The sequence below is a fragment of the Tiliqua scincoides genome, chromosome 2 (genome assembly GCF_035046505.1).
Source record: "Tiliqua scincoides isolate rTilSci1 chromosome 2, rTilSci1.hap2, whole genome shotgun sequence".
NCBI classification, from domain to species: Eukaryota; Metazoa; Chordata; class Lepidosauria; order Squamata; family Scincidae; genus Tiliqua; species Tiliqua scincoides.
Window position 1 is genome coordinate 84297734 of NC_089822.1, and position 128206 is coordinate 84425939.

A 128206-nucleotide genomic window follows, 5' to 3' on the forward strand; every position below is an offset into this window, starting at 1 on the left:
TTTGCAAAATAGCATGGGAAAGTTCACAGGCCTTTGTTCTGTGCTTCACAGAACTTCTTCCATAATAACTTCTGCTTATAATTATATGCTTTTATTTTCTTTCTCATGAAGATGTTCTCCCTTCTTCTCTCTTGTACCCACAGGTACCCGAATACTCATTTTACATTACCTATCAAAATCCAAATTTGTATAAGAAATTAAAGAAACACACTGTAATGAGGTCCCTATAACAATTCGCCATTACTGTTTGACCAATGTAAAATGTTCAGAATGAAACTGAATATAGTTTTCTTTAACCTAATATTTTCCCTGATAACTGGTAGAGAAGGGAGCTCTCTTAGGATACTGTAGCAGGCAGAACATTGATTATATGAATAAGGCATCTTTTTCATTCCATTCCAACTGTTTTGAAAAGATAGTTTGCTTAAAGTATCAGTAATTTACAGTGGCACCCAAGGGTAAGGTTGGTAGTGCAAGGCCCATCCTCAGATACTGGTCTATGAATTCAGTCCACAAATTATTATTAGCAAAATAACTGGCTCCTTGAGGCTCAAAATAATAGTATTTAGTACCAGATTAAACTTGGGACTAGAGAGGCCCTGTTTCGGTCAATATGTATGCTGAATGCTCCTCATTTGGGAACCTTGGTCAATGGGAGTTCAGTTTATGTAATCTGTGTAATCAGCCTTTGTCACCCTGATGGGAGGAGGAATCAGATGCTCAGGAGCATCTTGAAATGTGCCAAAGCTTATAAATCCTGCAGAGATTGCAGCAAGATAATAAAAACTCAAGCTTCTTGCCTGAGTATATTGCAAAGAAACCTTATATGTGCAGCACTCAGCTGCTGTCAGAGACATGCAGCCCCCAGAGAGGGAGTCTGCAGATAAACCTCTTAGCCTTTTCACACATTCACTGCATGTGGAGAGCGGTTTGTTAGAAAACAGGGCTAATACCTTTGGCGCTTATATGTCAGGAGGAAAGGAGAGCATACACAATGATCCACAGCTGAATTTACAGGCCTTTGGTCAGTCTTGTTGATTACAGTATGCACTCGCCCACAGTCAGTCAGTAATCTGCTTCAAGGAATCTTGAAAATGGTACTTCTAGTCTCAAAATTTCCCAGATGCAGGTTTCAATATTCATCAGTGGGTTACTGGTGCACTACCTCCATGCAATTTTTACGCGTAGGTTGGGCAGACGTACATCGGAAATCATAAAATCAGTCTGAACTTGGGAACATCAAAAAACTGCAAGTGCCAGAAAATTTCTGTGTACAGGGGAGGGGGGTTTCTCAACCAAGAACAATGTTGAGACATTCATCAAGGAAGTGCCAGAAGAGCAGAAATGAACTGGTTCCAAACTAAACAGTCCTTTATTTCTGTTTTTAAAAGAGCAAGAGAGAGGAGAATGAAATAGAAAGATTCTAAGTTTATGAAACTGAATTTGAATTCAAACTTTGAAGCTTTATGGAACAATTTCTCCCAAATAAGTAGGAGCTTACCATTCATGAACAACTGCCTGGAACAGCTGAACCACAATAACTTGTGGATAAGTTGGAGACAAGCAAGAGAAGGAGTAGAAAACAGATGGGAACGGCATAGCACCATGAAAAATGTGTTTGATTTTGAGATAGCCACTGACTCTCTGAGTTTGCTGAAAACACCCAGAAACCATTTCTATAAAACCTGCAGGTCAGTTCATACCTTCACCCAATCTTTGCCTTGCATAGGATTGCCCTCTTCCTTCTGCTGGACAGATGAAAGAAACTCTCTGCTCCTGATCAAACTCTGGTCATGCTGACCCCCTTTGTTTGAACCCATTTCCTGGCTCATCTTTTCTTTGTGGGCGAGACATTGCACAAATGTGGCTCCTTGTGAGACTTGTTCATGCATTACATCCTCTATAAGGCAGAAGGAATGCATTGTGCTCAGTCCACCACCACACAGAGGGCTGTTACCTCAGGTAACTAGTATATCAGCCAAGCTCTGAGCTTGCTCTGGCTGAGTTGGGCACCAAACTGGAAGCTCTTCAGTCTCACCCAAAAAAAAAAAGCATTCTGTTTTCAAATTCAGCCTTGGCGGTGCTGACAGTGTGGAATGAATGATGGAGATTTTCAATTGAATGATATTTTGGGGTCTCACATCTCTGTGACCAACATCCTTACTTTCCCTCAACTTGCATTCAATCATAGGACCACTTCTTACATTTTGCTTTCCCTGAACAACCTTAATTTTTATATTACAGAGATGCCACCTCTGTGTTTGCTCTTGCTCAGGGTTGGGAACTCAAGTCAGTGACTCAGACTCCAGTCACGAAAAGGCATGATTTTAGGTGACTTGGCGACTTGTGAATTACATGCATTGAAAAAGATTCAAGTCAGGGCCTCCCTGACTTGGCACTCATCCAACTCACTCAAGTCTGCCTGTGTCTGGGTGTGCTTGCTTACTGTTTTCATAGCGTGAAAAACCTTGTGGGGGCCAGCATTCTGACAGGGTGAGTAGTAGGGAGGTTCCAGCTGGGAGGCAGGAAAGGGTTAATGCGTCCGAGTAAGGGGGGAGTGGGGGAAAGCTCTTTTGCTCATCTGTAATAGGAAGGAATGATTGTACACAGAATGGGCAGTCTGGTATTTTTATTGGCTGAGGGAGAGCAGGAGAAGCGCGCGTGGCCTCTGCAGAAGCACGCGTGGCCTCTGGGGAACCAAGTACCTGCAGAACAAAGTGCCAGGTAAGGCACCACGAGTTTATCATCTGTGCGAGGAGAAGGCAAGTGGATGTCTGAGTTTTGGAGAAGGAGAGGGAGGACTCTCTGAGTTGTGAAGAGGAGAGGAAGAGGACAAGAAGGAGAAGGTAAGTGTACTCTAACCCTTTGTCTTTCTAACTTTAAATCAACCTTAAATCAACATTGAAATTTAGCTTTACCTTTAGCTTAGCTTTACCTAAGTTAGCACCTAATCTAACCAGAGGGAGGGAGTCTAAGGTCCAGCAAGTTGGGGCACAGGAGCTAGGTGAGGGCAATAAAAATAAATATGTAAGTGTGTACTTAGGTCTACTCTGGGCAGGAGCAGAGTCCTACTTGTGAGTAAGAGCCCAAGGGTCAGGCACTTGGAAAAATAAATAAAAGAGAGGAGGATAAAGTGGAAAGCAAGTTTTTCTACTTTGTTTAAATTAACCCTATACTTAACCCAAGTTAAACTTAAGCTAAGTTAGAACATAATCTAAAAGGTTCTGTAAATTGGGACACAAGATCTAGGTGAGAGCAATAAACAAACAAACAAACAAACAAACTCAAAAACTAGCTTGAGGTTAAAAAATCGTCCAGCCTAAGAGAACTGAATTAGGAGGGTAAGAACCTAGGAAGGGCCAGTTCCCAACCAGACAGGGCAATTTAGCATAGTCAATGTCCTTTAGGTCAAAGTCATTGACCTTTAGGAGCTGATGTGCCCCATTAGTCTAATCCAAGCAACCCCTTCAGAATGCGGAAAATCAGTGGGCTACCACAATCCTGGGCTATAAACTCTACAGGAGGGACAGGGAGGGGCGGGTTGGAGGTGGGGTGGCCGTTTATGTTAAGGAAGGGATAGAATCCAGCAAAGTAGAGATTGAAGGCGGGACTGACTCCACCATTGAATCTTCTTCAATGAAATAAGAATAAAAGCTTCTTCAAATATGTTGGAAGCAGGAAACCCACCAGAGAAGCAGTTGGCCCTCTGGTTAGTGAGGGAGGGAAAGGGGAGATAAAAGGAGACTTAGAGATGACAGAGAAATTAAATGAGTTCTTTGCATCTGTCTTCACGGCAGAAGACCTCGGGCAGATACCGCTGCCTGAACAGCCCCTCCTGACCAAGGAATTAAGTCAGATAGAGGTTAAAAGAGAAGATGTTTCAGACCTAATTGATAAGTTAAAGATCAGCAAGTCACTGGGCCCTGGTGGTATCCACCCAAGTGTTATTAAGGAATTGAAGAATGAAGTTGCTGATCTCTTGACTAAAATATGCAACTTGTCCCTCAAAACGGCCACAGTGCCAGAGGATTGGAGGATAGCAAATGTTACACCAATTTTTAAAAAGGGAAGGAGGGGGGACCCGGGAAACTATAGGCCAGTCAGCCTAACATCTATACCAGGTAAGATGGTGGAATGCCTCATCAAAGATAGAATCTCAAAACACATAGATGAACAGGCCTTGCTGAGGTAGAATCAGCATGGCTTCTGTAAGGGTAAGTCTTGCCTCACGAACCTTATAGAATTCTTTGAAAAGGTCAATAGGCATGTGGATGCGGGAGAACCGGTGGACATTATATATCTGGACTTTCAGAAGGCGTTCGACACGGTCCCTCACCAAAGGCTGCTAAAAAACTCCATAGTCAGGGAATTAGAGGGCAGGTCTTCTCCTGGATTGAGAACTGGTTGAAGACCAGGAAACAGAGAGCGGGTGTCAATGGGCAATTTTCACAATGGAAAGAGGTGAAAAGCAGTGTGCCCCAAGGATCTGTCCTGGGACTGGTGCTTTTCAACCTCTTCATAAATGACCTGGAGACAGGGGTGACGACACCAAACTTTTCCGAGTGGTGAAGACCAGAAGTGATAGTGAGGAGCTCCAGAAGGATCTCTCCAAACTGACAGAATGGGCAGCAAAATGGCAGATGCGTTTCAATATAAATAAGTGTAAAGTCATACACATTGGGGCAAAAAATCAAAACTTCACGTATAGGCTGATGGGTTCTGAGCTGTCTGTGACAGATCAAGAGAGAGATCTTGGGGTGGTGGTGGACAGGTCGATGAAAGTGTCGACCCAATGTGCAGTGGCAGTGAAGAAGGCAAATTCTATTCTTGGGATCATCAAAAAAGGTATTGAGAACAAAACAGGTAATATTATAATGCCATTGTACAAATTGATGGTAAGGCCACACCTGGAGTATTGCATCCAATTCTAGTCACCACATCTCAAAAAGGACATAGTGGAAATGGAAAAGGTGCAAAAGAGAGCGACTAAGATGATTGCTGGGCTGGGGCACCTTCCTTATGAGGAAAGGCTACAGCGTTTGGGCCTCTTCAGCCTAGAAAAGAGACACCTGAGGGGGGACATGATTGAGACATACAAAATTAGGCATGGGAAGGATAAAGTGGCTAGAGAGATGCTCTTTACACTCTCACACAACACCAGAACCAGGGGACATCCACTAAAATTGAGTGTTGAGAGAGTTAGGACAGACAAAAGAAAATATTTCTTTACTCAGCATGTGGTTGGTCTCTGGAACTCCTTGCCACAGGATGTGGTGATAGTATCTGGCCTGGACACCTTTAAAAGGGGATTGGACAAGTTTCTGGAGGAAAAATCCATTACGATTGGACAAGTTTCTGGAGGAAAAATCTCCAAGCTTTGTGGAGCTCAACTTTGAACTGCGCCACCATGCAGTTTAGCAGGAACCCTATTGTGAATTCATTTGTGCATGTGTGGTCTGCCTTTTCTTTTTTCTGTCTTTGCAGCTTGTCCATCTTTATTTCCTCTTGAGTCACTCCCAGGAAGGCTTGCCTTGCGGACACTCGGGCTGCAATACTGTCTGCACTGTCCTGTGAATAAGCCCCACTAAATGCTAAGGAGCTTACTTCTGAGTCAACATACACAGAATTGCACTGTCAGAGCAGCTCACTGAGCAGCAAACCTAGGACACTCTCAAAGATCTGCCTTTTGTTCTCGTGTGATTTTTGGCATTCGTTGCTGTTTCCAAAGCAGGATATGCATAACGCTGAACCAAACTTAGCTCCTTTTAACATTTCATAGGAGATAGGCTTCAGGAGGAAATGAGTTGAAGTTAACCTCTCCAGCCTCTGGAGTGTATGGAAAAGCAAATGGAGTATGCTAACTCTGAAGGATCGTCAGCCCTCCAAAATGCCCTATCAAATGTAGCAGATGACCTTCAAACAGTTGTGCTCAGCCCCTGTGGATTTGCAAACTTCTGTTTCCATACAACAACGAATGAATTTGCAAGTTACTTCCTGATGTTAGCTACAAGACTGAGAATGAAGGTCATTCTCCTAAGGGTGAATAAGAAGAACAGCTTACTTCTCCAGAAGCTGATTAATAATTTCCAAAATTGGGTTTGTCCCAAAACATGGATTAGTATCTATTCACAAGACCCAGGTAAATTCTGGTGGTTGAAAATTCACTTCATGGAGAAAAACCATATACTATTCTACAAAACCATCCTGTGCACAGTTAACTCTTCTCCAACGTACTGTACAGAAAATAACAGCCTCTCCAAACAAGATATGGAGATTTTCTCCCAAAACAGACTTTGGTTAATAAATATGTATGTGAATTCAGTATGAGAGAATACAATATATAAAACTCCCATTACCAGGACATTAGAATGGCTTGCAGACTAATGTGTGTTATCCCTTCCAGAATTGCTAAAGCATCACAAGATCGTCTAATAATTCCACATTATACCATCTTGTAATGTAATATTGTGTAATATTTGTGTAATATTTCCATAAGAGGAAAATGGGATGGAGCTGATGAATCATTTCCATGTCCAGAAACCTCAGTTACCCAGAGAAGAGCAATTTGTGAATATGGAGTTATCCCATGTTAGTTTTAAATAACCCTAAAGTAAGAAAAACCCTGATGGATCAGATCAGGACTGGTATCCTGTTTCACACAGTGGCTATCTAGAGCAATGATTTTCAACCCTTTTCATCTCATGGCACACTGACAAGGCATTAAAATTGTCAGGGCACACCATCAAATTTTTGAAAATTGACAAGGCACACCATGCTGCCAGTGGGGGCTCACATCCCCCATTGGCCCTACTAATAAATGATCTTTCCCAAATTCCTGTGGCACACCTGTGGACCACTCATGGCACACCAATGTGCCATGGTACAGTGAATGAAAATGGCTGACTAGAGATTTGCAAGAAAGTCACAGGAGTGCTATGAAAGCCCCTCCCCTCCCTGTGCCCTATTGTCTGTCTATCCTGTTGTAACTAGAAGATTCCACTGAGCTTTAATGCAAGGATGGGCAAACATTTTGGCAGGAGGGCCACGTTATCTCTCTGAAGTGGTGTTGGAAGGCCAGGGAAAAAATTTACATTTCAAATGTGAATAAATTTACATAAATTTTCATAAATGAATACATTAGAGACAGAACTTATATGAATGAATTAATTTTACAGAGCTTATTTGTAATGTTTTACAATTTGTAATTTTACTGGGAACTATAATACAGGCATGTAAAACTACATGAGAACTATGAACTGTTTCCACATACCTCTTACACAGTGAAAGCATACAGACCGAGCCAGAAATACATAAAGTAGTGTTTCAATTTCAGGTGGGTTCCCATTCATTTCAATATTTTATTTTATTTTATATTACCTGATGCTACCACGGTATGTGACTGCATTTGGGAAATGTTACACATCTGTACTTTTAACAGGCTACTATGTATATACTTTTAATCATGATAGTCAATAGAACTTACTCCTGGCTAAGTGTGGGTAGGATTGCAGCCTAGGATTGTTAAAAATTTTGCTGCTTGATGATGTCACATCCAGTCCCTTCTGGTGGGCCCTGACAGATTCTCATTCTAAAAAGTGGATCCCTGTGCTAAAAGTTTGAGAACCATTGACATAGAGACATAAGAGAAAATGGGGGGGGGGGGTTAAAATAATGTCCAGGGAAAAGCAGAAAACACATGGAGACTATAAAAGGCCTTGCTCTAACTCAGCCTGCAACTTGCATCTGGCTTTCATGACCAGCAGTTGCAGGCCAGCATGGGTTCTAACAGTCTCCAATGCACCAGAGGCTCATTGGAGACTGGGGGCTCCCTGCGGGCTGGATTGGGGCTCCCCAAGGGCCACAAATGGCCCCCGGCCAGGGTTTGCCCACCCTGCTATAATGAATGACAGCTTTTGATGAATCTATTCTCCATGAATTGTCTCATGCCCCTTTTTCAAAATTGTCTGACAGTCCAACCCTATGTATATCTACTCAGAAGTAAGTCATGTTAGTGTCATTGGGGCTTGCTCTGAAGAAAGTGTGGACAGGATTGCATCCTAAGCCACTAATCATTATTGCACCTTGTGGCAGTGAATTCCAGACATTAATTTAGTTTATTTACTTTTTCAGATACTTAATACTCTGCTTTTTTTTTGTCTAGTCTTAGATTAATTAATCTAGACTTAGACTAGAGTGGCTCATGTCGTCGTCGTCGTCCCCAAATTTATAACATAGCAATAAAACAAGACAAAACAAAAAACCATAGCCAACAGTTATTGGTTGTTTTATTATATGAGACATTATCTGGAAGAAGAGCCTCTAACCGTGTTATTGTACCTTGACATTGAAAGCCAGTGCCACCCTCACATTTGGGGCAGTGAATTACATAAGGTAATTATATATTGTGTGAAAAAATTTTCTTTGCCTTTACTGAATCTCCTGCCAATCTATTTTATTGGATCACCCTGAGTTCTAGTATTACAAGAGGAAGAAAATGTCCTCTCTCATAAACATCCTCTCTATCCACTTTCTCACTATCATTCATCGTGATCTTACAATTTAAACCTTTTATGTTCCCAGATGTCATAGCTTAGAGCAGGGGTCACCAAAACCCAGCCCAGGGGCCAGATGCGGCCCACGACCAGCCTCTATCCGGCCCGTGGCCTATCTCTGATCCCCTGAGAGACTCTGGCCCAGCTGACCAAACACAACCGGAGTTGTGCTTGTGGGGTGGGGGAATTTAAGTGTGTGTTTTATTTCTTAGGCTGTGTTGGTGCTTGGAGAAATCCTGGGCATTTGAACCCATTCATTCATTCATTCATTCATTCATTCATCTAAGTTCCATCTCTAATGCATTTATTTAAATTTTATTGTTTAATTTTTGTTCCGGCCCTCAACACTGTACCAGATATTTGATGCAGCCCTTTGACCGAAAAGTTTAGAGACCCCTGGCTTAGAGGGAAGGCTCTTCAACCCCTGGACCATTTGGTTTGCCATTTTTCTGTACTCTCTGCAATAGCCTAGGCTGAGAGCAACCTATCCAAGGCCTCTCAAAGCACTTCACACCTGAACAGAAATTAAAACTCAGGTCTCCCAAGTCCAACATCAGTGTACTGCTCTGGGTTCAGACTTGGACTTTGTTGTGCCTGCTCTGAAGCATATGAAATTCCATATTTCATATGGACACCTATGGAATAAGAGAGATGCCTTTCAGATAAATCTTTAAAACTGTGCCTCTCACCAACAGCAACTGGGTTGAAAAACCTGTTTCTGGATCATACCATTTCATATTGCAGGCAGAGACTCACATGATAGAATGCTGCATGTATTCCTGCATGAAGAAAACTAGCAAGGCAAGGAGAATGATTCTAGCCTCGCCTATTTCCTGACATGCTAATTTCTAGGTAGAAGGGAATCCTTTTGTATGGAACATGTTGTCATTCCTTGCCTTTTCTGCACCCTGTGAGGTCAAGAGTGACCAGCCCAGGACCACTTAGAGAACTTCATAGCTATACTGAGATTTTGAAAGTGTCTAGTCTACCTTCTCATGTGCTATTTGTGAAAACAAGGCCTCTGGTGTGGACATGTTTTATGTAGCCTCACTGAAACCAATAGGACGACATCCAAGGAAAGTGATTTATTAAATAACTTCGGTTTCACAAGAGAGCTCTAAATTGTATTAGCCAAGTTGCTCTGAAACAAATAAAAAAGCAGGTTAAACTCTCATGTTGTGCACAGGACATACACATATGCAAAGGAATTTTGCAAATCCCTTCTCAGTCCCAGTCTGTGCTGGATTTCATATCAACTTGAAGTAAAAGGGATGAGAGACTCATAATGTGCTTTCTGCAAACATCTGGCAACCTCTTTTTCTTGGCTCCTTCAAGAGTTCTTTTATTTGTTAATCTCTTGGTGAAGCTCTGGAATTTTCATACCCTCTTCTTTTGAATATTGCTGTCAGGAAATGTCATTTACAAACAGAGTTTGCACTCTTCTATCCTAATCCCACTGCAACACTGCTGTTGTCAGACTTTCCCATCAGCGCTAATAGGGGTCCTAGAATCCAAGCCTATACATGCCTATTCAGAAGAAAGTTCCATTTTAGTCAATGGAGCTTACTCTTAGGTAAGGGTAGATAGGATTGCAGCCCTAGTCTACAACTTTGTATGATATCTCTAGCTCATGTGCCCTATTTAGGGCTGGGCAATGGCCAAAGGCCCACTTCATCACAGTGCCCACTTGGCCAAGCTGATCCCTGATGCTCAAAGAGGATCTAGTGGAACTGGAAAGGGTGCAGAAGAGAGCAACCAAAATGGTCAATAGACTGGGACACCTCCCTTACAAGGAAAAGCTACAATGTTCAAGGTTCTTCTGTCTAGAAAGAAGGCACCCTGTGACTGAGACATATAACATTATCCTTGAGATGGATACAGAGGATAGAGGGAAGTTCTTTATACATAACACCAGGACTAGGGGACATCTATTAAAGTTGTCTGGCGGAAGAGTTAGAACAGACAAAAGGAAATATTTATTTATCCAGGGTGTATTTAATCTGTGAAACTACTTGCCACGTTATGGCACCTGGCATCAATGCCTTTAAAGGGGAGTGGACAGATTTATGGAGGAAAAGTCCATCACAGATTACAAACCATGATGACCATATTCAACCTTTGAGTTTTAGAGGTAGCCTGTTTCTGAATACCAGATGCAAGGGAGTGGCTATGGGATACAGGTAATCTTGTTGTCTTGAATGCTCCCTGAGGCATCTGGTGGGCCATTGTGAGATATAGAAAGCTGCACTGGCATACCTTGGGGAGTCAAGGAGGGCAAGAGCCCTGAGGCAGCACACCTGCAAAGAGTGGCGCTGCCTTCCTCTCCCCCACTGCTGCCTTCCTTGCTCCTCCTGGAGGCCTTCGGAGGGCCAGAGGAAGGCATATGCAGCCTTGGCAGCCCTCCAATGGCCTTCTGAGAAATTAGCGTTCCTAGGGGTCAGGGGGCACAAATGCTCTGGGGCACCACACCTGTGAGGCTTATGGAGGCAGTACCACCACCCTGCTGCTAGCCCTCTAGAACCCTTCTGAGGGCCAGGAAGGCCTCTCACAGCATCTTCTGGTCCTCCAAAGCCTTCTGAGCCCTCCAGAGGACCATTAAACATTACTTCCAGTTTTCAACCAGAAGTGGTGTTTAATGGTCCTCTGGAGGGCTCAGAAGGCTTTTGGAGGGCCAAAGGACGCCGCTCAAGCCTCTGTAATGTAAGTAGGGGAATGGTAGTCTCCTTGGGGGAGTTCACTTCTGGTTTTCAGTAAGTGACGTTTAAGGCCTTTGGAGGGCTGGAAGAGGCTGTGTGTAGCCTCCTCCAGCTGTCAAAAGGTTCCCAGTGGGAGGCATTCCATTTGGAGGGGCAGCTTTCTGTGCTCCTGGCCCCAGGCAGCACAAGGGCCAGGATTGCCACTGGGAAGCTGGACTAGATGGGCTCTTGGCCTGATTCTTCAAGGATCTTCTTTGGTTCTTCACACTCAGCAACAGTGGTAGTAATAGTGCTTGATGTAACACCTGGGAATGGCAGGATACTGCAGAAGGCAGGATACCACAGTACAGAGTTTTGCCCCAGGGCCCCCAGGAAACCAGTGCTGGCATTGCTCTTTCCTCTTCCAGAAACATGTGGACTCGGGGACAATTAGTTCTTTGGGAAAACAGCAGATTATGTTGCATAAAATATATTTTGGTAGCATATGTACAAGAAGATTTTAAAAAGAGCAGATAAGAGCCAGTGTGTGTGACTGTGGCCGGATCCATCCCACCCTCCCCCACTCCCCAGTTCCTCCCAAAGCACACCCCATAACTCCTCTTCCCTGCCCAGGAACCACCCCTGAAACTGGTTTCCTGCTGCTGTGCAGGCCACCAGCTACGGCAGTGGACCTCCAATGCTGCTGCTTTGTGGCAATGGCTCAGAAATGGCTACAGGCATACACTCTGCACATTATCAGCAGCTGATTTACGACAGCCAGACAGTGTCCTGCTGCTGTAAATCCTAGGATAGGATTGGGGAGTGCGTACATTCAGACAATAGAGGTAGAACACAAACATTGTGACTATCCTGTTTGATTTTAGAGGTGACCAGGTGTCCAATTAGACATAATGATGGATGCTCTCATAGGATAACTCCCACTTTGGCAATGACAGGACTTTATAATTTACTGACATTAATCAGCTCACGATGCTACTGTAACATGTAGCTCATTAGAAGAAGAGTATTTGATTATTCTGTCTGTTTACCCAACAAGGACTAGTAGCTTATTTTTGTTATAGATCCCTTCAGCCTGTGCACTGCAGAGTTTCAGCTAACTTCAGAAGTTTCATAGGCAAAGAGTACAGATTGAATGGATAGGAAGAAAGAAGAAAACAGGACCAGATTCTTCCAGCCCCTGGACCAGGTCTGAAGAATAGAGTGGTCTCTGAGAATACATGAAGTTGGCCGTTATGCTTACAAACAGTGAAACAAGAAAACAAAAGGATTTTTTTTTTCATCTTGAAAGCTTTTTATGGAGGCCCTTATAGCTCCAACTATCTCTGGGAGTAATTAGCGTGATAGGGAGTCCAGAAAGGAGATGGAATGGCAAAATTTTCACATACCACACATAGGTGGGGGAGACTTGTTATTCTCATAATTCTTCCTACTGGAGGATGTCCCTATTGTTTCTGACAGTGCTGGCCATGACCTGTTGGGGGTTCTCAAAGAGCCATCCTCTTCCCCCTCCCCACAACAGCAGTTAAGTGTTTAGATATATTAGATGGATGAAGCTCATAGAGCCTCACAAATCCTGCTGATGCATAATGCCTTTAAGATCCTGCCTTTCCCATCCTAATCTACAGAGGAAACAGGAAAAAGGAACTTAAAACTCCCTTTGCTCAGACAGCCACAGAGCCTTTGCTAGCCCACTCCGGCATTACAATTAATTTGTCGCTCCCATAGCATTGCCATACGATGCAAGGAAAGAACGACGACTAAGTTTATCCTGCTGAAAAAGGACATCGGTGATTCTGTGAGCAGCCGTGCAAACTGAATGGGTATACTTGGCAAGGCATGGACTTTTTTAATACTTCTGATTCTCTGTGGATTCAGCTTCATGCTTTCAGGTAGGATTCTTTTAGTTGCTCCGGGGCAGTCACGGTATATGAATTAACTGCTGTAATGCTTTGATGGAGAATCAGATTTCAGAATCCACACCCTGTCTTGGTTCTGTGATTCTCTAATCACTTTAAACGTCTGACGTTATGGCAAAGGGGCTTTAAATGTCCGATATTACATCTTACTCAATAGACTTTCTCACTGCTTTTGAGATTTTGTTTGGGTGTATAGAGCTAACAGTGGAGGTGCTGCTATGATCAAATATACATTTGGGCCAGTATAGTTTTTCTTTCTTCTTTCTACAATGTTGAAAAATACCAAGTGGACTGACTGAAAAATCAGTGGCAAGGACTGGCACTTTTTACCCTGGGCACTTTATAACGTGACTTTGTAAACATATGACATCAGGGCATGTTTTTCATATAGCGCTAGATCTCTTTCAATTTGTGAATCTCAACACTTATCGGTAAAAACTGATGGTTGTGTAATATTTCATGTGAATGCTTAATGGTTTTCAAGAACCAGTACAGCTTAATGGTAGTGTTGGCATCCTTCGTTCACATAAGTAGCTGAATGGCAAAGTATGGCATTGATTATAATTCATACTAGCAAATTAAATACAAGCTTTTAATGTCTGGATATGTTTGCATGTAAAGGTGATAGAAGGTCTCTTTAAAATGAAAAAAGGTAGCTTGTCATTCTTCCTTCTTCAATTCAAGTCTGTATTCTTCACTGCAACAAGTATTGCTCATTCTCTCCAACTTCCATTCCCTTATCTGCAGGCACTTTCCTACACTGAAATGTTACAGACCTTTGAAGGGAAAATAAAATGAGCCACAGGAAAATTGAGATAGCTAGTACGTTATATTTGGACTTGGCTGACTTGGATTCAAATTCCTTTCTAACCGTGGACTCAATAGCAGGTGGACAGCCCAATCCTATCCACACTTTCCTGGGAGTAAGCCCCATCGACTCAAATGGGACTGACTTCTGAGTAGACATGCATAGGATTGGGCTGTTAGCTAGTCTGTTATCATTTACTCAGTCTCAGTTATCTGTCACCAAAATGGGCATAAGAAGGACTTATTTCACAAGGTGCTTGTGAGAGATGAAAATAAAAAAAAAAACTATTTGTGTCTACCATCACCAAATCCTGTCTACTCTTATGTACTGTTTATGGTAATAGATATTGGTGCCCCCTGGTCAAAGACTCTGTGTTTTGGCTTAGAAGTGGGTTGTAAAAAGTGCCTTGGGCACATCTCAGAAACTTTGTCTCCTGCACTAGAATGTCATCCCTAGATTAACTGCAGTGAGCTGACAAAGCTAATGAGGCAAAGTGAAAAAGGTTAGTATTGTGTACAGGTGAGAAAGGGAAAACAGGTACCACAGCTTCTTTAGTGCTATATTAGTTTGTATATTATAGGATAATTAGTGACTGTTACAGATGTGTTGTCGTGGGTATCTTGTCACTCAGCTAATACTATACAGAATGTTCTGCTATATGTAGAAATAAAAGCTTGGATAAGCAAATACAATCACTGAGAGCCAGTATGGCATAACTGAGTGTTGGGGTTAGACCAGAGAGAGCTGGACTAAACTCTACTCAGCCATGAAGCTCCTTGCATAGCCTTAGGCAAATTTCTCCCTCTGTATAATCTACCTCATAGAGCTTTTCAGGGAAAATCCATGAACATCATTTTTGGCACTTTGGCAGCAGGATGGGCTACATTATTCTTCTGAAGTGAACTTATCACCTCTGCATTTCGTTAGAAAAAGCACACGTGTCCTAGCTTTCCATCTCCCACTGACAACGCATCTTTCATCCCCTACGATAGCCGCTATCCCAAAGAAAGGTATTTGCTGTTGTCCTATCGACTTTCTCCTTGGCACCTCATCATATGGGGTGGGGGAAAAAGTTGAGTGAGGAATGAGGCCAGGCCCCGAGTGCATATTTGAGCCCAAGTGCTGACAAGCTGCCAACTCACAAGGTTTGTCTGCTTTAGGTGTGTTGGAGTCACACCCATCTCGATAGATCTGTCAGCTTTCCCGCTTTTGTTCAAGTGTGATATCATGTTTCCTGGGGCCAGCGGTGGAAGACAATGCGAACCCGCCTTCCTCCAGATACAACAGGCGGAGTCCAGGAAAGCAGTATTGACATTCCCTGAGCAGGGCAGGCATTAGAGCCAATGCCGTTGGCAGACTTTTTAAAGTCACTTAACCTTGCCCCAAGTGGTGGGGAAGGAAGGGGGAGAGGTCTGTTGTGGGTGTTGCCACTGAGAAGGCAAAAATCTACTCCACCCTTGTTCCAAGGTGGGGACCAGGCCTCTGGGCTTTGCTCCCAGGGACACGAAAAACTGTTTTCCCTCCTTTTCCTTGCGTGACCCATGGCATCCTCCTCCCCACCAGCCAAAAACCGGCCCATCCACACCTCTGAAAGCTTCTGCAGAAGGGACTGTGAGACATGCTAGATAATATGACAGACAGAGAAGCAGATAGATTATTTCTCCTTTCCTACAGAGGTATAATTTGATAGTAGAAAATCCCCATAGTCAAGGCATAAGGATGGAGCAATGTAAGGACCAAAGAATAATGAAATGCAAAACTGATCATTAATATGACCAGCACAGTAGCTTTAGATGCAGGCTAGAACATGATGAATTGTTGTTATTAAGCATCCTCATAAGAACACAAGGGATTGTCGTTATTAAGAATCAACTTACAGAGAGAGAGGAGGAGAGGAAGGTTCGGAAAGGCAAGGATAACAATGAATAAATGTGAGCAAATGCAGTTCAAAGGCTGGATGGCTTGACAGTATGTATGCCCAATGCCAGCACCAGGTAGTCAGGGGCCCTGGGCCTGTACTGCCCTCCTGTGGACAGGTGATGGCATGTGGCATTAGAGGACACCTTGGTACCAGTGCTTTCCTTCTTTCCCCAAATCTGTCCCAAAGCCAGGGCCAAAGTGGTATGCTGCCACTGCAAGGAAAAGCCAGACAAGCAGAGAGAGAGAGAGAGAGAGAGAGAGAGAGAGAGAGAGAGAGAGATTTGCCCTCAAAAGCCTCCCTCCCAGTTACATGTCTTATTCTTCACAAATCTGGCATGGAGCCCAGCATCTAGGACAGTGTTTCCCAACTGGGGGGTCCCAACCCTCCAGGGCAGCAGGAGGGTGTTCCCACTTAAGGGGAGTGGCGAGCCTTTGGTGAAGGCAGGATGGCGGTGACAGCACTTCTGGGTTCACACCAATGATGACTAAGGAAAAAGGTTTTTTGACTGACCCGTCTGCAGTGGCAGCTGGGAGACACCACAAAACCCAGGTTCTCACCACTGCCACCATAGACGAGTAAATTTTTTAAAATCCCTTTTTTCCCTTAGTCAGCAGTGGCGCAAACCCAGAAATGCCATTGCCACCATCACTGCTAAATTGCCACCCCTCCCCCGTAACAGCCCCACAACTACTTTGTTGTTTCCTTACCTTTAAGTAAAAGTTGGGAAGCTCTGGTCTAGGAGGACAAGGCAAGGCTTTGAGTTCTGCCAACTACAAGCAGGTAAAGAGTTGAAACACAAGAAGAGAGTTTATTAAAAATGCAAAGGAGAGGAGAGGTGGTTGGGTATACCAAGAGAAAGCATCAAGCAAACAAGCTTGGAAAATAGCTTTGGTGCTGGCAGTGTCCAAGTGTGAAGTTTAGGAAAAGCACAAGCAGGTGATGACAGGCACTTAAAGGCAAAATAATTCCCTACCATGTCTGTATCTCACTCTTTCCTATCTGATAGTTACTCCAAGATTAGCATGAAAAATCCATCACACTTCACACACCAGGAAGTAAGTGAGGCCTTGGCCTCTGAAAGAGCCAAACTCGTAGTTGGCCCAGCCATGAGACAAGCTGATGCGGCTTGCATCAGCGGCCGATGACAGGGGTGCAAGGTGCAGCATTCACCTTTGGTGTGCCTTTCACCCTGCATTTGCCACCGCCTCCCTCCAGCCTGCCATGGAGTTGCAATTGATCCACTTCTTGCTCACTTGAGCAGGAAGCAGACAATCCACTTCCTTGCTGTGTTCCGCTGTGCTGTTTTCATAAATGTAAAGTGTGGGATTTCAAAGGACCTCCATTTTTGCCCAACCCACAGGTGTACACATTTGGTCCCTGTTGTGTATATGCAATGTTGGGCAGAAATGGCTTAAATAAAACCGAACAATACTGCATGTCCAGGTTTGTAAAAACCATGCAACAGACCATGGTAAGGAGCTTTTTCCCCAACATTCCATGGCTGAGACAGCAGTGGTGGACCTGGGGTGGCAGCATTGGGCAACGTCCCCAGTAGTTCCACCCCGGCCAAACCAGAGCACACTCCAGCATCCTTGGGCTTCACCTTAAGAAATCTAGGGTTGGTGATGCCACTGATCCTTAAGGAGCACTGATAAAACAACCATTCCACCCCCCCCCCCCACTAGAGCTGTGGTGTTCAACTGGCTGTTTGTGACCAGCCATGACAAAGTTTCTTCTGGTCTCCAAGAATCTCTGAAATCGGACAGCATTGCGGTTCCTGAACCCCACAGGACTGAATAGGAAATTCCCATGCTTTGTGACTTCCCCTCCTTGATCACAGGTGGGCAATGATGTAACAAGGAAAGCTGAGGATGCAGTGAATTCCTCCATTACAGGTCCAGTACATGGAATCTGTACCTCCAATTCAGTCTCCATCTCCTCAAATCCTAATTTTCTTTCCTTTCGCCTTGCTTTGTCTAGTTTCTCTGTTCCCTTCGTAGGGTCAGCCCCATACTGAGAAAGCCTCAAGCCTAGTTTAAACTAGCTGCCACTCCAACCACCCTTAATGGGGATCATTACCATTAGTTTCTGTTTCACATTGATATACCACCTTTACTCAAGGAGCTCAGGATAGCATACATGGCTCCACCTTCCTTTTAATCCTCCCAACAACCCTGTGAGTAGGCTAGGCTGGGAGGAATTGAATGACCCAAGGTCACCCAGTAAACTGCATAACGAAATGAGGACACATAACCCACACATGCTCTGGCTGCACAAGGCCCTTTGAGATGGTGTGAAAGCCAGGACACTGTGGTGTGCTTCCAGGTCACTGGCACAAATGGTCAGAGTTGCAGCCCATGTGTCAGTGGCTCCCAAACATTGATCTGGTGGTCAGTATGCTGGTAGCAGGAGTGAGGATGGGGTGGTTCAGGGGCAATCCAGAGTGGGAAGGGGGCAGGGGCGGGCTGGAGGATTTTGCAGCAAAGGCACATGCTGGATCCCATCTCCCATTTTTCGGCTCACCCACTCCCTTCCTTTCCTCAGTCATATGCCAGCAAAATAGCTGGTGTGGGTCTGAGGAGACCCTCAGGCAGCCAGAAGCACTATTCAGACGTATTTTACTTACCTCTGGTTGGTCTCCTAATCCTCCCTCACCATAGTTCGCAGCGCATGATTCATTGCTGCAGCTGCATGCTATAGCATGGTGGGGGATAGGATTGGGCTGTAAGACTAAGGGCGCAATCCTACCTTGTGCTGGAACAAGCAAACCAAGAGGCTTGTGCTGTATCCAGTGCAGGATAGGTGCCCAAAGTGGCTCAGCCAGAGGTAAGAGGAAACTAAGCCACCCTGTCCCCAATGGGTCTCCTCAGACTTGCGCCACCTCCTGAGAGAATGGGGGTTGGGATCTGGCATAACTGCCAGGTCCCAGCCCCACCTCCTGCTCTCTACCCACTTGCCCCCGGGGCCGCCCAACCTCCCTCTCCCCACCCCAGAATGCCTCCCTCCCTCCTACTTCCTGCCTCATCCCCACCCACCCCAGAGCCTTGCATTGGCCCAGCTCGGCTGACAAAAGGCTCAGTGCCTCTGTTGGCACAGAGGCTTATGTCAGCTTCTGCAGGCCGGTGAGCCAACTCATGAGGAGGTGTCAGCCTCCTGGGCTGGCACAAGGGACTTGTGCTGGCCCAAGGCACAGTTTGGATTATACTATATAACACTCTAATCCAGGGGTGTCCAAAATTTTTGGCAGGAGGGCCACATCGTCTCTCTGACACTGTGTTGGGGGCCAGGGAAAAAAAAGAATTAATTTGCATTTCAAATTTGAATAAATTTACATACATTTACATAAGTGAATATATTAAAGATGAACTTATATGAATGAATGAAGGTCTTGCAATAGCTCAAGGCCTATAAAAGGCCTTGTACAAAGCAAGGCCAGCCTTTCCTTTTCTGCCACTACTGCATTACAGATCTCTTTGCAGCATTTTAGGACTTCAGCAGGGATGCTGTCTTTTCCAGGTGCCTTGCCAAAGGCAAGGGAGTCCAGGGCCACGTGAAGTTCTTCTAGGGTTGGTTCACTGTCAAGCTCTTCCAGAGCTTCTTCTCTTCAAGCAAAGAGATCATCGTCACTGAGCTGCATGAAATCCTCTGTCTCTGCTGGAGAGAAGGTGGAGTACCTCAAGACATGAGGGATGCAAACATCATCACGCTGTACAAGAACAAAGGTGACAGGGGTGACTGCAACAACTACCGCGGCATCTCTCTCCTTAGCGTTGTAGGAAAGCTGTTTGCCCGAGTTGTACTAAAGAGGCTCCAGGTACTTGCAGAGAGCGTCTATCCAGAATCGCAGTGTGGATTCCGAGCCAACAGGTCCACCACTGATATGGTATTCTCCCTTAGACAACTGCAGGAGAAATGCAGGGAACAACGACAGCCACTCTTTATAGCCTTCATAGATCTCACAAAGGCTTTCGACCTGGTCAGCAGAGACGGCCTCTTCAACATTCTCCCCAAGATTGGATGTCCACCCAGGCTCCTCAGCATCATCAGATCTTTCCACAAGGACATGAAGGGCACTATTGTCTTCGATGGCTCCACATCAGACCCTTTTGACATCCGAAGCGGAGTGAAGCAGGGCTGTGTTCTTGCACCAACCTTGTTTGGGATTTTCTTCGCTGTCCTGCTGAAGCAGGCCTTTGGAACTGCAACAGAAGACATCTATCTCCGGACCAGATCAGACGGAAAGCTCTTCAACCTCTCCAGACTGAGAGCAAAATCCAAAGTCCAGCTGAAATGTCTGCGTGACTTCCTCTTTGCCGACGATGCAGCTGTCACTACCCACTCTGCCAAAGATCTCCAGCAGCTCATGGATCGTTTTAGCAAAGCCTGCCAAGATTTTGGACTGACAATCAGCCTGAAGAAAACACAGGTCATGGTTCAGGATGTGGACTCGCCTCCCTGCATTACAATCTCTGTGCATGAACTGGAGGTTGTCCATGACTTTGTGTACCTTGGCTCAACGATCTCCGACACTCATTCTCTCGATACCGAGCTAAACAAGCGCATCGGTAAAGCAGCTACCACGTTTTCCAGACTCACAAAGAGAGTCTGGTCCAACAAGAAGCTGACGGAACATACCAAGATCCAGGTCTACAGAGCTTGCGTCCTGAGTACACTTCTGTACTGCAGCGAGTCATGGACTCTTCGCTCACAACAAGAGAGGAAACTGAGCGCTTTCCACATGCGCTGCCTCCGACGCATCCTCGGCATCACCTGGCAGGACAAAGTTCCAAACAACACAGTCCTGGAACGTGCTGGAATCCCTAGCATGTATTCACTGCTGAAACAGAGACGCCTGCGTTGGCTTGGTCATGTCGTGAGAATGGATGATGGCCGGATCCCAAAGGATCTCCTCTATGGAGAACTCGTGCAAGGAAAGCGCCCTACAGGTAGACCACAGCTGCGATACAAGGACATCTGCAAGAGGGATCTGAAGGCCTTAGGGATGGACCTCAACAAGTGGGAAAACCTGGCCTCTGAGCGGCCCGCTTGGAGGCAGGCTGTGCAGCATGGCCTTTCCCAGTTTGAAGAGACACTTTGCCAACAGTCTGAGGCTAAGAGGCAAAGAAGGAAGGCCCATAGCCAGGGAGACAGACCAGGGACAGACTGCACTTGCTCCCGGTGTGGAAGGGATTGTCACTCCCGGATTGGCCTTTTCAGCCACACTAGACGCTGTGCCAGAACCACCTTTCAGAGCGCGATACCATAGTCTTTCGAAACTGAAGGTTGCCAATACATACATGCATTACAGATGTGAAACAGCAACCAGTGGAGGGAGCCCTCATCCCACAGCTCACGTGAGAGGTCAAACAGTTGCCCTCACACTGAGAGCAGTTGCATTGGGCCAGTGTGGGCTCCAACAAATCTCCGGAGGGCCAGAGGCTCATTGAAGACTGGGAGCTCCCTGAGGGCCGCATTGAGAGGCCTCAAGGACTGCAAGTGGCCCCAGGGTCGGGGTTTGGGCACCCCTGCTCTAATCCAATGGTTCTCAAACATTTAGCACCGGGACCCACTTTTTAGAATAAAAATCCGTCAGGACCCACCAGAAGTGATGTCATAACCAGAAGTGACATCATCAAGCAGGAAAATTTTTAACAATCCGAGGCTGCAATCCCACCCACACTTACATAGGAGTAAGTCCCATTGACTAACATTGTTAAAAGAATATACATAATAGTTTGTTCAAAGTACAGGTCTGTAACATTTCCCCAAATGCAGTCACATACCATGGTAGTATCAAGTCTAATATACGTATTAAAAACAAAATATTAAATGAATGGGGACCCACATGAAATTGGCTCTTGATCCACCTAGCAGATCCCGACCCACAGTTTGAGAAACACTGCTCTAACCACATGATGTCAGTCCTGTTTTGTGGATTGTAAGAATTAACTGGCCCCTGAGCCAGCATGCAACCTCCCAGGATAAAGAAGTTGGTTGTCACTGGCCTAGACTATGTAAAGCCTAGAAACCCTCCAAATCAGCAGGGGTGAAAGATACTGGCAGAGACATGTTTTGATTTATATGAAACAACAAAACCATAGGTATGATACCTACATCTAGCCAAAGAACACCTTTATCCTTTTAGAATAAGAAGATACTTTCCAAATGCTGTTAATTCACTCACTCTCCTGGTCAAAACTGTAACCTGGAACACATCTTTGTAGGATAGGTATGTTACCATGAGGGATTCAAATGCCACTCAATCATTAAACTTTCCAGAAAGTTAGGGGAATGACAGGCAAAAAATCACCTCTCAGTTTTAGAAGTCTACAGAAGGGGGCTAAAATGGGGTGGGGTAAAATCAGAGAATAAGACCACAATCTTTTCCTAGAAATAAGCCTCATTGAATACAATGGGACTTACTTCTGAGTAGACATGTATAGAATTGTTCTGTTTGGTTTGTGGGTTTCATTGAGGACCCACTCCTTTTCCCATATAATTCAAGCACTGGCAAGGTAATCATGAGGAGAAAATGGGATAACCTTGGACAAAATGTTTCCTATATAATAAGATATATATAAAAACATTTCTCATCAGATACCTTGACTTTACATGGGTTGGGAGGTGACTTTAGGAGGCCCTAAGCATGTGAGAAGGTAACATGACTTTGCATGGTTCGATGAACAGGCAGACAAAGGTTGCTCTTCTGAGGTTGGGGTCACCTTATCCTGAAGGCATGCTGATACTGAGGAGCTCTCAATCTGTGGGGTACAGAGCTTCATTTTCCACCTTCCCACTCCTGTGCCATGTTGTGGCCTTCTAGAACTCTAATTGTGGGGTCATAGCAACCAAGCCTCATCATAGCGCTATGTTTAAGCACCAGCTTACGTGCAGGATGGTAGCGGTTTGGGAGTTCGACCTGGGAAATCTAGGTTCAAATCCTTGCTCAGCGATGACGCTTCCTGGGTGACCTTGGGCCAATCACTATCTCTCAGCCTCACCTGCCTCACAGGGTTGTTGTGAAGACAAAAGAAGGGAAAGAACCTTGTACATCACCCTGGTTTCCTTGGAGGAAGGGCAGTGTGAAATAAATTTACAAATATTCCACGTGTGGGAGTCAACACAGTCCTGTACAAATGTTAAAAGTGGGTATACCTAGCATCTGCGGGAGGGGGGGAGCAGCACTATGGTGACAGGTTTCACCTTCAACCTACACACAGTCATTATAACATTTTTGGAGGCCTTCACTATAGGAAGGGTACATCTGCAAGGAGTACATGAACTGACCATGATAAGAGAAGCTGTGCTAATTTGACTACATAAACATTTCAACTCGTGATCACTATGTCCCACTCAACACATTTTTCTCATATTTTTCATGATGTGCTTTTAGTTGTAATCTGAATATGTGTTAAAATATTCACAAGACATTTGAATCAACATCCCCAAATGCCTGAAAAAACAGCATTTTCCTTTGGCTAAGGCTATTGGGACAGTTTTATAGGAAGTAATGTATTAATAACAATCAATCAGAGTCATTCACAGTGCTTTGATTTTCATTCATGCTTGCGGCTCCATTAACACTAAGCACATATAAACCTAGAAAGACAAGCTGCGCTAAGATTTAGGGCAAAAGGGACATACAGCAAAAGGAAATGTTGTTTACAGCCATTGTTCTCCACAGAGACACAAGACAGAGAGGGCTTCAAAACCAAAAGGATGTTCAAGAGGGAAGCAAGATAATATTTCAAGGAGGTTAAAACTCCAGTCAAATCCTGTCTTGTTAGCTGTTTTGGAAACTACATTGCGATTACTAATCTATTCCAACTTCCATGTGAAGTTTATGAGGAAATGTGCAATTAGTAGAAACTTGAGTATAAGGACAGATGTGGCAAAATGCCTCAACAGTTTCTTACACAGCATGATTCACTTTTATTGTATTCACTTTTATTTTCTCAGAATAACAAAAATATTTTCTAGACTGAAACATGTTGGAAGCCATACGTCGATGGCGGCTGGATAACAGAATATTGTAGCAGTTCCCCTATATCCCAAGCAAACGAGACACTTGCCCAGTCAGTTCCCAAAAAGCATTGGAGGAATAGAGGCATAGACTGATTCTCTTGCCTGTTCTTAAGGCCCAAATACTTCATCATGAACGACACAGGGATTCTGAATGCCAGAGAGGTGGACTGCTGTATAAATTCCTTGAGCTGGTTTTCTTGGATGAAGTTCTTCAGGTCTGCCAATCCCAGTTAAGTGGGAGAAGTGTTTGGAAGTTTGTTAGGAAGCAGCCTCTTTGGGAGGCACCACTGGAAGTTCTGGAGCTGGAAGCCAGTGAGGCTGGAGTGGAAGCCAGTGAGGTTGACAAATTGTATTGGAGCAAAAATCAATATTTTGAAAGTGCCAGAATACTTTTGTGACCTGAAGCATGACTTGAAAAGTTACACTGCATTGTCAAAGGAAATCCGAGGAGCAGACCTAGATGTTGCTGAACTGGATAGCCCATGATGGCCCTGAGTCTAGCCATCCAGTGTATCCTAGGTTACAGAGGGGTAAAGCATGCTGTGTGTGTGTGTGTGTGTGTGTGTGTGTGTGTGTGTGTTCATGAACAATAATATCTCAGGATCTCAAGTATTTGGGGTATTGTTTTTGGTTTTCCAACTGTCACCCAATTCTCCAGAATAAAATATGACCTACAGTTCAGGTGGATCTAAATCCTGCAGGGAAAAGTTTATGATAGGAAATTAAAGGAAGCCCATTTCTCATGAATGGGGACATTTTCAAGTGATTGGGGGGGGGGGACAAAGCTCAGTACTTATGCCAAGGCCAGGTTCCATAGCTTCCCAGTGATTCTCCCAAAAGTCTTCACTGAGCAAGAGGCAATTGAAGGCCTCAGTCTGTTTCAGTTGGTTGAGCAGTACAGTTAGTGAAGCAGAAGGCAATACTATAAATATGTAAGGAATAGTTTAAGAAGTGGCATACAAGAGGTGCACAGAGAGGGGCTACAGGCAGGAAAACGAAGTTGTATAAAGAGAAGGAGAAACAGTGGCTGGTCATCACAGAACTAGATAAGGAACTGTCAACACATCGTGGACCTAGAAATTATACAGGCCAGGAAGGAAAAGTTGCAGCTGAGTCAGCAGGATTCCCCAAAGGCCCAAGGTTTGAGGTTGCTGCAGTATGAGAGACTAACAGATCTGGTGGGGGAGAAAGACATTTTGAGAGCAGACTGGGAGAAGATTGACATGGTAGTGCCTGGTTTCTTCTGTGGGTTACCAACATTGTTATTGAGCTTGTGGAGGGGGGAGGAACTCCTTTCTTAAAACTCACACACAGTAGGTTGCCTCACTGAAGAGGTCAAATGACAAGAAAGGCAGAGATCAAAGACCTGTTTTAAAGAACTGCAAGGGAATTTCATGGTTTTGATGCCTGTTTTCTGGTTCTGTGTACTGATTTCAGATGCTCTTCTTCTTGGTTCCTGATACAATACAGATGTAGACAGAACTCAGAAGTTGGTTTGGCTAGACCAGAGGTCTCTAAAGTTTTCGGCTGAAGGGTCACATCAAATATCTGGCACAGTGTTGAGGGCCAGGGAAAAAATTAAATATAAAATTTAAATTAATACATTAGAGATGGAACTTTGATGAATGAATAAGTGGGCTCAAAAATGTCCAGGATTTCTCCAGGCACCGACACAGCCCAAGATATAAAGCACACACTTAAATGGACCCCTGTTCCCCAACTTCACAACCACAACTCTGGTTGTATTTGGTCAACTGGCCCAGAGACTCTTGGGATCAGAGGCTGACTGTAGGGCTCGCTGTGGGCCTCATCTGGCCCCTGGGCTGGGGTTTGGAGACCCCTGGGTTAGATATGGAAAGTTTCACTAACCCACATAAGAACTGCTCCAAAAATTTGTACAATGCCTTGTGATGTCATAATGTGTTCGCTTGAAGAAGTGAAGGCAACTTGATGTTTTCTTTTGCAACATTTACTAACAGCCCAATCCTATGCTTCCCCCTTCCCCATCAATGCAGTTGTGCCAAAAAGCCTTGTGCTGCATTGTGCAGGTGTGGGAGGCAGTCCAGGAGGTCTTATCTGGGTAGGGGAACATTTGCTCCCTTACCTTGGGGCTAACCTCCAAGGGGTGGAAGGTCTACTTGGACCTGTGCCAGCAAAATCACTGGTGTAGGTCTGCATGGACCTGGACCACAGGTTAAGGCCTGGTAAGGGGTTTGAATTTGGCAACCACCACAGCTGCTGAACCCACCCCTTTCCTGGACCCATTCCACCCTCCCCCACTCTCTTCCACACTCTCCTGCCAACCTACCTTTGTAAATGAGCACTCCATGTCTCTTTGCTGCACATGGGGCTGCTCCAGTCTCGCCACCAGTAGTTTGGTTGAGTGTGGCTCTGCATGCTTTCAGAAGGCCATTAGCTTCAGAAGACCAGAGCACTAGTCCCAGTGGCAGTGCCCAACAATAGGCTTGGGCCGTTAAAGATGCATATCTTTTTGGAAACTTCCTGAAGTAATCTGTGTCCTTCCTTTGAAAATAGCATGTGTTCAGTTGAATGTTTAAAGCTGTCATGCTAAACACTTAAGAAATATATGAAGTCTAGAGCAGAAGAGATACGCACAATGCACTTCTCTTTAACACATTTTAATGAAGTCAGAGTAGGGTGCAACTTCTGTTTTTGGGACAGGACCCCTGTTCCTGAAAACAGTTGCATTATGTGCATTAATATAACCGCTTCAGCTTCTCTCACTATGGCTGGCCAACGGTGGGGAAAGTTTCACCTGTTAAATTTCTGCTTGGAAACTGTTCTTATGGGCACAGTAACTTGCTAGGGGGGGGGGGGGAAAGATGCAGCCTTACCAGACAGAGAGACTGAGGGCTCAGTCCTATCCAACTTTCCAGCACCTGTGCAGCCTCAGTGCAGCCCCAAGGTAAAGGAACAAATGTTCCCATAACTTGAGAAGGCCTCTGTGACTGCCTCCCCACCACAGGAAGCAGTGCATACCCCATTGACACAGCAGCACCGGCACTGGAAAGTTGGATAGGATTGGGCCCCGAGAGAGGCATGGAGAACTGCATGAATGAAATGTGGTAGAATTGAGACATTTACACAGAGTTTGTTCATCTATGGCTGCAGTCCTAACCAATTTTCCAGCACTGACATAAGGGCAATGCAAGGGTATGCGCAACCTCCTGATTTTAGAAATGGGTTATGTCAGAATGCCAGATGCAAGGGAGGGCACCAGGATGAGGTCTCTTGTTATCTGGTGTGCTCCCTGGGGCATTTGGTGGGCCGCTGTGAGATACAGGAAGCTGGACTAGATGGGCCTATGGCCTGATCCAGTGGGGCTGTTCTTATGTTCTTATGCTATGTAACTCCAAGGTAAGGGAACAAATATTGCCTTACCTTGAAGAGGCCTCTGTGGCTGCCCCCCAACTGCAAGATGCAGCACATGCCCCACTGGCACAGCTATACCAGTGCTGGAAAGTTGGTTAGGATTGCGCCCTATGTATCTAGGTACTTCAAAGACAAATGTTTACTGTATTGTATGTTGAAGGGAGGTCTCCAAATGATGAATTACCAGGGCTACCAAGAACCTGATCCCTACATACATCAGATCAGCACACTGCATATAAAAGTCAATGCAGAACCACTTTTAAAACAGACAAATTTCAATAAAAATTCTAGGACATGTGTCTGTGTGTGCATGCACGAGTGTGTGGACATGTGCAGGAAAAACAGACCTAGGGTTAGTAATGGCGAAGGAATCAGAGGGCAATATAATTATTTTTAATATTACCTTTTCTTTTATCACTTTGTATACCAAGAGGTGTTTGAAAACTGTGTTATTTACCCTACTCAGAAGTAAGCCCCTTGTGGAAGCTTGATTAGCTGTAGCTCAGCAGAGGGCCTTCTTTGTGAAAGCACCTGCTCAAAACTTCCTACTATTAGAGATCAAGCTCGTTCCTTCTCCGCCTACTTATTGTCTTTAGCTTCCAGGGTTTAAGCATTCAATCAGTTGTCAATTTGCTTTATTTGTTTTTATGATCTGTTTCTATGTTCCCCTTGTTTTACTGTAGTTGCTTTATTATTATTATTGCCTTAAAAAAATTGTTGCAAGTTGCCTAAGGCATGACAGAAACTTAAATAAATAATTTGTATACCCTCAAAAAAGAAAAAAAGAAGCCCAATTTGTTCAGTAAGAGGCTGAAATCCTATGTTAGAGCCCAATCATGTGGTCCACGGCACGGCTCAGTGCTGCGGACCACACTGCCAGGCTCCCGCCAGAGCTAGCCCAGCACCGGTGGGAGTTGGGCTAGCGCACGGCAGTTGCCTGGGTTCCGTGGCTCGGCAGTCTCCTGGACCGCCGGGCTGCAGAACAGGAGGTGGGGAGTGGCCGGGGGTGTTCTGGGGAGGGGGGAGGTGTGCCAGGGGGCAGGTGGGAGGCGTGTCGGGGGAAGGGACGGAGGCGGATCCGCGGAGCTGTGCTCCGCAGGATCTAGTGCACTTGTGCAGGGCTGCGAGTCCTACGCGAGCACCTTTACTTTAGTGCCGACCTTTTGGTTGGCGCTAAAGAGAGTAGCCCCATTGCAGGGCTGCTTCCCTTACTCGGGGGAAGGGTACAAATGTCCCCTTCTCCCAAGGTACCTCCCATGGTAGCGCGAGAGGCACAGGATCCAGCGGCAGCCCTCCATGGAGCCACCAAGCCTGGGCGCTGCGGGTAGCTCAGGATTGGGCTGCCCCTCACTGGAAACAAACACTTCTTTGTATACCTCATGATATGCTGTGTTTACTTAGAGGTTAGCCCACTGAGTTGAATGGGTTTAGTGTCAAATAAGTGCACATGTGATTGTTGCCTGGTTTAATTTTTTTAAAAAGCATGGTGAAGAAGATAAGAGAGAAGGAAGAGCAGCCCAACCTGACACCTTTTCTGCTTCTCCTGTCATTATTGTTGCTGCAGCTGCTCCACGGGGCTGTATTCTTGCTCTGCTGGATGATTGGAGGGAGCATTATGGAAAACCTCTACCCTGAGTAAGTGAGGGATCTGCCCACACAAAAGGAGAACCTTGTCTCCTGCTGCAGAAAGAGATAGTACAGTAACAATATACACTCCTTCCTCTGTGGCTGGCTTCAGTTTCTCATCTTAAGAACAGGAATAACTAGTGATTTATTCAACTGTGTTCTTGAGAAGGCAGCTACAATAATGATAGCAAGATGCTTCCTGAATGTAAAGCAGCCATGCAGATACTGTAAGTCCTGAAATGCTACTACAGTTTTTTTTAATTGTTATTAGCCAAGCTGCTCACATATGTCTGCCTTTGTATTCCATTTGAGACTTAAAAGGAAATGTTGTATAGATATATAATTGCTTGGCTGCCTGAAGATGATTCACAGACCACCAAGCGATTTCCAAGCCTGACATAAAGTTCCATGTAAAGTGATGATAAATAATACACAAATTATTTTCAGCCTAATTCAGAATTGAGCTTGGCAAAAACAAGCTACTGTCAACAACAACAACAACACCAGCACACTTTCAAGAAGTAGTTGATATTTTTTTCCAAAGTCCATTTTCAAATTCAGAAATTGTACTGTGCTTTCAATGGAAGGATGAGAAGCTCAATGGGAACCCAACCTCTTCCTTTCCTGAGACACTATGAAACCCTTAACACTGTTTGGCTGGCCCTTTCACCACTGGTACTTCACTTGGGGAGTTAATGCACATGTAGTTGAAATGGTGCGCTGTGCAAATTTTTGGGAAATCCAGTTATTTTAAGCAAGATCAGAGAAGATGCAGACCACCCCATCAAAAATTAACAATTGAAGAGATTGCAGGAAAGCAACTTAAAAGATATGCACTTTTTTTTAAAGGGATTCTAGCAGAATCCATAGGTAATTGCAACAATTTTACCATTCAAAGAGAATAAAGAACTTAACAAACAGAGAGGTAAGGGGAGTTGGGGAGAAAACTTGCTCAGTCACTTTGCCAATACAGAGAAAGGAGAAAGTCTTTAGAAAGGGAGAGGGAAGGAGAGAGAGTTTTAAAAATACTCGATAGGCATCTATGTCTTTGAAGTCTTGCTGGTTGGTAACCTTCAGTCTCCAAAGACTACAGTATAAGCCTACAGCACCCGGTATTCCCAAGCGGTCTCCCATCCAAGTACTAACCAGGCCTGACCCTGCTTAGCTTCCAAGATCAGACAAGATCAGGGATGTGAGGTTCAGCTTTTCACACAGCAGTTAGAGACTAGAAAGCATTTATATTAACAGTTCGCATATACTGTACTTTTCAGGAGGCTCTCTTTCTCCATTAGGTAATGCAAAGTTATCTAGGTTGGCATATTCCAGGGTGTGATTGCAGTAGGCCCACTGGGAGTGGTGAGTCTGCTTTTACTTTCAGGGTACTTCATTCCTTCCCATCCAGTGTAAAAAGGCTTGTATGGAAAGGTGTCTCCTCCCTTGGATGGGAGCCCGAAATGCATTTGTGGAAAGCCTACAATAAGCAGAACTCCTTTTTCAGTCCACACCCATTACACGGACAAGTCAATATGCTTTTTGCTTATTTGACAACATTTAATGTGACTGAGGGAGGCTCATGAAGTTTCTAGACTATGTGGCTGAATCTAAATATAAAATGGATGGTAAAAAGAAACCAAGTATTTCTTTTGGTCTGTGTACAATTATTTGAGTAGTGGAGCTCTTTGGGAAGTGCACTCACTGCATTGGGTTTAGACAACCAAGATCTCTTTTCCATTGATCTAGTGAAATTGGCTCTGTGTGTTTGCTGAAGTTGCCTGTATACAGTATTGAAGTATTTGTGATGTCATAAATAATCCTCCATAGAGCGATTTAACAACTTTAATATAAGGCATTGTGCTTTTTATGTTTTAAAAAATAAGATGAAGACTGAAGAGTTAATCAGGTTTGTGTTTTTTTAAATGGTTTAGAAAGGTAGCCTGTCAGTCTGAGGCATTGTGGGAATGAAGTGGGGCCAAAAGAGAATATGGATGTCTGTCATTTACATCATGAAAGTAGGAGGAGGCCAGGCTCAACTTATGGGAGAAAAAAATCTGTATGTTGTTGTGTTTGTGTTCATTGGGGGGGGGGGAACTTGCAGCCATGGTGGACTGTACCTTAAAGCTGGGACCTATGTTCACTCATATAGCAAACGTTTCACTCAGGGACAGTGAAATTGATTTGTTCGTAGCTGACAAAAGTAAATCCTTATCGGCACAGTGGATTCATTCAGCCTACCCACTAAACAATGGGTTCTCTAGTTTGAATCTTGCTTCTACCACTGACTCACTGGGTCACCTTAGGTAAGCCACTCTCTTCTCATCTTCAGCTCCCAGATGCAATAATAATACTTTATAGGGTTGTGATAAGAATTATAACAAGACAATGCATATGAGCAGAAGAGGCACCTTCTAAAGTGGTGCTCCTCTTATATTTAGCAGGGGGACGACGGTTGTCCCTTTTCACCCCAGCACCCCATCTTTTCTAGTGGCTGTTGCCAGTGTCTTTTCTGCTCCTTTTTTTAGACTAGGGTGTCAAACATGGGCTGAATATGGCCCACAGAAGCTCTTTGAGACCCATGTGATAATAATACAGGTATTTATATACCGCCTTTCTTGGTCTTTATTCAAGACTTTATTCAAGGCGGTTTACATAGGCAGGCTTATTAAATCCCTGTAGGGATTTTTACAATTTTGAAAGAATGTTCTATCTTACAAGAATCACAACATTCAGGTGTTACTTTCTTGATCTGGTTTCACATTCTGGCCTCCATCCTCCCACACTCAGAGCAGATGGAATAACTCGGCTCAGCTTGTCAGCTGCTTCAAGGTCACACGGTGCCGGTGGCCTCGAACTGGCGACCTTCGGATGTTATCTTTAGGCAAATGGAGGCTCTACCCTCTAGACCAGACCTCTTCCCAGCTCCATCCTTTCTGCAGCGCTACTTCTGCTGAGGCTCTGGGAGGGAGAGGCATCAGAAGGCAAGGAATACTGTGGGGGAAGAGGCAGACCAAGAGGGGGGAGAGGAGGAGACACTGCTGAGGCACTGGGAGAGCCCAATTATCATGTGGGCCCAATTATCAGATGTCACCCAATTATTGCCCTTTCAGTAACACCACTTTTGCCAAGTATCACTTTGCAGAACACCTCACAGCTGATGACAGAGGTGATGACACCTCAGCAGAAGTGACACTGCTGAAAGGGTAGCCTGTGTAATAACACAGGCCTACAAAATTGAGGGTCAGAAAAGTTTTTCCCAAACTTTATGGTGGTTTGATATGAATTTGGGGTGCCGATTCCAAAAATGGCATGTTTTGCCCTATCACGTCTAGTTTTGGAGATATAGTAGAGCCTCATTAGTGAATGGTTCAAGCAGCTTCCTCATGAGGAAGCCATGGTGTAGGCTTCCTCATGAGGAAGCTGCTTGAACCATTCACTAAACAGAATGTGTCTATGCTGTGTCTCCAAAACTAGACATGATTGGGCAAAACGGATGCCATTTTTGGAATCCGCACCCCAAATATACCCAGGAATTGGTGTAACGTTTAAGAAAGCAAAATGTGTGTTGGCCTGTGTAATTGGGCTATTCAAGGTATCCCATATCTTGAAAATATGAGATACTTTTTTTTCCCCAGCAAAGCCTTGAAACCAGAAATTTTTTTTGGGGGGGGGAGGAACTGCTAGGAGGCATTTGTAGGGGAGAACTGGTAACAGAGGTAAAGCCAAGTCCAGTCCACCAAGTCTTCCTTATAAATGCATCCACTCCACATTAGTATTGTCTTCCATTTGGAAGCACAGATTTGCCAGAATTTCAAGCTGTTAAATGCAAAGTGTGAGGCTAAATTCAGACAAAGAGCAAAAACAGATTTTTAAAACACTCTTTCCTTTGCTCCTAGGTAATGTGGAAGCGACACTTGACTTGATATTGATCAATTCACTCCCTATTGTGGATGATTCAGAGACATCATTACTCTGTATCACCTCAAGATGGCGCTCCCTGGACTCTCTCACCATTGGACGGGACTATGAGGCCTTGATGAGCCAGCATCAGAATCCCCTGGCAGTGACTGAAGAGGAGACCAGAGGAACAGCCAAGAAGGTGGTATGGCAAAGAGAACATTCTGGTGAAAGCATTGGAGCTTACTACTGCGAAGGGAGATTCAAAAATAAGGTGACAAGGATACATACAATGAAGATGCAACAAAGAGGTACAGTTTCAAGTCCATTCAGAGCAAAGGCCAGCCTTGGCCCCCCCATGATGTCCTCCCATCTGTTGCTTGATTATGGTTTGTATGCTTCTGCTGCCATGCATACTTGCAGGTTCACAGAAAAGCCCAGTCAGGATAGGCTTTGGATAGGTATGGCTCTTGGCCAGTGTCTGACCTGGCTGACCTCTGAAGTCATTCTTGCTGTTCATTTTATTTATTCATTTGTTTGCTGATCTATATGCAGCCTTTCCCCAGGTCTCAAAAATTTGGTGCCCAAGAAGGTTTACAGTGGTATCATAAAATGTACATAATAAAACCACATATTAAAATCATAGTAGCATAAATAAAAACCAAAAAGCAGCAGCTAAAAAATAAAAGCATAAAAACAAGATAGTAACAACTCCAGCAGACCTCCTCCCTACATCCCCACCTATCAAATTTCCACCACCACCACCAAAGCCATTTGAAATTTATAAAATCTTCAAGCTCTGCTGGAAAGTGTTCCAGGAGGGGACTGATCATAATTTGCTTGAGAAAGAATTCCAGATTTTTTTGCCGGGGGAACTGAGATGGCCTTTCCTCTTACCATTGCTCCCTTGCTTCAGTCAAAGGGGACACACAAAGAGTGGTCTTCTTGAGGATCTTAAGGGATGAGCAAGTCTATATGGAAGGATGGTCTTCAAATAAGAACATAAGAACAAAAGAACAGCCCCACTGGATCAGGCCATAGGCCCATCTAGTCCAGCTTCCTGTATCTCACAGCGGCCCACCAAATGCCCCAGGGAGCACACCAGATAACAAGAGACCTCATCCTGGTGCCCTCCCTTGCATCTGGCATTCTGACATAACCCATTTCTAAAATCAGGAGGTTGCGCATAAACATCATGGCTTGTACCCCATAATGGATTTTTCCTCCAGAAACTTGTCCAATCCCCTTTTAAAGGCATCTAGGCTAGATGCCATCACCACATCCTGTGGCAAGGAGTTCCACAGACCGACCACACGCTGAGTAAAGAAATATTTTCTTTTGTCTGTCCTAAGCCGCCCAACACTCAATTTTAGTGGATGTCCCCTGGTTCTGGTATTATGTGAGAGTGTAAAGAGCATCTCCCTATCCACTCTGTCCATCCCCTGCATAATTTTGTATGTCTCAATCATGTCCCCCCTCAGGCGTCTCTTTTCTAGGCTGAAGAGGCCCAAACGCCGTAGCCTTTCCTCGTAAGGAAGGTGCCCCAGCCCCGTAATCAACTTAGTCGCTCTCTTTTGCACCTTTTCCATTTCCACTATGTCTTTTTTGAGGTGCGGCAACCAGAACTGGACACAATACTCCAGGTGTGGCCTTACCATAGATTTGTACAACGGCATTATAATACTAGCCGTTTTGTTCTCAATACCCTTCCTAATGATCCCAAGCATAGAAATACTCTGACCCCAAGCTGTTAAGGGCATTAAATTTTAAAACCACCACCTTGAATTTGGCCTGGAAATGCACCAGCAGCCAATGTAGCTACCAGATCAATGGTTCAAAAGAGTGGAATCATTGAGCCACTGCAACCATGTGGGCTGCTGTGTTTTGCACCAACTGTAGTCTCTGAATGTCTTCAAGGGCAGCCCCCGTGCAGTACAGGTTGAGACTAATTATTCACGTGGGTTCCATTCCAAGCACTCACTTTGGATGGCAAAAAATGCACTATAGCAAATCAATTTAAAAAAGAAAGTTTCTTTGCTCCATTGATTGAAAAACAGCCTTGCTGACCTTTTGACTCTAAGATAAGAGTCATTAAGAAGACAATCCATCAGCACTTCACTCAGCCTCTTCCTTCACCAATGCAAAATGATCCCTTTCTTTCAGGATTGATGGATTGACTGCTGCCCTCTCTCTCTCTCTCTCTCTCTCATTAAGGAGGCTGTTGTTAAAGGACTGTTCAGTGTTTAAAACTGATTTTAAAGGGATGCATTTTTCCCCTTCTCCAGGGATCAGCACATTCTTTCTCATTTGCAGGGGGCCATTTGTGCTGAGTCAAATCTGTGTATAAAAAATTCGTGTATAAATAGGCTGGACCTGTAGTCTAATTACAAAGTCACCAAGGCATGGACAACTGTTGCCTAGTCAGAACACTACAGGTTATGCCTGAGAATGCGTAAGCAAACTTATTGTCCTGTATCTACAAGGTATGTTTAGATCTTGTAAGATCTTGTGAAGTTTGCAAGAACCAGTCAGAAGTAGTATGTACAGGAAACGGTAGGACTTCAAGTTTGAGAAAAACAGCAACCTGTACAACCTATCTCAAGAACTTCAACTCCCAGAATTACTTAGTTCCTGTTAGCATTTTCTGTGCACAGGGATGAGTAGCCAACAGACTGTGGCATCTGACTGGTTGTAGGGGGGAAATTCAAGCACAGTAATAATCAGAAACATTGATATTTCAGGGATAATGGAAGCCTATAGTATTGCTAGGATTTACAGGCCTATATGTAAATAAATAAGTTGGGCTTCTGGTTTCTGTAGTGAATCAAAGGGCTTATCTGGACGATTCTTTCAAAGTGGCTCTACATTATTAAGGATGTGCAGGCACATCATTCACAGGTGTTCTGGCTCCTCCCTTTGATTCTGGATGAGTTTTCTCAATTAGTGGGAGTGGGAGGCTGGTTCATCCAAACTACCCTTCTACCTGTGCTGCTAACACACATTTTAAAGTAGTATTAACAGCACAAGTAGAGAATGGGTACAGCCGAAATGCTGTTCCCTGGTGATAAGGCAAAATCACCAGGAAGCGAGGGGAGGGGCCAAGGCATTCATACACTATATATGCATACCTTTAAAAGCATGGGGCAGGTTCAGTGGAAAAACTTATCATCCAAGTTGCCCCAGACACTAGAACCAAGAGACAGCGTCTTACAACCCAGTCCTATTCCCTGCCAGTCCATAGCACTGCTGCTGGAGTGCTTGCTGCATGCTATTGGGGGGGGGTGGACCAGATAGCCCAGGTGAGTTAAGTAAAAATCTTATTTATTTATTTACCTCTCTGTAGGCTTCCTGGCCTCTAGTGGGTCTTCTTGGACCTCTGCCGCTATTTAGTTACTGTAAGTCCAATGAACCTCAGGGGTATGCCAGGCCTGAAAAGGGAGGATAGGATCTTAGAATGCACCACTGCCCCTGGAGTCCAGTAGTTATCCAGAAATCTCCATCTTCTGCATGGATTATTCTGTTTTGTCTACAGTCCTGTTGGCACTGGGATGGGAGCTTTAGAAATGAAGAAACGGATAATAAAACATAGCAAATATAAGAAATAAGAATAATAGAAATCATGCAGTTTTGTTTACTTAATTTATACTGGTCACCAAAAATCAGCTGTTCATGTCTCAGAATTTGGTATAGGATATTTTTCAGTGTGCAGCAGAAAACATAGCACCCTCAGGGGCCATTTCCAGAATGTTGTTGTACATGTACACACACACACTCTCTCTCTCTCTCTCTCTCTCTCTCATATAAACATACAGTATGTTAAATAATACCCAGAGCTGTGTATTTTTTCACATATGCCTATACTAGAAGAAGAGTACATTTCAACAATATTCCAGAAATGCTCTGGAAGCACCACATTTAACAATGCACCTTTGTGAAAGAAATAATCAGAAAGTCCATGTTCAAGACCTTCTAATCTAGAAAATCCAGGGAGTTATACTTGGAACAGATGTACAGGTACTTGGATATCTGCTAACCACTAGAATCTAGGACCACTGCTTTGAGATTTTCATCCAATAAAAATTGGTATCTGTATGCTATCTGTTAAGCATATTGGTCACTGAACTGGACAAGAATATCATAGAATTGGAAGGTTCTTGCAAGGTCATCTAGTCCAACCTCATGTCTGTAGCAGAAAATCCTCCTAGAGCATGCCCAGCAGGTGCTTTTTGAGCCTCTGCTTGAAGATCTCCAGTGAGGGAGAATCCTCCACCTCCCTCGACAATCTGTTCCACTGCCAAACCAATCTGCCCTTATTGCCAGGAATTTTTTCCTGCTGTCCAGTCAGCATCTCTTTTGCAGGTTTTACTAGTTGGATCCAGTTCTACTTTCAGAAGCAGTTGAAAACAAATTTGTCCCTTCTTCCATATGACAGCTCTTCAGATATTTGAAGAGCGCTATCACATCCCCTCTCAGCCTTCTCTTCTCCATGCTGAACATACCAAATTCTCTCAACAATTCTCTCATACCAAATTCTCTCAACCTAAGATCTCTTAGGTCTTGTTTGCCAGCTGAATTCCACAGACTTTTAGGATCTAACTAGGTCTCAGGAACAACTTGCCCTTCTAGTTCTGAAAATGGTATTTAGGCATGCATCCCAGGAGACATTTTTAGAATTTTGTCAGATGCTTGTCTTCTCGGCATTATATTATCATATTTTCAGGGTTGGTTGACACATTTAAAGTGCACTGGTGTATTTAACACAGCTGCTTGGGAAGTAGCATGGATTTAATTTAATCCTATCCAGGTTTAATTTCTATTTTACCCTATAGCAGCCATTTTCAACCACTGTGCCGTGGCACACTGGTGTGCCGCGAGTGGTCCACAGGTGTGCCACAGGAATTTGGGGGAAGGTCATTTATTAATAGGGCAAATGGGAGATGTGAGCCCCCACTAACAACATGGTGTGCCTTGTCAATTGTCAAAAACCTGGTGGTGTGCCTTGACCATTTTAGTGCCTTGTCAGTGTGCCGTGAGACGGAAAAGGTTGAAAATCACTGCCCTATAGTAATTTACAGCTTCCTGCAGTAGACCAGTTTACAAGTTTATGATGTGAAGTTAGTTTGTGACATGAAGATAGCCTAGACTACAGGAAACGGTTCATAAGTGGAAAATTAGCATTTCTGTATCCTATTCTTACTGCACTTTGCGGGAAAGAAAGTGGAATGTGATGTGATTGTTCTAAAGCTCTGTGCATACCAGGGCCTTCTTTGAACTACTCTCAAAATCTGTCCTTCACAACACCTACTTCTTTCTGAGAGCCTTCAAGACAGCAGTAGAAGCAGTGCTTAGTTGCTTGGAATTCAAATTCAGTGCAGCTTTAGTGTGCAGATACTACATATACAACAAACCTTTATTAGGCATATAGTTTTACAACTAATATCTCCAGACAGTCATGTAATAATAATAATAATAATAATAATAATAATAATAATAATAATAATAATAATACAGGTATTTATATACCACCTTTCTTGGTCTTTATTCAAGACTTTATTCAAGGCGGTTTACATAGGCAGGCTTATTTAAATCCCCATAGGGATTTTTACAAATGAAAGAAGGTTCTTTCTTTCAAGAACCACAACATTCAGGTGTTTCTCTCTGATCTGGTTTCACATTCTGGCCTCCATCCTCCCACTCTCAGAGCAGATGGAATAGGTCGGCTTCAGCCTGTCAGCTGCTTCAAGGTCGCACGGTGCCGGTGGCCTCGAACTGGCGACTTTGTGGATGTTATCTTCAGGCAAATGGAGGCTCTACCCTCTAGACCAGACCTCCGGCCCAGACCAGACATGTATGAAGGTATATGTTAAGAGAGATAAAAATAAGGGTTAAAACACAACAATTTACTTACAGAGTTGCTCCAAGTTGCTTAGGACAAGCAGCTTATCCCGCTTCAAGTTGCTCAAATATAAAAATTTAGCAACTGGAAGGGTCACTAATTCAGATTCACCCACCAGCAAAAGTTGTAAAGAGGTGATCTCAGAGAGACCTTTTTTGATTCCTGACAATGAGGGGAGATATTGGTCTTTGAGCACTTGATTGAAAGCACAGTGCAGAACAATGTGTGGAAGAGAGTCTGCCTCTCTGAGGCCACAATTGCAAAATCGTTCTTCCTACGGGGCATTTCTAAACCTACCAAGTAGGTCTTTAGAAGGCAACACATTGCAATGGGCTAATGTAAAAGCCCTCCTTGCAAAGGGGCACTCTAAGAAGGTCAGGTACTTTGGTTGTTGACCAAAGGTATTGTTAAGATGGAAATTTAAGGGCGAACATTTTTTTTGTGCTGCAGCCAAAATCTCTTGCCTTTCTATGTCGGTTAGTCTTGTTGTCAAGAGCCTAATAGAAACCTCAAGTGTAGCAGCTCCTTGTAGATCTTCCTCGAGACCTAATTGTCTAATTTTCTTATTGAATAGAGCTAAGTAAGGAGATAACAGCGAGTCAGTCAATAACCCCTTTAACAATGGGTTTTGGTCAGCCCTGAAGCACACTTTGGCCCAGTATTTTAAGAAACTGGACCAAGCTAGAAACTCCAGCCTAAATTGGCCTGTCTCCAGGCAAAGTGCCACAAAAGGAACGCAATGCGGTACACCTAAGATCTTATATAGAAAATTAGAATGTATCTTTTCAATCGAGTCATTTAATGCTGGCATCCAAACAGAAATGCCATACAAAATTTGAGTTGTAACTTTGGCATTAAAAGCCTGGAGAGCAGCTGGAATGAATGAGTTACCCCAAGAGAAGAAAATACGAGTAATAGCCTGAACTGCTAGTTTGGATGAGTTGATTACAGTAAGACGATGGGAAGACCAGAAATGCCGGTAATGAAACCGGAGACCAAGATACTGAAACTCCTTGACTTGTTGTATTGATTTACCAATGAAAAACCAAGACTGGTTTCCAGGAGTGCCCAAACACCACAATCTTGGACTTTTCATAGTTTAGCTGCAGAGCATTGTTGGTAAAATATTCTATGCAGGCGTTAACCAGCCTCCTTAATCCTATTTTAGTTCGGGATATCAGGGCCATGTCATCAGCATACAAAAGGAGAGGGATATCCACTGAAACTAATTTGGGGGAATGCGTATCGAAGTTTGCTATATAGGGAGCCAGATCGTTAATGAAGAGATTGAACAGGGTGGGAGCAAGAACACACCCCTGCTTGACCCCTTTGTTGATTGGAATTGGGGCCGAGAGGCCGCCCCTCAGAGATAATTTCACTTGGCAAGAAGTGTTTAAATGAAGGGCATGAATTAATATTAATAGCCTTTTGTCCACTCCCATCTTCTCAAGTTTATCCCAGAGTCTATGGAATCAAAGGCCGACTTTAAATCTAAAAAGGTCACATATAGTCGGGATTTATTTTGAGTCCTTTGTTTGGAGATTAGGTGGGATAATACCACACACTGATCAATTGCGGACTTATTTGGCCTAAAACCTGCTTGCTCTGGGCCTATGATGTTATGGTCAGAAATCCAGGCCGAAAGTTTCTTCAGTAGATGGGAGGCATACATTTTCCCTGCTAGGTTTAAAAGGCTGATTGGCCTGTACCTGGGGGGAAGTTTTTTATCCCCTTTTTTGAAGATGGGAACCAAGATAGATCTAGTCCAAGTGTCCGGAAGTACCCCAAATTTATCAATTCTGGTGAATAGTTCTTCGATTATTGGGGCCCACCACTCTGGTGCTTCTTTATAAATATCAGGAGGAATTGAGTCTGGTCCCGCTGCTTTGCCCAGCTTTAACTGATTAATGAGTGAAAGAGCTTCATCCACTGAGACTGCAGGCCAATCAGGGAGATCTAACGGGAGTGGCATATTAACCATGGAGATAGGTTTAGATTCATCAAAGAAGATTGATTTAAAATGTACTTCCCACATTTTAGCTGGAATTGCTGTGAAACCAAATGAGCTTTTATAGAAACAGCCTGATATAATTTGCCAAAAATTCTTGGCATTTTTAGATCTCACAGATTTAATTAAATGTGACCATCTCACTGTTGCATTGCAGTGTAACGAAGTTTTAATAGCTTCCTTGAGTTGGGCAGACAGCTTAAAATAGTGTTGTAAATTTAATCTACTATTAGTTTCTCGAAATTTATTGTAAGCACTGCATATAGCGAACTTCAGTGTCAAGCAAATCTGCTCTAACTTGGTAAAATTCTTTCTCCCGCCCTCTGTTCTTTGAGGCGGAGGTATCCGGCCCAGTTTGTTCTGGAGAGTTGATATTAAAACCTCGAATAAGGTCACAATCCCTTATTGGTTATCTGGATCCAGAGTAGACAACTGGAACATGTCCTCAGTTTGTAGTAATGGTGTGCAGATACTAGTTCTGTATAGAACTAAAGAAAGCGTTGGATTCTGTTCTAAGATGTGTTCTGTTCTAAACATGTGATGCAAACAAGCACTGCTGAAAATGGAGTTATTGTTCCTCTCTGAATAGTGAATCCAGGCCATTTGTAAACAAATGAATTACTCAAATATAGGCCATGAGCTAAAAATATATTGGAATGGAGCCCACTCAAGAACATGGACTCCTTTCCATTCTAACAATACTGTGAACTGAAAAGTCTGTGAGTAAACTAAACAGCGTGTACAAAAGGAACGAGGCCCTGGTGTGGGTGGGGAGGGCCCAAGGAAGCCAAGCAGAAAAGCAGGATTGCCTTATTTTGAATTGCTTAATTAATTGATTTTAAGAAACAGATTAAAACGGGGCTTGAGATAAAAATCTGCAAGACCAGCTTGAGAAATTATTTGATACAAACATTTCTCCTCCTTTGCCAATTATTTCTAAATGCTGCATTATTGTTGTTTTATGTTGGGGGGAACCTAATGTGCTCTTTTTGTACACGTTCAGTTTTGGACTGTTGTGCATATTGTTACATTTTGATAGCTCAAATCTGCATTTTTTTCAGTGCGTTGTCGTCCTTTCCTCTTCACTGAGAGGTCATCTTGACTGCAGCTGATTCCTGTTCTCTTCTTTTTTTATGTAGCTTCCTTCCTTCCAGAAGCCTTAACTATTACAGCAAACAAGGGTGAAAATGTCACCATTCCCTTTATCAGAAAGCTTGTTAAGGAGGAAGATGCTGTGATCTACAAAAATGGTACCTATCTATACCTTTTCCCCCTTCTGGTTGGCTCAAGTGCCTAGTTTCAAACAATTCAAACCATGCTGTACTATGAGAAACTCATGTGTGGTTCCTTGTTAAGGCATTACTTTATCCATGTAGGATAGAACTGTGTGAATTGAGCCGCTGTGTGAACCATGGACCTCCTTTTGCAATGCCCACATTACCTTACTGCAGATACATGAAGCACCTGGCCAAACCTCGACCACACAAATATTTGTTGCATTTTTATTCTTCCTTTGTTTCTACCATACAACTAAAGGCAACTTCCTCTGTGGTCGTCCATCAGACACTGACCAAACCATTTAGACCTGCTAAGATTTGGCTATAGTGATCATGCCCTGGGACACATAGATGCCGGGTAGAACTGGATAAGTCTCTGAAATGGGCATAGATCTCTTGATATTTCATCTCTTGATGATAGTCAGCTGACCTGAAAAATGTCATGCTTGAATATCAGGTGATATGAAAGTTCTGTCTTATCTGTGACTGTTCTCTCCTACATATGCCAGGATGCTGCATTCATTAAGTGGCAAGCATGTATGTGTGAGCTCACCCTAAGGTGCTTTCTGATCTCGCTTCCTCAGAAAGTGCATCTGAATTATCACCTTTACCTTCAGCTATCTTTGTATGGGTTGTCATCTCCACAGGTACTTTCATATATTCTGTTCTCAAGCAAGTTCCCGAATTGTTGGAAGTGCCCCTTCACCAGGTCCAGCTCCATGATACAGGAGTTTATTCTACCAGATACATTGGAGGAAACCACTTCACGTCCGGCTACACTAGGTTGATAGTACGAAGTAAGTTTTGACCGGTTTCTTAAGTTGAAAGCACAGACAGGAATCCTTGGGCCCATGCATGTATTTCCTGAATATTTTCACACACACATATTGTTTTGGCACCATATTGCAGGGGGCCCTGGGACAAAGTCTTGCACTGTGACCCCATGGCACCTCACCTGCCCCCTGACTGTACCCTATGTTGTACCACTACCACCAGTTCTGATGGTTCAGCATTTGGCTTGACCAACTTGGCCCTGGGACAGTGCCCAACCTGGTCAACTCCTGGCACCACCCCTGTTTATACAGAGCTATCAAAGTGCATGGCACTCTACAAAGAGTGAAAAGAGAAGTTCCTGCTCTGAGAGGGTCATCATCTAAACGAGGGGTGCCCAAACCCCAGCCCTGGGGCCACTTGCCCTCGAGGACTCCCAATCCAGCCCTCAGGGAGCCCCCAGTCTCCAATGAGCCTCTGGCCCTCCAGAGACTTGCTGGAGCCCATGCTGGCCTGATGCAACTGCTCTGAGCATGACGACCAACTGTTCAACCTCTTGCATGAGCTGTGGGACGAGGTCTCCCTCCACTGCTTGCTGTTTTACATCTATGATGCAGCAGTGGCAGCAAAGGAAAGGCCGGCCTTGCTTTGTGCAAGGCCTTTTATAGGCCTTGAGCTATTGCAAGACCTTCATTCATTCATATAAGTTCCATCTCTAATATATTCATTTATGTAAATTTATTCAAATTTGAAATGTAAGTTAATTCTTTTTTTCCCCGGCCCCCCGACACAGTGTCAGAGAGATGATGTGGCCCTCCTGCCAAAAAGTTTGGACACCCCTGATCTAAACATAAGGCCTGTGGGCCGGATGCGGCCACCAGAAGCAATTTCAGCCAGGCCTCATTATAACTCAGTTCTCCCAGCATGAGAGATAATGAGATATAATGAGATATAATGAGATAATTGGGCTCTCATATCTTGAAATTATAAACATGATTTGCACATTTTATCTTACACGTTTTATCTTATATTTTATCTATTTGCAGCTAATGAGTTTCTGTGTGAGATCAAAGTGCTTATTTCTGGCCATCATCTACTTAATGATATCAATTCCTGCTTAATGATGTCACTTCTGGCCCTCAGCAGGTGCCATAAATGCTATTCAGCCCACTATGTGAATTGAGTTTGAAATCCCTGATCTAGATACTGTACTGACACAAAGAAGTCCAAGAGGGAAGGATAAGGAATGGAGATGTGGTAAAGAGGAGAAGTGATTGCAGTTGTTTTGTTGCAAGTATATAACTAAGGGCGCAATCCTAACCAACTTTCCAGCCCTGGCATAGCTGTGTCAGTCAGGCATGTGCTGCATTCTGCAGTTCGGGAGCAGTCATGGAGGCCCCCTCAAGGTAAGGCAATGTTTGCTCCTTTCCCTCAGAGTTGTATTGCCCTTATGTCAGTACTGGAAAGTGGGTTAGGATGGCGGCCTTAGCTACACTAGGAAATGAGGATTGAGGTGTGGTACCTGAGTAGATGTCATATGGCACCATGGTTTTGCTAGAGGCAGAATTAAGTACCCCACCACACACACACACACACACTAGATTTTCTCTTGTCTACCTACCATTTTGCAGCTATCTAAAGGTATGCCTCAAGTCTGCACAACTTGTCTCCCACCAAGCCAAGCTCAGTCCATCCAGCCATGTATGGCAATCCAACAGATGCTCAGTAAATCTGTTTTTGCTGCCTGTCTGGAAGTGCAGAAAACAAGGAAGGGTGAGTTTTTAAGACAATACGTGGCTGGTGGACTGTGTTTGGTTTGAAGGGTTGCAAATTTTGCAGGCCTAGTATACACAACATTTACTCTTCGGTACAACGTTTGAGGGATAAAAAGTAACGTACAGAGGCTATACGGAAGTGCCTGAAATGAGCTTGGTTTTCTGATGACAATCTGAATTTGACCCCCTTTTCCTGCTATATTTAAAGTCCTTTCACACTGACTGCTTCTGAATTGGAAGTTAGTCTAAATATTAATGTCTAAATATCTCAGCAGTTCATTCTGAGTAAACAGCAATGGGAGTGAGAAGGAGCTTCTACCTGCTCAGTTGCTTGCCTCTTTCTCTGGGAACTTAGAGGAAGATGGAGAATGAGTTGGAGTTGCCCAAGAGCCTTCCAAATCCATGGTGTTTACCAAGCATTATGGCACAGACAGGGATAATTGTCCATGCAAAATTTGTTTTGGCAACGTTCATGTGCTGACAATCATGTATAATATTTTATTGTGGTTTCACTTGGGTGTTTCTGAAGGTTCTAAACTATAGTACAGCACTCCCAGTGATACCCAGAGAGACAGCTGTGAAGTTTTATAAGCATTCATAACTATAAAAGCAGCCCTGTTTAATTCACAATCTTGTTATTATTTAGCTCATCTACTCTTGTACTTTTACATGAAGGGTGTGAATCTCAGAAATGGGGACCTGACTGTAGCTATCAATGTCCAGGCTGCATGAACAGAGGCATCTGTCATGAAGACACCGGAGAGTGCATTTGCCCGCCAGGCTTTATGGGGAAAACATGTGAGAAGGGTAAGAGGGCAGGCTTTGCATGTGTTTCTGTCTGATTATTTCCATTTGAGCCATCTGATTGCCCATTGCACAACAGGAACCTGGACTCTGATCAAAGTGTTGGAGCATCTTCCCTCTGAGGAAAAGCAAAGCATTTTGAATTTTTTGGTTTAGGAAAAAGATTACTGGAATGATGAATAGTGATGGGGTTTTATAAAGTTATGCTGTGGAGACAACATTTTTCTTCCCCTCTCAACATACAAGAACCACTTTTGTTTAGCTGGATTTTATTGCTGTTTTTATGTTCTCTCAATCTACTTTGGCTATTATTATTGATGGGGAAAAGGGGATCTCGGCATCTATATTAAGCAGTGTTATGGACTTTTTCGTGAAGCAGCCCACCGACCCCTTTTAGATCACTGCTGAGAATAAAATGGGAGCAGAGGTAGAAAAAAGGTTTCAAATAAAACTGAAACAGACTGGCACCCAATCCTATCTAAATCCCCATATGATGATGCAGTGGTGCAGGCGCCACTACCGCTGTAACCTACAGGGGATTTTCGGCTGCTAGAAGTCTTTTTGGGGTAAGGGAACATCCACTCAGAAAGGCAGATCAGACCTGGGAAGGAGGTCAGGATTCAGTGTGCACTGCTGCCACAGATCCCATCCCCTCCCAGTCCTACTTATCTACCTCCCTGCCTCCATCACTGCCCTGTCCTACAGCAGCGGTCCTAGCGCTGGGCAAACAGGACAAATGCCCCAGGCACTAGGTCTTTGCGCCTCTAGGACCACCCAGGAAACCTCTTTGAGGCTCCTGACACAGTTGGAAACTGCACCTCCAGTTTTCCGGATGTACAGCTTAAGACCATGAGGAAGCCTGAGAAGGCTTCCCCAGTCGGTCCTATGGTCGCACGAGGCTGTGTTGGGTCTTGGAGGTAGGGTGGCTACCTGGCTTTGCTTGTGGTGGGGAGGCATCTTGCAGGGGGGGGTGGCTTCATGGACCTTTGCCCCTGGAGCAGGGAGGGCTGGGTCCACCACTGCCGTTCCACTCACCCACCACCCCATTCAACCCCTTCACCACCTTACGCCAACCCCCTTGGCAAGCTTACCTGCTCCAGCATGGATCCACTGGCATGAAATAAACCACTTTGGCCTCCCTGCCAGTGGGCATGAAGCATGTGTCGGTGGAGGCTGCTTTCTGACTGCCATAAAGAGCCTCTGTTGGCACAATGCTAGTTACGCTGTGGGGGAGGGGATAGGATTGAGATTTAGGAATGTTTCACTCACATTGTTTTGAACCTTTTGGAGGTCTGTAATTTTTGAAACATAGTCAGTTGCAGTTATACTTTCTTTCTGGGCCAAGCTTGAGTCTGTAGTTACATCTGCCTGTGTTGTTACACTTTTAAAACATTGCATCCTTTTGGGACATTGTCAACTAGTTGTGCAACTGTAAGAATATCTCACAGAATGTGTTCTGTTCCTTTCAGTGAATGTATCTGATGGCAATTAGTATCTGTGTAAAGATGTAAAGATTTGATGTACCCTTTTCCCCTATTGTGATGTCACATGGATGAAGTTATTTTGGGGCCAATGGCAGGATGCCAATTTCTGTTGGCTTAAGTTCAATTTCCAAAGCAGAGCTCTTATTATAGTTTCCTTTTGATTCAAGGTGATCACATTCGCATGGTTTTTGATTCTTTCACCATTTGAACAAGTTTAGAATTTATGATCTGTAGCAACATATTGATCAACATAATTAATCACAGCAGGAGTGGAGTGCTTTATGATCCTGACACTTTTCTTCTACTCTTTTTAGCTTGTGGAGAAAACACATTTGGCAGGGCTTGCCAAGAGAGCTGTAAGGAGAAATTGGGTTGCAGATCTTTTGTGTTTTGCCTGCCAGACCCATATGGTTGTTCTTGTGCCTCAGGCTGGAAAGGCTCTCAATGTAACGAAGGTAAATCACATAACCAAACCACATGAGGTTTGGGGGCAACGCTGCTACAAATTTTAAAGTGTATTCTCTTTTGCGCAAAAGAAAAGGAATAGCAGAAGATAAGAGCCAGATCTTTAGTCCAAGCCATTATGATGTTTTACTACATTATTTATAATACATTATACTACATTTACGTTATTATTGTTTTACTACAGTATCGTCCAATCAGCCTTGAGTGATTTGAATAAGCATCTCAGATGAGATTGACGTAAATTCTTCTCTACACAGAAGGAAACTGTTTTCAGTCATCATGCAGCTATAGTAGAGTTAGAACCTGTCTGTCTTAACATGAGAATAAGTTGGGGGCTAGGACATTTGACATGGATTCTTGAGGTGGAATTGGGAGAAAATCTCATGTGAGGCTCAAATACTGCATGCTTTATCTGCTCACCAGCAAGTGAGTGTATCACTGGCTTGTGGAAAAGGTTCAGTGGGTGATGAGATTTCAGAGCAAATTTTTCCACTTTTTACTCTGAGAGGTTACCTACACAACAACATTAAGGGCACAATTCTAACCAGAAGTAAGTCCTATTTTGTTCAATGGGGTTTACTCTCAGGAAAGTGTGGTTAGGATTGCAGCCTAAATTGCTTTACTGCCAGTTTAACTGTCAAGGATTATCCTCAAGAATCCTGGGAATTGTGATTTGGTGAAAGAGTGAACAACACAGTCCTGTGCACATCTTCAGGACATCTCAAGAAAGTGTTCACACACATCATAGGGTCAAATTTGTTATACTATAATTCACTCATAGACTGTATATGGTGTACACAGAAACAGCTGATTGACGCAGGGTGCAATCCTAACCCACTTTGCGGCACTGACATAAGGGCAATGCAGCTCTGAGGTAAGGGAACAAACATTCTCTTACTTTGAGCAGGCCTCTGTGAGTGTCCCCCAACTGCAGGATACAGCACATGTCCCATTGGCACAGCTATGCCAGTGCTGGATAGTTTGTTAGGATTTGGGCCCCAGTTCATTAACGTATTAATTAAAATTAGACCAAGTATTTGAAATGTTCCCCATTCCCCATACACCACTGACATTGTTGACTAAGGCAGCAGTTCCCAAACTCTCCAGGAGTTTGGGAACTGTGGTAAGTGAGTGGAGGGGAGGGACAAAGGCAATGATGTGTCCGCCATGATCGTGTCACTGCCAGGGTCTAAATGGGGGTTTTGAAACTTCCCTAAGCCAGCACTGGCCTCCAGGGGCTGTGGGGAATCCCACGGATGCCTCTGCAGGGCTCCCCAAGTCTCCAAATCACTTTTAAAAAGCAATCATGACCCACTTCCAATTTCACAATAACATACTGGAAGTGATTCACAATCACTTTTTTTTAGTGTTTTGGAGTCTTGGGGAGTCCTGCAGATGTATTGGCCAAAAATGGGTGCTGTGCATCCTGTGTTCACCAGGTAGCCACTGCTGCCTCTGTGGGAGAAGGGGACTTTTGTCCCTTTCCCCTGAGTAAACTGAGCCCCTCAATGGGGCTACTTGATTCTACAGCGACCCAAAGATCAATATAGAATCAAGAGCCTCTGTGATGGGTGGCCAGCCCGACATGGAGGATTTGGATCCAGTGGAACAAATCTCCACTGGTCCCACTTCCCTCCCACCCTGCTCCCTTCCGTGGTCCCTCTTCCCACCCTGCCTCTGCTCTACCCCAGAATGCCACCTCCCACATGCCCCCACATACCTCTCTGCTGCCTGGCAGTCCATGCGACCTCTCCGCTGCTCTGGCATTCCACCAGTGCTGGGCTAGCACCAGCAGAGCACCTTATGGCATGTTTGCAAAAGTGCCTGCCAGCAGTGATCCAGCACAAGAAGCGTAGGATTGGGCACTTAGTTTATAATATGTGTAAACAACATTGGTTAGAAAATTGTCCCCCATGATGTCAAAGTGTGTTTCCAAAAAATGACATGGATTTGATCAGCCTCGTGTGGTATGGATACAATATCTTCTCCAAACAGTGACTGTGGGGCTGAAAAACTATCCAACGTATAGTGACAGAGTGCCAAAAGCTTATAAAGGAGATTTCGCTGATTTTCTGGCTGTGGCAAATGAAGTAAAAAAATTATGTTTGTAATTAGATATAAGTTTGTAAGATTCTTCTTAATATTTAATATTTTGTATTTTAATCTATATGCTTTTATTGAAAAATGATGTGAATATTCCATATGATAAATAATAGATAATACTATAGGAACCTCTAGACCAGCCATTTTCAACCACTGTGCCATGGCACACTGGTGTGCCACGAGTGGTCCACAGGGGTGCCACAGGAATTTGGGGGAAGGTCATTTATTAATAGGGCCAATGGGAGATGTGAGCCCCCACTGGCAGCATGGTGTGCCTTGTCGATTGTCAAAAATCTGGTGGTGTGCCTTGACCATTTTAGTGCCTTGTCAGTGTGCCTTGAGATGGAAAAGGTTGAAAATCACTGCTCTAGACTAAGGGATCTGCAGACATCTGCCAATGTGTGTGCTGGGATGGTTCCACACATGTTTTCAATTGCTTCCCTTAGATGTTTCAGTGTTGTAGGTATTCTAAAATAAAGTATATATGAATTAGAGCTCATTAAAATGTGTGTACGTTTTTTTCCTGACACCCTGCATTCAGAAGTAATTCTCAATGTGTTCAATGGACCTTACTCCCAGGCAAGCATATATAAGATTGCAACCTGTTCTCTGTTTGAAAACTGCCCCCTACCCCATTGTCATTACAGCACTTTGGTTCTCAGGATTCTTTGAGGCAGGAATCTTAGAACCCCCTAAGAGGAGTTTAGAATAAGTTGTGCAAATACATAAGGTCACTGTAAGACTTACAATAATTTGGCACACTTCTTTGTGATAAGAGTCAGGACTTTGTATTGTGGACAGCCAAGATTATCTTGGTAGAATTGTTATTTGGAGATGTTCCCATTTGGCTTAAGGAAGACATCTACAATTCTTTGCATGATCCAGTCTGGTTATACCCATGAAAGATATTCTAACGGTCCAGGTTTTAGGTACGACCGAAAAAGTGGGCATTGCATGCAGCGGGGGGGAGGGGGTTGGAGCTGGAGTCTTCAGAAGACTTTCCCCTTGATAAGCCTCCCACCCTGCAATAGGTCTCCTTGGATCTGCACTAGCGATTTTGCTGATGCAAGTCTGATGAGAAAAGGGGCGGGGAGGCTGCAGATATGGAGGATAGCATCTGGCGCTCATCTTGGGCAATGTCTCATGTTTTCAAAGGCTAAACCCAAGTGTTGTGGTATATGCTGAAATATATGTGGTATATATATGTGGTATATGATGAGGGAGGATGGGAGGGAGAAGTACATGTTTATCAGAATAAGAGACCAAGAGGAAGCTCAAATGGGGAGATGCTGATTACTCATTTGATTTGATGCAACATTGCTAAGAATTATCTTGTCTGTGTCTTCTTGCAGCTTGTAGGAGTGGTTCTTATGGGCCAGACTGTAAATTGGAGTGTAATAACTGCAGTAACCGGGGAACCTGCGACAGATTTAAGGGTTGCATCTGCCACCTTGGTTGGCATGGTCTGCAATGTGAAAAAGAAGGTAAAGCAAAGGTAACACTGTAGTGTGATACAAGTCTTCATGTAACATTTGTGCCAAAGGCACAGTTGCAGACAGTTGCTCCATACTTAGCTAGGAGTTGTTCAAAGCTTTTTTCTCTAGATCAGGGGTGTCCAAAGTTTTTGGCAGGAGGGCCACATCATCTCTCTGACACTGCGTCGGGGGCCGGGGAAAGAAAGAATTAATTTGCATTTTAAATTTGAATAAATTCACATAAGTTTACATAAATGAATATATTAAAGATGAACTTATATGAATGAATGAAGGTCTTGCAATAGCTCAAGGCCTATAAAAGGCCTTGCACAAAGCAAGGCTGGCCTTTCCTTTGCTGCCACTACTGCATCACAGACATGAAACAGCAAGCAGTGGAGGAAGCCCTCATCCCACAGCTCATGCAAAAAGGTCAAACAGTTGCGTTCATGCTGAGAGCAGTTGTGTTGGGCCAGTGCGGGCTGCAACAAATCTCTGGAGGGTCAGAGGCTCATTGGAGACTGGAGGCTCCCTGAGGGCCACATTGAGAGGCCTCGAGGGCCGCGTGTGGCCCCAGGGCCGGGGTTTGGGTACCCCTGCTCTAGATCAGCAGACTCCACAGTCCAGACCATGGCCCACTGTATCCCAAGTTTACCTATTCGGGTGCAATGATTGCAGAGGCTTTCCATTCCGTAGCCTCCTATCTTCTCAGCCGATCTGTCATCCCAGCAGGTTTTATGTCCTGATTCCCAGGCAGAAGCTGCTGCCTGGCATGAATTTCTGTGAAGATCGGCTGAGAAGATAGGAGGCTGCAGTGTAGAACGAAAAGCCTCAGCTGCACCAGCCTGGACGAGTAATAATGGGACACTAGGTCTGGCCTTTGGGCTGGGGTTTGGAGGCTGCCGCTCTAGATATTGTTGTTACTTGCCTCAAGGTGCAAATGCGTGAAACAGAAAGAAACATGAAGTGAGTCCAAGTTAAATATATGGGAGGCGCAAGAACCTCCAACACTGAAAAGTCACTATAGGGAGGCTGCCCATTTCAGTGAACGAATAGCAAGCAAAGAGGTGCTTAAGGGCATTTAACCCTTTCTCACCTGCAGTTTTTCTGCTCCAAATTGTCCTCAATTTGCTTTTCTCTTGTAGAGAAAATTTACAGAGATATTTCCTTCTCCCATGAGTAGGATAACAGTTTTGGAGAAAGAGGATTGTAGGTATAAAAATGGCCAACTCCTCCTCAACCCCCAAATCAAAATTTAAAAAGTTAAGAGAATGTGCAACTGTTTGTGTACCTTCTGAATACTGTAGTAGAGCTCTTACCTTCTGTCACTAACCTGAAGCTAATGGATTTTAAAGCTGGCTGCAGAGTTTAAATAAAGATGGAATGTGATAGGTGGAGATAATTCTCTAAAGGAAATCTGCCATTTGAAGGAAATAATGTATTGAAGAAAGGTTTTAAAATAACATTCAAAGTATATCAGGCCATGTATATCCTTCATGCTGGAGTTATGGGGGTTGGAGTTTTCAGTTTGTATAGCCTGCAGTTATCTCTTGATTCTAGCATATCAATACTGAATGTTTTCTCTACTGAGAGGGGAAAAACTCAGTGTGAAAAAGTTGCCTACCTGTGATCAAACAGATTGAATCATGTCTGTAGAACACAGAGGGATGGAGATGATTGTCAGAAAGAGTTATGCATGCACAAAAGGTTTAAAAAGGTATTAAAACTGTATAAAACTGTTTATGAATTATTCTTCAACAGGACCCTGGGGAGTTGTTATTTCAGTCTGTATATCCCCTGCTTCAAGCAGAGTGACATTGCATGGCATCTCTACTGGTAAAAAACATTCTCAGTGTGAGATGATGGCTGTGATAATCTTATGCACAGCAACAGGTTACCCAAATTGCTTTGTTCAGATTGCCACCTTGTGGTTTCTGAGGCAGGTGCAAATATCTGCAGTTATTTCCTCAACATGTCAGTTGTGGCATCCAAAGTGTTTTCATTTTTATAGTACATGCTATGTCCGTGAATTAGTTTGTCCTTGAACATGTTATGTCCAGAAATTAGGTGATTAATTTACTTAATGTAGCAGATTTTGTCAGCCACTGGGCTTTTGGAAACAACAACTCCCTTAAGGGTCAAATGATACGTGATACTAAAATCATTACTGTGCCTCCATTTTTTTCTTTTAAATAGCAGTCAAAAGCAGATCAGGCCATAGGCCCATCTAGTTCAGCTTCCTGTATCTCACAGTGGCCCACCAAATGCCTCAGGGAGCACACAAGACAACAAGAGACCTGCATCCTGGGGCCCTCCCTGGCATCTGGCACGACCTGCTTTCTCAGTAGTACTAAGAAAGCTGATCCCAACCCCTGAACATGACATTTGGAGTAATATTCCTGCTCCTTATGTTTCTTTAAAGTGTGATGGCGACGGTCAAATAACTTTGCAACCACCTTCAACTGACCAAGTTCATTAAGGTTAAGTTTAAAAGTGAGAGGAAGGGGAAATGAGGGGAAGTGCATGTGAGTGCCAACCATACAAGTATCCCATATTGCTTTCTATTAGCCTGGAAACAATAGGGGATGCTTGTGTGGCTGCCAAGCAAGTGTACATCTTATTCACGTCATTTCCTCACTTCTCCTCACTTCATATCGCAATGCTTATTAGCCTGGTAAGCATGGCTGTGGCCTGTCATCATTGTGCCTTAATATAAACAAGCCATTGTAGCAGAGGTAGAAGTATTATCTAAAAGTCACCCACCCTATTCAACTTTCCAGCACTAAGGCAGCTGCAATGCAGCCCTGTGGTAAGGGAATGTTTGTTCCCTTACCTTGAGGAGGCCTCTGTGACTGCATCACCACCACAGAATGCAGCATGGACTCCATTGGCACAGCTGCATCAGCGCTGAAATGATGGGTACGATTGGGCCCAAAGTCTACTACGAGTAGACTAAGTAGTAAGTAAGGCTCGTAGTAGTAAGGCTCTACTCATAGTAAGGCTGTCAGTTATTGAAAATGATTCACTCACTAACCATCCACTTTTCAACTGATTAAGAGCCCAATCTTGAGGTCCACGGCATGGGGCTGTGCTGCGTACCTCAGTCGCAAATGTGCCATAAGGCATGTTTACAGGGCTCCCGCCAGAGCTAGCCCAGCTCCAGCCAGCACTGGGCTAGTGCGTGGCGGTCGCCCAGGTTCTGTGGCTCGCGGTCTCCTGGACCTCCGGGCTGCAGAACGGGAGGCATTCTGGGTAGAGGGGAGGCGTGGCTGGGGGTGGGCAGGAGGCGTGTCAGGGGGGAGGGAGCGAGGCGGATCCGTGGAGCCGAGCTCCGCAGGATCCAAGGCACTCATGCAGGGCTGCACGCCTTACACGAGCGCCTTTACTTTAGCGCCAACCATTTGGTCGCTGCTAAAGTGAGTAGCCCCATTGCGGGGCTGCTTCCCTTACTCAAACGAACATCCCCTTCTCCTGAGGAGCCTCCTGCGGTAGCGCGGGAGGCGCGAGATCTGGCAGCAACCCTCCACGGAGCCACTGGACCTGGGAATTCCACGCAGCTCAGGATTGGGCTGTAAATGATGAATTAATGTGCAATATTATCAAACCCTGTGTAAAATATTGATATTTTATGAAGTATGACATGCCTTACCATTTGATAAACGAAGGGTCCAATCTTATCCAAATTTGCATTACAGCCGTTACCTTGAGGAGGATTCTGTGACTCACCCCCACTACCACAGGATGGAGTGCTCTCCCCATTGGCACAACTGCATCAGTGCTGGAAAGTTGGATAGGCTTGAGCCTAAAGGCTGTGACTTCTTGTTAGAAAGGAACTCGAGTTTCTAGGCTTTATGGCAAGAAATAGCATGGTGGTTTATTCAAAAGAGCCAGGAATGACCAGCTCCCTTTAACATCAGAATAAAAAGGGAAAATGTGCATAGTGTGTACTTTATTTTAGAAATTTATATCTTTCTTTCTATTTTGAAAGACAACATGCAAAGTGACTTACAGCAGTTAGCAGCACAGTCCTATATGTGTCTCCTCAGAAATGAATCCCATTTCCTTACTCCCAGGAAAGTGTGTATAGAATTGCAGCCTATTTATGCTGGCATCCTTCAGTCTTGGAAGACTATGGTATCGCGCTCTGATTAGTGGTTCTGGAACATTGTCCTCTCCAGTACGCATAGCCTGGGTAAAGTAGATATGGAGGATAGTCTGTTACCCATGCAGCAAATCCCCCCTCTCCACATTGCTGGAATGGTCCAATGGAAAGGCAGAAGCCAATATGGTTGGTTCCAGCGGTGTTGCAGGAGTTGCCAGAACGTGACTGTGTTCAGCCATGAACTGCCTCAGGGACTCCGGCTCCAGATTTTGCATACACACAAAACATGATACATTCTTCATTCTTTCATAGGTCCAGCTGATAAATCACCCCAGATAGAGAACTTGCAAGATGCAGTAGAAGTCAATTCTGGTTCAGAGTTTAACTTTAGTTGCATAGCTACTGGCAAGCCACTTCCTACAAAAGAAGAATTTAAATTGATAAAACAAGATGGGACAATCCTTAAGGTAAGCCACAAGTCTGGTCAGTCTGCATTTTGTGGGATTTTATCCTGGCAATAATCACTGAATTTCCCTTTATTGCCTTAAATTTATTCTCTTCTCCCTCCCCTCCCTCAACTGTTATGAAGCTTAAATTCCTTGGGCCAGTCTCTATGTTTTGCTCACGTAACTTTGTAAAGCACCATGTAAAGTGCTTTCACTATATGAATACATGATGATGTATTTTTTTGCATAATGTTTATGTTAAAATTACAAAATTACATAAAATTACATAATGTTTTGTACAGTATATATTGTGCAGCTATCCACATTTATAGCAATAGCTAATATCGGCAAAAAAAGGCAATATTTTAAGAATGTTTTTGGGTGATGTATATAAATAATATTTTTAAACAATGACTCAAGGTGAGAGTGAACTAAAAAATATCCTCAACTAATCTGCTAAAATCAGAATTATTTTCTAAAAAATTTTTAAATTTACTATTATTTTTAATAGTAAGACTGGAGTAAAAACATAGATTTGCAGAGTATTGGCTCCAGGATGCTGCCCTGGAGAGTCAGGGCCCAATCCTGAAGACCAAGCACCCGCCCTCTGCTGGTGCTGAGTGTCACAAACATGCCATAAGGCACGCCCGTGAGACTCGGCACCAAGTCCATGCTGAGCCAGCTCCTATTGGAGGCCTGCTGCAGGCCGCCCAGAGCAAAGGCCAAGCTTCAGGTGGTGGAGAGCTGGGTGGGGGGAGGTGTTCCATGGCAGGGGGAGGGTGGGGGAAGGTGGGGAGGGAGCAAAAAGGGAGGGCGCACTCTGCCAGATCGAGAATCCTACATCAGGCCTCCTGACATGACATAGGCCATTTAATGGGTTACTTAATGGGGTTAAGTAACCCCATTGCGGGGCTTGGGCCTTCCCTCGGGAAGGGGGCGAATGCCTGAAGGCGTTACGATGCAGCGGTCACCATTTTGGCGCTGCTGCTCCTCTGGGCAGCTCAGGACTGGGCTGCCCAACCCTTGCACAATAGTAAGTCAAAGCTTTAATACCAAAGGGTATATTTGGCTCCAGAATGGCTTCCAAAGTACATGGAATCATTTCATTTTGAGGGCTTAAAAGCCGACAAGAACAATACATTCCGTGGGTGTGGATTTTTTGATGGCCACAAATATACTATAGATGCCATGAAGTTTTGAGGCAAAATGTGAATTTTCTGCCAAGAAGCAAAAAGAAGCTTCAATAAGGCTAGTGATATCATTTCACAGCGGAGTTCCCTGCATCTCTGATAAAAATGTTTTCATATTGTCTCAGCCTATCACAGTGATTCACAGAAGCAACCATTCAGAAGTTGCAGAAGCTACATTTCATCTTGCGAAGGTCCAGCCTCCTGATTCAGGAACTTGGGTCTGCAGCATTGAGACTGTAGCAGGCATGGTGGAGAAAGCTTTCCAAGTGATGGTTAAAGGTAAATGAGAACAATCTGTCATTCAACACACTTCAGTTCCACTGAAATCAATGCAACTTAGGCTCCCAAGTGTGCACTTTTATTATTTAAATGGATGTTAGGTAGGTAAACGGGGAGGTAAGCAAGGAAAACCTTTACTTACCTCATCTGGTCACCCTCACCCATCCCCGCATAGCATGCAGTGTGTGATCTGGCAGCTGTACTGCATGCTATAGACTGGTGGAGGATAGGATTGACTCAGGCTACAATCCTGTCTACCCTAACCTGGAGTAAGCCCCATTGACTATAATGGCACTTACTTCTGAGTAGACATGCATAGGATTGGTCTGTCAATCATATTGACATGCAAAAAGGTCAATGAGAGAAGAGATTGTAGGTTGTTTCATAGAAAGAGGTGAGTTTATTCATTATATATCAGTATAACAGGTATCATGATGCTATTCAGCCATTTGCAACATTATCACTTTTTTCTTGGTTTTGATGGAATTGTATTTCTCCTTTGTGCTATGATTGAAATTTAACTATAGAAGTTGAAGAGTACAGAATATTATTATATATTATAAAATATGAATATATTATTAAATACTGGGAATATTTTAGTATAAAAGCTTGCCGATTTTGTAAATGGACATGGATTTTGTTTGTATTGATAATGTATTGGCACTATTTCATTTTGTTGAATTTATGCTGGTATTTTTGTAGCTTTTGAATAAATAGATATGAAGAGAATAATAACAAGACAATGCCATCACAAAGGAAAAAAAAAAATCCAACATCGCCCACAGTACAATGTACGTTCTCATCTCAACCTGTGATAAGAATGCCCAGAAGAATAACTGCACTAGTCATGGAAACCATTGATTTCAGTGTGAGAAATGATCAAAACATGACAGCTATGGCTGATGTCAGAAATCTTAAAAGCCTTTTGACCCAGCTGAAAAAAGGGAGTTACTGGAAATGGAATCAACAGATAAATGAGAAATGGTATCTCTGACTCCATCTTGAGTGCAAAAAGAACACTATGTCTGAAGGAGCAAGCAGGTTTCAGCTGACTATCACAGCGCTAAGTTTTTCAGACGCCTCAATGCACTGTGTAAGTGGCCCCTCCCCCTTAGAGCTACTCCAAGTGGCGAGAGCAAAGAGGAGGCATCTCCTCTGCTTTGCTCCAGTCACCCAAAGTTCTGAGGGCAAGGGGCCCACTTACACAGTGCATCGAGGCGTCTGCAAAATTTAGCGCTGTGTCCCCCTCTGGGAATGCTATTGCACTGAGGAGCAGGCTTTCAGCAAGTCCCATGCACTTTAGTGAGTAGACAGTTTCCCTGGCTTGGCTCAGCCGGAAGGGTGAGGATGAAAGGCCCTGTTTCCTTTGCAAAGCAATGTGAGGAACGTGTGAGGAGAGGCAGGAGAATAGTATGAGATGGCAGGAAACAAGCTCCAATTCCACTTGCCTCCATTCACCCCAAGTCCCTATAACCCTGTTGGAAATTTCAGCTGCCTGTCACAACTTCTCATGAGCAAGAAGAGAGCCTTAGAATAAAAAACGAGAATGGGGCACGAAAAGGAGAACATGCTTGCGTAAACAAATAGGCTGTGTGAAATTCACTTTTAGTGAATGGGTAGTATAAATCCTACAATGTCCAGTACAGTTGATAGTTCCTTGCCTGTACTCACATGGCTGAAATAGGGTACACTCTGAACTGCATCACAGAATCTGGTGCTTAACCCAGAAAGCTCACCCACCTATCGCCCATTTTCAGAGCTGTTTCAATTGCTCTTCTTTTTCCTAAAGACTAATCAGGATGCCGGAATCTGTGTGTATCTTGTAAAAGACATCAATAGCAGAGCAAGTATCTTTTTTGCCCCGGGGACACACTGGGAGGAACTGTGTTGAAAAGAACTAATTTGTAAAGCAGGCCTCTGAAATGGAGTGGTGAGCAATATACAAGTGTGATAACAATCTCTCTGCTCTTGTATTTTTTGTCAACCTGAAAGCAGGAAGCTTCATTACTAGCAGATTTTTAGAAATGTGATTCATGTAACAGTTGTCCTACTCTTCCTCTTCCTGACTAGTGCTTCCTGTGCCTCTACAAGCACCAACATTGGTAGGCAGAGGTCACAATTTTCTCATCATTGGCATAAATGCGGATCCATTTTCAGGGGACAAACCGATTGTGTCAACCAAGCTTCTCTACAAGCGTGCTGAACATAATTGGCAGTCAAAGGAAGGTAACAATCAGTTCAACAGTAGGGTATTTATTATCTCAATAGAGTTCCTGGTTACAGATATAGGACACATTCCTTCCCATGGAATTTGGAAATAATAGTTCCATAAGGAAGATTTCATTGTATCTTAATAATAATAATAATAATAATAATAATAATAATAATAATAATAATAAATTCTGAGTACCTCAGCTAGGGGTTTTTGTGGGAAGCCAAGACAATTAAAATGGTATAGAATATATCTAAGTTTGTAGTGCATATATCCTTATGCAGTTTTCTCAGTCTAGTCTTGTTCAGTTAGTATGTGTCCGGGACACAAGGCACCACTTTCAGGTAAATTTGGAGCTGGTGTGGAAATGGAGGTGAGATGGACCAGGGAAATGAAAGAGGGTTCAGGCACTTGTGCACAATGCCCACGGCTGATTCATGCTGCAGCCCTGGAAAATCTGGTGTACATATCAACAACCCATTGGATCTTTGTATGTTGCCCATCCATGCCAGGTCACTAAACAGAAAAATAGTCATCCAAGATTTGATCATGGATAAAGAAACTGAACCGGCACGCATTACCAGAACCTAGCTGGCGGAGTCAGGGAGGGGGTCCCCCTCTCCTAGTTTTGCCCACTGGGCTTCAGGCTACATGTGTTGTCATTATTCCATCCAGCAATGCTGTGTGATCTGGAAATGCAAGATTAATGGTGACATAGACTGGGATCCTAAGAACCATGAATAGAGCAAAATGTGGCTTTCTCACATTCCTTGAAGTGCCCTTGGAGTTGGAGCACACTCCAAGAGAGCATTTAATGCTGCTACAGACTACATAAGGTTGTAAGGAGAATCAGTAAGAATTAAGGGGGTAATGTGCAAATGGGAGTTATTTTAGCACACACCACAGCTCTTCTGGACACATACCAGAATTTTTTTTCACAGCTGAAGATGGTTTAAAAGAGGCAGTATTGCTTGTGCCCATTCAACCCAGTTTCATTCCAGGTAAAGAGGTGACAGGTTTTCATTTTTTCAAAAATCAGCCAAATCTGTTTGCCCAGAGGTGACAGTGAGACACCATGGAATTGGAAGGCTCTCTCAAACCAGTTTCAGCCTTCTTAAAAAACAGTTTTCTGACTCCTGCTACAGTATGCCTTTTCACTATCGTCTCCTAACTTGTTCAAAATAAGCCTTGCTTTCTTATTGTTTTGTACTGTGTCATTCATTTGCTTTTCCCTTTCTAATTCAGTTTATGGAAAGACCGAGAGACTGGATAATCTGGAACCAAAGACAGAATATCAGTTTTGTGTCCAGCTGACTCGGCGAGGAGAGGGGGGCCAAGGGCATCCTGGGCCACAGGCCAGTTTCACTACTACTGCCATTGGTATGCAGCTCCTTGGACTTTTCCTCTAAAAGGGAGAGGACGTATATCAAAAAGTGAATTGAACAAGTTGTTTTTAGTACTGCTGTATTTCAAAACTTAATGAATGACACTTTCTGAGAGTTATTTTTATTAATTATTAACAGTATTTATATACCGCTTTTCAACTAAAAGTTCACAGAGCGGTTTACAGAGAAAAATCAAATAACTAAATGCCTCCCTGTCCCAAAAGACAGGGTTGCATCTGAGAAACAGAACATTATATATAATTTCAGCTTCATTACCACTCTAACTGTGAAGGGCAAGATAAAGACCTTGGAATGTATATCATGGCATTGTTTATTTTAGGTATTTTACATTAAAACATTTATTTCTTGTCTGTCTTCTTTAAAAATAGGAACCAAGGCAGCTAACAATCAATCAACATTTTTAGTATAATGCAAAAGATCATGCAGGTCTCAGTATTTTATTTATGTCAGCTGTGATGCTCACCCAACCCATACAATTCTCCTCTCAATACCATCTCCAGTTTAACATCAACCTTTCAGGTCTCCTGAGTTTTCCCTCGTAATACTGAAACTCAGACTTACCCAACAATGCTTACTGACAGTAGATTTGGGAAAGACAACAGAAAGTGCACCTTCTTTTTACAGCAAGTGTGATATCTACTACTGTAAGATTAGTGATGGCTGTAGCTTAGGTGGCTTTTTAAAAGGATTGGACAAATTCATGGAAAATAGGTTTATAAAGCCATGATAAATGGAGCATTCAGGTTCAGAGGCAGTATTGCTATAAATACAAATTGTTGGAGACAATCAATTGTAGTGGGGGGAGGTATTTTTTCTTCAAATGTATTATGGGGTATATTGTGTGGGTATGTGTGTATGGGGGGGGGGTGAATTGTGATTTTCCTGGAAGCTCCTAGCTCACCACTGTTGGGAACAGGGCATTGGACTAAGTTGATTCTTGGTCCCACCCAAAAGGGTTATTCTTCCTGTGTTCTTAAGTGTTCTGAGGGCATTAAAGTTCCTTTTCTCAATTCTTGTAGGTCTCCCTCCACCGAGAGGCCTGACCCTTGTTCCTGAAAGCACAACAGCTCTGAAATTGTCATGGTTGCCAGTGTTTCAGCACTTAGAAAATGATGTCCGAATTGAAATAGAAAGGAACGTTGTGAATGACAATAGCATGAGTAAGGAGAATACCATTTCCTTTCGGCTGCCAGTCAATCAGTCTAGTCTCATCCTTGATAATTTAGCACCCAGGCACCAGTATATGTGCCGTGTTCGTGTCAACAGCGAGACTGTTGTTGAAGGAGAATGGAGTCACTACTTGTACGCATGGACCTACAGCGACCGTAAGTCAATGGAATAATTTTGCATAACAATCTAACCTTTTCCTTCTTTTCGTCCACTGAAAATGGAATCATCACAACAACAGAGATGTCATCCTAGCCTTCTGCAGTGTACTTGTAGACTAGCCCTAATTAGCACTGTTTCTTGCCATCTCTTCCCTACAAGTCAGAGAATGTAGTCTCTGCCCACTCCACCTCTTTGTATTCATAATACTTGAGTATCTGGTAGTTCAATAACTTCTAGTGGAATCTGTCTGCACTGCATGCTAATGTTCAAAATATTATGAATAGAATCAAAAGCAAAAAAAAAAAAAATAAGGCATTATAACATTTAACTATTATTATTTATTCATTGATGCCAAATTTAAAATTTCCACCTAGTTTCATTCTCTGTAACTCAAATCATGATTCTCTGTGGGCAATTAAAATAAAATCCTGAGACTTATGTGGGAAAAAAAACATTCCATTTGTTTGTCTTTATTAGAACTTCCACCTTCACCAGATAACATCAAGATTATGAATGTCACGGATTCCTCTGCTATCATCTCTTGGTCAACAGCTGAAGGACACTCCATCTCCTCCATCATCCTGAACTATAAAATTTCTGGCAAGACGGAGTACAGCAATCAAATTGATGTAACAATTAAAAACACTACCATTACCCAATACCATCTCAAGGGCCTTGAGCCAAATACCCAATATCTAGTTCAGATAAGAGCCCAGAACAATGTTGGACAGAGCAACTCAAAGCTGTTTTATGAATTGAAAACCCTTCCAGAAACTCGAGGTTAGTGTGCTGATGGCTGAATTTCTTCGTAACGGAATTTAAATAATATGTGCAGGACAAGTTATATGGTTGTTTATTTCAAGTCAGTAGTAAGGACACTAAAATTGTACACCTTAAGCATATTAAATATATTTGCATTATTTAAATCTAATTCCAGTGATTGAATTTGGGCAGATTTTGTCCAGAGATTTCAGAAAGATTGCTCTGCTCTTTTATAAAATGTCAATGCCCAGTTCCTTGAGGAAAACAGAGTAAAAGTGATGTTAAAAACTAGTTTAGGCTTAAAGTGTAGGTCTCATCTTGGGAAATTATACCAAGTAGTGTAGAATTCTTGGGCAAAAGATTCAAAATAGAACATTTCAGGCCCAGTCCTATCCAATTTTCCCGTGCCAGTGCAGCCGTGCCAATGGGACATGCGCTGCATCCTATGACTGGGGAGGCCAGTCACAGTGGTCTCCTCAAGGTACGGGAACATTTTTCTCTTTTCTCGAGGCTGCATTGCAGCTGCACCGGTGCTGGAAAGTTGGATAGGATTGGGCACTAAGGGCGCAATCCTAACCCACTTTCCAGCACCGACATAAGGGCAATGCAGGTCTGAGGTAAGGAAACAAACATTCCCTTACTTTGAGGAGGCCTCCATGAGTGCCACTCAACTACAGGATGCAGCATACGTCCCATTGGCACAGCTATGACAATGCTAGAAAGTTGGTTAGGATTTGGGCCTAAATGTGGTTTCCAATATTTGCCCAAGAATTGTTGGAAAACTTTGTGAGAAATTCCATGTACATTATGTAATTGAAAAATGAAGACCACTTCATCTTGTTCTACTTCTTACAGCTCCATTTGAATCAAATGGAGGGAAAATGTTGCTGGTTGCAATCCTTGGCTCAGCAGGGATGACCTGCCTAACCATACTGCTGGCCTTCTTCATCATGCTGCAGCTGAAGCGTGCAAATTTCCAGCGTCGAATGGCCCAGGCTTTTCAAAACGTTGTGGTAAGTCAGAGGAGCTAGGTCAGTAAACAACAGTAACAAGCAAGACAAGAACATAAGAAGAGCCCTACAGGATCAGGCCAAAGGCCCATCTAATCCAGCGTCCTGTGACATCTCCCAGTGGCCTACCAGATGCCTCAGAGAGTACACCAGACAACAAAAGACCTTCTGAATATTGTTTGAGAACAGTTTATTTCTGAAACAATGTGATTGGCACTGACTCAATATAAGGCAGCCTCCCTGGCACAAATAAACAGGGACAGGAATGTGGAAGGATATACTTTAAAAAGTAAAATAAAAAGTGTGTGTGTGTGTGTGTGTGTGTGCGTGTGTGTGAAAAATCGAGCAATTTCAATATCAGTTTCAATAAACAAGCAAACAAAGCAGAAAACGCAATACAATACTGCCAGAGTAGGCCCCTTAAATGGCTTCTCTTCTTGAGTAATTGCATTTCTGAGTTGGATCACTGACAAAATGTGTTGCATATGTCACATTCTGTTTTAAGTGCAACAGATGATGACAGATTTGCTTCTCAATAGTGACCCTAACGCAGTGGTTCTCAAAATCTGAGGGGGTTTTACTCCCTCAGTAAGTCTTTGTGGAGAAGGGGCTAGGGCAGCGACATGATCCCCAGGATCACATGGCTGGGGGGGGCGAAGGGGGTGCTTTAGACTTACTTTATGAAGGCAAGGCTGCAGCAGGCTGCAGGAGGTGTAGGGAGCCCTGCGCAGCATTCCCTGAGGCTTGGAACATTTGGAGAAAGTGGGCGCAAAGCACCTCCTGTGAAACGGAAGTGCTTTGTGCCCACTTTTTCTGAATGTTCCAAGCCTCAGGGAGCACTGTGGAAGGATGCCCAGGGCTCCCTGCGCTTCCTGCAGACTCCAGAAGCCCTGCGTTCATAAAGTAAGTCTAAAGCATTGCCCCTTGCTCCCCCATGTGGACGCAATCCTGGGGATCACTTCCCTGCCTCTCCCTTTCCCCCACCCCTTAAAGGGACAAGGGACCTTTATACGAACTGGTGGGTCGCAACCCATCAGTTTGAGATCCACTGCCCTAACCTATCTCATGTTGGCATGCCAGCATCCACTGCATTTTGCATGCCAGTAGGGGACAAGCCTGGCTGGGAGAGAACAATTTTAGTGTCCTCTATGGCAGCTCTGTGGTTTCCTATGGGCCTACTCAGAAGTATGCCAGCTCTTTAGCTGGTGTAGGTCTGTTACTTGGAATGGGGCATGACAGGCCTTGGGTAGGGTTACAGGATTCAACAGCTGCAGCCATCATTTTGCTGCACCTGTTTGGGTCGGGGGAGGGAAGGCTTAGGAGAGGGAAGGCTTAGGATTGGCTATAAATCATCTGTATTTAAACATACAGCTATTTTTTAAGCCAAAGAAATTCAATTTTAACAAATCATTGAAAAATACGGATTTCATTCCTTTCCTGGAAACCATTTCATCACAAACAACGTGTGTTCCAAAAAGTCTAGATAGATATGATTTTGACGTGTCCTTATAACCTCAGTGCAATCTTCTAGAGAGCAAATTAGTTTATTTTTTTTTTCCCCAGCGAGATGAGCCCGCTGTGCAGTTTAATTCAGGAACTCTTACTCTGAGCCGGAAAGCAAAGAACAGCCCAGAACCCACCATCTACCCCGTCTTGGAATGGAATGACATCAAATTTCAAGATGTGATTGGAGAGGGCAACTTTGGACAGGTTCTGAAAGCACGAATCAAGAAGGATGGATTGCGGATGGATGCAGCTATAAAAAGGATGAAGGGTGAGTGCATGATCAGAGGGGCAGGGAGCCTTCAGCTGGCAGAAAAATAGAAGACTTTTGCCAAATTATTAACACCTGATCTAGCAGAATGGTCTGATATTCTTAAATGTGGCTTTAGAGGCCAAGTGGCTAACTACAAATATATCCAACAGAGCCTGAACACCATTCTTTTAAAAAGAAAAAGAAGGGGGGGGGGGAGAAAAGTAGTTGAATGAGATTTTAAGTGGGGAAGTGATTGTGGAAGGAGATATTTGACCCCTTCCCAACCTACTATTTCTTTTCTCCTGATCACTTCCCCAGTAGCATCTCCTCCCACAGTTCAAAATATGAACAAACACACATTATGGGCCTTGCAGGTAGAAAAGCCATACGTGAGGAAGAATTTGAATCAGGCTATAGCCTTTATAGCTCCCTATATCCTGCAAACATGGAGAAGTTGCCAGGGAGCTATTAAAGCAAGGACCGTTGTTTACTTGTTTCTTCATCCCATGAGAATAATACTGCTGTTACTCTGGCATTTTTCCTCTGTGTGCTTCTTAAACAGTAATTAATTAACAGTATTTATATACCGCTTTTCAACTGAACGTTCACAAAGCGGTTTACAGAGAAAAATCAAATAACTAAATGGCTCCCTGTCCCAAAAGGGCTCACAATCTAAAAAGATGCCAAGGAATACAGCCACTAGAACAGACAGTGCTGGGGTGAGGTGGGCCAGTTACTCTCCCCCTGCTAAAAAAAGGAGCACCCACTTGAAAAAGTGCCTCTTACCCAATTAGCAGGGGTTATTGCTAATTGCTATAATCAGAACAGCACTGCAGTTGGCAAGGCTGGTTTTATGATGCAGGAAAATGACAGGGGAATGAGACCCATTTGCTAAACAACACTGGGAAAATGTGCATGAGGGATACATAAGAGCAGTACCAAATCAGGGTTCTTTCCTGCAAGGATGTCATGTGGCTTGAGCCCTCACATGGTAAACTGCTAAAAAAAATTAACCTGTGTGGTCATCTCATGCAAAGATTTCTGGAACAGCAGGAGACTGATGCTTACGCACATTAGTGTGGATTGGGTATTGGTGTTCAGTGAATGCAACAACCTTTCTAGCACCAGCTCAGTATGGAAGTACTGCACACTAGCATGAAGCAAATAATTAGACCTTAAAAGTGCATAAGGCACAATCTTAAATTACTTGATAAAATATTCTAGGGTTAACTAACAGCAGTTGAGATCAATATATAAAACAAAATGCCTTTATTTCTAGAATATGCCTCCAAAGATGATCACAGAGATTTTGCTGGAGAGCTGGAAGTGCTCTGTAAACTTGGACATCATCCTAATATCATCAACCTGCTGGGGGCATGTGAACATCGAGGTAGGATTTTCTTTGGTGCACACACACAATGGGGGAGAGAGAGAGAGACTGGAAAATAAGAGTGGTTGAGAATTGGACACAGATAGCATACTGCATACGAAGCATTTAGATGAGAAAAAAGAAGACCGTTTTCAGTTTGATGAGAGGTACTTACTACACATCTTCAGGCATCAATCCCAAAGTTTGAAATTCAGAAGCCTGGGTTGGTGAGAAGACTACAGCACTTTCTAGCTGATGATGAGCTAGCACTTGTCACTCATGACTTCATCAGCTCAAGACTAGACTATGTGCAGTGCATTCTATGTGGGGCTGTGCTTGAAAACTCCTCAGAAGCATCAGCTAGTGCAGAATCTGGTAGTTCACTTCCTAAGAGAAATGGACTACTCACTAGTAGGAGGGACAGGGAGTACAGGGCCGCAGATATCACACCTGGGGTGGGTGTCATGTTGCACCCCAGCCTTTTTACAGCATGGGGAGAAACTCTGGGTTGCAGTCTCAGTAGGATCTGCTTAAATTCTTAAGTTTTAGAACATATGGAATACGTACTCTGTCTTGAAATTAATTGCACTAATGAATCTTGAGTTGTTTCAATTGGGAGTGGCATGGGGGAGTTTGCTGATGAGATTCTGGGGCCCATAAATTCCCCCCCCCCCGACAGTCCTGCCCACAAAAGTCATCAATTTGTCAGGCCAACATTTTTGCATATGTCCTCTAATTGAGCCCCCACTCCTTCTGTTTTATGCCAGGTTATCTGTATCTTGCTATTGAATATGCTCCTCATGGGAATTTGCTAGACTTCTTGCGGAAGAGCCGGGTTCTAGAGACCGATCCTGCCTTCGCCATTGCCAACAGCACTGCCTCCACACTATCTTCCCAGCAATTACTGCACTTCGCAGCTGATGTGGCAAGAGGAATGGACTACCTGAGCCAGAAACAGGTCAGCTTTCTCTGTGTACAAACGTTAACAGGTTTTACATTGATTTCTTGAGTCATTTTGTGACCCGACAGGAAACCTATGAGGTAACCCCAGGGCTTAATTAGTGCTTGGTTTCACCACTTCATTTGTTTTGAATGCCAGAGCTCAGTCCTTGAATGTATGAAAGAAACATACATAGCAACGCCCCTGAGCAAGTGTTATGCCCAAATTTCTGTAGACAAACCTTATTGAGCTCACAACTAATTGGTATTAATGCCTGTATTGATGTTACTGGCAGCAGGATAACATTCTTAAATTTCTAAGTTCTTAAGTAATGCTCTCAACAAGTATACTGTATTAGGTCTCCAATGCAATAGGTATTTGGAAGGTTGAGGCTGGGAAGCTGGCAGTGTGCACAAGCTTTGCCTCTGTCCTGTTCTGTCATATCTCCCATTGAAGTGGGTTTTGGATTAACAAGGCAAAAAGTCATCCTTACTAAAAGGGGTTTGCTGGTAGGTGGGGCTTTTCTGGGAAAGGTAGTCTCCACCTACAAAGTGGTATGCCTCAGGCGTGTGAGGGGGGAGGTGTGTAGGGCTTCTACACACCTCCCCCCTCATACAGGCACCCGTATATCCACAGTTTCCGTATCCTGTGGGGTCCCTAGAACAGATCCCCATGAATATGGAGGCATGCCTATATTCCATGCCTATGTTATATTCCATTAATATGGAGGCATGCCTATATTCCAGACATATTTTTTCTTTTTCTAAAATGTAACTGAGATTACAATCCAGAGCTTCTTATGATACCATTAATTTGCTAGTGTATCAGGAAATGGGGCAGCAGTGGCAGTTTCTCCTACTTGGTTTTGTGTTTTTTTTTTTTTGCTTGTACTTTGGTCCACCTTCTTCCCCTCTCTAACCTGTTGTAGTGAGGTGGTGTCCTGGAGTGGTGCACAGCCAGAAGGCAGGAGGGACAGTTGTAAGGTTGGGAGGGGGATCAAGCAGAAAATGCCACCTCTGCTTCATCTCTTGATCACACAAGGGATCTCCAAGCTGCAACCTGGAAATACCACAAACTGAAACCTGCCCAAAGCCACCCAGTTTGTAGTTACTTTATGACTTAACTCTTAAAATCTAACATCCCAATCTCATATCATGTTAGTTCTTGTTCTTTATATGTGGAACTAGACTAGCACCAGATTCTTAGAACAGGAGAGGTGTTTTTTTTGTTTTTGTTTTTGTACTTAATTTTATAAATGTTTTCTTCCCTTCTTAACTTGAAAATTATATTACTGAAATTGTTCGTGTTATTATCTTGGAAAATATAATCTTTGTAATTCGTAAGATTGAGAACTCACAAAGATAATTTCTCGGTTTTTTTTAGTTTATTCACCGAGATCTGGCAGCAAGAAACATCTTGGTTGGAGAAAACTATGTTGCAAAAATAGCAGACTTTGGATTGTCTAGAGGCCAAGAAGTTTATGTTAAAAAGACGATGGTAAGGACTCCTCCACCAAAACCTTTTCAACCATGGTTCTTGTGCAGAGATATCCATTGCATTTAAAATGTATTATTGGTGAAAATGAGATTCAAACAGGACAACTTAAATCTGGACTTTACTAAAACTTCAGTTGGTCAAAGGCTGCATCCCAAGCGCACCTACATATAAGTAGCTCTGTTGGAACCAATGGTTCGCTCCCCCTCCCCGCCCCGAAGATCAAGGGCATGAATCAGCTTAAATGGGAACATGAAAGGTTTAGCAAGGTATAGATTTCAGAGTTAGGATAACCAGATGTTTCAAGCAACAGAATAAGAGATGACAGAGATTATTTCTTCTGAGGAGTTCCTTGGTCATCAGTGGAGTTTCATCAACTTTCAAAAGAGTCCTTGTGCAGAGTTCATAATAGTCATTTTTTAAAGATGTACAAGCTCTCATCATTTGGATCTCTTCAGCATGTGAGGTGGGATGGGAGGTCTCCATTCATTTCAGTGGAGAGAGTCTATCCATCTACACAAAGAAATGCACACATGTTTGTGCTCCCTCACTATTTTGATTTAGGGAATGTTGTGCACACATCACAGCTAACATACACAGAGTAGATTGCTGCAAGAGGCTGTAATATTTTTCTAATTTCACCATTTTAGGGAAGGCTTCCAGTGCGATGGATGGCGATTGAGTCCCTAAACTATAGCGTGTACACAACAAACAGTGATGTGTGAGTAAATATTTTTATTGCTTTCTGACTTCTTTTTCACGTCTATTAATATTGTATTTTCGCATGTGAGTTTGGAAAGCAAGATAGCCACATATTCTTTGGAAGCAAAGAAAACCCCTTAAAGCCCAATTGACTGAAGCAGATCCTTAGCTCTTTGCCACTGAAATCAGTTCAGTTAAAGCAGTGGTTCCCAATGTTTAGAAGTCCACAGACCACTGAGGCAAAAACTGGAATTGTCATGGACCACTTGTGGCTGTGGAAAGTCTGGTCTCCACCATCTCTGGTGGTCCATCTCTCAAGCCCTCCCCCATGGACTATCAGAGAGGACAGAGAATGACCTGCCCACAGCCACAGCTGACACTTCAAAGATTCTGGCTGTGGGCAGTCCATTCTCCACCTTCTTTGGTGGTCCATGGGAGAGAGATCACTTCCAGCATCTCACCGTGCAAGGAGAGGTGATTTATTTTCCTGAGACCTCAAGGACCACTTGTCAGAGTCTCACAGACCACCTGTGGTCCCTGGACCACAGGTTGGGTACCAGTAAGTTAAAGGAATTATTCAGACCACAATACAGCCTTATCAGAGAGGCGATGACATTTTATTTTTATAAATTGTGCTATAAATTAGCACACAAAAGTGTAATTGAAAATAATATGTTCCCTCTTTTTTAATCATATATTAGCTGATTTTATTTTAACAGGGGAAAATTAATAGTTTACTAAAAGCTTGAGTGCCTGGATACGTTTGAGTTTATGCTTATAATCTCAGGGGTTTATGTACATCACTAGATTTTTATAAGGATTGCCTTCTCTCATATGAATCTTAGGACTTCCAAGCAATGAGTTGGAGTTGGAGTAAGGAATGAATGAGTTCCCTTAGGCTTTCTAAACACAACTGATGATAAGACATTGTGATATTCTTTTGTCCCATTTGCAGGTGGTCGTATGGCATGCTGTTATGGGAAATAGTTAGCTTAGGTAAGTATACATTGATATAATGTTCATTTCTGTTAAGAATGGAAGAGTATAAGAAAAGCCTTAGTATGTAGTGTGAAGTATTTTTGTTTGCCTGTCAATTGCATTAGGCGACCCCAATTTTTGTATTATGAACAAGTAAGAAGAAGAAATCATGCACATTCATTTCTTTGCACTGTTCATACACCTAATGTCACTCTCATTTATTGTAGTATGCAAGCAGGAACAAAAAGAATGAATTCTTAGGACATTGTATAAACTTCTGTTCTAGGTGGCACACCATACTGTGGGATGACTTGTGCAGAACTGTATGAGAAATTGCCCCAAGGGTACAGACTGGAGAAGCCTCTCAACTGTGATGATGAGGTGTAAGTAATATTTTTCTTACTACACTGAATCTTTTTTCAGTGAATTTTTTTTTCCACTGAATATTTTTGTATTTAATTTTAAGTTTGCATTTTTTTATTGAATATTTTTCTTGCAATACTTCTGTCATATTTTATAAATATGGTACGTCCTTCTAATAGGGAGAGGTAAGCAAGCAGGTAACTACTATTTTAAAAAACTGCACTGTGTGGCACTGATTGTGCACACAGGATCCCAGACTTCCTTTTCCTCAACTGTTATCTGGCACATGCCTGGTCTCATCTGATCTCGGAAGCTAAGCAGGGTCAGGTCTGGTTAGTACTTGGATGAGAGACCATCTGGGAATTTCCGGGTGCTGAAGGCTTATACCATAGTCTTTCGAGACTGAAGGTTGCCAACCATGCAGCTGGGGGCTGGAGGAGGGAGAGGGAGTCTGCTTTTCTTGAAACTTTCCTTCACCCACCCATCAGTGTCAGCAGCAACATGAGTGTGGGTAGGAAAATAGGTGAGGCCAGCAAGGAACGACTTTGTCTAGGAGTGAGTGGGGAAGAACTGCTCACAAGATTTTTGTGCAAGCCATCTAGTTATTTATTTATTCTAAACATTTTATTCCACCTCCCACTTCCCCAATATACAAGGTGCAGCTTACAGAAACAACCAGAATACATTGAAATGAAAAACACACAATTCAGATGTGCCCCCTTATCCAAGGGGGTTCCGTTGTGATACCTCCCACAGAAAGCCAAAACTGTGAATATGAGTGAATGCCCATCCTCACGGCCTGGATGCTCCAGAGGCGAGGGAAGCCTGGCTCCCCTTCCTCCTGGAGGGGCTTCTGTGCAAAGCAGAGACTGCAGGCGTCCATCCAAGGCCTCTGCCAGGCTCAGACCGTGCTTGGCAGCACAAAACACGTGACTTCTGGTTTCACCGAAAAACCGGAAGTAACATTTTTAATGCCTTATAAGGCATTGGGAGGCCCAGGGAAGCCTGCTGAACTCAGCAAACCCACTGAAGGTGATGGGAGCTCTCCTTGCCTCGGGGCGGGTACCCATGGGGGGCCCGTTGACCAGGGCCTAGGAGAGGGGGGTAAAGGGAGTAATTTGTACCTGGGCCCAGGGTCAAAAAGGGAACCCAGGAGCCAAAGGAGGGGGCCCAGAAATTTCCTGGGATCTGACATTTTCCTATCTATTCAGACTTGTTGCCCGCACGGGGTGCTGGGGTCACAACCACAACTGGGGATGCTGGAGTCACTACTGATGCCACATGGGTTAGTAGACCTGGGCTCCAAAGTCTTTTCCAGCTGTCTCTACCTCCCCCCTGCCCCCCTGTTACTTGCAGGCTCATCAGTGGCAACACCAGATAGACAGTCTTTGAAATAGTAGGCCTCCTTGTTCTCACTGATACCACCCACAGAGATCTGGAGAAAATCTGCACAATCTCTCCTCCCACTAGGAGGTAAATACAACAGCAATAGCTGTCTCCCCCGCCCCTATGATGTTGGTCTCTAACATCTGGAGCTGAAGCAGTTGAAAAACCAATTTAGCTTATTTGCTATTTCATCATTTCCCCATAGAACATAGAAGAACATAGCCTGTTTTTCTTATCCAGTGGTCTACCTGCCAGCCTGTCTGATTTCCTTTCTGTTTTTGAAGTATTTAAAGAAATGTTCATGATCTACTTTTATCTCTTAACAGTTTGCTCCTCCTTTGATAGTACTGAGCAGCATTTTTAATGGGTGTAGAAGCAAACTAGAAGCCAACACAATTGAGCTAAGATGGGTAAAAGCAGGGCACTACATCTCTTTTATTGTATACCTACACCAATTGGGGTATTGTATATCTACACCAGTTTTAGTTTTGGAGAGTTTTTAAAAGTTGCCTCATTATAGTACAATGCAATATTCAACGTATGAAGTGATCCAAGGTGTATGGGAAGAGAGCTAAATTTGAGGTTCCAGCATAGAAAGAGCCAGATAGTTACATGAAAGTGGTGCTGGTGTGAGATCAGCAGCAAGTCTGTTTCTACCGCCACAGTGCCTTCCTGCTCAGTTGCCAGGGTGCACAGCAGGAACAGGTGGCTCCAGTGTGGTCAAAGACAGCTCCAGCCGAGTTGCCAAGGTGACTGGGATGCAGTCGCGTCACTAGGGGGGTGCAGGGGTGCACGCCACACCAAGTGACATGCGCAGGGGGACACCACTACTCAGAAAATTTTTTAAAATCTTGGTATTTTCGAATAACACCCTCATGTTATATATCAATCAATATGTAATTTCATGCAGAATACAATGAAACAAACCACATTTTGGTAAAATATCTCTGTTTTACCAAAATTTGTAGCCAAATACCAGCAGGGGCAGGGCTATGGTACATTACCATGCCCACTACCTGGGGGATTGCCCTGCCCACTGCATGGGAGAAGGTTCATCAAGGGGGTGACATGCTGGCCTCCTGCACCAGGTGATGCAAACCCAGGTGCTGCATCCCCACTGCTAGGATGCATGATAGTGCACAAGCGAGAATGCTTCCCAGGTAGGAAAAAAGAAACTGATAAGGCCTGAGAGCGCAACACTGAAGGCAAGTGAGAACAGGCCAATGGACTGCTCTGTGAATGGCAAGCAAGTAAGAAAGAGAGCCTGAGAAGGACTTGGCTGTTGAAGCTCCCTTCCTTCCGAGGTCTCAGGAAGGCAGGCTGGGCAACCAAAGAAACCTTACACAAGGCATATACAGCAGTGGCCATGAGAAGGGAGGGGGGGTCTGGACTCTGGTCCGCCTGCATGTCCTGGAGTGGGTGCCTTAATCCACTGGGGAACAATGTGGCTCCAGTAACAATGGAACCCCAGTTGCCTCCAGGTTGCCGCAACAGCTCTGGAAAAACACCCAGCAGCTGGGGGGGGGGGCATCTGGGTCAGAATCTCATCAATATTGGGAAGATTTACATTGCATTTTGGGATCCACCTGAAGTAAGGAGACAGTGCACTGTAGTGCATGCAAATGATCTGGAGATATGATGATGATAATAATAATATAATATAATATAATAACAGGTATTTATATACCGCCTTTCTTGGTCTTTATTCAAGACTTTATTCAAGGTGGTTTACATAGGCAGGCTTTATTTAAATCCCTTATTAAATAGGGATTTTTACAATTTGAAAGAAGGTTCTTTCTTTCAAGAACCACAACATTCAGATGTTTCTTTCTGATCTGGTTTCACATTCTGGCCTCCATCCTCCCACGCTCAGAGCAGATGGAATCGCTCCGCTTCAGCTTGCCAGCTGCTTCAAGGTCGCACGGTGCCGGTGGCCTCAAACTGGCGACCTTGTGGATGTTATCTTCAGGCAGACGGAGGCTCTACCCTCTAGACCAGACCTCCTGCCCCCTGATGATGTGCTGCTTTTCAACAGAGAAGTTCATAAAGTGGTTTACATAGAAATAAAGCAATAAATGCTTCCCTGTTCCCAAAGGGCTCACAAACAAACAAACAAACAAACAAACAAACAAACAGAAGAAGCACCAGCAAACAGCTACTGGAAAAGACGCCATACTGGGGTGAAGAGGGACAGTTGCTCTCCCCCTGTAAGAGGAGGAGTAGCATAGCTAGAGGGGGGTCAAAACGCTAACTTTTTCAGGCGCATGAACACCTGTGTAAAGTGGCCCTTCCCCCTTGCCTTTAGAGCCATTTGGGGCAGTGAGAGCAACAGAGAGCACAGTATGGCTCTGGTGGTTAGGGGGAGGGGCACTTTACACAGGCATTCAGGTGGAGAGAAACTTAACATTTTGACCCCCTCTAGCTACGAAACTGAGGAGGAGCACCACTTGAAAAGGTGCCTCTGCCTGGCTGGCAGTACGAACTGCTAAATAAACCACTAAATAATCAGTGAACAGAGCTAGGCAAGTAATACTTTTAATAAAGTATTAAAACTTTTAATAACGTTTGTTTATTAAAACCCAGAAGAAAGGGAAAGGAAAGAAAATCAGGAAGAAGTGGACAGAATTACAGCAATGAACCTTTGGAAAACCATTCTGCTCCTGATCAAGGGATCTCCCAGCTCTCCCACACCCTCCTCCAGTGCCCATGAGAGGGGGGTGCAGAAGGAACATTGTGCCTGAGCCTCGGAGCAAAAAGGGGGCCCAGGAACCAAAAGAGGGGAGCCAGAGATTTGCTGGGATCATATAAAATGTTTGCATATATTGTATGAAGGCTAGCATTCATATTTTGCATAAGTCTACATGGTTTTATATACTGTAAGTGGCAGAAATTATGATTCAATGGAAAAGGGAAGGAGCCCAAAAGAAACTGTGTACCCCAAAAACATTGTACCCCCCTCAAATGGGCCCAAAAGAAACATTGTACCCCCTGATAAATTTCCTCTCAGAGGCCCTGCCATGGACCCAATCCACAGATATAGGGGCCCCCTGTTCACAAGAAACAGTACAAAGAAACCATACAGCGGCAACAATGATAAAAAGTTTTAAAAGCCTCTCAAAGACCAACAGCAGGAAACCAACAAAAACTGGTCAGACTGCTTAGTCCTGACACCACATGGACCACTGCATTCTGTACTAACTGCAGTCTCAAGGGAAACCCCACAGAGAGCACGCTACTGAAATCAAATGTTAACATAATCAAGACCTGGATCATTTTGGTTAGGTCCACTAGCAACCAATATAGCCAGTGAGACCTGTGCAAAAGCAAATCATGTTTTTGCACTGCTCTCATTCATTTTGATGGAGTTAACTCACTCACAGCACAGTCCTTTCTACTCAGAAGTAAGTCCCATTGAGTTCATTGGGATTTACACCCAGGTAAGTGTGAATAGGACTGCAGTCTCAGTGGAGTGGACTATACCTTTTGGCACTTGTGTTTCTTCTTCAGGCATGTCAGAGGGGATGCCCAGCAAAGGAGTTCCAGAAAACAGGATGGCTTCATTCTCGTTGGTAAAGGGTTGGCTTTCGTGCTTAGGATCTCACAGATCAATAGTCTGCTGTATCATCTCAGCTTTTAAATTTTAGGCTGCTCATCATGCATTCATAAATATGCTATTATGTCTGCTATTTTCTTTTTTCTGTTTCTTCAGTTACGACCTAATGAGACAGTGCTGGAGAGAGAGGCCTTATGAGAGGCCCTCATTTGCCCAGATCCTTGTATCACTGAACAGAATGTTGGAAGAAAGAAAGGTAAGGATGAATGTGGCTATCAGCTTGGGCTTAAAAGAGCAATACTAAGCCCCAGCCTGTCTGTTACCTTAGTGGCATGGTTACCCCACAAACTTTTCCCTAAGGGGACTTCCTGGCCTGCACCAGTAGTAAATGGATATTCCATGTGAGTTGCCTGGATTACATGCATATATAGCATGAATGTCACATGAAATCTTCTCTTTTGCCTTGATTACATGCTTGAAGCTGCTTCACATAAAATGTGGTGCATGTGATGTGGCTCTTAGGGCGCAATCCTAACCCCTTGTATTCGTGCTTTCCAGCACTGGCATAGCGGTGCCAATGGGACGTGTGCTGCATCCTGCAGTTGGGTGTCACTCACGGAGGCTTCCTCAAAGTAAGGGAATGTTTGTTTCCTTGCCTCAGAGCTGCATTGACCTTATGTCAGTACTGGAAAGCACAGACATAAGGGGTTAGGATTGCGCCCTTAGAATCGCAAATGAGATGCTTCTGTCACTAAGTTTTACAGGTGGACTGAACCATTGGTCTTCACCTGGTGTCATGTCTTCCTGACCTAGGAGGGCTACTACAGTAGTAGCAATGTCACCATTTTCTTTTTTAGAAGAGGCTTCTTTTTTGAAGAAGGAAAAAAACAGAGAGAAAGTAATCAATCTAAATTCTTTCAGTTTAGTGACTTACATAGTTGTTGGTATGTGGTTGATAAAAGGACATCAGGCTGGTTATCAGAGCAAAAGAGAAATAACATCAACTTCTGTCCATTTTACTTCCAGACTTATGTGAATACGACCCTGTATGAGAAGTTCACCTACGCCGGCATTGATTGTTCTGCTGAAGAAGCTGCTTAAGATGGAAGAGCTTCTGTTATTTATCAGTTTAAGCAAGACCTGAGACTTCAGTCTTCTGAGGCATACAACATGCTGTGATGTATAAAACAATGTATAGCGCTTTCTGTACAATTAATTTCACTTACCTTATAAGTGTACCTTACAGTGAGTTCTGCCTCAGTATCCTGTTGGAAAGTGTGTGTGTGTGTGTGTGTGTGTGTGTGTGTGTGTATGCGTGCATGTGTTTTTGTGTGTATGCATGTCTGTGTATGTGCATATATATTGATCTTACTTTCTGTCTCCTCTCCCTTTCTCTCTCTCTCTCTCTATATATATACACACACACTGACATGTATACACTGTTTAGAATGAAAAAGGCCAGAAATAAATATGTACATTGTTTTACATTTGATAGACAATTGTGTACTTTGTTCTAGGTACTTTGATTTAGCACAAGTGATGCAGGCATACTTCTGGAGATACTGACATATGATTAAACATATATCACAAAATAATTTCCAGCTACCAGCTCAGTTCTGTGAGCCACTGCACAGGCAGGCTAAATACAAGAGAGCAATGGCCTATTATATTTTGGTACCTCAGGCAGAATCTCTAGGCAGTGCTTCCCACAATGGTCACAGTATAAACTGTGCAGTAGTAATTAATTGACTATTAACCAGTAGTTAATAATTTTCTGTCTGTAATTAGTAAGCTAAAATCTGCCACTGATGCAGCTGACTCAGCCAATATTCCCTGTAAGAATATTGCAGCTGCACAGACCCCTTCCCTGGTTGTGTGGCAGCACCTCTGGATACATGGCAATCATGTTGTACATCATCGCTGGACTTCCAGGAATGCCAAGCTCTGAGCTGTGCGGAGCTCAGTTTCAAACTGTGTGGCTCTGTAGCTGTGCAGCTTCAGGGGAACACTGGCTCAACCTATCTTGGGCCAAGGTTAGCACTGGAAGAAAGACCACAATCAGAGCATTGGTGCTACATCATGACTCATACAATCCAACTGCTAAGTCAAGCCTGCTTCTTCAAGTGATACCACTATGTTTGTAATGTTATTCTAGAAGTAGCAGGTCTGAAAGAAGTGCCAAGACCCACCCACCTCTTTTCACTCAGTCTCCAGGAGTGGGTGCCAATTTGCCACCTTCCTGAGCTTCTCACCCAAAGCAAGCACTTTGACTGGTCTCATGACTGCAGAGCCACTTCTGACATTGCTATATCAGTGATAGTACCATGGGAGCAAGAAAAAGAGGGGGAAAGCTCAACCATTGCTCTGGGTTACACTTCCCAAAGGCATATTTTTTCTATACTAAACTCAGAGCTTTTACAAAACTCAGAGCTATACAAAACTCAGAGTTTTGTATCCAAAAACTGCATGAGGTAGCAGTACCCTACCCTCAGAAAAATCCAGTGCCTGCATTTCTACATGAAGCACTGTCTTAGGCATGAGTCTTTCCTGAAAAAGGCACTTCTAATACAGCGTTTTTTAGCCAGTGTTACTTCACAACATGGTGTAGTACCATGCCATAATGATCACATGGTGGCCCTGCCTTGTTCAACTAAGCTAGGATGGTGGTAATTAGTGGGCAAAATATAGCGGTGCGGCTGCCTACCCTTTCAAAAGAGACACAATGTAGGAAACTGTGGGGCAAGCTGTCCACCCCATGCCATCTGTATTCTCCAGCCAACACCTCTAGCAGCAGGCTAGCACAAATATAGTCTGGGGCATTGAAGTAGACATGCATCTTATTGCCCAATTCACATAACATCAGGAAGGTGTGGCAGCTGAGGTCTTTGTTCTGAGTTCAACTTCTTGCTTCTTATGGGAAATGCTCAGGAAGCACACAGACAGTTCCCTGGACCTGGGAGGCATTCAGAAGATGGCTGACAGGCACAGGAGATGGTTGCTGACCTTGCACTGGCTGTTGCACCACCTCTAGGGTTGGTAGCAATACTTAGAAAATGAAAAGCCCTGCCTCAAGAGCAGTGACTCTTTCAGAAATACAACATACAACCTCATGAAAGGATGGGTAATTCTGCTGCATTTGTGCATCGAGAGACTGAATTCTCCCTTCACACCTAACTGTGGAGGTGAGGCAGTTATGCATCCTCACTGGAGGCTGCTTAGATGGGAATAAGAACCGAACAATAAATCCTACAACTATACCATGAATATCTCCTCTGTGAATTGGTCCTTTAGGGTCATAGGAGTCTTAGGGTGCAATCCTAACCCCTTATGTTAGTGCTTTCCAGCACTGGCATAGCTGTACCAACGGGGCATGTGCTGCATCCTGCAGTTGAGTGTCACTCATGGCGGCCTCCTCAAAGTTTGTTCCCTTACTTCAGAGCTGCATTGCCCTTATGTCAGTGCTGGAAAGCACTGACATAAGGGGTTAGGATTGTGCCCTTAATATCCTGTCGAACACTGCCAAGTCGCTTAACGCAACACAGTAGCATGCCCCAATCCAGTCGCAAATTACTTCCCCATTGCACTGGTCATCTGTGCATTTTTGCAGATACACAACACAACGTGATAACACTTGCTGTTTTATTTTCAATTTCTTTATTACATAACACCATATGAAATAGTTGGCATTTTCAACTACTACAGCATGGAGCGACATATTTTGTTCATATAAAAAGCAGCAGGAGCTAAAATTCCTAATTGGAACGTCCAGCTGCTTACTATAGCGTTCTTACACCACAAGAGGAGATGAACACACCCTGGAACAGCTTCTAGAAGCACTGCCCCTGCACTTGTCTTCTTCTAAGAATATATTAAGCCATCCTACAGTTCATGCACCTTAAGCAGCATGTGGCCCTGAAAGTGTACCTGCACTTTTATAAAAATCCAACAGTGTTAGGGACATTTTTTTTAACAAACAAAATGAAATATGGATGGTCCTTAATCTCATATGTTGATATTTTGATCAATAGTGAACCAATAGTGAACCAACACACCCTCACACACTGGTTTTCAACCTTTTTCATCTCACGGCTCATTGACAAGGCATGAAAATTGTCAAGGCAAACCATCAGGTTTTTATATAATTGACAAGGCATACCCATTGACAGGAGAGGCTTGTCTGCCAGTGGGACTACTAAGAAATGACCCTCCCCTAGACTCTCGCAGCACACCTGCAGACCAACCACAGCACAATGGTTAAAAATGGCTAGAATAGGGGATAGGGCAAAAAACAACTACAGAAATTATTTCTAAACACATGACCAGATCAACCAAGGGATTGTGCATATTTTGATGCTCCTTTGGCCCCATCCAAGAGGCAGCCTGAAACTTTTAAACAGATGTGCAATCCCATTTAGGACTCATGCAACGTGAGCTGGATCAGCTTCACAGACTTTACAGGAAATTTCATGGAGAAAGAAATGGTATTTACATCTTCAGTAAGACCGAAGAGCTTTTTACACTGCTATTAAAAAAATTATCATAAAAGGAATTACTCATTTTCACGGCTGCTTTTAATTACCATTTGCTATTCCAAAATTACTGTACAAAGTTCAAAGCTATAAAACACTATATAGCTTTCATGAAAGGTTTTTACTTTACAAATTGCCTGCATATACAACTTATGGAAATATATACTAATCAAATGAAAGGACTGTATAATTTTTACCACTTGTTTTACCAATGAGAAAGTCAGATGTCACTTTTATAAGCTTCTGCAAAGGAAGTCACAGCTGCAATGGAAGGCAAATATTTTTGTTCAGGGCCTATACACAGGTTTTGTCAAAAAGAAGAGTAGTACAATCAATGTTCTCTCCAAGTTTCAACTTTAGGAAATGTTCACTGTTTACATTGAACTTTCTGAATGGCACGCAGCTCCCATAATCAAACTCTGAATATTATACCAACCCAAAAGCATACTTCTGAATACCCAAATATAACCCAAACTTACACAACTAACTATGGCACAATCTTGAGCAGTGTGCATGCCAGCGCAGTGCATGCTGCTCCTGTGCTCATTACAAAAATGCCATAAAGTACTTTGTGATGTCATAGCAATTGCCGGTGCCAGTGGGGAGGCCTGTGCTGGTCCATATGCACCGGCAGAAGGGCAGCATGAGCAGACACGGTAAATTTTGTGCTGCACTTGAGTGGGAGAGAACATAAGAAGAGCCCCACTGGATCAGGCCATAGGCCCATCTAGTCACATCTAGCCCTGTATCTCACAGTGGCCCACCAAATGCCCCAGGGAGCACACCAGATAACAAGAGACCTCATCCTGGTGCCCTCCCCTGCATCTGGCATTCTGACATAACCCATTTCTAAAATCAGGAGGTTGTACATGCACATCATGGCTTGTACCCCGTAATGGATTTTTCCTCCAGAAACTTGTCCAATCCCCTTTTAAAGGTGTCCAGGCTAGACGCCGTCATCACATCCTGTGGCAAGGAGTTCCACAGACCAACCACACGCTGAGTAAAGGTATATTTTCTCTTGTCTGTTCTAACTCTCCCAATACTCAATTTTAGTGGATGTCCCGTGGTTCTGGTGTTATGTGAGAGGGTAAAGAGCATCTCCCTATCCACTCTGTCCATCCCTGAGAGGAGGGGGGAGTTGAGAGTGAGCTAAAAGGAGTCACAAAAGCTAAGTTGAGAGTGAGCTAAAAGATCCATCCACGATGTGGGTGGATCAGGCTTGAGAAGGGGTGGGATTGGCGGTGCCATCCTGCGCCATATCCTATCCCCTCCCTTCTGGGCCTAATCCACAGACACAGGTGCATGTGTATGTTCGCCAGCCATATGGCTCATGCAAGTCCAAGCAGAACCATTGCAAGGGCAGGGGCTTTCCCTGGGGCAATGGAACAAATGTCCCTTTACCCCCAGGGAGACTTCCTGCTTGCTCAATCTCCTCATGGGATGCAGAGTAGCCTGCACTGGCCCCACTATATCAACATGGGGGAATTTGCATTGAATTGGGCTATTAGTATATACTTTGTATAGTATTCTTTTGGATTAATATAATTATAGGGGCAGGAAATTGCTTTTTAGTACGAGTAAATTCCAGCAGCAGTCTCCAGCCAAGTCATGATGGCAGGTTATTGTTCAGAAAAGTGAACAATAGCCTGCCTTTAGTGCCCTCTTTTGACTTTCCAAAGTATTAGCTCTGTATGCTGCAATCATGACCACCAACTGGGAAGAAAAACATTCTGCATGTTATTTAAAAGACTGGACATTTGCTCCTAATAATAATCAACTGGCAAGTGAAAATAAGAAAGCAAAGCACTTGCTGTGGATTGTTTCCAGAGGAGGCTAAGAAGTAAGTCCCATTGAGTTCAGTGAGACTTACTTCTGAGTAGATCTGCTTAGGTTTGTGTTGCTGGTCTAGTCCAGGGGTGCCCAAACCCCTGCCTGGGGCCTGCGGGGAGCACCCAGTCTCCAATGAACCTCTGACCCTCCAGAGGCTTGCTGGAGCCTGTGCTGGCCTGACACAACTGTTCTCAGTTTGAGGACAACTGTTCGACCTTTCACCTGAGCTGTGGGATGAGGGCTCCCTCCACTACTTGGTGTTTCACTGTGATGCAGCAGTGGCAGCAAAGGAAAGGCTGGCCTTGCTTTGTGCAAGGCCTTTTATAGGTCTTGAGCTACTGCAAGACCTTCATTCATTCATATAAGTTCCATCTCTAATATATTCATTTATGTACATTTTTTCAAATTTGAAATGTAAATTAATTCTTTTTTCCCCCCTGATACAGTGTCAGAGAGATGATGTGGCCCTCCTCCCAAAATGTTTGGACACCCCTGGTCTAGTCCAACATTTCTCAATGTTTGTCCCCCACTGAACCATGTTGTGTGGTCCACCTATTAGAAGTACCACCAGAAGTAACTGGAGATGATGTCATTGCCAGTTACTTCCAGATTGGGGGGCCAGACACATGACAAACACCAGTAAGAGGCTCAGGGCAGACAGGAAGGCTTTTCTGAGCAGAAGAAAAGCGCACGCTGGAGCTCTGCCCGCCAAGCTGAGCTTCCGATCACTGCTTGTCACATTGCATAGCTGATCTCGCTGCCAGGTGGCAGAGTGGCCAGGTGTCCTCTTTTTCCAGGACATGTCCTCTTTTTTAGCCTTGTAGCCAGGAAAAGAACTTAAGTGTCCTCCTTTTCTTAGTGAATGGGTCCTGAAGGCGGCTCACAGCCATTTTGTAATTAATAAATTATATGTAATTTAGTTTAAATTTTATAATAAGTAATATAATGTTTAAATTAACGACAGGAAATCAGCATGCAAGTGTTTTTAGCTTTTATTTTGTCACGTCCTGCATTCTTCTTGGATGTCCTATATTTTGGAATGCCTTGTCCTCCTCGGTGGTTCTGACATCTGGTCACCGAGGGTCTGGGGGTCCTTTGGGTACTCCTGGACACCACCTCAAGTACCACTGGTGGTCCAGTGGAGAAACTCTGGTCTCCAGCCTGAACTTGAAACCCACAGGTGCTTTAAAATTCAGAGATGTGTGGGGAGAGAAAAACCAGGCTGCTATGGGGTGGGAGTGCGTGCAGGTGTCCAAGGGGGGGAGGTGCCCATCTTCCCTCAAGCCCTCCAAGCTCGGTCAGTGGGGTGGCCAGGATTTTGAAGCCATTTCTGCCCGGCCCACGGGTGTAACACATTGGTTGCGTAAACGCAACGTTGGGCAGCAATGCCTTTAAAAACGGGTCGGGGAGGTCTTGTTTGGCGGAGGCTCTTCCGTTCCTGCGCCTTTAAGCAGAGCGGCTTGATAGACTGGAAGGGGGGGCGGGGGGACGCCTCTCCTGGAGGGAGGAGTGCAGCTGCTGTGCCAAGGGGCAGGAGCAGGAGCAGCGCTGCGAGAGCAAAGGCGCGCGCGCCCCTCACGCCTTTTGGCACCGCTGCAAGTCCCGCGCCTGCCTCTCCAGCCTGCACTGCTTCTGCCCGGTGACTGCCTGGCACCATGCTGCGCGCCTCCCTCCTGGGCCTCCTCCTACGGAGGGCTGCGGCAGGAGCGGCGGCCGAGCTCCGCGCCCAGGTAGAGCCCGGGGCGAGGCGAGGGGCCTTTGGGAAGGGCAGCCCGCAGCCAGTTCTCTCAGCGGCAGCAGGAGGCGGAGAGCCTCTCCTTGTCGGGAGCTGGGCCTGGCGCCTCGCTGCCCACCCAGCTGCTCTGCAAGTCCCTGAGGCGGGCCAGACTCACTTGCAGGAGGGGAAGGAAGGCGAAGGGGTGATTGGAGGGGGCTGGTCGCGCTGGGCTGCGTGTCCTTCCAGGCAGTGCTCTCGTGCCCGGCCCACAGGTGCACACACTGGATCCCTGTTGCGTATGCGCAGCGTTGGGCAGCAGTGGCTTGAACACAGTTTGGGGGGGGGGGAGTTACAGTGAGCGGAATTCAATAGTTTAGGAATCAAAGAGCCACTAGACCAGGGTTCCCAGCCTGGGGTAGGTGCACCCTCAGGGGCACTTGCCAGCACCTTTAGGGATCCTTGGGAAAAAAAGAATAATGGCGCAAAAAGGCAAGTTTGTAGTAGAAGGTCTTCCGAGGCTCGCAAGGCAGGAAGGAAAGCAGCTGGCTGGTTGCAAAAGCCCCAGCAATTCCTACTTTCTCGTAGAACAGGGGTCTCCAAACCTTTTGGCCAGAGGACTACATCAAATATCTGGCGTGGTGTGGAGGGCTGGAAAAAAAAATTAAATATAAAATGTATATAAATAAATCAGAGAGGGAACTTAGATGAGTGAATAAATGAATGAATGGGCTCTTTCATTCAACCTCTTTGGCCCTCAGAACACCCTCCAGACACAATCAGAGCATGGTTCTGGTCATGTCCCGTTGAGTGGGCCAGAGGCTTTCAGGGAGCAAGAGGTTGGCTGCGGGCCGGAAAGAGGCTTGCTGCGGGCTGCATCTGGCCCCCGGGCCGGGGTTTGGAGACCCCTGCTCTAGAAGGTCATTGATTTGTGTATTATTAGATCTGGATCAGTAGTTGAAAACATATACGGTAAATTTGAAATAGCAGCGGCTATATTAATTGCAAACATTTTGCTAACATGAGGGGTACCATTTATGGAAACGGGCTGCCAAGGGGTACGCAAGTGAAAATATGTTGGAAACTACTGAACTAGACAATCGGAGAGGAAGCTTCACCTATTTTATTTTAAGCTCTGTATTTAAAATACAGTCAGTTCTCGTTCTCCATCAGTGTTAGGTTCCTGGAAAACCTAGAGGATACCAAATTAGCAGATACGGAATCATTGAGCCTGTGGGGAAAATGGGATTAGGTTCCAAGGTGCCCAAGATAGAGGGACAAGTGTGGAAGTGAACACAAATGTATCTGACAATTTTCCACAGGCCAATACCAAAACCTGTTTGATGTGGTACCAGCACTGTATTGGCAGATAACAAGAACAGAGTTGCAGATAATGAGACATGATGGCAATTCTGCCCCTGGTTGATAAGCAAATTTGCATATAAAGAGAACTGACTGTATTTAGATCCAACATTTTGCCCAATTTTGGAGCATCCAAGGCAGTGGGCAACATTTTAAAACCATATACATGCAATCATATTTATTTGATAGGTTTTCCACCTTTCTCCCCAAAGGGCACCCAAGGCAGCTGGCAGCCCAATCCTATGCATGCCTACTCAGAAGTAAGTCCCATTAGTGTCAGTGGGGCTTATTCCCAGGAAAGTGTGGATAGGATTGGGCTATAAATCATTTAAATCATATTAAATCATAACAGCAGCAATCACAAGAAGTTAAACATTGACAGTCATAAAAATCAGCAGTCATAGAAATCAGCAGTCATAATAATAAACAAAAGTAAATAAAAAACCAAATAACATAAAATCTGAAAGAAAATGTTATTCTTATTAAAAATTATGATAATGTTTGTGTGAGAAAAGGCTTTGCTTTTGGCAGACCATCAACATGTACCAGGATTTGGGAAGGAAGAGTGCTTTTTATTTTTTCTCCCTGGGGCTCTAAGCAGTGCCCAGAAAATCAAGCATCCCTCTGCCAGTGGTTTAGTGAAAAATTTTAAAGCATAGGATCTCTATTTGTGTTAATAAAGTTTTCATGCCCCTGGTGATGCACAGACCTTGGTAGCAGATGATTATCCTTTCATAGTAATAAAATTCATCCCTGACTTATGCAGAACAAGTTGCATTTAAACTGGACACGCAATGGTGTTTTCTTGTGATATGTTGACAAAGGATATTGGTCTGTAAACTCTAGGGTTCCATTCTTTTTAAACAACCTCGGGTACTCTTCACTCTTACATATCCCAACTTGGAGCAACTGCTGTCTAAGATTAAGAATATGATTAAGGACCCAATCCTGTCCAACTTTCCAGTGCTGATAAAGCCATGGCAATGGGATGTGCGCCGCATCTTATGGTAGGGGGGCAATCACTTGGCCTTCTCTAGGTAAGAGAACATTCGTTCCCTTATCTTGGGGCTGTATTGTGGCTGGTTTGTTGCTAGAAAGTTAGATACGATTGAGCCCCAAGTCTCAGCTTGTTTTCCTTCAGATTAGTTTGTGTGTGCTAAGCAGCGACATGCCGTATGGGGGCTGAAGGTGAGGTGACAACATCCCATCAGGGTTCTTGGAAAAATGCCACTGTTGAAGTGCGCAAACACTCAGAACACTCAGAATCCAATCTCTCCAGAGTGCATGGAGGCTGCTTAAAACAGGATCTGTCCTGGGACCGGTGCTTTTCAACCTCTTCATAAATGACCTGGAGACGGGTGAGCAGTGAGGTTGCAAAGTTTGCAGACGACCACCACTTTCCAAGTGGTGAAGACCAGAAGTGATTGTGAGGAGCTCCAGAAGGATCTCTCCAAACTGGCAGAATTGGCAACAAAATGGCAGATGCGCTTCAATGTCAGTAAGTGTAAAGTCATGCACATTGGGGCAAAAAATCAAAACTTTAGATACAGACTGATGGGTTCTGAGCTGTCTGTGACAGATCAGGAGAGAGATCTTGGGGTAGTGGTGGACAGGTCAATGAAAGTGTCGACCCAATGTGCGGTGGCAGTTAAGAAGGCCAATTCTATGCTTGGGATCATTAGGAAAGGTATTGAGAACAAAACGGCTAATATTATAATGCCGTTGTACAAATCTATGGTAAGGCCACACCTGGAATATTGTGTCCAGTTCTAGTTGCCGCATCTCAAAAAAGACATAGTGGAAATGGAAAAGGTGCAAAAGAGAGCAACTAAGATGATTATGGGGCTGGGGCACCTTCCTTACAAGGAAAGGGTACGGCGTTTGGGCCTCTTCAGTCTAGAAAAGAGACGCCTGAGGGGGGACATGATTGAGACATACAAAATTATGCAGGGGATGGACAGAGTGGATAGGGAGATGCTCTTTACACTCTCACATAACACCAGAAACGGGACATCCACTAAAATTGAGTGTTGGGAGAGTTAGAACAGAAAAGAGAAAATATTTCTTTACTCAGCGTGTGGTTGGTCTGTGGAACTCCTTGCCACAGGATGTGGTGACGGCATCTGGCCTGGGCGCCTTTAAAAGGGGATTGGACAAGTTTCTGGAGGAAAAATCCATTACGGGGTACAAGCCATGATGTGTATGCGCAGCCTCCTGATTTTAGAAATGGGCTATGTCAGAAGGCCAGATGCAGGGGAGGGCACCAGGATGAGGTCTCTTGTTATCTGGTGTGCTCCCTGGGGCATTTGGTGGGCCGCTGTGAGATACAGGAAGCTGGACTAGATGGGCCTATGGCCTGATCCAGTGGGGCTGTTCTTATGTAACACACATCCTCCAGCCACTCAGTGTGTGTGGTTAGTAAGCGCATTATCACAGCAGCAACAGTGGCGGCACTTTTCTAAGAACTTCAGTGGGGTATTTCTGTCTCACCTTCCACCCCCACACCTGTTGACACTGGTGCTAAGTCACCCAGGGTCATGTTTAAGGTCTGACTGTCATCTTTGGGTGCTGAAATCTCTCCATTTCCAAGTGGAAATAATACAGGGGGCTTTTTGCTCTCCCTAAGAGCATGAGGTTTGGTTTTTTGCCAAGCATTGTCTTGACTGGTTGCTTTGCAGATATTTTTCAGCAGTGTACCAACATGGTACCTATATACCAGGAGTGCTCAAAATTTTTGGCAGGAGGGCCACAACATCTCTCTGACACTGTGTCAGGGGCCGAAAAAAAAGAATTAATTTACATTTCAAATTTGAATAAATTTACATAAATGAATATATTAGAGACAGAAAATGAATGAATTCATTCACACACACAACACACACACACACATGGAGGGGGGGATCATCCACACTTTCACATACCCACCTGCTCACCTGCCCCCTTGCCCTCCCTCCTTCATTTGCTTGGGCTGCCTGCCTGCTTGCCCAGCTGCATGCCTACCTGCCTTCCCATGTGCTGCTGCTGCTACCTGCCTGCCTGGCCCACTGGCCAGCCAACCAGCCGTCCCTCCCTCTGGAGGGAGACCTGCTGTGAGCTGGGCTGGGCTCCCCTCCCTAGTGATCTCTCTCTCTCTCTCTCTCTCTCCCCCCCCCTCAGGTTGCAGGAGGGGAGGAGAGGGGAGGGCCTTCCCAGCCCAGCCCATGGGCAAGGAAGATGAGACTAGCAGGCAAGCGCAGGGTCTTTTATAGTGGGAGGTAATTCTTTTTTCCTTCTATACAATTCTATATCAGTGGTCAATATATATCCTTTTGATATATATTGGATTGATATATATCCCTTGACCAATATCCTATATATCATTGGATATATATATTTGGTCAATATATCAATATCCTATATATCCAGTGGTCAATTCTATAAAAGGAAGTCTTTTATAGTGGGAAGGGAGACCTGCAAGTCTCACGTTACCTTCCCACTATAAAAGGCCCTGCACGCCGGCTAGGCTTGTCTTTCCTTCGCTGCCACTGAGCTCAGCGGCAGCGAGGGAAAGCAAGGCGCGGCGCTCTTGCGGCAGGCCAGCGCAGGCTGGGATGAGGGCCAGGTGCCCATTGGAGGGGCGGGGACCCCCTGGGGGCTGGATGGGGACCTGCAGCAGGCCACAAGTGGCCCACGGGCTGGGATTTGGGCTCCCCTGCTATATACCATACTAAGGGCACAATCCTAACCAGGTCAACTCAAAGTAAGTCCTATTTTGTTCAAAGGGGCTTACTCTCAGGAAAGTGTGGTTAGGATTGCAGCCTAAAAAAATCAAAAGGTTGTTTTTAATATCCTTCATGTCATGGGCTCCCTGTGCTTCTCACCCAACAGAAGGGTCATTCTCACACCTTCTTAGCTTCAGCAGTGTCAACGCATGTGATACTTACGAACTGAGATCCAAGTGACCTACTTGTAGTTGGACCGGGCTTCCAGTGACTCTTCCTTAAACATCACCACCGTAACATTACCAGCTATGAACATAATTGGGGGAGAACACTGCAGAACAAATCTGCTTCTTGTGCTAGAGATTCCTCTCAACAAACATACAAAAAGCAGGGTCTTTATGGCAGGGCTGGCCACACTTGCTTAATGTAAGAGCCACATACAATAAACTTCAGATGTTTGAGAGATAAAAGAGAGTTGTTTGAAAGCTGCAGTACTTAAGAAGTATTTAAACTCTTAAATATGTTTACTTTCCTTGAATATTAAATGTATGTTTTAATCCAGAGGACTCTGGATTGGACATGGATTATATACAACTCTAGGGGTCATGTATATTGACTCTTAATTCTGTAAAATGGGGAAACTGGGGAAATGCATGAGTCTCAGTTTAGATTTCAGGGGTTTTTATTTGTTTTTTAATTTCCAGGCACATTTGAAGAAATGCTCCCTAAGAAAAACACAACACCTCTGCTTGGTGGCTGAAGTTTTCACCCTGGGATGCATGTTGTGAACTAACACCTAAGATAACTGGTGATGTGTGTGGTGGTGGCTCCATGTATGGGGTGATTGAAACTGCACTGCTTCTTTCAGAATGGAACAGGCTGTTCTATACAGGTGCAACCTATTTATCCACAGATTTTTTATCTGCACTGGGTCACAGAATGGAAATCACGAGCATAAATAGGCTCCACCTGTACTGTCATCTATTGCTGACATATATACATTGCTTATCTGCCATGCTGTTGATCTAGTACGGTAGTATCCTATCTCTGTTCCTAAGAACCTTGGGGTTCCAGGAAGATTATCAGGTGTTTCTCAATTCAAATAATGGAGGATAAGCTTCCCAACACTACCAGTCTTCCCCAGGAATGTGCAACCATAGGAGTGTTGCCTTCTTGTCCATGTGGTGCAACCACTAAGCCTGGCAAGTGGTGTGCGTGAACTGAAATTGTGTCCTTGACCACAACCCAAAATAATCTGCAGGGCAAAAAGATGCTGCTGCATGTGTGCAAAGAGTCCTCATTAGTAGAGATGTTTGTTTCCAGTGAATAAGATAGGCTGTAATCCTAAATTTTACGGAACACAATGGGTTTACTTCTAAGTAAAGTAAATAACAGCGTTTTGAATAACCTCTACTCATTAGATAACCTGGTGTTGAAGTTTCTCTGAGTGCAGGAAGTTTGAAATCCACTTGCAAACAAATGCATTTTTTCCACTTTCTAGTGTCCTTATCAGCAGAGCTTGATTTGTTGTGGTTTACTGAAACGGTCAACTGTTATATATTTTTTAAAGTTGGAAAGTTTTGGTCCTCCTACTTGTAGAATAGTCAGAAATAAAACATGGCAATCCTAGACTTAGTTATTTGTAGGTGTGTCTCTATGGTTATATTGGCACTTATTTCCAGATTAATCTATCTAGGATTGTACTTTAAGCCTTTCCCTGTGCAAAATATTTTGTTATCATGGTCATCTCAGCTGTGATGGTTGTCTAACATGAATATTGCTTCCAGGTAGGAAAAGATGGTTCCCTTGCTGACTATAATATAGCACTGGTCCATTCCACATTGGCAAAAAAAAAACAACTTGCCAGGTCCACAACAGCAGACCTTTTGAGTAGCACTGCCCCAGATGACACATTGTCCCTCACATCTTGTTACAAACTGAGATTCACTGAAAAGTCCCTTTCATGACACTGTGTCAGCATGATATTATGCATGTTTACTCAGAAATAAAGCCCATTCAGATCAGGGAGGTTTATTTGTAAGTTAGGAATGCAGCCTGTGTTAGATTGAGATACCAAGGGCAGTACGTAAAGACATGATTCTCAATAATGATTCTCTGGCCCTTTGTGAAATGTCTTCTCTCCAGAGACTGACCAGGCACCTTTTGTCTTTACTTCTTTCTTGCTTTCAGAGGTGGCCTTAACACCTTCCTGCTTGCACTATCCTTCAGAACTTGGTGGGAAACTTTGGGGATGTTTCACTGATCAAATGTAATCCTGTTCTGCTTCAGCCCCCCCCCCCTTTTCTTGCTGACCTTCGACTTTTGAGATGGGATAAGCTGTAAATCTAGAAAATAAATAGGTGCCGTCTTTGAATGAGATCAAGCTTTGTAAGACTTCAGAATTAGTGTTACTTTGTTCTAGTGAATGTAGCCTAAAATGAATGAAGCATTAATAATTTCATTTATAGTACATACTAAAATTGTAGCTTGTAACTGCATTTTATCGACTCAGGTAGCTGATACTTTTATTTGTCTTTCCATTCTTACCCTGCCTGTTATGGAAAGCCCCAAGGCTACTATCACTACTGATATTACTGTAACAAATTTAGCAGGGGGAAAAAACTAGTAACCCCTACATCTCTTTCTGACTGAAACTCTTGCTTTTATATCTCTTTAAAGCCACATCTGTATCAAGTTTGTTCACCTTTGACCACCGGACCCAGGCAAGATGTTGGCACAATCTATGAACTTCGTACTTACGATGTCAAACCAGCAAAGTCAAAGGAGTTTGTGGAGTTGGTCAATAAAAACATTAGCGTTCGTATGGCTCACTCGGAGATGATTGGATTTTGGATGGTTGAACTTGGTGCAATGAATAAGGCCTTCCATATTTGGAAATATGGTATGCACTGCAGCACAGCATTTTAACCACATGTGCCCTCTGTGCTAGGCAGAAAAGTGGGATATACCTCCTTTGCTGATTGCAGATGTTCTGGTGAGGTTTACATGCAAGGTTTGTGTTGCTTGTTTGCTATATCCAAATCCAGATCTGGAATTCTCCAGTTCAGTATTTCTAATGTCAGTAACAGCACCTTGAGGTTTGGTGCTGCATTCGGAAGGTGCCACTTTGTTGCTCAGCAGTGGGAAGCTGATGGATCCCCCATATCATGCCTAGCCAACACAAAGGCTTTATATTTCCTGCCCAGCCATAAGGGAAGATGTTGTGAGCCTCTGTTCTCTTCTGTGCCTGAAGGAGGCTGAGTGCAAAAGCAACAAGACTAGTTCCCAGCCTTCAAACAGGCAGGAGGTCTGGTCTAGAGGGTTGAGCCTCCATTTGCCTGAAGATAACATCCGAAGGTCGCCAGTTCGAGGCCACTGGCACCGTGCAACCTTGAAGCAGCTGACAAGCTGAGCCGAGTTATTCCATCTGCTCTGAGCGTGGGAGGATGGAGGCCAGAATGTGCGACCAGATCAAGAACGAAACATCTGATTGTTGTGGTTTCTTGAAAGATAGAACCTTTCAAATTGTAAAAATCCCTACGGGGATTTAAATTTGCCTGCCTATGTAAACCGCCTTGAATAAAGTCCGAGGAGAAATCTGAGGACCAAGAAAGGCGGTATAGAAATACCTGTATTATTATTATTATTATTCAAACGTTAGGTTCTGGTTCAGGACCTGGAGTCCTTTACATTGCACTCATTTTTGTTGCACTATTGTTGTATAGAACCAGAAGGTGCAAGGCTTTTTCCTCCTTTGGCCACTGTAGTCCCAAGCAAGCACCAGTTTGAATGTATCTGGGTGGGTGGTAACAGCCAAACAGAACCATCTTTATAAGCAGAAGGGTGCCTTTCTCAGTTGGTAGCATTTCAGTGGAAGAGTTCTCTTTGCCCAGAGGTGCAGTGTAGAATGTTGTTTTAACAAAATCTTCTGATTATCTGGCATCCATCATATCCATATCTAAGCAGTTTTTTAGGAATGTTATCATATATGCAAGTTATCATATCTGTATGACATGGCTGTACAGTTTTCTTTGCTTTTCTTATAGATAACTATGCCCACAGAACAGCAGTAAGAAAAGCTATATTCCATGACACAGAATGGCAGGAAAAATTATCTGCAATTTTGCCACTTTTACATAAACAGGATATGGAAATAGCTTACCTGGTTCCATGGTGTCGGCTCGGGACTCCTCCAAAACAAGGTGAGTCATCTTATTGCGCAAAACAGTTTTGAACAAATGGGGTCTGTTGGAAAAAAGTGCAAAACAGTGTTTTGACGGGAAGGCATAGGAGGATGACTGATCACTGGGCCACCACAGCCCTTATAGTTGTTGGAGCCTGCACCAGCCCTTCTTTATAGCTGGGACACAGAAAAATGGGGGATTCTCATGAGAACCTATAAAGCTACTGGAGAAGTGTGATGCCATATAGGTTCCTGATTTCCTGCTCCAAAGATTTTGTAAGATCTTCCAGATGGGTAGTTATATTACACTGTTGTCCCTTGGTTTTGGATAATGTCTTATTCCGCTGTAAGAATGAGCAAGAATAAAATCACACTTAATTCTTGGATGTACCTGGTTATGGAAGGGATGTTTCCTGATGTTGAAAATGGACTGCATTACAACCCTTCCCAAGCTCTCCAATCCCTGATCAGTTTGCTACATAAAACATTTGAGCGCTCAGGCTAATTGTGCTGTTGTAGTATTTATTAACTGAACATAAAACCCCAAGTGTGAGATTCCAAGAGAGCGGAGCTTGTGTGTCTATAAAATGCAAAGAAAAGAATGATTCTGGAACTCAACAATAGGAGATGAAGACATTGCTACTGTATTTACATGGCATTCTGAGTGTGGGTGAGCTGCCTTTACTCTCAGTGCTTAATGGCAGAGTGTTTCTCAACATTTGTCGTCCGCTGTACTACTTCACATGGTCCACCTAGTCGGAGTACTACCAGAAGTAACTGGCAATGACATCATTGCCAGTTACTTCTGGGTTGGAGACCAGATGTGATGTGATAAACACCAGAAAGAGGCTCAGGCTCAGGGGGGAGGGAGCATGCTTTGGAGCTCTGCCCACTGAGCTGACCCTCATACCGCTGTGTCACGTTCTTGGTCTCACTACTGGGCAGCAGGGATCCTGGTGTCCTGCGAGTACCACCTCAAGTACCACTGGTGGTACGTATGCCACTGGGTGAGAAACCCTGGCTTACACCTTTATATGCTGATTTTACTGCTGATGCTTTGTTGTTTTTATTTGGGTTTCCTTAATTTAATAATTTTATACCACTGTGTTAATTGTGACTGTTTTCAGCTACTATGTAGTTTGTGCGAAGGTCTGTGTGCTGGTCATTTTTTAATTCATATGAAATTTTATTATTACTGTATTTTTGCATTACTGTATTTGATGGCTATATTGATTTTGTCATATTTATTATGACTTTTGTTTGCTGCCTTGAGCTTTTATGGAAAGGTGGGATCCCCCGCCTCAAATAAATATAAGGGAAATGAAATGAAATCTGGTGTGTTAGTGAGGAGATAGGCATGTTGTGTATTCTGAGAAAATGGCCACGTATTTTGCATTTCGTTGTTTATTAACATGTTGTTAATGTTTTCCTTCCACTAGGAGTTTATGAGTTGGTTACTTATCAGATGAAGCCAGGTGGGCCAGCACTTTGGGGAAAGTCATTCAGAGCTGTGATTGAGGCACACATCAGTAAAGACTATGCTAAACTGATCGGTGTCTTCCACGCAGAATTTGGAGCACTTAATACAGGTAGGCCATCACTCATTTATTTTATATTCCAAATTAAGAATAATTTTTCCCCATTGTTCTGATTCGCACTTATATAAAAGGATCTGATGTTTGTGTATGGGGGGGGGGTAGTGCAAACATGAAAACAAACCTTTTGAAAGTATTCTGTATCTTCCCATCTATAGAGTTGTTGACCCATCTCTATTAACCATTTCCATTTACCACTGTTGTCCTCAGTGAGGCCCCTTCTTGCTGAAACACATTGGAAGAAATAAAGTGATTGAGACATGATTGACACATACAGAAATTATGCATGGGAAGCTTAAAGTGGATAGAGAGATGCTCTTTACACTCTCACCTAACACCAGAACCAGGAGATATCCACTAAACTTGAGTGTTGGGAGAGTTAGGACAGACAAAAGAAAATATTTCTTTACTCAGCGTGTGTTTGGTCTGTGGAACTCCTTGCCACAGGATTTGGTGATGGTATCTGGTGTAGATACCTTTAAAGGGGGATTGGACAAGTTTCTGGAGGAAAAATCCATTACGGGGTACAAGCCATGATGTGTATATGCAACCTCCTGATTTTAGAAATGGGCTATGTCAGAAGGCCAGATGCAGGGGAGGGCACCAGGATGCAGGTCTCTTGTTATCTGGTGTGCTCCCTGAGGTATTTGGTGGGCTGCTGTGAGATACAGGAAGCTGGACTAGATGGGCCCATGGCCTGATCCAGTGGGGCTGTTCTTATATTCTTAAAGTACCCCTGAGTATGCAAAGAGCAGCTTTGCCATTGCTTATTAGTGAGCGAGTCTATTTCAAACACTAAAGGTGGAACTAAATATTAGAAGGAATTTAGGGTTGCACCAAAAACAGCAGTGTGATGTTGAGTTCCCCGCTTCCCCTCTTTAGAGCCTTGCTTAACTTGCCTTGTTTCCTGTTCTCCTATTGTTGTGCATTTCTCCACCCCATTCCACACCATTAGCTCATGCCGATTCAGAACACGGCAGGCACTGAATTACATTCTTTCCAGAATGGATAGAAGAGCCTCCATGCTGGCTTAAACACTAGCGCTTTGAGAATGCAGTCCAAAACCTTCCAAGAAACCGTGAAAACCTACAGTGGTATACCTTGCCGCCACTAAGCCTTCAGCAGTGGCATTTCTGGTCACTGTGATGAGTCGGGGCACACCTCTAGGGATGCTGCTACCCACCTGGAGGTGCCACCCCCACGTGCCCACTGCCTCCTTGGCCCTTGGAAGGCCTTCTAGAGACCAAAAATAGTCACTTCTGGTTTTCAGCCGAAAACCTAGTGACTATTTTCACCTCCCAGAACGCCTTCTGAAGTGACTATTTTTGGCCTCCAGAAGGTCTTCTGATGGCCGGGGAGGTTGCACATGGCTTCCCTGGACCTCAGATTGCTTCTGGGGCATGGCCCTCAGATTGGCACACGAATACTATTGGTGGCTGACTGAGTACTGCAGGGGGTGCTGCAAGGGACATGGGTGGTGGTGCACTGCCGTCCCCCAAGCCTGGCACCCAGGGAATTTGCACCCCTTGCCACCCCCTCAGGTACGCCACTGGTCATCTGCTAGTATTTTGCATTTGACCAGACTTGCTCGCATTGAACTGGGAGGCCCATGTAGTTGAGGGAGGTATCCTTCTGCTCATCGAAGCTCCTGAGACTGGAATTTGTTTCCAGAGCTGGGTGCATGTCTTTTGCTCTTGCTTTTCACAGTTCATGTGCTGTGGTGGTACGAGAACCCAGATAGCCGTGCAGCTGGAAGGCATGATGCCCATGAAGATGCCAGGGTAGTAGCTGCTGGTAAGGGGAGATTGTATCTTTTAGCATGTATACCAAGATGTTTTAATGTGACTCAAAGAGCTTACCGTTTGTCCATTGTTGTTTTTGCTTTCAGTACGGGAGAGTGTTCAGTTCTTGGAATCTCAGAGAAATATGCTCCTGATTTCTTTACCATTTTCGCCTTTGAAATAATTCTCTAACCGTGAAGGGGCAGATGAAGCATCTTTACTTTCTGTATTTACACTACATTGCAATAGCTATGCCTTACTACAAATAAACTGTAGCCTTGTTAGGTTAAGTCATTGTGCTTTATTTTTGGAACTTGATTAGCCAGCCACTAGCAAAGTGTTTTGATTCTTGACTGCCTGAGGAAAAACATCCCCACTGTACAAACAGAAAACTGGGCTCAACTTGTACGCACATTTAAATGGAACTTAAAGTACAGTCCTGTGCCAATCTACTCAAAAGTAAGTCAACTTCTGCTTAATGGAACTCACTTCTAGGTAAGGGTACTAGGATTGCAACCCTAGTACAGGATCTCAGCTCTTAAGGTGTTAGAGTTGACTGAGGAGTGAAAAAATGTGAGACAAATCTGAATTATTTTTCTTTAATGCATTCTTCCTTTTAGAATTTTAATTGTAATCAACACAGCAAAAAATAACAAGACTGTGAAATGCTAAACCACAAATTTCAAAGGCAATACTGAAAAACAGGTGTTCCAAGGCATTCCTTATCCTAGTGTAGAATTCTTTACGTGCTAACTCATATTATTATGATTAAGAATATTTATATATCACTTTTCAACAAAAATTGTTCACAAAGGAGTTTACATAGTAAAATAAATCATATGGCAATACCCATTATTCCTCTTACAGATTAACCTTTGCTATCCAGTTCATTTTGTGCCATAAATAGGAGTATGGTTCTGCTAGAGCAGCAGTTTAAAAAAAATGACTGTAGCCAATCGTAGATCTGATTGTTTTGTAAAATTCATTGTTGAAAGATGTGATGTTCAGAATTGTTAACGTGAAACTAAATGTGAATGATTTTTTTCTGAATGTTTAAATTCTGAATTGAATGGTGTGGATTACATTTAGGCCCAAATCCTAACCCACTTTCCAGCACTGGCATAGCTGTGCCGATGGGACATGTGCTGCATCCTGCAGTTGGGTGGCACTCATGGAGGCCTCCTCAAAGTAATGGAATATTTGTTTCCTTACCTTGGAGCTGCATTGCCCTTATGTTGCTGCTGGAAAGTGGGTTAGGATTGCGCCCTTAATCACCGAGATACGCTTTTCTGCATTTCTGAGGAAGCTTATTTCCCACAAAAGCTTAAAAGCTCAATAAACATATTTAAAATACTGAGATTGTTAATGTGTTTTGTTGCGGCTCCTCCAACTGTCCTCAGGAAGGGATTTCAGCACTATATGCATCCTCTTTTCATTCTTGGTACTTAACCAGGATGTGTCCTATGACTATGAGTAGTCTGAGGCAGGGGAATATCTGACTTTGCAAAGTAGCTAATACTGCCGTGAGTGTGGTAACAGACCAGAGGCTGCCCAAGTCATAGAAGCAAATTAATCAACGAAGTGTCAGAATTTTGGCAGCATCTGCTTGCACTATGTGTCTTATAGGTTTGTGTCTTACAAACCTATGCATGTTTACTAAGGCATCTTAAGTGTCACTATGTGTCAGTGGGTCTCTGTCTCAAACAAGTGTCATAAGGCTGCAGCCAGAGAGAGGGAGAGAATTCCACTGTATGTACTTATGGAGGCAACTACTAGCACCTTCTCTTCCACTTCAAACACCTGGCTGTTTTATACAGCTGCTCTTCTTCCTCTCTTGTTTCTTAAATATTTATTTCCCCCTTCCCCCAGAAGACTATAATCTAGGGGCAGCTTCTGAGGAGTTGAAGAGTAGTATAGTTACACCTCTCTCCTGAAAGAGCAGCAAATTTACTCCTTCAATATAGTACTTCTGTACTGTCCACACCACAAGGAGTTTGCATTGGTGCACCTGTTTACTCCAGTTTACTTTGGTACATTAGCTCCTGCTGGAGCTGTACATGACTGCTGATTAAGTATGTGGGCGCAAACATGCTCTGTGCAACGTTTATGAAATTCATTGTTTATTATTCAGCAGGAAAGCCATAAGAGGGGTCAAAACTGTCAGAGTAGCAAGGAGAGAAGTTGATGGATGGTTTGCATACCTTGGAAGCAGCTGTAAACCAGACAACCTGCCAGCCTTTAGATACAGCAGCGTGAAATGAGTACTGGTGGATTTGCCAGAGCAGCTGTCCATCTACTGCCCTTCATAAGGCCATGTTTATGACTCGCACTATATCAAGAAATCACCTACTCTGTGTGACCGAACTGTTGGGAAATAGCTTGGTAGGTGAATGTCTGGTCAGGCCTACTGGGGTGAGGCCTGGGAGGATGAGAGGGCTAGTTTAGCCTGGGGGTGGCAGGAGGTATGCCTCTGGTTGAGATAAGCTAATCAGGATTGATATAAAATAATTAAATCCTGGTATGCATGAACTATACAATGTTCTGCTAAATGAATGAATTGTAAACGCTCTGTGAGAAATGTAAGGCACTGGCCTCACTTTATAATGTGTTAAGCTTACGATAGGGTAAACATAAAACAATTCTGAGAAGGTTGGATGAGAAAGCACAAGGCATGTTGAGTATATCAGTGTTGGCAGAATCCCGTCACAATTATGAGACCACCCACTGAGGACCCAGCCCACCAAAGCAGACAGGCACCAAGTGGAACAGTTAAAGGAATTTATTAAAGAACAAGAAGAATTAACAGGGACAGGATGTGAAAGGTAAGTTTCAAGAAAAACACTCCCCTTAAATGCCCCCTTTGGCAGACAAGGTAAAGAATAAGGTAAGTCTAAGGCCTCCAAGAGGAATTTTGTCAGGGAATACAAAGTTTCCTTTAGGTCTCTTCCCAAAGGGGGAGGAGGTGAAACAGGGCAGGGCAAAAATGGGGCAAGGGGAGGATGGCAACACCCAGAAGTCTCCAGAGCCCAGGTATTTCAGCCCAGTAGACCTGGCCTCCCAGTCAGCCCAGCCTCCATCTTTTGCATTCCACAAGGCCTACTCAGATGCCAGGAAATTTGGGGTTTCTGCAGCAGCTGTCATTCTACATGTGTGACCCTGAGTTCATATACACTCCTTCATGGTAAGTTGATCCACAAGGCAAAGCATTACTTTAGCAGGCCAGTTTCCTCCCAGATTTGACACTATTAAGGAGTGTGCATTCCTCAGCGTGCTGCACATGGCTTGTGGCAGCAGTCTCTGCAGTGCAGCCCATAGTAGCACCCCCAGCATGACTTGTGCTAGGCCAGGTCATAGACTGTGCAGTGTCGGCAGCAGCAAAGGCCACGCAGCAAGAACTGCAGAGATCTCGTGGGCAATGAGTCCCATGTGATAGGAAAATGCAAGACCAAGAAATTTCCAAGTCCCCTCTGGCTCCTGGCACCCTCTAGGACCTTGGGCCCAGGTAAAATTTACACATTGTACCCCCCTCTCATGGGCCCTGCAGTGCCAGGGCTCCTCATCTAATTGAGCATCTGGACATCCACTACACATGTACAGATTGTGCTTGTAATGCATGGATGTTCCACAATAAGAACTTTCCATTAAGGGCTGCTTTACACCCCTTACTTGAATGGCATCAGGAGCAGAGTGAGCTATGGTTAGATAAGGGGCATCTGATTGACTGTGGGTCTGTTTCTGGCTCTTAGGAGAGCTCAGTCATGCAGCAAGTTCAATTCCCCCTTGTGCACTGGGAATTTCAGTTATGCAGGTAGATTTTCCCTGATGGGGTGGCCATTTTACCAGAACAGCGCAGTGTGTGGTTTGTAAAAAGTCACTGGAAAAAGAGGGCTATCAAGGAGCAGGCAGGGAACAACAGGAACAGGGCATTGCAGAGACTGTTTTGCCAAAGTCGCTTCTCAGACTTGGTCTAGAGAATTTATGGCCAGTTGAAGCCAATTAGTTCCGCTGGCACAAACCCTGCTCACTCTAGTGGCGTAGAAAACTACTATTGACCCTCAGCGCTAACGGGAAGGTAACCAGTAGGGGCTGCAGGGTCCTCCTCCTGGTTCTCAAAACAACTCTTCTGGGTGCAGCAGCATCCCCTCCACTCTCCACCACCCTGCAGTCTCAAACTATCCCTGCTATAAAATAATCAGTACTCTGTTTGCCCACCTGCCCGCCTGACCATCTGTTAGTCAACAAGTCAGTTCTTTGGGCATTCAGCAGCTCCAGTAGTCAGTTAGCCAGTCTATCAGCCAATGGTCTCTCCTTCCTCCAACCTTCCCTCCTACTACTACTCACAAAACTCTCCCTCCTCCAGGGATCAGCAGTTGACTTGGGCTTGCAGAATTCACTGGTGTCAGCTGGTATGCAGTGGGGTCAGTTGCCTCCAGTGTTTTGGGAATATCTGCATGGACATCATTCACCACATGTCCTTTTGCTGCATCCTGGGAAGATTAATCTCAGGCAGAGGAACACAATATCTTTGAATGTCAATGCCCGTAGGGATTTTGTCGTCAGACTTGGTTCCTGGGTTGTTCATTCTTCAGTCTGACTTTCTCCAGAGCAGGATCTGGAGGGTTGGGAAGGTTGACAGGGTTACACCTTCCAGTTTGACCAGAAATGACTTCTGGACATTTCTGTGAGCTGTTCGGAGGCTTGTGGAGATCAAGAGTGGGTTGCCAGCCCAGAAGAGGCCACCAGGACCTCCTGATGCTTCTGGGATTGCTCTAATTTGGAGCCATCCAGAGGCAAGGGTGGGCAGGATGGCCCAGATCATGACTCTCTTGGCATGGATTCACAACCCATTGGTGTGGCACAAACCACTTTGGGAAACCCTGTCCTAAAGTGTGACCGGGGGAGCTGCATAGAGGATCTATTTAAGAGATGTTCCCTGTAGTAGAATACAGGATGGGAATGGTTAAGGCACAATGAAACAGCTCCCTAATAAGGAATTTTTAACAGGTTGCAGGCTGCAGAGAGAGAGAGAGAGAGAATTCTTTTAAAGAAGAAACTGGGACAGAAGCATCAAATCAGACAGATTAACAGCCCAATCCTACCTAACTCCCTGTGCAGTGTTGCAGTGGTACCAATATGGCACCTGCTGCATCCTGATGGGGAGTTTTGGCTGCCATGTGGACCCACAAAGCAGGATCAGGGCTGAGAAGGGGGGTCAGGATTTAGTGGGCACCATTGCTGCTGAACCAGTCCCTTTCCCATGTCCTCCTCCCCACCACCATTCCCCTCCGTGTTCTGCCCACCTCCCGTACCACCCCTTCCCCACCTCTCTTGTGCAATCCTACCTGGACCAGCCAGCAGCTGGTGCAGTCACCAAAGCTGGCCGCTTGACGCTTTTGAGAGGGCCAGTCCAGCTCACACTCTTCAGCGAGCCATGTTTGCAACTCTAGCATAACACTCTGGAGTGTGTTATGTCATTGGAACACATATTCTGGAGGCACAACTCTTCAGTAGGATTAGGCCGTAAGATTTATTATACAAGAACAAACATCAGAAATAAGGTGCTTCACTAATAGTTCAAGAAGAATGCAGTAAAAGTTATCTTCAGTGGTGTGGTTGTGCAAGTTCCTAGATTGTGCTGTATGTATGTGCTCATATTTGATGCACCAGTAAGAAAGGAAAAGGGACTGGTTCGGGGAGAAGGAGGGTTAGGAGTGCTCTACTCTTTAGTCCCTTCCCCATGGCTACTAAGAATGGAGGAGGAATTGACAGAGAGCCTTCCTGGGCTTCCCCAGTGCAGCCTCCAGCCAAACTCTGTCTCCCTTTCTCTCTCTGCACCCAGAGCCTGCCACTCCCTCCCTAGCTGGCCTCCTCCACACACCTGCTCCAGGCCTCGCTCTCTCCCTGGGCTCAGGTCTCCCACTCCCTCCTTCACCAGCCCTCTGGCAAGGCCTCCTCCCATCTCAGTGTCTGAGTCCCAGGCCACATCAGGGCCTCTGGGGAAATGGAGTCCCCAGGCCCAGCAGACCCATAGACATCATTAACACATCAGTAGCTGCCATTGGGACTCAGTATCTGCCATTGGTCTTCCCTCCCCCTTTTCTCTTTCTCTCCTGCACAGACTGTCCTGCTCCTGTGCTCAGACCATCAGTTTCAAAGCACTTTTTTTCTCTGCCAAGGGGATCTCGGAATCTGCTGCCAGGCAAAAGATTCTTTTCTGGTTATGCCTCTATTTACAATAGATTTCTCATGAGGGGCCGGAGAGTTCCTATTCAAGAAAGCTATTGATCAGTCCTGGTCCCATTCAGCCCTGACTTTTCCCTAAGAAATCTTTTTAGAAGTTTTCAGGAGCGGCGGTGGGGGGGAACGATAACTGGGAGCAAGGCTCCCCCTTTCCCATATACTGGCCACTTGAGTGCTGGGAGAGAAGCAGCTGTTATTTGTGCATCTGCCTACCCACTGGGTGCCTAACTGGGCTTTGCTCCTAGGAATAGGTGCCCCAGCATAATCCTGCTCCACTGGAATCTGCTAGCAACAAACTCCTTCTGTGATTCACTACTTTCCTGCCTGCTGTCTGGTGCAGAACCCAGTAAGCATGTCAAGAAAAAAAAAAAAATCAAGGATGGTTTTGGCCTTTTTTGTCAGTGACCCCAAAGCAGGCTGCTTGGCTCCCACTTGTCTCCAGGTCCCTTTCCCCACAGACCCTGTGAAAGGCTGTCCTGCTTGGGGATGGGAGAGTGCAGGACTTCTTAGAAGAATTTTCTCAGGGGTACGAAGTTTCTTTTGGACCCCTTCACTTCTCCATTGGATCATAATGTAAAGAAAAAACATAGCTGAAACACAAAACACAAGCAGCTTGTACAACAACCAAGTAACGTGTACCTAGCCTATGAGAACCTGATAAGCTTCAGCTGAGCCTAGCTGTTCCCACACTAGAAGTGTCCCTTCTAGTTCCCACACTAGAAGAAGGCGAGGAAGCTAGTTGTTACCAGATAGAAGGTTGACCTGAAGAATTCAGAAGATGCAGCCAAACTTGGAAGGATATAGATAAGAATGAATGGGTGGGATTGTAACTAGGACCAACATGTATAATGAGCTCAGCCCCCAAGGGGCTTTAATATAATATACCTTTATATTATATTAAATATAATATAAAACCACCAAATATACCTTTAGGTGGTTTTCCCTGTAAGCCTCGTGCATCTCAAAACTGAGTGCGATGCAGCTCAGAAGTTGACATTTCCATAAATCCAGCAATGATGTATAGGATGTTATTAGCATGCATCCGGAAATGCCATGAGCTGCTGTGCAGCCAGGGAAGGCGTCTGTGCACCGGCATAGATCCCTCTAAGGCATAGATTCCCTCTAATATAGCTCCTGGGAAGTATTTTGGAATAATGAAGCATGATGAAATTGATCCTTGGAAGTTTAATGTTTATTGACCACAGCAATGCCATGCTCTAAATTGTAACTGAAGACTAAACATCTACGTACACAGAATTCAATTTGTTAATATTCAAAGCAATTTCTTTCTTACTTCAAATAGGCCTGATGCAGAACTGCCACACAATTTCCTTCTCTGTGGAACTAGAAAAGGTGCAGAAGAGAGCAACCAAAATGATTACTGGATTGGGGCACCTCCCTTATGAGGAAAGGCTACAGGGGCTCTTTAGGAAAAAGGTGCTGGAGGGGACATGATTTAGACATACAAAATTATGCAGGGGATGCCAAGAGTAGACACAGATGTGTTCTTTTCCCTCTCACACAACATCAGGATCAGAGGGCAACCACTAAAATTAAGTATCAGGAGAGTTAGAACAAACAAAAGAAAATATTTCTTTACTCAGTGTGTAATTAGTCTGTGGAACTCCTTGCCACAGGATGTGGTGATAGTATCTGGCCTAGATGCCTTTAAAAGGGGAGTGAGCAGATTTATGGAGAAAAAAAATCCATCATGGTTTACAAGCCATGCAACCTCCTGGCTTTGAAGCAGGCTATGTCAGAATGTCAAAAGCAAGGGAGTGGCTACAGTACACAGGTAATCTGGTTGTCTTCAGTGCTTCCTGGGGCATCCGGTGGGCCACTGAAAGATTCAAGAAGCTAGACTAGATGGGCCGTTGGCCTGATCCAGTGGGACTCTTCTTATGTTCTGTGACTATGTCAAATTCAGTTCAAGTAAAACAGCTGAGTGAGTTTGTCAACTAACAGCCCAATCCTAGGCATGTCTACTCAGAAGTAAGTCCCATTAGAGTCAATGGGACTTACTCCCAGGAAAGTGTGGATAGGATTGGGCTGAGAGTAGCCAACAGCCTGAGATAAAACCAATAGCAAAATGTCCCCAAACTCTCAGATTAAAACATCAAATGTTGCTGCGTACGCAACTCCTCTTCTGTCCTGGTAGCAAACCTACCTTCAAATCTGACTCCACTTCTGTTTGTGCTGCAAGATGCTGCTTTTGTTTGGTCGGTTTGCTGGTTGTTAAAAGGGTGACAGCACACATCAGTAGTAAATGCTATTGAGAAAATCCATCTTCAACAAAATGTAAAAGTAAGGCACATCATATACAGTATATTTTCATATTACACTTTTGAAAGAAATCATCGAGCTTTCGCTACTTTTAAATAATATATTTATTTATTAGAAATATAATTGCTAAAAGGTTAAATAAGGTTAAACAATACGAATACTAATATAAATACACAAATGAACACATTCCTGGACACTACTACTTAGGCGGTGGAAGAGGTGGCGGAGGTGGCGGAGGAGGAGGTGGTGGTGGTGGTGGAGGAGGAGAAGGGGAAGAAGGAGCAGCAGGAGATGTCTGTGCTGATATATCTATAGCTGTAACAGGACTCTCACATTCACTTCTGACTGTGTTGAATGAGCGAGCTGATTCATCAGTTAAGGTTGGCATCTCCTCCACTGAGTCCATATCTAGAGAAAATAGTAGTATTTTCAAGTGTTTAATCAATTTACTGCTCCATACAGAAGCACCCGTACTTAAGGACTTTTAAGATACAGGTGTCCCCCCTTATCTGCAAGGAATACGTTCCAACTGCCACTATTGATACTGGAAACCATGGATAGCAGTGAACCATACAAGAAGTGGCTCACAAATCTCCTCCCTCCCCCGCCCCCATCGCACAAATGACTTACCTGGTCTCTGATTGCAGACTTCCAGTTGCTGTCTACTCTGGCTGGCTGTTTTTGTGGCATCTGCAAAAGCTAACAGGAAGCACGAATAGGTATCAGGTTGGAGGGCTGAAAACAACATGATGCTAAGACAGGGGTCTCCTGGCTTTTCAGGATGACCTTTCAGGTCAACTTTCAGGATGACCTTTCAGGTCAACTTTTCAGGATGAGGGCCACGTCATATATTTTACACACTTTCACAGGCTGAAAGGTTTTATAAATGAATTAATAGAATTTAAATGATTGACATAAATTTAAATTTAATGATTTCACTTAGATCCTTTTTGTAATCAGCATGATATAATTCAGAACAAAAGAGAAATGTGACAATTACAGAGAAACAATGTTGTGCTTAAAATGAGAAATCATTTATAATGAGTATGCTCTGACAAAAAAAAAGTTGCTGCAGGCTGGACAAAATCTTGTGGCAGGCTGGATTTGGTTCCTGGTCCATAGTTTGAAAACCCCTGCGCTAAGCTCTATGAACTCTATGAAATGTTGTTTTCAGCCCTACAACCAGCTTCCTGTTAGCACTTCTGGGTTCCTGTGAGCTTTTGCAGACAGCACAGAAACAGCCAGGCATAGGAGAGCTGCAATCAGAGACCAGACCATCGTTTGTGTGATTGGGGGGGGGGGGGGATTTGTGAACTGCAGATACGGGATCCACGGATACAAAGGGATGCCAGTATAAACATGCTCAACCATAGGTCCATAAGTGGCATTGGCACCCATTCCCAGCATTTCCGGATACTCCCTATTTAATTCCAGCCAGCCCAAAAAGCCTTGTTAGCCTCCTTTTCTAGGCAGGACCATACAATATAGATAGGAGTATGGGTTTTCTTTGGTGATATTTTATCCAAAATTTCTTGATTAAAATAGCAAATTGTGGTGTTATATGTTTTTATTCCAAGGGTGCATTTTAATAAATTATAATTGCTTTAAAAATGTACTAGGTAGTTGATATAGTGTCAGCGGATGCAGCCACAGTATTATTTCTAACTGGAAAAGCAATCTATTTTAATTTCTGGAATATATGTTAAACACTAAAACATAGTGTTTTGTGTTTTTACTTGGATATTTTAACACCAAAAAAGTGGTGTTCTTGTAAAAAAACACACACACACACACAACACAACCCTCAATATAGAGCACTGTACTGCATGCATATTGTAAATACATTTTTTTCCATATTTCATGACATATTCACTACTGATAATAGCAATGTTGGATTTACAAACAGCCCCCTGGATCCTAACCTGTTTCAAAGAAGGCAACCTTCTGTTTCGCATAGCTTGTAGCATAGCCTCCTTCCAGTGACGTGGCTGAGAAATCATAATCGCTACGGGTATGGGTTATTCTGGAAGGAGGCAGAAGGGAAAGATAATTAATGAACTAATGTCAATGCAACATTTTCTGGAAGCTGCAGAAAACTGCCATGTTTTCACTGCTATGTATCCACCCCATTGTATAATAAAGCCTTCCCCAAAAGGAGCTCAGGTTGGCATATTATCAAGTCATCCCAGTTTATCCTCACTTCAGTTTATCCTGAAGTAGGTTAGGCAAAACAAGGGCTGTCCCACTGTTACCCTGTGAGATTCATGCCTGAGTGGCATGAATCACTCTTCTCCACTAGGATACACTCGTCCTGTGAATGGTCAAGTGCTAAGAAATTCAGTGTTTTGCAAAACATGTTTGCAAATTATTAATTGTGTTCGGAAATCTTAACAAAAGACGTTTCCTTCAACACTGAGCACCTAATTAGAGACAATTCAATTAAGTAATTTTGGATCTAGTAGACAACATTATAGTATCACAGTTGTATTAAGAAGCCACATTGTCAGACTTAATATGACCCCAATGCTAGTTATGTTGATGGATAATAAAAAAACAATCCAACCCCTTAAGAAAAAAAGCACACAACTAGCAGAACAAAAATCCCTTACTTTCTGACCTTGATTTCAGTGGTAGCTTAGAAGAATCCTACCTATGAGACTCTGAGATTACCTGACATGACAGCCACAGTCTCAAATACTTTTCCATACTCGGGAACTAGGGAGATGTTCATAGCTCAGTATTAGTGCGCATGTTTTTCATTACAAAGGTCCCAAGTTTGAGTTCTGACCTCTCCAGGTAGGGCAGGGAAAGGCTCCTCTCTGAAACCCCATGCGCTGTTGCCAGTCAATATAGAAAAATCTGAGCTAGATTGACAGGTGGTCACTCAGTATTGGCCTCATCCTGTGTGGATTTCAGCAAGTTGTGCTGGATTGTGTGACTAATGTGGTCCAATCACATTGATTGCTTTCCTGCAGTTCATAAGGACCTTATGAATGTGCTTCACATTAAACATTCCAACAGGGGAGGCATTTCTGTACTTGGAATGGTTCTGTCACACGAAGAAGAGTCATGTCATTTGCATGATGATGTGCTCTAAGATGTATAGCTGTTGTGTGGGCGCACCAAGCAGTCTCCATCTGGAGATGCAATATGGAGCTATGCTGGGGGGGGGGAGGGGGACATGACAGACATGTGTAAAAGTTGTGAATAAGACAGACTCCTGTTCTTCCTGTATCATAATACTGTATATTAGAACTGAGGCTGCAGGCCTACATACATTTACTAGGCACTTAGCCCTACTTACTTCTATGAGTCTTATTTCTAAACATGCATGCATAGAATTCCACTGTGACAACACAATCTTAAGCATGTCTACCAAGAAGTAATTCCCACTGAGTTCATTGGAACTTATCCCCAGGTAGCTGCAGGATTGCAGTCTGTCAGCCAAGGAGGTTCTGAAAATTAAGTTGCATTCTGCCAAATGAACCTGTGGTATTAGCCGCTATAAGATCTGGTAGCTTTCTAAATATATCAGCCATGCAATAAATAGATAATTACATGGCTGATAGCAACAACTGGTTCTATGCTTACAAAACTGAATCTCCATACAGAGGCAGTGTATCTCAATAACACAGTGGTGCATGAAGACGGTGGCCAGCGGTGTGGGTGGCCCCAAATTCCAGGGGGTAGGCATTTGTTTGAGGGGGGTGACTGGGGTGGCGTGCCCCCCTCTGCAGTGCAGCAGGTGTTTACCGGGCTCTCTGTGGGGCGTTGCCTGCACAGCACTAGCCATTTAAAATGACAAGCGCTTCATTGGCCCCAACTGCCTGCCCTTTGGCTCCAAAATGGAGCAGTTCTGGAAGTGTGTGCATGTGTGCAACAGAGGCACGGGGTGACACAGTGACAAGGAGGTGACATTACTGTGCCATTATGCCCCAGGACACTTCTGCAATAATAGAAGATGTGCCCATCTGGAGCTTCCAAGAGCAGCATTTTTCAGTGTTTATCCCCCACTGTACCACTTTGCATGGTCCACCTTTTGGAAGTACCACCAGATAACTGGTGAAGGTCATTGCCAGTTATTTCTGAGCTGAGAGGCCAGATGCAATGTGACAAACCAGTAAGAGGTTAAGGGTGGACAGGAGGGCTTCTTAGAGCATGTGAAAAGCATGCTTTGGAGCTCTGCCCACCAAGCCAAGCCTCCTACCGATGCATGTTGCATCGTGTCACTGGTCTTGCTGCTGGACAGCAGATGTCCAGAAATTTCACCAGAAACCACCTCAAGTACCACTGGTGCTACCCGTACCACTGGTTGAGAAACACTGTCCTAAAGTCATCTGGCTTGCTAGGTTGACTTTCGTCTGATCCTGCAAGGCATTACTTATACTGTTAAATGATAAGTTATACAGTTCCAGGAATTCATACCGTGGGCTTACTTGATAAACTTACCTGAGTACATAGCAACAGTGTCCTATAATAAGAGCACTCCCAAAGAATAGTATCATGATAAAAATTGTCGCGCATGCAACCAGCAGTTTATTTGCTGGGACAACTCGTTCTTCAGGGTACACCACTTGTATTTGCTTCATGATTTCTGGTTTGTCTGCAACTGAAGAGGAACACATTTTTTTTAGGGTTGCAGTCCTATGCACACTTACCTGAGAGTAAGTCCCATTGCAAACAATGGGACTGCTGAGTAAACATGTATAAGATTGTGCTATCAATAAATGAGGAGCCATAAGGAACCACATACAGGACCATAACCAAGCAACAGTTTCATCTCTTTCAACAGAGCATTTAGAAAGAAAATGGTTTTATTTAATTCTTCTGCATATTTGCGATATTTGGCAGCAGCCCTGGCACCAAATAATATGATCGGCAGCTATCCCATCTCTGGGGCTCACAGTTTCAGATTGTAGGTGGAGGATCAAATGTTTGAAAGGTCTTCCATATGAAAGCTTCCTCCAACCATACAAAACTTTCAGGTTAGGGAGAAGATTTCAGAGTAGGTTTCACATGCTAATTTTGCAGGTACAGCAAGATTTTTAAACACACAAGACACATTTTTAGATTTGCAGAAGCATTCAAATATGTGTTCAACACTTCACCTGCAGTGTGAAATGGTAAATCCCATAAAATGTTCATCATGGGATTTCTCCAGTTGCGTGTTTTGCCTCTTGGTCATGAGTCATACTCATAAGTCCCATACTTAGTCTGGGTTGTGACTTATTTCACTGAATTGTGTCTCATGTCAACTCCTTTCTGTTGTTTGACACATAACTCCTTGAGGCCTGTGGGTAAATTATTTAAAATTCTCATCTAATGGCTTGAAATGGGTCTATTATACCCTGATTAGAATGATGGAGGCAAAAAGAATGAAAACACTTTACATGAAAGTCCGTAGGAGGGGGTCCAAGGGCACAACGCTATAAAGCAAACTGCTACAGCATGCCATTTAATAAAGCCAGAAGGAAGGCTGGACCTTCCCACCAGCACCCGTGTAAGGAGCAGTGCCTGAGGCAGCAGGTAAGTACTAAGCTCTGCAGTACAAGGGAGGTGGAAGGGCAGGGAGAGGGCAGATCGGGACTGGGAGGGGGTGGGATCAGTGGCGCCACTGCATGCCGTAATCTACCCCGGACCCAATTCGACAACACAGATCAACGCAGACTTGCACCAGTGATTCACAGGTCCAAGTTGACCCATAGCAGTGTCTGGCACTTTCTTTAGGGCAAGGAGACAAATGTCCCCTTGCCCAGAAGAGACTTTCTGCCTGCTAAACTCTCCCACAGGATGGAGCGCAACCCATTCCAGTAGTGCTGCATCAGTGTGGGAAAGTTTAGGTAGGGTTGGGCTGTAAATGACCTCAAGTTGATGCACGTTTACAACACCATAGATGACGACCTCACTATGGGCCCAATCCTATCCAATTTTCCACTGCCGGTGCAGCTGTGCCAATGGGGCATGTGCTGCATCCTGTGGTGGGAAGGCAGTCACAGAGGCCTCCTCAAAGTATGGGAACATTTGTTGCCTTACCCCAGGGCTGCATTGTGGCTACACAGGTACTGGAAAGTTGGGTAGGATTGGGCCCTATATTATTAAAATGCAATATTCAAAAGAAGGACAGTTAAATAAAGGAGAGTGATGAAACGTATGTATTTTACCACATTTTCAACATAAAATATTCCTTTGAATTTCTAGCATGACATTCTTAACAAATCATGCAAAGAAAAACCTGCCAAAAGCCCCATCTCAAATTTGGAAGATGCTTCAGAGAGAGATTCTCAAGGTAGCAGCTTTAGATGCAAATCGGGGCTGCAGAGAAAGGGTTCATTTCCAGCACAAAAGACATGCGGGCACCACTGCTCAAACATCTCTCCTGGCAAGTTTGCATCAAGCGGGAATTACATATTTCAGCCCTGCAAAACTTTTCTTACTTGGTACTGGAGTGAAAAGGGGATCTTTCTTTATTGTCCATAAGGCCTGGAATCCTATGATAAAGTCAAGAAGTCAGCAGTTAAGAATAACAGTTATAGTTAAGGAAAGACTATACTTTTCTTTGTCCTTTTTTTTTACATTTATAGTTCCTTTACTTCAAGAACTGATTAAGTAAAAAATTCAAAAGTAATATGTGAATCTCAGACCATGGGAACTGCATTTCAATTTACACGGTTCTGAGTATCATCAGACCTATTCCCCATCATTAGGTGGACTTGGATATGGGTCAGTGTTTTTATTATGACATGTTCTAAATAATATGGTAGATAGATATACATTTTGTTCATTTTTTTTGAAATATCTTGTATTGCACTTTTTTTTTTTTTGCAGTCCGCTGTACAAAGCCCAGAAAGTATTGGGCTGTTAGACTATTATAATAGACTAATAGACATAATAGACTAAGTATTGGGCCTTTCAATCAGGCCCTCAGGGACCCCCTAGTCTCCAATGAGCCTCTGGCCCTCCAAAGACTTGCTGGAGCCCGTGCTGGTCTCTCAGCAAGAGAAAGACTGTTCGGCCTCTCACTTGAGCTGTGGGACAAGGGCTCCCTCCACCACTTGCTGTTTCACGTCTGTGATGCAGCAGTGGCAGCAGAGAAAAGGCTGCCCTTGCTTTGTGCAAGGCCTTTTATAGGCTTTGAGCTACTGCAAGATCTTCATTCATTCACACAAGTTCCAACTCTAATATATTCATTTATGTAAATTTATTCAAATTTTAAATTGTAAATTAATTCCTTTTTTCCCCCGGCCCCCGACACAGTGTCAGAGAGATGATGTGGCCCTCCTACCAAAATGTTTGGACACCCCTGGTCTAGACCAGTGATTCTCAAACATTCTAGCACCAGGACCCATTTTTCAGAATGACTGTCTGTTGGGAACCACCAGAAGTGATGTCATTAACCTGGAAATGATGTGATGGCCAGAAGCAACATCATTCAATTTAGGCTTCAAACCTAAGCTGCCATCAGTCAAAGGGACCATTACACAGCACGCTCATGCTGTTATTTTCCCCACAGCTTGGAATTCAAAGATTTCAACTTGGAAGTCAAAGCAGAATGCAGACTTGAATCCTTCTGCAACCGCACAGCTCTTCCCTCTTTCCGGCATCCCATCTTCCCATCCATTCAGGGTAAAGGACCATGTCTCTCTCCCACTGGGAGCCTGCTCTGCCCAGAAACTCTATACTCCCCATATTTTCCATGGCAGCTGCGCTAAGTGCTACATGACCCAACTGAAATTGGCTTGTGACCCACCTGGTGGGTCCCAACTCACAGTTTCAGAAATGCTGGTCTAGACCAACTGTGCAAAAAAAAAAAATCGACCTCTTTAACAAGGTACAACCTTCTGTGCGGGGAAAAAACAAACAGGAAGAGAAGCACAGAGAAGAATCACAGAATGTAATGTGGACTTCATCATACCTTTTTGCAATTATCTGCAGATTGCAGAAACAATATCTTTCAGATGTCACCCAAAGGTGCCATGCCTTTTTTTTTTTTGCTTCGTTTACAAAAGAGAGCACTCCCATTAGACCCATCACCACATTATTAATTTCAATTGTATCATACCTTGCACCGCTGTTGGCAGGGGAGGCTCTGTTATGCGGACAGTGTAAACATGCGGTGTAAATGGTTGAGCTAAAGTTGAGAATGAAATATCAGATCAGAGCAGATATTTAAACCACAGCATCAGAAAGAGCTGCACACACCGGAAATGCTAAGTAAAAATTTGCACAAGTCTACTACAGTTCACTGCAAAACACCAATCTTCGTAATTAATTTTGGAAAAATGAACCATGTTTAAGTAGCTGTGGTAGCCTGGTATGGGGTAAGAAAAGCCCACTGTCTTAAAGAATTCATTTTCTGGATTCTGGTAGCTACCTCCTAGGACATGCTGCAAGTTGAGTGCTGAAACAGTAGTTTCAAAATAGGCCATGACCCAGATATATTTGTATGTACTAGCAGGTGCACAGCTCCAGCATGGTTGGCAACCTCCAGTCTCGAAAGACTATGGTATAAGCCAACAGCACCAGGCAGTCAGCACCAGGTATTCCCAGGCGGTCTCCCATCCAAGTACTAACCAGGCCTGACCCTGCTTAGCTTCTGAGATCAGACGAGATCGGGCATGTGCGGGGTAACAACTGCTGCAGCATATAGTTGAGAATTTCCCTCCTTCTTGCAAGGTCCATGTAACTGCACACTCCCCAGTGGCACTTTCAGCCCAATCCTAACTCATCCGGAGGCCCTGCTGTGTCTTAGTAAAGAGGCTTAAGACATCACGCCCAGAGCTGCAAGTGAACAGTACCTCAAATTCCAATAGATAGCAGTCATTTTGGTCAGTCCGCAGTGCACTCTACCTGATGCAGCAGCTCCATCGTGGGTTGCTGTGTCAGGTAGAGTCACGCCTTGCCACATGGAACCAAGGTTTGAAAATACCTTCTGGAGCAGTTAGTGCTTCTTGCTTCCCTGCTGCCTCTCCAATCCTCTCTCTAAACCAGCCATTTCCAACCACTGTACCATGGCACACTGGTGCGCCATGAATGGTCTGCAGGTGTGCCGTGGGAGTTTGGGGGAGTGTCATTTATTTGTAGTGTTACGTGAAAATCCCCTTTTGCCTTTTAGCTGTGATTTTCTCTCTATCTGGTTATGTACTATGGACTAAAATATCATGCAGGTTAAACCTCAGCACACAGGCCACAATCAGGTCAAGTCACAGGCTTACACAACCTCCACCTCCCTGTGATTACACATTATAGGAGGAAGTCTGGCATCTTAAATCCACCTCCCTATGATCACACATTATAGGAAGAAGTCTGGCATAGTAAATCATTCTTTAAGTGTCTCCTACATTACTGTATTCATTGTATTGTTTTAACCCAATCACTGCTTAAGTACTGTATGCAAACCTGAACTGCCTTCTGTGTGTTGCTGACTCATTGTATTGTTTAAGTTCCCCCAGCTAGGAAGCCAGCCATTAGACCCCATTGAATTTTGCTGATAAGGGACATCCTGATCTTTTCAATGTTTTCCCTGCTGTGTGGTAGTAAGCAAGCTACCATCCAGCTCATCACGGTGAAAACCCTTTTTAAGAGAGGGCTTCCTGCCACATGCTCTCTCTGGCTCTCCCTCCAAGGACCAACACATCTGTGTTGTGTCAGAGGGTCCTCTTCACAGGACTCCCCCCCCATCCAACTGCTCTACAGAACAGGTAACTATCTTACGCCTGAAACTCTTTCCCTTCTTCCCCCCCCTTTTCTCCCCTTCTCTCCCCATCTTTAGTCAGCAACTGGGTTTGGCAGATCAGGAACCCCTAAAATCCTTCCCTACAACCTTTCCCTTTTCTAATTTCCTCGGATGCATCAAATACTCTCCACACGCAACCACCATGAAAGCTAGGTACACTGGATTCAAGTATTAGGACCAAGAAACCTACACTTATCATTTTTCCATGTGCATTATGTTTACCTTTGTGCTTTTGTAATAAAACTATAATCTTTTATTAAAAGTTATCTTTCTCTCAGTCTCCTCTTTAAGCAAAAGGGAATTTCTCTGCATTACGCCGTCCTGTTATCCAGCCTGCGATCCTAAAGTTCCAATAAGGGCAGTATACTAATTCCCCTAAACAAAACAGCCCTTGTGGTAACAGTAGGGCCATTAGGGGATGTGAACCCCCCAACAACAGCACAGTGTGCCTTGTCAATTGCAAAAAGACTGATGGTGAGCCTTGACAATTTTAGTAGCTTGCCAGTGTGCCATGAGACAAAAAAGGTTGAAAATCACTGCTCTAAACCCTTCTAAGCTTAGAGACCTGGGTAAAGGCTTAGGCTGTGCCCTGTGCAAGATGTCCCCTTTAAACCCCTGCTTCTCCTTCCTTCTCCCCTCAGATGCACCGTAAATACTGACACATGTGTCAGAAAGGGTTTTATCTTTGGTACTTGTTCATTTTCTGAATACCTCTGCACCGTTGGTTGGAAGCTCCTTCTCTCCCAATCTTGTCTTTGCAAAGGGAGTTCTTTTTATTTCTGCTGGACACCACTAGTGCCCAATTTAGATTCCCTCATTGATAGGAGCTGCTTCTGTCATTCAAGTTGCATTTCCTCTGGAAGCTGCAGTAAGGGCTGGTCCCCCTTCTCTTATTTTGAGAGGTTCCATTTATTAATGATTCCCCATGCCACTCCCTTGACAACAGGTCAAGCAGGCAACAATGCCAACAGCAGAAGACTTTTCAAGCAAGTGCTGACAGCATCTGCTACAACACCAGCATGGACAGGATGTCCTCTCAGTAGATGACTTGACTTACCTGCTAGAAGCGCTTCTGTGTCTTTTTCCTCTGGACTGAACAAGTTCTCTTGGACAACCTTGGCTGAAAGATTGAAAAACTATTTCATTTAAAACATGTGTATCCTGCCATTCTTTTAACAAGGAGGAATCAACCATGCTCAAGATCAACCTTGGGGAGACCTCAAGCGGCCTCTTTTCTTGTGTTGGATACAGGAGAGACTGTTTTGGCACTGCTGCATCACAGTGCACAAAGTTAATTCAAATTGGGTTGTTATTGCTCAATCCTATATCCCAGTAGTTTACCCGTGGCAGCTGTTCCATACAGGCAAATACTACATGTTGGGGTGGGGGATGATCAGCAGGTTTCTATGAGGTAAAGAAACTTCTGTTCTTTAACTCTGGTTAGGCCCCTGCTGGACTATGGGTCACTTCAGACCTATGCCAGCTCTATAGCTGCCATAAGTCCAAGTAGGCAGCAGAGGCCAAAAATTGGGTAGAGTGGTTCTGGCATACATGTTTGCAGCTGAAATCTGCCTCCTTCAACCTGCTACTTGCTTCCTGCCCACCTTCTTCTGAATAGCCCAGTTACTTCCTCCCCCTCCCCACCCACCCACAAAATTTTCCCCACAACAGCCTGCTTGCTGCGGTGCAATCCGCTCCTCTGATGTGGATGCCCTTTTGCAGTGGCGGCTTGGCCCACCAAGAGCATGCTGTATGCACTGTCACAGAACTAATTACAACAGCAGGATTCGGTCCCACAATAGAAGGAAGCCCCTAGGAGCGGGCTGAAGGACAAACACCTCACTCAAGTACTTTCGAGAAACACCGCTGTCAGGGACTGCAGATTTAGGTCTGGTTGGAAAGAGGAGCTCAAACAGGTTTCAGGAAACCCTGAGGCTTCTCAAGAGCTGATCAGGTGCCCTTCAAGTCATTACGTATGTTCCAGGCTGCACTATCAGTTCACAGGAGGCAACAGTAAACCAGGACTGGCACTGTGTTCTGGGACCCTGGGATGAAATCTCCTCATACATCTGGCTCGGTGGTGGGTACACCAATTCTATAAAGCTGTGTATGATTCTAAAGCCAGTTAAACGCTTTATCAGATATATAGTTTTCACTGCTTAGAATGCAACTCTTGGTACATACCAGCTGTGTCCACGATATGGAGGCTTTGATCAAAAGATTTTGCTAAACCTGGAACAAAATAATAACAGAACATTTCAACCTTCTCTGATGGCATCTTAAGCCATATCATATAATTAATCATTTGATTAATTTTTTATCAGTTGCAGAATTGGGGTGCCTTTGGGCCCAATCCTATCGAATTTTCCAGTGCCAGTGCTGCTGTGCCTATAGGGTATGCACTGCTTCCTGTGTTGGAGAGGCTGCCTTGGAGGCCTACTCAAAGTATGGGAACATTTGTTACGTTACTTCAGGGCTGCATTGCGGCTGCCCCGGTGCTGGAAGTTTGGATAGGATCGGGCCCTTTGTTGTCAAGTTGCAATCTTTTTTCTTTTTTAAAGTGCAAAGGACTCCCAGCCTCATCTTTAGTCTTTTAGCCTCATAGAACACCCAGCAACAATGAATGAACAGCTGACTTAATTTTATGACCATAGCATCCACAAAATGCATCAGTACATAAGTGGAGAACATTGCTAGGTTATATCCTTGCTTGTGACTCATGTAGAAGAAAACAACTGCACTACACAATACAGACAGAGGTTGTGTCACTGTTTTTCACACACACACACACACACACACACACACACACACACACACACGCACACACACACACTTTGTGTCACTATTTCAAATAGAATACATGCACATTTCACGTCATGTCCAGAACAGCTGATTGGCTTTAAGTTGATGATAATCTTTAGTAAACAAAATGAAATTATTTAGTTTAAAAAGATCTGAGTTGCTTTTCCATTAAGGGCCCAGTCCTATCCGACTTTCCAGCACTGGTGTAGCTACAATGTAGCCTCATAGTATGGGAATACATGTTCCCATACCTTGAGAAGCCCCCAGTGACTGCCCCTCCACCACAGGATGCAGTGCATACCCCACTGACACATCAGCACCAGCACTGGAAAATTGGATTGAATTGGGCCCTAAGTCTCCTAAAGGCCTAGGGTAATTACCGTACAGATGCCGCACAGCCACAGTGACGTCTGCACAGCATTGTTTGGTCATCAGGCAACAGCTGCTCATGGCATTCAAACAGCATTGTAGTTGCTGGCACTGCTATGCAAGCAGGCCACGACTTGGATTCTGCTGCCTTCCCTCCTTCTGCTTTTGCTGATAAAAGCTTAGGATAAAAAGGACATTGTGCTGGTGTCTGTGCAGTGTTGGCGCAGTTTCCAGATTAGATTGGGCCTTAAATGATGCTACATCATATTCAAATAAGAAAACAATGACATTTTTAAAAAGCAGTTAGTACAACTAAAAGAAGTACCAACAGGATTGAGAAAGTCTGGTTCATACACATGCACAACAAGGGACAACACATGGGATTGCACCATGTGCAAGCACTTCCCACGTCTTAGGGCACATGGGAAGGGGAACTTATCCTGTGTAGATCAGGTCCTTATAATTCATTTTTAAATAAGTGTCAGATAAGGTTCCGTCCTCTTCTCTTTTTCAAAAGAAAAGTACGTTCAAAGAGACTATACCATCACGAGCAGCAACGCTAAAGGAAAATGCCAAAACAAGGAACAGCAAAACTTCCATCCCTTCATCCTCCAGCCATAGTTTATGGCCCACATTTCTTTCTTCTCTATGAACAAGTAGCTCACTATGACATCACTATCGCACTATAACATCACAGACCTGAAATGAACCAATCAGAGAAGAGCAGAAGGCTGACTGCACTGTTTGCTGGTGTCTCCTTTGTTCTTTTTCAATTGTGAGCACCTATGGAACAGAGAACAATTTTCTCATTCCTTTGCTAGGAAAAAATCCACTCTGTGACCTTTTTGGTTCTAATATATAAATTAACAGCAGTAATAAATAAGGATGCAGCCTGGTCTGCTCCCTCCACCATTTGTCTGAGATGCCTTGGATTACTCATTTGTTTATACTTGGTAGTTTCTTGTAATGAAGCAATAGAAGCTGAAGGATGGGATTTTCATTACCGTGTGGGCAGAAAGTCTCATAGCCCACTCCTATTCTCGGCTGGCCTGTAGCACACAACAGAACCGGTTCAGGCTCTGCTGCATGCTATGGGCAGGCTGGGGACCATGATGCAACAGAGGCACTTACCCACTCCACCACACCATGGTCTCTAATGGGCCTACTTGGATCTGCACCAGCCCTTTGACCAGCACAAGACCCGGTAGGCATGTTGAAGCCAGGAAGGGAGCATAGGATAGCATCGGTAATGTTGCAACTGATATCTACCCTGTCCTCTCTGATGTGCCCTGGCTAGCCCTGATCCGCATCCCGATCCTCCCCATCCCCAACCTCAGCCCACTCCTGCCACCAACTTACCGTCACTGCAGTGGCCGGGTGCTCCAGTGGTGCAGCCCCATTCTATGCATCTTCACTGGGGCTGCATGCAAGTGGCCTGCGCTTTCCCATAGTAGGATTTGAGTTCCAACAGTGGAAGGCCTGGATAGGATTGGGTCATTTGTCCTTCTTCCCTAGTATTGCAGGCTCCCCTATGCAGCTGCTACTTACCAAAGTGCAAAGAGAGTAGACATCCACTCACTCACCTTAGAGAGTAGAATGCCTGCTCAGGTCTGTCCTTCAGTGGTGAGGGGAAGGCATTTGGTGCATGTTTGCAACCCTCATTATTATTACTACTTATATTCCAGAGCTGATCCCTGGCATTAAAAGCAGTTGCAGAGTTGGGCCCTTGAAAGCAGGATAAAGTCAGAGTAGTGTGGCAGATGGAAGAGAAAAATCTCCAGATTCAAATACATTTTATGAGGAGGAGTGACACTGGGAAGCCCAAACCAGAAACTATAGATCAGGGGTGCTCACACTTTTGGAATTGGCCCTTTTGGAATTGGCACTTTTGGAATTGGCACTTTTGGCCCGAGAGCTACTTTGAAACCCAGCAAGGCCCGGAGATCTACCAGAGTTTTTTTTACAATGTTCACGCCATCATAACATATAACATTTATGTGTACAATGTATGTTGGTGTACCTTAAGCCCCACTGAGTATAACAGGACTTATTCCTGAGTAGACATGCCTAGGATTAGGCTGTGAGGCTGCAATCCTAGCCACACTTACCTGGAAGTAAGCCCCATTGAGTACAATGGGCCTTACTCCCGGCGTTTCCTCCCAGAGGCACCTGAAGGGGGGGGGTCGGCACTCCACGATCTACTCATTTTGCCTCGCGATCTACCGGTAGATCGCGATCTACCTATTGAGCACCCCTGCTATAGATACTTCCAAAACTTTTTTTGCCCCTTCAAAATAATGTCCAACCCATAATTTGTCTGCTAGGGTACATCCATTTCTGAATCTCAGTTCTTCTCAGGGACTCTCATTGTCCTGCCATCTCCCAAATGCTGCTGCTGGGATCCAGCTGGGTCAGGAAGGAGTTACGGGAAGGAAAGGGGAAAGCCCTCTCTACCACTGCTGCCATGTGCTCAGAGGTGGGTTGTGCATCCCTTTGCCTGAACACCCCCCCCCCATTTTGCTACCCCTGAAGTGTCCACTCACCAATGGATAAAGAGAGGGTGGACTTGTGTAGGCAAGCGTGCACGTCCGGTAACAATAAGATGCTCCCCTATCCTTCCTTGTCTGGAACTGAACATGGTCCTTCCTCTGCACTGCTCCTGTTTTGAATGAACAGTAGCAGAGTGCACTGGGAGCATTCCTGCCTCTCAGCAAGCCAGATGAGGATTGGAGCACAATCAGAGCAGAAGCCTTCAGAGGGCAGCAGGTAGATGGGCAGGCAGTTTGCTGCCCCTCCAAGTTTGTTGCTCATTTGAGGTAGTTTCAGGGTCACGCTGACCTTACATGTACTTTTCCTTGAATTCAGGTGGGATAAAAAGGTAACAAAGGTAAAGACAAAAAGGTAAAGTCACTAAGAGCACAGTGGGATCAGGGGAACTGGTTGAGCAAGGATGCAATAAGAAACTTACAAGTCAGGACCCTTACTAACTTTGGCAGGGACCTGATAGTTTACCTGTGATATGTTCCGTCTTCTTGCTGTCTCTTTCTCTAATGGGACAAGTATTACTTTCCCTGTTTAGCAGATCTGGAGACACTGCAGCTTTTCCACTAAGAGCTTGCTTAGATTCTCAGGTTGAGGATCCCCTCCGACCGAGGCAGATATACTTCTAACTTACAGAAATTGCGTCAATGTGGCAAACTATACAACCCACACTGGATTGCACGGCACCCGTCTTTCAAACTCTCTTTCTTAGGGATGTGGACTGAGCTCCAAGGCTGTCTCCTTGTGCGCCACCTGAATGCAGACTTCGTAGATGCGGAAAGAGGCAAAGGCACCAGCTATAATGCAAAAAGTGCCACCGACATACCACCAGTTAAAGACTCCAAACGTGGTCCCCTTTAAAATGCAGTAAATTCCAAAAGAGACTGTGACAATGACGGAGATGATCTGTATGCAGACGGGTGGGTGGCCTCCTTTCCCTTGCATAGCCAGGCCTATAGATCAGTTTGTCCCAAAGTCGAATGATGGATGTTCCTGAAAAGGGTCTTTTTTTGCCACACCAGTTGCTGTGACCATATTAACCAACAAAAGATGCAGCTGCTGAGAAACAAATGCAAGCTGTTGTGGTGCATTCATGGTTCCTGCCCTATATAATATCACTTGCTTGAGTGGATTAAGTTTGCGTGTCATGATTTTCAATTACATGAATTGGCAGATAATCCATCGACTTTCATCAAGCATCTCAAAAGGTATAATGCCTTTTCAGTGTCTTGGAATAGGGTGGGGCAGAGAGGGAATAAGAGGTGCTCTCTATGACTTAACAAGATGTGGATAGTTTGTAAAAATGAAGACAAGGGCAGCAAAAGAAGTGGAAGGTTCTGCCTCAGGCGAATTAGTTCATGAATTTCAAGGGGAACTAAAGACAAGGTTGCAAAATGGTAGCAAAATGTTTCAGGGAAGTTATACAGATCCCCAACTATTCCCCCCCCCATGTATCTTTTCTGTGTGGCCTCAGTTGAACTCCCTCCCCACAAACCCTCCTTAGCTCAGAACCTTCCTCAGAAATAAAATACTTTTTAACCCAGAAAATTTTTTTTTATTTTCTCACCCCGAGGTTATTAATCTATGGAACTCCCTGCCGCATGATGTGGTAAGATCTGGCCTAGATGCCCTTTAAAAGAGGATTAGACAGATTTCTGGAAGAAAAGTCCATTACAGGCTACAAGCCATGATGGGTATGTGTGCAACATTCTGGTTTTAGAACACGGTTACCCGAGAATGCCAGTTGCAAGGACATAGCAACAGGATGCAGGTCTCTTGTTGTCTTGTGTGCCCTGAAGGCATCTGGTGGGCCACTATGAGATACAGGAAGCTGGACTAGATGGGCCTTTGGTCTGATACAGCGGGGCTCTTATGTTCTTAGCTTTTCAGCACAGATGAAAGACCTGAGGTGAGAAATTTGTGGGTCACTCAGTGGTCAGGGTTGTTGAGGCATGTCTCCGCAGCCAGGAGAAGCTTGGAGGAGCTTTAAAAGTGCCTGCGAAGAATCCATGAGTTTGTGAAGCATTGATTGCAGACAGCTTACAAACAGGCCGATTAGTTTACATTTTGTCAGAGCTCCACTGTAGAGTCGTCTGAGCACGCTCCTTAACTCCAAACGCAGGAGTGCCTCTTAAAACAACGATGAACAGTAGAAAAAGATGCCTGGCAGCAATAGAAGCAGGGTGTTGTGCTGTTGCTTTATATTGGTGCTGCATTTGTTTTGGATGGTTTTTGAAACTGCAAATGCTTTTCTGTAGTTTCAAACCTGGATTTTATTTTATTTTTTTAGCAATTCAAAGCAATGTTCAATTCTGTTGCTTTGGGGGGGGGGGGGTGGCACACAGTACTACATAAGCACCTTGTTAACATCTTCAAAAACAGTGGTGTGGCTTGGATTCTTTCCCCCTTTCAATCAGGCTCTAGGACAAGCTCCAGCTCTTCCTAACAAGCACCTTTCCCAACATTTTACCCCTGACTTTTTACTGCCCAACATTTTAGCCTCGAGGATCATGGAGCATTCCATGATTTTTGGCTGAAAACCTGCCTTTGCCTTATCTGTGAGATGGACTTATAGGCGGGCATCTATGGTATTTCAGCAGGCCTGTCCTATTCTGCTGATATGCTCCTCAATGCTGGTAGGGATATTCTCTTCCTTGGGGTTTATCAGTGTAAGCAGAATTTGCTGTAACCCAGACACAGGGCATACTTGGGGGCGGGTTATGCTTCTTTTATTTAATTTTACAATTGCTTAAAAGCACAAATGAGGATGGATGTGACATGAGCCAGTTTTTACCCTTCTGTAAAAGAAATTTTATTTCATTAACAGCATTGGTCTCATCATACAAGTGAACTCTTAATTTAATCACACACAGAACTAAAAAGAGGAGATAAATGCATTCACTTTGACATTACTAAAGCCCATACTTGGAGAATTTGATTGGTGGAGGAAACAGGAAAGAAAACCCAAACAATAGAATCTAACAAATCACTTGCTGAAAATAAACATTTACCCTAAAAAAAGTGAAAATAATCCACAGTCTCTGTCTATATCAGTGGGGAAATCGTCCACATACACCGTCACAGACCAAGCAAGAAGCATAACTGTGTTCCTTCAGAACCTGTTTCAATATAAAACTATATTCATTTCAAAATTGGAAAAATCTGCACAACAGAAAAGCCAAAACACCCAACCAACCTACCCAGTGTTAATACCTGGCATTGTTGGGTTAATTAATGAGTTAGAAAAAAAGGAAAGCATATTTAGATTGCATTTCTATGTCCAAATTTAATAGACTGTTCATATTTCAGAGACCAGTCGCAATTTAGTCAAAACATGTAAACAGGTGAAACCAGTCTATAACTGGATTCTGATGCAATATCATTCCCTCACTTTGCTATTTTCCTGGCGTGGACACTAGAACACCTTAGAAAGTCTGCTAGAGGTATGTGTGTGCCATCAGTATGGTGTCATCCTGAAATACTCTGTGGGACACTTATCAGGTTCTTTGACTATCCATGCAAGATATGGTCTTAAAGCAAAGTAAATGTGAAACAGGTTTGTAGTAGTGTGGCTTTCTATAGGATAACTCATCAGGAAAATGGATCTCTGCTTAGGCCTCATGGACCACCAGTTTTTATCTTGCACCGTGGCGCATTCACACTAGAGGATATCAACACAGCTCTCTGTCAATTTTTACGGTTCAGATCTCAATTCTATTTACATGAACTGTTTTTGAAAGAACACATTCTCCACTTCTCCAAACCACTGAAAGCAGTGGCAGGATTTTTCCTGAGTAAGGGTTGAGAATCTGGTTCTAGCATGCATTAAGAAGACATGCTATGATTCTCCTGCACCTCTCTAACACTGCGTCACTGAACTGCGTGATTTGGTGTGTTTGTTAAGGCTCTTCCATAGTCCTATTGATCTTCTAAAATTGTAGGCTAAGATATTCAGATGGATACAAATCAGCTCCTGTTATTTAATTCCTCTGAGATAACATTAAAACATGTTAAATGCCAGCTTGAGGTGAGAAACCAAGAAGATACCAAGCCTCCAGTTCTCCAAAGTACTAACAGCTTTAATGTGGCATTTGCTGGCATAGTGCTGGGGAACTGGGATTTCCAGCTAGATCCAGGAGAAATGAGGCACTGAAGATCAAAAATAGGAGTGATGTTACAGCACAGTTAGAGCACAAGCCTAAACATATAGCCTAAGTCAGACAATGGCTTGAACTACCCATAATCAGATGGTTAGTGGTGAAGACCTGTTTTGTTTTGTTGCAAGACAGAAAGAAATTATTTTCTGAGATTCTGGAAACCCAGACAATCTTTAAGGAATCAAATCTAAAAAAACACCTACAGCACTTGAATTGTCCAGGGACAGATGGAAGAAGTACATTAGCTGGACTAAAGAAAGAGGATTTTGACTGGATCCTTCCGATCCGATCTCCTTCCTGGCATTTCTTATGTTAACACCATAAGGTGCACAGTCCCAAACCATTGTTTTCATCTGTATTCCACAGACACTTCATAGGATTTAGATGCTTGCATTGTCTAGTTGCTTTACTTGTGTGATATTTCTAATCAAGAAGGCTGCTGGGCTTATGCCAGGAGAAAGCGGAACAATGCTTTCTCCACATTAGTCCCCATCCTGCTAAACCAATACTGAAGGCCTCCTATTGTACACAGGAACAAGGAAATCAACACTAGGAACAGACAAAACTGGGGGGCCAGATCAGAGATTATCATCTTTTCTAATGGCAGAAGGCAAGCATTCACGGTATCTTTAAAGGCTAATGTGACTAGGCTCACTGCAGAAGACCTTTGCAATGTTAGCCACAATGCACAAGGGAGGGGTTCCGTCACTGCCCATTTTGGCATTCTGACATTTCCAATATGATCAGGAACACTGTAATTAACAGTGCAACCCTATGCATGTTTACTTAGCAGTAAGACCCTCCAAGTTAAATGGGGTGTACCTGCAAGATAGTGGCTGTAGGATTGCAGCCTAAATAAACTAACTAGAGAAAGTTTAAAAACTAAAACCACTCCCAGGCTGTGATCTGAAGATACCGGGTTTTCCTAATGACTCTTCTGCCTGCAGCGACTGAGTCCTGTCCCCTGTCCTCCATGGCGGAGGAAGAGTCTGGGAGGCTATGGTTAGGAGTGGTGTAAAATCAAGCTAGACGTTCTCCAGGTGCTTTGATCCTGCCCAAAACTTGTCAATTCTTGAAATGGCAAAAGTATAATAAGAAAGTATTAAAAGAACCAAAAATAAAAGTCTGTATATTTCAGATCCACAGAGTGAAGGTGTATCTAATTTGCAGAAAATGCCCACCTTAGTTGTGGGCGAAATGTTAAGAAATGAAAATCTTCATAGACCATGGCCATTAAGCCCAAACGGTTTTTGCTGCAATACTGAAGTGCACTTTGTTTGGATGTTTACGGTTCTCATCAAGGCTGAGCTCAGGGAAACTTAGTTCTGCCCATCTGAAGCAGAAGGCAACCCTGCACAGCACTGATTGGCATCAAATGAACACACCACCAGTATTTTAAATACACAACAGAATGTGGCAGGTCCACAAGTCAGCCTTTGATTTGGAAACAAGGGTGCCTGGAAGATGAAAGCAAGGGGAAGTGTTCAGAAAGAGGAACAAAAAAAAATGCACTGATTTCCAATTTTAGGTTTATCTGTAGGCATCCCAAATTGACAATTTCACAGATTCACTTTAACTTGCAAAGTTGGTGTGGAAACTATATGGGAACAAGAATGAGTTCTTGCATAACTAAAATAACTTCTTCCAAATTCCCAACATATTCTCATTTGTATCATGCTGTTAGATTTACATATACTGTCCCTTGTATCTCTGTTCTCATCTAGTGGGGTGAGATTCCTAATACAGGTGCTCAAATGGTTCACAAAGAACTGATGGAACAGAAGCAGCAGAAATTCGCAGTTGATCAGGGAAGAAAATACACTCCAGTCTTAATTATATGATGGAAGACCTGAGCTGAATTCTGTAGAAGGCAAAACAGTGCATTATATAGCCCTCATTTTATTATGTTTTCTAAATTGTGCATTAAATCTATCGTAGTAAATACAGCAATACCTTGCACTTTCACCTTGTTAGGGACTAAAACATGGACAAAAGTAAAAAACAGATGAATGTCAAAGCATAGACATATGAAGCTTGCAAATGTTATTTTGGCTGGCAAAAAACATAAGTAATGACAGAACACATGCGAATGCATGCCAAACCTAAATAAACAGAAAAAAGAAAAATAAACATAAGAACATCAACAAATGTCATGAAAGGTTGAATGAAATTGAACAAAAGAGCAAAGGCATGTGGACAAAATTTGAAATGTGGTTATAACTGAAAATGGTGGCGAAAGCAAAGCAATGAAAGTCGTGGATGAAAGTCAAGGTATTGCTGTTCTGTTAAAAGGCTTAATTACAGTTGCTCATTAATTTGATTGGATAAGATTGGTTGATCATTTATTTATTTACTAAGTATAACAGAGAGACCAGTTTGTCAGACTCCAACAAACAGAATAATTCTAACAAGACCTTCATATCATCTTTTTTTTTAAATTAAGAGAAGACTAGTTAACAAGAGAAAGCAACAAGAAGAGTAAGACATAGAAACAACCACTCCAGTAATTTCCATGTGCAAACTTTCCAACACTGATCTCTTGCACATGTAAGGAGTATGGATTATGAACAAACCCTGGGACGGACTGGTCAATCTCGACTAATGCCGCCTTAAAGTCACCCTAAATAAACTTCTGGATTTACACCATTAAAACTGACATCACAATCAGGCTGCCAATTTCATGGTAAGTGAAATACGCATAAGAAAGAAAACAAACATTTAGTTTTAAAAAATATTTGAGGCACCAGTGGTCTTTGGGAGCATTTACCAGCAAATTGTGGGTGAGTACGCATAAAATATAGAAAGCTGCATAGAGGTGGCCCCAGTATGGAATTTGGTTTTGTAGTAGAGCTTTGGGTGGCTTTCAGTGGAACCTGCCTATTACACATTGAGCGTGCATTTGTGAGCCCTCTAGGAACACTGTGCATGTCACTATAGTTTCAACAACCACAATATGTCTGAGGGGTGCTTCTGACAGTGAGAGACTGACAACTTCCGGCAGATGCCCTTTCATATCTGCACTTCCCCATCGGCCAGAAGTTGTCAGCGTCTAACCGATTCTAAACTTTTCTTGTTCTCTGTGCTGTCTGCTTTTCCTTCTACAACACCATATTAGTTTCTACCTTTACACACATACATGTACACAAACATCAGGACTTCCAAATTCTGTTAGGCCTGGTCTACGCGTGCAACCCAATGGGATGGTAGACTGGGATAGTACTAT

General features: G+C 43.9%; 2 protein-coding genes and 1 pseudogene across 2 annotated transcripts; 2 read left to right on the top strand and 1 right to left on the bottom strand.

Moving 5' to 3' along the window:
• Positions 1-12900: 12900 nt before the first annotated feature.
• Positions 12901-77647, top strand: TEK (TEK receptor tyrosine kinase). Its single transcript, XM_066618558.1, has 23 exons — positions 12901-13137; positions 32828-33139; positions 41872-41982; positions 42657-42806; positions 45231-45362; positions 47158-47298; positions 50764-50895; positions 55298-55452; positions 56747-56900; positions 58971-59126; positions 60358-60492; positions 61538-61843; positions 62325-62627; positions 63465-63622; positions 65183-65393; positions 66655-66765; positions 67512-67702; positions 69068-69181; positions 69829-69899; positions 70836-70876; positions 71145-71241; positions 76317-76416; positions 77187-77647. Exons 1-23 carry the CDS (start codon positions 13065-13067, stop codon positions 77259-77261), a joined length of 3429 nt encoding a protein of 1142 aa, XP_066474655.1. The 5' UTR covers positions 12901-13064; the 3' UTR covers positions 77262-77647.
• A 6434-nt stretch (positions 77648-84081) lies between these two features.
• Positions 84082-98212, top strand: LOC136642221 (protein NipSnap homolog 3B-like). Its single transcript, XM_066618572.1, has 6 exons — positions 84082-84252; positions 91979-92201; positions 93346-93501; positions 94922-95071; positions 96785-96871; positions 96966-98212. Exons 1-6 carry the CDS (start codon positions 84178-84180, stop codon positions 97040-97042), a joined length of 768 nt encoding a protein of 255 aa, XP_066474669.1. The 5' UTR covers positions 84082-84177; the 3' UTR covers positions 97043-98212.
• Positions 98213-113903: 15691 nt separating this feature from the next.
• LOC136643480 (5S ribosomal RNA) lies at positions 113904-114016 on the bottom strand (annotated as a pseudogene).
• Between the last annotated feature and the right edge of the window lie 14190 nt (positions 114017-128206).

Bases quoted from the DNA above. Each gene is read 5' to 3' on its own strand.
- TEK (XM_066618558.1), top strand. From the start codon at position 13,065: ATGGGTATACTTGGCAAGGCATGGACTTTTTTAATACTTCTGATTCTC. The intron at 33,140-41,871 runs GTACAGTTTCAA...TTTTTTATGTAG, and splicing joins AATGAAGATGCAACAAAGAG to CTTCCTTCCTTCCAGAAGCC. The intron at 62,628-63,464 runs GTTAGTGTGCTG...TACTTCTTACAG, and splicing joins AACCCTTCCAGAAACTCGAG to CTCCATTTGAATCAAATGGA.
- LOC136642221 (XM_066618572.1), top strand. From the start codon at position 84,178: ATGCTGCGCGCCTCCCTCCTGGGCCTCCTCCTACGGAGGGCTGCGGCA. The intron at 92,202-93,345 runs GTATGCACTGCA...CTTTTCTTATAG, and splicing joins CTTCCATATTTGGAAATATG to ATAACTATGCCCACAGAACA. The intron at 96,872-96,965 runs GTAAGGGGAGAT...TTTTGCTTTCAG, and splicing joins TGCCAGGGTAGTAGCTGCTG to TACGGGAGAGTGTTCAGTTC.